The sequence below is a fragment of the Rhinichthys klamathensis genome, unplaced genomic scaffold (assembly GCF_029890125.1).
Source record: "Rhinichthys klamathensis goyatoka isolate OS25496 unplaced genomic scaffold, OSU_Roscu_1.1 h1tg000076l_1, whole genome shotgun sequence".
Classification (NCBI taxonomy): domain Eukaryota; kingdom Metazoa; phylum Chordata; class Actinopteri; order Cypriniformes; family Leuciscidae; genus Rhinichthys; species Rhinichthys klamathensis.
The window spans coordinates 2085686-2229864 of record NW_026606618.1 but is presented as its reverse complement, the minus strand read 5'-3'; the positions used below and the strand labels follow the sequence as shown (position 1 = coordinate 2229864).

General features: G+C 37.7%; 3 protein-coding genes across 4 annotated transcripts; 1 reads left to right on the top strand and 2 right to left on the bottom strand.

The window, feature by feature from the left end:
- Positions 1-20381: 20381 nt before the first annotated feature.
- Positions 20382-37968, bottom strand: mpped2 (metallophosphoesterase domain containing 2b). The gene is made up of 7 exons (XM_056250892.1): positions 37699-37968; positions 35555-35767; positions 34181-34362; positions 33170-33395; positions 22014-22129; positions 21763-21876; positions 20382-21545 (listed from the first exon to the last, which is right to left on the bottom strand). Exons 2-7 carry the CDS (start codon positions 35680-35682, stop codon positions 21427-21429), a joined length of 885 nt encoding a protein of 294 aa, XP_056106867.1. The 5' UTR covers positions 35683-35767; positions 37699-37968; the 3' UTR covers positions 20382-21426.
- A 26248-nt stretch (positions 37969-64216) lies between these two features.
- On the top strand, positions 64217-134496 carry nav2b (neuron navigator 2b). 2 transcript variants are annotated; one of them, XM_056250890.1, is made up of 38 exons: positions 64217-64475; positions 69780-69897; positions 70370-70422; positions 72009-72081; positions 72164-72419; positions 74376-74444; positions 74786-74925; positions 78027-78984; positions 79084-79193; positions 81833-81944; positions 83582-83932; positions 89087-89209; positions 107779-107908; positions 113070-113367; positions 114202-114841; positions 116268-116651; positions 117681-117832; positions 118540-118716; positions 120593-120645; positions 121054-121077; positions 121456-121530; positions 124542-124625; positions 124825-124945; positions 125036-125202; positions 126281-126453; positions 127294-127374; positions 127872-128025; positions 128151-128298; positions 128385-128482; positions 128568-128663; positions 128757-128925; positions 129023-129258; positions 129450-129604; positions 129713-129784; positions 130199-130395; positions 130493-130611; positions 130701-130904; positions 133881-134496. In XM_056250890.1, the coding sequence occupies exons 1-38, from the start codon at positions 64245-64247 to the stop codon at positions 133992-133994; spliced, it is 6915 nt and encodes a 2304-aa protein (XP_056106865.1). In that variant the 5' UTR covers positions 64217-64244; the 3' UTR covers positions 133995-134496. The 2 variants fall into 2 exon arrangements, with proteins under 2 accessions (XP_056106865.1, XP_056106866.1); XM_056250891.1 differs by lacking the exon at positions 127294-127374 and having other exon boundaries at positions 64219-64475.
- Positions 134497-136055: 1559 nt separating this feature from the next.
- On the bottom strand, positions 136056-139143 carry dbx1b (developing brain homeobox 1b). The gene is made up of 4 exons (XM_056250772.1): positions 138630-139143; positions 138314-138415; positions 136771-136970; positions 136056-136667 (listed from the first exon to the last, which is right to left on the bottom strand). Exons 1-4 carry the CDS (start codon positions 138985-138987, stop codon positions 136377-136379), a joined length of 951 nt encoding a protein of 316 aa, XP_056106747.1. The 5' UTR covers positions 138988-139143; the 3' UTR covers positions 136056-136376.
- Between the last annotated feature and the right edge of the window lie 5036 nt (positions 139144-144179).

The following is a 144179-nucleotide window of genomic DNA, read 5'->3' as shown; positions in this document are numbered from 1 at the left end:
TATTAGCATTTATGTTACTAGGATATTGGCTGTTTATTAGTACTTATAAAGCACATATTAATGCCTTATTCTGCATGATCATATTCTACACCCCTTAATCCTATACCAATACCTAAACATAACAACTACCTTACTAACTATTAATAAGCAGTAGGAGTTTATTGAGGCAAAAGTCATATAATAGTTACTAGTGAGAATTGGACCCTAATCTAAAGTGTGACCTGTTTTTTTATTTATATCCACAACAATATACCTGTCTGAAATGCATTACAGAAACTGTTAATTGATCAAGCCTATTTATGACCTCAAAATAGTCGTTCTTATGACTTTTCCAAGTGATTTACTTATTCAGGCGTTAATAGCAACAGCAACACTGCCTCGTTTCTGCACAATATTCATATACGCTATTGGTTATAATAGAGCTGTCTAGATAATTATAAGTCATCATTAAACTGTCCCTCAAAGGTTTATTCTCAGCTCATATTCATTTCATTCTTGAAGGCATAATCATGGCTCAAAGAATAAAGGCTTGCGGTTTAATAATTCTGTGTAAATACTTAAAGACACAGGGTTTTTTTTACTGCAATAATACAGCCATACTTAAGTTAAAAACACAAAAACCTCTATGAAACAGGCTTTGTTATCTAAATTGTGAAATTATGTTTTGTCATCTACTTTAATCACTCATTGTTCTCCTTCTAACGATGGAACCGCAAAAGGAATCACATAAATTGGTGGGAAATTACAGTACGCCTGTAACAGTCGACTCAAAACATTCCAAAACATTGATTTAAATCCATTGTTGTCCCAGCGGAAACAAAAAAGAAAAGAAAATGTTGAACCCCCCAACATGCGTTCTGCATTTTGCATAAACTCTTTTAGTAATTCTCCCGGTGGACTGCATTGTCTCCGACGTGCGTTTGAATTATCCAGCTCTAATGTGTTTTTCATTAACACAGCTCTTAAAGACCCTGCGCACTGGTGGGTGTTGTGTTGACCATGTCAGATCCAAGTAGGGAAAGAGAGAGACGAGCAACTAAAAAAAAAAAACTTTCTAGTGCTATTTTGTTTTGTGTGCACTGTAATTAACTTGCCAGCAGTAGCACATTAGCATTGCATTAAGCTCTCAAGAGCGGAGCTCAGCCGCTAGGTAAACAACAGGAGATTGTGTTGGCCATGACTTATGTTGCTTTGGAGACTCGGTGACCCCCATTAGAGCGCTGCCCTTCTCCTGATGCTCACAAAAGCGGGCACGGCTTTAACTGTCACCCTAGCACCAGCGTGTTATGCCCACCATTCTGGCTTGGTTAATTATTACTCATCTCTGATGAGATTGCTTACCGATGTGGCTCATTATATATAACTTTTGTGCAGGCAAAACTCTGTCACATTCTGTATAATGCTTTAAGATTTTCATTTTGAAATGTTCCCTTTTAAATCTTCGCCTTTTTACTGTACATGATGATTACTTATGATTGATTAGATGTTATATTGGCCTCAGATTCAAAAGGATAGGATGTTGATTTCAGCCCATTGTGAGGGAAACCATTATCTCGAATGTTGTAAGAAATTGGTCATACCCATTTTTGCACAAATATGTTTTAGCGCTTTTATTGTCCAAACACTTTCAAAGCATTTAAAGCATTTAAAGGGGTGGTTGATTGCGATTTCACTTTTTTCATTTTAAATAGTGTGTTATGTTGCTGTTGGTACATGAACAGTATCTGCAAAGTTGCTGCAGTGAAAGTTCAATGTAAGCAGAGATATCGTCTTTTAAAAATCAGGAAGTTTAATGTCTACAAAAACGACTCGAATGGGACTACAACGAGATACTTCCCGGGTTTTATACGTAACTAACCCATACATTTACATCAACCCTCCCTCCGTAATATGCAAAAAGTGTGTTATTTTCACCCAGCTGTCAGGTCTTCTGTGTTCAGGCTTCCCACGGTACCACGGTAGTTCGTCAACAATGGCTAAAATTTATGTTTGATTATTTTCCTGAAAATTACAATCGTAATTTAGCTCTCTGAATTCCAGAATCTCCACAAGTTCAATGCCGGATTCAACAAGAAACTGTTACTAAAACATGAAGCAGTTCCAACTTTAAAACCAGAGGCAGCAGTTGTTGGGCCACAACCTGTAAGTAAGACTTAATAATTTTAAAATGTATTTGCATGTATAATTTCAGACGTAATGTTTTAGTTTTATCAAGGACGTAAACAAATGCCAGCGCTGGCTTTAGTGAAATTCTTATATAATAATAGTAGAATAGAATAGAATAATAATAAAAAAAATGTACCATTCAGAAACGTTTTGTAAGAACCGTGTTTGGGGAGGTTCTGCTTGACTCTCTTCATTGCCGCTTTCTGGGTCTGATTCTGGCTCAAACTGATACGGCAGTATTGACACCATTATTTACATTTGACCGGAGCACATGCAACTTTCGCCCGTAAAGGGAATGGGTGTGAAGTTTACGGACAACGTGCACTACGCAGTTTAGCCAATTACAACACACCGGCCCAACTAACCAATCTGAGCCCATTGCCCGTTTCTGAGGGAGTGGTTTCATAGAATCAGGAAGTCAACCGGTCGTTCAAATGACAGAGGAGAAAGCGGCTTAAAATAAAGGTAAAATGTATGAAAAATAAGGCTTAAAAAAAAACAAAAAAACACGAAGACATGTTATATTGCACCCCTTAAACACAATCATGCAAAGAAAAAAAGCAGTAAACAACCCCCTTTAAGTTGGGGCAAGTTGTTGCATATTCTAAACAAATTTTGTATAGAATTTATAGGTTAGCCAAAACAATGTTTTGCAATTTTAACTAGCTAATAAATTATTTTGTGTTTGTAATTGTTTTTTGTTTTCATGTTCCCTGTGGCGATTGTCGATTTCAAACACTCTGTTCGCATTTTGGGGAAAGTTGTCAGTTGTTTTAAAATAGTTTTTAAAATGAAGGTCGATAAAGCGCTTAACTATTGAAATGGAAGATAATGTAACTGTCATATGGTGTTTTTTGCCAATAACTGTTTTATACATGTCTATTGAAATTTTATATTTTTACATAATTTCTGATAGCCAATTTCTGTCACACATTCACATCTTTGTTGATCCTGGATCAACTTTCCAATCAACCAATCAAATTTGAGGGACAAGTTTACAGTTTATGTCAAGTTTAGGCTTAGAACCAGGGTGAAGTACTTAAACATCAGTGTTATTCACCTTTCATTGCCCTCTGATTTTAGGGAAAAGTTATGGGTAGGGTTAGGTTTAGGGGTAGGGATTGGGTAAGGACTACATTTTGGGACAGGAATGTTGATCCAGGACCATGTCTACCTTGGCAAAATCACGGTGACCGTGTCCCAGTGCTCTCAGTGCTGGGTTGTGACAGGAAGGGCATCCGACGTAAAAACCTGTGCCAAATCATGTGTGTGTGGGAAGCGGACCCTGCAAATGAGCGGGGAAAACGCTAAGAAAGAGAGAGAAAAAACTCTTTAATAGGCTGTTCCATAGTGACATCTTGCCCCACATAATGCAACCTTTATCTTACATTTAGATGTTGAATATTGTTCAAATTGAGAACTTTTTTTTTAAGAAAAAAAATAAGAACTACAACTTCTAAGACAACCTTCTATGGCATTCTATTGATTTTAGCGAGGTTTGGTGAACATTTCTGCAGCTGTGGCATTTCAAACCTCTGAAAATAGCCTTGAAGCATTTGGACACCTTCCATTCATCCATTCTTCTCAATATGCACTCATCCATCCGTTCTTTCTGTCCATTACGTGCGGTGGCTCCTTTAGCGAAGCTCTCGTTCGCACCAGACGTGTCACCCCTGATGCGCAGTGGTTACAGGAACCCAACAGCCCCGGCTCTGTGTGTCCTGTCAGGTTGCCGTATGACTTGTGTCAGGAACAATCTGTTGCCGATTTGTCCGTCTCTGGTGGTGTCCAGCCATGCGGCAGGTCCGCGGCCTCTCTGACCTCAGGTGATGGGACACTGCCCTGTCACATGATATTTGCAGATAGACTTGCACACCGTGTACGTGTTTGCGAAAGTGTGTGTTTGTGTGTGAGTGTTTGGACCCTGTAGGCTGTTTGTACAGTAATTAGCTACAGTAGAGAGGAGGTGGCAAAAGTAATTCGAACAGACAAGAGTTTTTACACTTGAAAGAGAGATCACACACACACTCAGATTTTGAAATGTGTGTATGTGGGAGAGACTAAGAAACCGACGTATACCTCAAAGAAATGCTTTTTTTGTTGATGTTTTAGTATTGTAATTCCAGTTATGTCCACAATATGCAAGGCCTATAAACTTTTAGTCATGTGGATTACTATCCCAAATCTCTGCTCAGAATTATGGATAGAAATAAAATACAGTGTATAATTTGCAGCTCACACAAAATCTCTTTCTGGCCATAAATTCACAAGCAAAAACATGCATTTGACTTTCAGAGCATTCAAGATAAACATTTTATAAGGCTGTGGTTTTGCAACAGAATTCATTTAATTGTTTTTAATAAGTATTTTTGCGTTTTATTTAAATAATGTATTTTATTAAATGTTTTATGTAAATTAAAAATGTAAAATATAAATATTTAAATTAAAATTGAAATGATTGATTAAAATATTTACACATATATATATATATATATATATATAATACAATATAGATAATAAATATTATATTTAAAGCTGCAGTCCGCAGTTTTTCCTCTTTGTCGCCATCTCTGTTCGAAATCTGCAATTGCAGTTATTCGCAGGAATTATCAACTTTACGTGAGTTGTGCCTCGACACGACGCGGATGAATCCAATGTTTGAGAAGAGTGTGCAGCTGTCAATCACCGCGCCGGTGTGGATACTGTCATTCAGAATCACAGATTATTCTTTTTGGAAGTATGACCAACATGAATTTTCACCGAAAAATGTCATCTGAACAAGTAAGTAACATCCACTTTTGTTCTGGGTCTGACAAACTAAGGGGAAAAAAATCATTGCAGTAAATCACGCTGATTTAACCTAACAATCACTTATCATATCACGTAAAACCGTGCAAATTATACTTTGTTCTCAAATTTTTAATGTTAAACATCAGCAATGCGTGACTACATTTGATGCCCTTCTGATATTATCCTTGTTTTCGCGTGGGCCCGGTTGCAGTCTCTTTTTTTCTGTAGCCACTTCGAAGTCTTTTGCATTTTACAGCGGGTGAGTCTCCAGTTGTCACTGGTGATTGTCGATCCACCATCAAATTGCTAAGTTTAATTATATCAAGTGCTGTGAGAAAAGGCTATAAATCTCCACCTCCAGCATCCTCACACGCAATATAGCCTACTAGCCGAGACTCCTCCTTTATGTGTACAGTTGTGACGTAATGACGCAAAGACATGCTCGAATCTCCCGCGGAAATCCACCAGTACCACTGGAATTAAAAACATTATTACAAGCTTACCGTATTGAATCGAGCTACGGCAAGCAGATAGTTTTGAACACTGGCTGGTTATGTATTTGCTCAAAAATTTATTTTGGATCATTTTTAACCCAAAAAAGCTACGGACTGCAGCTTTAAAATATAAATATTAAATATATACATTTTGAAGCATTTAATAAATATAAAGTATTTAAGTATGTAGATATAAATTATTTTTTTCATTTAAATAAAATATTTGTTAAATAAAATATATGAAGTTCAAAATCTTTACAGAAAAAGGACAAATGTACATATCTGCGTAGCATGAGAACATACGATAAAAAAATATGGCCTCTTAAATTGAAAAAGCTTGTGTAGCGCACCACGTAACTGATATGCTACACCTAGCAATAATATTCAATATGGGCCAATGTGATCAGAAGTAAGGAACGTCTTCTGGAGAGAGGAAATGACGAATGGAGGTGAGTGAATAGTTGACAATTTTGCTCTCTTTGTATTTTGTTTCAATTAAAATGAATCACATATGAACAATCAATCAATAACAGTCAGTAAATAAAAGAAACACTGTCATCACTCTTCTATTCTTTTCTTCTAGGCTGAAAGATTCAATACTCAACAGCTTCAATTCAATGAAGCGTCACACTTCATTCAGTGTGAATAAACTAAAGTAAACTCTAAACCCAACACTGTGTCTGTCTCTTTCACTCTGATCAAAGCAAATCACAATAAAACATTACATTCAAAAACCCAAATGTACAAAAATTAAATGTAAATATACATTCAATTCGACCCAACACAGATTAAGATTCAGAATTTCTTCCAACAATTCACTTTTTTCCCAAAACAAACAGTATATCCAGCTATGAATTGGAATTACTGAATCCAACGAATTTGATTCAATTGAAAAGACTTTGCGAATCAAATGTCTCAGTTCAAAGCGTCGTGTGACTCTCTTTCGATCAATTTAAGTTCCAAAAAATAAAGTCTCTCCTTTTTAAAGGCAAAAATCAAATAAATTCGAAGAAGTAGTGTCTTTCGCATCCAAAAAAACAAGGAAAATCAGAACTGTCCTACCATTCGATGGTCTCAAAGCACAGATCAAAGCGGAAACGGTCCGGTGGCAGCCAGCTCGCCATTTGTGCACACACAACCATATCGGTCAATCAGACGATTCCTCTCCAGGAGATCATATTTGGCACAAAGCAGGAAACTCTCACAGGGAATCACGTTCACATAGATAGAAACATAACACAAAAAAACCCAGCCTTGCGAAAGACAAGGCAACACAACAATCAGTATCTGATTCAAACATTTTTCGTAACAATCATATACATTTCTCAAATAACACATCAACTTAAAAGAGAACTCCGGCACAAAATGAACCTTTGTTTGGTCTAATAAAACATTGGTACCTAGTCAACCGTTCTCTGAGATTTGTTTTCATGATAATCGAATGTAAAGAGTTTTATCTCTAAAAACTGTTTAGCGTATAACGCTAGTAATGGGGGCATCTATTAAGTAAAAAGAAATCGCTAGTTTATACCACTAAAAAGACTCAAAATAGCCCCACACTAACACAGTAACATAATGAGGGTCCCTACATGCAAAACGAAGCATTGAGAACTTTGTAAGTGTACAGACCGTTTAATAAGAAGATATTTTATAAAGACAGTCCACTTCGTGTATTCAGACAGGAGCCATCTTTGGAAAACAGTCTCGACTAATCAAACCACGAACGCCATTCATACAGTTCAGAAGTTCACTGAACTTCATACAGTTCAGCTCACTTAGCACGTCGTTCGTGGTTTGACTAGTCGAGACTGTTTTCCAAAGATGGCTCCTGTCTGTATACACGAAGTGGACTGTCTTATAAAATATCTTCTTATTAAATGGTCTGTACACTTACAAAGTTCTCAATGCTTCGTTTTGCATGTAGGGACCCTCATTATGTTACTGTGTTAGTGTGGGGCTATTTTGAACCTTGTTAGTGGTATTAACTAGCGATTTCTTTTTACTCATTAAATGCCCCCATTACTAGCGTTATACGCTAAACAGTTTTTAGAGATAAAACTCTTTACGTTCGATTATCATGAAAACAAATCTCAGAGAACGGTTGACAAGGTACCAATGTTTTATTAGACCAAAGGTTCATTTTGCGCCGGAGTTCTCCTTTAACTTCTCGACAGTTATTAAGCTCATCAACTCTTATAAATCAATCGCACTTATTTTAGAACACAATTAGCATTTATTTTTCCCTTTTTTTATTTTTTTTTATACATGTGGTAGCTTTAGCCCACATGCTATCAGAGCCCGTCTAGGGAAAGCCTTGGCACTTCCTATAAGCCCCATTGTATCATCTTGGTTGCAGTTCCATTAGATTTCCACTGGAGGTGATCGCGGGCGAGTGCAGACTGAATGGGAGTCTATGGAGCTAAACGGCTAAATGTATCTCTTTCTCCTGCTTGTCGTTGAATCAACGTAGATTTTACTGTTGATTCCGCAAGTTCAATATAGATTATAGGCCAAAAGTCGAATGAATGAGTACTTATGTCCTTTCGATTTCTTACAGGTTGGGCCGTTGTTGGCCGGAACACGCTAGCATTCTGCAAGACGGATTTGCGACTGATTACAACCAGAGACCCCGTTTGATGGCACCTGAAACTAAAGCAGAATCAGAAACATTATCTTAAGGAGGGCTTTCTGTCGAAGTTAATTTTTGTGTACTGTATTTATATTTTCCTGCGGGCACTTTTATTTTCATATTGTTATATAAGAGCTGAAGTGAATTGCCATAAAGCAGCACCTCAGGCAGTATGAAAACATGTTATGTCATCAATTTTTTTAATGGATTTTTAGAACAGATAAGTGAACTTAAAAATGCATTTTTCAGCTGAGTGTATTATCTTAGCCCCCCCTTTTGAATGCAACTTTCAAATTACTTGACAAAAAAATTACATCCTGAGAAAAGTAGACTCCCATTCATTCTACACTCAACTACGACCGCCCCCGCATGGACAGAGACGTGTAACTGCAGCCAGTCCAGAAACCGGAAGTAACCACAGAGTGCCAATTCTCTTCTATTATTAGACATTCACTGGTGCTATTCAATTCAGAATAACTCATCTCTTACTGAATCATTTCATAAATGTTGGCATGTCTTTTACATGATACGGATTAATAGCTGAATTTTCACTCACCAAAGTGATATATAATCTCATAAAAGAAAGATCATTCACATCGATTCAATCCGAAATCCGTTCCATCTACTCTCCTCCGATCTTCAATTCACTCTTCTCTCTTTTCGGCGACAACTTTTCAGGATAATGTATCCAAAGTCCAACTTTCCAGATGCACTTAGTATTGTACAAGATTATTTTTTTAGCGCAAGGAGTTTCTGAAGAAATACTCGCTGCCGTTTCGTCTAATCGGCTCTCATCTCACTCTCTCATCTGCTCACTGCTGAAGACCGCGCCCGCGCGACCTGTGGGCGGGCTTTATCAATGTGCTGCTACCGTTGGCTCACAGAGGTGTCAGTCACTACAGCACGATGTGTGATTGGGTAAATCTCTTTTCCATCTAGAACACTCTTTTTCTTCTACTTTTAAAGGGATAGTTCACTCCAAAATGAACATTCTGTCAGTAATTACTCACCCTCATGTTGTTCCAACCCCGTAAGACTTTCGTTCATCTTCGAAACACAAATTAAGATATTTTGATTAAATCTGAGCGCTGGATCACTCCTCCATAGGCTTCTAAGGGATCGAAACTTGATGGCCCAGAAAAGTTAAAGACATTGTTAAAATAAATAGTCCAAGTGACTAGTGGCTCTATCTTTAAGTTTATCAAGCGACGAGAATACTTTTTGTGCGCAAAAAAACAAACAAAAATAACGACTTTATTCAACTATTCATTTCCTTCTCTGTGGGCCGTGAGATTTCACGTAGTGTAACTGCGCAAAGCTTCTGTGTTGTACGTCAAACGTAAGCTCACTATTGGCCGATGCTGGTCATGTGTGTGATGCGTGTGACGTACAACCTAGAAGCGCTGCGCAGTTACACTACGTGAACTATCTCGAGGCCCACAGAGAAGGAAATGAATAGTTGAATAAAGTCGTTATTTTTGTTTGTTTTTTGCGCACAAAAAGTATTCTCGTCGCTTGATAAACTTAAAGATAGAGGCACTAGTCAATTGGACTATTTTAACGATGTCTTTAACTTTTCTGGGCCGGCAAGTTTCGATCCCTTAGAAGCCTAAGGAGGAGTGATCCAGCTCTCAGATTTAATAAAAAATATTTTAATTTGTGTTCCGAAGATGAACGAAAGTCTTACGGGCTTGGATCAACATCAAAACTCTTCATTGGTAGCCAACGTTGCCCGGGTTACACTTGTTTTAATTCTCTTTTTTTCTTACTTTGAAGTTGAAATTGACAGAGACAAAATTGAGAGAATGAGTCTTAAAATCTACAGAACTGCAACTCTGTAGACAACGCTAGCTCACAAGTTTGTAACATTAAAATGTAGCAAAAGAGAACATAAAATAAAAGCATTAAAACATTCATTTTCATGATGTATTTGTGGGTCACGTTAGCCCTTTGTTCTAGACTGAACACAGACATGAGACTGATCTCCTCAGTCTATCTCAATGCATCGTATAGGATACGTCACCATGTCCCGGCAGGAAAGGCGGGCGGGCCCGCATTGACACGACCTTGTGTTTCTGCATGTGTGTGTGTGTGTGTGTGTAGACGTGAGGTTTTGTGTGAAGTGGTCACTGCGGGGCATCGACAGCAGCTGGGACCGTCCACTCAGGGGTGTGTGTCCTGGGGTGTGATGGCCACTGATGGTCTGCAGAAGGTGGTTTGGCCACAGCATGGCAAAGTCGTCTGTTTGCTGAGGAGGTGACCAGGAACCCTGGGGGAAATGAAGAGGACACATACACACTCACACAAACACACGTGCAAGCTACATTTGAAGAGTCAAGCCGAGAAACCATACTGGACATTACTGGCAAAAAACACCACGTGATATTTGCATTATCTTCCACTCCAATAGTTGAGCGCTACATCCATTTTAAAACTACTATATGTTTTATTGCTCAAATGTTGCTCTTTGACTCCTAAGTTGTATTTTATTGAGGTGTCAACTTTGGCATTTTGCTTTTTAAGTTGTACAGTATATAAAACACAAATGAGATATTTGTTTACAGTAAGAATGAGCTATGAAAGCTATAAAGCTGTAAATTGTCAAAAAAAGCTGTAAATCGTAGGTTATATATCAAAGCTCAGATCATTTATTTTTGGATTAATTCGATGAGAAATGTGTTTTTATATTAAAAAAATCTGAGCAGTTTAAGACATCTTTGAGATCTGAAATTCTTGATCAGAGTATTTTTTATTTTATTTTTTTTAAAGATTTTATCTCTGAAAAATGTTTAAAACATTAAAAATGCATTTTAATAATTAAAAAACAATAATAAAATGTAATATAAAACATTTTATCAAGTCTTAAAATTAATGTTATTTTAATTTTAAATAAATTTAAAATAATATCATAATACTAGTATAGCCTAGTAATAAATAAAAATAAATATTCTGTTTATAATTAAAAAAATACTTCAAGGGGTGTGTGAATTTATGAGCACAACTGTTCATACACATGTAAGTGTGTGTGTGTGTGCGTGCATGTGTGTGTGTGTGTGTGTGTGTTTACATCCAGGCCGAGCGTGTCTTTGATGCTGCAGGTGAGCCGGCCCCAGAATCAGTCTCCTCCTTTGCATAAGCACTAATGACAGCAGCCAGCGCATGTAAATGAAGACGCTTCGCTCTGATTGAGAGAAAGCAATGTGTCTGAGTAGCCACACACTAATCATCCCAGCGGGAGCTCCATCTGATTCAGTCCCATCATTCCGCATGTGTTCAACATCGGCCCATTTAAATGTCAGGCCTTGATGGGCCACCCCAACTGCAGACAGGGGAGGGGGGAGGGGGTGCGGTTGTGATCTGATGAGACGAAATTACCTTTTAATTAGTCGATTCTTTAGACTTTCATAATTGTTTTGGTCTTACAACAATTGTGAGGCCTGTAATTTTAAAAGCTATTTTCAGGATGAAAGCCCAGGCAGTATGAGAGAGTTTGAGAGGTTGAAAATTAAAGCGACAATTCAGTGTTTGTACAGTCATTTATTGTTTATGTGACTGGTTTATGTTCATGACTGGTTTGAATCATACTTTTTAATGTTCAAAGAAGGTCATTTAATAGTGAGTCTGATCCCAGGCTAGTTTCTGTGACAGGGACCTTTAACCTCAGCTTTGCTTGTCATGTCTGCTTTTTGGGTGTCCGCTTTGCTTTTAGCTCTCTGAATTATTGATTGTCTTTTGAATGAAATATTAAGATGCTCCATGTGCATCTACCTTACTGTGATTTACTCCTGTGTATCTTTTATTTCAACATAAACAGAGCACTATTGATATTATAAAGAAAGCTTAAGAGACAATGAGTTTATGTGTTTGTTTCTATGGCACTAGAATGTAAAGGCACTCTCAGATTTTCTGTGACGTTACCCTCGGGACACACACTCACACACTAACACTCATATTTGCCGGAAGACACAAATGACATTTATATTTCAATGTTCTGATTCTTTGTTCTGAATGTGTATGTGTGGAGGGTAAATTGTGTGTGTGTGTGTGGGGGGGGGGGGGGGGGGGGGGGGGGCTATATGAGGGTTGTGTTTAGGGTTGGAGGATAGAATATACTGTTTCTACAGTGTAAAAATCAATATTTCTATGGAAAGTCCCCGTAAAACATGGAAACCCATACTATATAAGTATTGTCATGTGATGTTTTTTAAATATGGAAATTAAAATAAATTAAATAAATATACACATATTGCATATTTATATAGGAAAGAAAGAAAGAAAGAAAGAAAGAAAGAAAGAAAGAAAGAAAGAAAGAAAGAAAGAAAGAAAGAAAGAAAGAAAGAAAGAAAGAAAGAAAGAAAGAAAGAAAGAAAGAAAGAAAGAAATGGTCTTGACAGTTTTTATATTGAATGTAACATTGAGTAGATCATGGAGTTCTGTTTCCCCCTAGTGGTCAAAATAAATACAACCGCATCTTAAATGATTTCTGTACTTTTTAAACACATACTTTGTACATTGAACAGTGGACACCTATTATATACGGATATCCTATTTTTTCATAATTTTAAAGAAATAAAATTTCTGTTGAAAGAATGGGTTTAACATATTTTATATTTGTATTACTATTAGAAATGTCTTATCTTTTGTGTTCCAGGTTTAAGGCTTTACCTTCGTCACTTTCAGGATTTGAGCGTAATGACCTCGATGGTCAACAGGGGGTGTCAGAATCCTAAAAATCCCCATTCACCACGATTCACCAGTGTGATATGATTCTTCATAATCACACAGCCATGTAACCACAAAACTCGTCTGTTTTATCCAAGCGTACTAATAGCCTACTAATAGGCTAAATTATTTCATTCATTATTAAGAAATTATATCTATGATGTAGTTCTGAAATATTCCAAGTATCGGTTCATGCACTTACTGTTTTTAAAATATCATTTTGCATGTATTGGATTCGCATTTTTTTTCCCAGAGGATGCATAAATAAATTAAATGTTGTTTGTTTGTTTGCTTGATCTTGGAAAATGCATTGGCCTACATTGGGCGTTCAAGTTGGAATTCGTTCTCGACTAACGAGTGCCGACTTCTCAATAGGCCTACTTGAAATAATAGAGGCACAAAGTTTTTTTTCTGTTAACAAAAGCAAAGAGTGAAACATTCATCCCAACTCCTGGTTGAATATGAACTGTTACAATTAAAGACATACAATTAAACATACAATCAATAAAATTATTACGTCAGAAATATAGCAGAGAAAACACAAGAGATGATTCTTAACCCGTTTAATCCCAAATTTTTTCTTGCAACTTGAGTACATGCATTTTACTCCTTAGACCTCCCTAACACTCAAACATTATGCCTTTTTTGATTTTATGTTGGTTAAGTTAGTGAAATATTAGGTTTTATACTCGGTCACAATAGTGACCGGTGGGAAACAACATAGTCAGAATTCATTCAAATTCTTCAATTAGACCTATTGACACAATTCATTCCAAGACATCCAATATCTCGTTTTGTCATTTCGTGAAGAAGGCTTAGTGAGGTGAAAAGGTTGTCATGTACAAAGTTACACCCTGGAGGAACTTCTGCTTGTTCGGCTAGACCCGTATGGGCTAGACCATGACTACACTTGGGCCCTGTCCTAGGCCAATTTCAGGAAGATGTGTGTTCACTCATTCAGTGCACTGAAGATGGGCCGTACGTTGTAGAAAGGGTTGTTTGTGGTCATGTGTGGGGCACACCATTTGGTTCTCATGAACATCTGCCCAATCCTCCAGATAATTCACCTCTGCGTCGCCATTCAATAGTCTACTTGGCAAATGGGCTGTTTCACCCTGGTACTCCCTATCTGAGCCATCACTATCACAGTCACTTTCAATTTGGGGTGGGGGTGGGGGGGAAGGGGGTCACGTACGTCAAGAAGGTCCAGCACATTGACCGTTTCTGGGACACTCATCACTACACTGAACAAAATTATAAACGCAATACTTTTGTTTTTGCCCCCATTTTTCATGAGCTGAACTCAAAGATCTAAGACCTTTTCTATGTACACAAAAGGCCTATTTCTCTCAAATATTCTTCACAAATCTGTCTAAATCTGTGTTAGTGAGCACTTCTCTTTTGCCAAGATCATCCATCCCCCTCACATCCATCCATTCAGTGTAGGATTGCCAAAACCTGCCAATACCAGCCAATACCTCTGTTTTCAATTGAAGCACTGTGTTATACTACCGGTCACAATTGTGACCGTAAACAAATTTACAAGTCTTACGAGCAAAATATATATGCAGGAGTATAATTCTCAAAATATATCAGTAGTAGACCCTTTAAAGAATACATGTACAAAATATGATAGTTCTATATGTAAATTAAGATGTTTTATATACTACTTTTTGTAGTAGTCTGAGGAAGACATCTTCTTCTAGATGTGCAAGCAGAAAGTGAACTGATCTGGTCATGTGACCTTTCACACTAGTCACATGACATTAATTGATTTTAATCAAGACAATCTATTTTGTCATTTAAAAGTTGAATTTCTTGCCCAAAGTCAATAAAAACATTTTTAGAGCTTCCAGAAATAAGAAAAAAGCTGCGGTCACAATTGTGACCGGTGGGATTAAACGGGTTAATATATGAAGAATATATTCATATAATAATTTAATAATCATAATAGTTTCAGGCAAGGTGGCCATTTCTAACCACAGTTTTCTTTGTCCACAAGATGGAGCCAAAACCCTCAAGACTGAGATTTGTCAAGAACAGACACATAATGTGGTGTGGTCTATGATATTTATATACATGTCTATGATATTTAAATGTATGTGAATTATTATTTATCATTTTGATAGACCGTCTATCAAAACGATTATTAATAATTTCACATATATTTAAAAAGAGAAAAGGCATAGTCCAGGTTGAGAGTTGGTTTGTGTATAGGTTAAAGTGAATTATGGCATTTTAAATTGGTGGAATTTAGGCATTTCAAAGATGTCCAGAGGTTGCTTTCTATGAGTACCTCAATAATGTAATATAGCTACATCTCAAGCATATTATAATGAATTGAGCAGCAATAATTGGTTTCTAAGATTAGAGAAGGATAGGATTAGGATTTGTTTCAGGGTCAAGATCAGGTTAAGCATAGGATTAGTATATTAGGATTAAGGACACAAAGGAATAGGGACATCTTGAAACACAAGGTGAGATAGGACTGACTGACTAGTGTTGACGTGTGATGTAAAGTCATCATCCCTAACATTGGCACTGACTGTACATTATCCTGTTTAAACACGCCTTCTCACCAAATAAATAAATATGTGGAAATTATTTTATATCTGTATATTATCTTAAAGGGTTATTCACGCAAAAGTGAAAATTCTGTCATTAATTACTCACCCTCATGTCGTTCCAAACCTGTCCCAAAGGTGCTTTGCTGTTGCAAAAAGTGGACAGTTTGACTGTATGAAGGACATCATGAATTCTTTGAAGTATTAAGCCATTTTGGCAAAGATGGTGATGCTTTCGGTGCAGAGACTGAAGCTTGATGATCAATGGACTTTCCTGCAGGACAGCCATCCCAAAGTATACAACCATATGAAGCTTGGTTCAGGGATCAGTCGTAGAATGTCCTTGAGTGGCCTGTACAGTCTTCAGATTTAAATGTCATCAAAAATATTTGGTGGAATTTGAAGAAAGCAGCGTTTACGTGAAAACCAACCATTATCAGGGATCTGGAAGCTTTTTCAAGCGAGGAATGGGCCAAGATTGCAGTAGAACGGTGACAGAATGCAATTTCCCATTGCCAACCAACTAAGTTGCTAACAGCTTGGCAACTATGTTTTGGGAAACGCACCCCAGAAAAGATTTCCTGCACGGACTTTGCAAGTACGGATTTCACAGGACGTTTCAGAGTGGTAGGCCTATGTTTTGTTTTGTTATACGTTTTTAGATACAATGTTATACACCATTGCGATATTTGTCGGAAAACTATGGTAATACAAACAGTAATCAATCACAAAACCATGATTAATTTGCCCAAGGGGAGGTGAACAACAGTCTTACAAAAGCAAGAGCTCCCAGCAAACATTTGGACGTGTAATGACCGTTGAAAAGACGTCCGTCCGACACGTCCCGTCATGGTTGAAAAATAGTTCCAAAATGAAAGTTGAACCGACGTCTTTGACGTCATCTGGCCGTGAATTCCACGTCTCTTCAGCGCGTCCCTGGACGTCTAAATGCGTCGTCATTTGTGTGTTTAAATGTGTTGCTGCATAATTTAAGTGTATATAAGCCTGCATTTAAAAATATAACACACATATTGTGTAACATCGTGAAAGGCAATCAAGTCTTGAAGTTTACACATCTTGACAAAGGTTCTAAAAAGGTCCAAAATTGGTCTAGTCAGACCTGACCGTCAATAAAACGTTTTAATCACGTGTACATCACAAACAAGAACACACTATTTGTGGACATAAGAAAAAAAGAAGCATGTTCTGATTTAGCACATTTTATTGATCTTGAACAGCCAAAATGTATCTTAATATGTTTTCAATGTTTAACATTTGTTAACCAAACTAAAATACCAATTACAAAATACTGAATTATTATATAAAGGGATAGTTCACCCAAAAATGAAAATTCAATGAAGAAAGGTATACAGGTTTGAAACGTGAGGTTGAGTAAATGATGACAATTTTCATTTTTGGGGAAACTATCCGTTTAAAAACACATTGTTTGGCTCAGTTTTTGTATCCACCAGCTGTTCCTGGAGCGTGTTTCAGGTGTTCTGCCATTGCTGCATCAATTTCAGAGTCTGTAGCATTTGGGCTCCACCTCTTCACAGCATCTAAGGGAAGAGAATATATATATATTTAAATAAATAAAATTATTATAAAATTAAAATTTGAGGTAAATGATATGCACTTATTTTCAAAATATTTTTATGGTCTACAGCTAAATTAAAAAAAAAACATGGAACAAGATGAATGAATCATGAATGACACATTAGAAAAAGGTAACCAACATGCATTTATACATTTTATTTTATTGTATAAAATATGTTCTGCTTTTATTTTTAAAGCAGTTACTGAAAACATACATGTTAAAATCCAGCTAAACATTTCATTCCATTTCAGATAATTTACTTTCTGAAAGAAACTCTCAAAAGGCTACATTAATAAGTTACAGTTAGTGATGGCAGTGTGACGCTGAAGCTTCGATACGTGCTTCGAAACCCTGAACTACAAACCTAGAGAACCACTGCTTCAAAGTTTGCTTTGGTGCGAAAAAAATCATGTGATATATGACGTCCGAAGCAGCAAGTGCTTCATTGCCTGAATGAATCATCTGACTGGTTTGCGGTCCAATCAGGTGATTCACTGGAACGGCGCGTCTCGATTCTGACAGGTGATAGGTTGAAACAGTTTTGAGCGCCTTTTAGTCTTTATAACCACTCTAAACAATGTACAATTGTACAATGTACAAAACCATCAAAATGTGTACCCTCATCTGTTTAATCTTGGAAAAAAAAAATTTATGTTCGCCAGCATCATCTGTTCCTTGTGAGCGAGTGTTTTCCAAGTCTGGAGAGGTTGTGAGCAAAAAAAGAAACCGACTCAGTCCAAAAACTGTTGAAAAAATAATGTACCTCAATAAAAATCTTTGAGTGTTCCCCATCCCAAAAATCACCCCCTGCCATAGTTACACAAGCACACCCAACCTATGCCATATTTTCCCAGCATTCTCTCCTAAATAACACAAAACATACATTTATCAATTTTTATTTGTAAATAGAACATTATGCTCAGCATTAGCGTGTGCATCAAAGAGTTTTCAAAGGAAATATAGTTAAAAATCCAAGGGTGATCTTAGCAAAGATGCTTCAGAACTAAAGTAGTTTCTCCAATACTGCTCACTGATTAATTTGACTGCAGCCTTGCTTTTCGCCAGGAGAGGTCGCTGCAACTGAAGCTTCGAGTAATGAACCCATTTTCGAACAAATTGGCTCAAGTGGTTCAGTGCTTCACAAAAGCTTCATTTGGTTATCACTAGTTACAGTAATGACTGTATCATTAAACAATATACTTGGTATAACGTTACCGTTGTTGTATACGTTCAAAGTTACTTTTAGCCTACTGGCTAATTTTAGCCAAACTCAGTAAATTTCAGTTGACAATGTGGGCATAATTTCTTTCGGTTCATTCATGTCACACAAGTAAAACTCAAGCACGTTAATCTAATACAAAATGTACTTACCCAACAGTAGATTTTTAATAATATCGACACAACTCCCTCCTCTCCTCGTGTTTGTTCAAAGTTCCAGAATCTATGGGGAGAACGCGTTAACATCTCGCGAGATAATCCCATCGCAGGATTTTGTAATATCGCGAGATCTTTTGTTACTACATCTTGGCAGCACAGTTTATGGTTTGGGCAGAGGGTTTGGGTAATTACATCCAACTCAGACATAAATGGTGACCGGGTATATTTCTGTTTTACATTTATATACATTCCATAAAAAAATAACAACGAATACTACATCAGGTACAACAGGTTAAAATAATGACTAAAATGCAGTGGCTTTGCAATCACTTGACTATACTGTGCATTTTGTGATTATAATTTATAAAAACAAGATAAAGTAAATATATATTCATTTGTATATAAATCGTGTATTTTATAAAGAATTATATATCCTGATAATTTTTTTCTGTCTTGCTAGACTAGACGTGCAAAAGACGCCAGTGGACGTATTTTCACAGCCTGACTAGACGTGTAAAGGACGCCAGTGGACGTCTTCTTCACAACCTCTTAAAAACTTCATGGGCAACTACATTAATTATTGCAGTATTAACCATGCGAGGATTAAGCGCAGCTTTTGCATATTTAACAAGGATTTCATAGAGGGTCATGATGGACTATAAATGCACGTAAAAGACGTCGCCAGCTAGGTGACGTCCTCTCACCCGATACACTAAACATAACTACACGAGCTAAAAGTTAAAATAACAATTATACATGCAACTGTAGACATGTACAAATGTATCTGAATGCATTTTTAGGAAATGTTCTGTGTTACATTTTTTTACCGATTTATGACGTCCTGGCCGCAACTATTTTTGGCCAGGGACACGACGTTGCCGTCGGACCAATGTTTGCTGGGCTATATCATCACTAATGTTGGCTAGGCGAGCTGAGGCTATAATATCAAAATGTGTCTATTTATGGAAAACTTCATCCCTAAAGGAAACATTCTACAATTTTACTGTATTGGTTCCACAAAAGGGAGCAGGTCATGAGTGTATAATAGGTCTCAAACAGGAAACAGCGCTCTGATGAAATTCCAGGACACTTTCTAGATACAAACGTTTTTGCTTGGGGGAAGGGTGTGTGAAACCAAGCGTCGCGTCTGATCTCGTGTTCTATTAAACATAACCTTGAGAGAGACGTTACGCCGTCGGAAAAAAGAAAAGTGCATCGGTTTGCATCTTCTTTTTCGCGTCTCGTTGGTTGACACTGTTATCGAAGTCTGATTTAACATCTTTGCCGCTGCTATCAGTGGGAGCACACGCGGGGTCAGAGTTGGCATCAGCCTGTGACATCCATCAGACGAGCTCGCCAAGGCTGCGCTGACAAATATCCACGATCAATAGCATCTGACAGGACAACACGAGGTTATGGCCATCCCTGTCGACGCTATCTATTCTCTTTCAGGTCTGACAGATGTGGGGTAATTAATGGACTTCATTAATCAATCAAAGCCGTTGCTAAACTCCGAATTGAATGTGCGAACACATCGTTATTTACTCTGTGGGAAAGAAATAAAGCTCTTAAAGGGATAGTTCACCCAAAAATGAAAACGTCCTTTTTTATCCACTCTCACCTATGACTTTATTTCTTCCGTGATATATATATATATAAAAGAGATATTTGTACAGGTCGAACAAGCTGCACTTTTCCACATAGTAGCTAAGTGAGTGGTGACCACATTAAGCAATGTTTTCAGTATTATTTCAGTTTGTTAAACACAAAGCTTTCATTTGGCTTCATGTGACCCATATACACGTCTTTGCTATGATTTAATTAATTGGCCTTTTTTGGCATTTGACAGCCCCTGGTCACAATCGACTTTCACTTTGTGGGGAAAAAGCAGCTCAGACATTCTTCTAAACTTATTTTGTGCGCCACAGAAAAACTCAAGTCAAGTTAGGCTTAAGACTTGGAATGACATATGTGTCAATAGGTGCATGAATAGGCCTAATAACATTTCTTTTGATAGAGTTTAAAAAGAAAAATGACAGACATCAGATAAAAACCTTGTTTTATTTGCATATAAACTTGGCTAAAAGTCACAATGGATAAAAAAGTCACAAAACATAAAGTAAGCATTTACAATATCAGAAATGACATAAATCCGTTTTTTTGTGTGCGTTCACAAGATTGTAGATCCACAGTCAAATATACAACGCACATATTACAACTAAAAATGGAGTTGAGGATAAATGAAATGGCTTAATATTATGTCGTATACAGTTTCGAAACAAATGCGATGGTATTGCAAATCTATACGATAAACAATTGTTTGAAACTTTACTGACATTGACCGAATTTATCTTTGTATATCTCCTGAGGCAGTCACATTGTAAATTCTCATCCACTTTTAAAACATGGTATCTTTATGATCTCAAAAATGTGCACAATCAGTCTAGTCTAAACTGTAATTATATGACAAAACACCACAGCGATAATGCAAAATGAAATTCACAACACCCCATTTAAAAACGCTTTCATCTTTTGACACATACTGTGCCACTCTTTATGTTGAGAGTACAAAATGCTCGCCTGATGGTGTTTAATGACCTGGTAGATAAAGATGTCTTCTTGATTAGAAAAGAGCAAAGTCTGATTGCAGCAATAAATATCAGATCAGACCCAATGGACCCTTTGACATGAGTGAAGTATGAACTTACCCATTTTATCCAAAATTGAATACACCATACAATTAGTTCATGACTTTAAATAACTTTATAATAATTTTACAAAGCACAATTAAATCAGACATGGTCAAGTATTGCTGACGCTTTTAGGAGTACCTTTATAATGCACTTTTTAAGATCCTGACCAATAAAAAAAAGGAAAAACAGAAGGCAACTGATGCAAACAAATGACAAATATGAATTCACAAGTTCTTCTTCTCCGACAATAGTCATTTAAATGGTGTCGGATTCAATCCGACTTTAAAAAATATTTCATTTCCATGCATTTTTAAATACAAGCAGTACAAAAAGACCATTCATTTTAAGTAAGGAAGAGTTATGTAGAAAAAAGGAGGTGGGGCTTTAATGAGTCTCAGGAATTTCCTGGGTTGGGGATATCAAATATGATTGGTGGATTGGTGGGCTGGAAGCTGACTGTACATGTGGAGGAGTTGATAAATGTTGTGTAGCCATCTGTCATTGTTCCATACCCTGAGAACGAGAAAATATTTTTATGAATTTATTTTGTGTGCATTTTATTTAAAATGTTTAAATACTTGTTTAAAAACAAGTAAAAAAAAAATTTACAATTTAAAAAAAAATATATATTATATATATATATATATATATGTAAACATACACGCACAAACACACATATAAAATAATATATATTATTACAATATATATTTAAAGAGAGTTAAGCCCCCACCTTCATGGATTCCTCCATATGCGTGGAGTTTGGGTCGGACCCTCTTTTGTACAGTGTTGAGTAGTTCCACACACCCGACTCTCTGAAGTTCTTTGGGGACCCAATCTCTGAACCCTGGACAAAGTCCAAAATCACATCCTTAGTCACGTATCATCACATTTATGATGACTTTAAAATACAACAATCCATCTGCAGACACAAACTGATGTAAACATGCTCTACAGTTACATTCACATTTCCTCAATGCTTACCCAGAGGAGGCCCATGTGTCATAAGAATATCTACGTCTTCAGGGATCTGGTTCCACTTATCGAGGAGAGACTGGCCACGAGGTAAGTTAAAACCCCATCCATTAAACCACGGGGTCCTGTGGGAGCAGACAAACGCATTTTACACACTTCATAAATGTCAAAATCATCATACACATGCCTGCATGCTGTTCTCACACACATACGCAAAAAGTCGACAGTATTTGCTAAACTGATTTCAAAATAGACTAGTTATTAGGTTGCATGAATCTGCAACCAAAAAAAAAAAATATATATATATATATATATATATATATATATTTTTTTTAATAATCTCTCTCTAAGTTTACATTTAAATTTAGACTAAATTACCTCACTCATTGTGAGACAGCTGATGGGCAACTAGATGACACATTTTTGACCATCATGATCTAACCCAAACAGTATCTAGATTACTTTTTCTTTAAAAGAAAAAACAAACATGAAAAATGCCTCAAGAGTATTGCAGCATTAGATTTGAGGCCACGGCACAACTCAAGCTATTCATCTGAGCCTCCATCAGGGCGTCCAGCGGTTCGGAGTGGAGCAGAGGTCATCTGCAGAGGAGGCAGATTGATCAAGCTGTCAGCACCAATGAGCAGAAGCATGTTAATAAGAGTTTTATTTCCCCTCTGGGATGGGCCTGCTGACAGCCTGCGGTAACCCGGGCCAGACCTTTATTTACCACTCTCAGACCCAGTCTGATAAGGGCCAAGTGTCTGGGCCCAGCTAGACAAGGCTGTGCAAGGCCAGGGCTAAATGTAGGCCTTGGTAGAGAGGGCAGGAACTGACCCCGTGCTGATAAGCAGAGCTGGGTGATAAATGGAGACTGAGCAGACAAATGAGAGTTGGAAGCACTGCGGAGAGCAACGTCTGCAACTGCTCAACGCCACTTCAGAAGCTGCACTACAGGGCCGGATTTCAACATTTCTCCAGAATGTTAGATTTTTTTTTTTTTTTTTTTTTTATTTAAGAAGAATTTGAAATCCTAAAATAATGTACTTTTAAATCATCTTATTACACGGCTCTGTGGAATACTTGTTTCTGATTGGTCAATGGCACCATCCAGCGTTAAGTTTTTCCCAGATAACAACTTCTCAAAACAGAAGGTTTTTTCTTCGTGGAAATTTTGCATTTGGTGACCTAATAGAATATTAAAACTCAGTCAAATCAATATTTTGTATAGTTATTTAATTATGCCATCCAGTAGCTATCATGGACTCGCTCTCTCTTGTTTCATACAAACACAGCTGCTGCCATTTTGTGACTTTTGTTTTGTACACGGTTGGATTATAAGATACAAACAGGTACGATTTTAAAACGGTTTAATCTGAAATCAGTATTTCTCATCTCCATAATTATTTACGTGGTGAAATGCTGTGTAATAAGTGAAATGAAGACTGTATACCGTATCTCTTGAATGTCCATCTAGTTTGAACTTGCCGCGCTGCAACGGCTCTCTCCGCGGAAGCTTTGCGTTTTAAGAGGTAATAAAATATTTTAACTCAGATCAATATTTTGTGTCTAATTATTTACTTATGTGGCAAGTAGCCGTGTAATAAGCGGGATAATGTACATCCAGCCGGTTGTTCTCTGAAAATAAACCCCCTTCAGGCTGATCAAGACCCTCCGCTTCGAGTCGGGGTCCTGATCACCCTGTCGCGGGTTTATTTTGAGAGAACAACCGGCTGGATGTACATTATCCCTTACATAAATATCCTCTTAAAGTTAGGACTTGTCTTGAGTCCTCAAAGGTAAGATGTTTAATGAATTTATTGGGTTGCTTTAAATATTAAGAATCACAAGATATATGAAGCACTGCTCACACAGAATTCACTTTCTGTTGGTCAGTGCGGGGAATTTGCATGACCAACTAGCCTGGGAAAACCCAGACAACTTCCGGCAAATTTAGATTTGATCATAAAGTTAGTCTGGCAAAGAGCTCATTCAAGCTCATTTCCAATCCGCCGAAATCGCAGCACCAATCAGAAACGTTGGGGCGGGCTTCACACGATGACGACAGCGCTGGGATTTTGAACATGATTTTGAAGCCGATTTTGTAGCCTACATTACAAAGATACGAATCAGCTATCGCGTCTGTTTTAAGCGATTTGAACGTTTCCTTTTAGTTAAAAACCGAGCAAAGAACAACACTCGGAGATGTTTATCCGCCGCTCTGCATACGCCATCTCCTTCATCGCTCTGATTGGTGTTAGGTCTATCTGCGACGTCCGTTGGTGACGCCCCTCTGGAAATGATTTGTCTATGACGCTTTGCCAGACCATAACTCAGTTACAACTGAGAATGGTCTGGTTTTAACCAGGCTAATGACCAACTTGAATATGAACAAAATTTGTGTTGGGAACTTTTTCGCCCTCACGCGAAAATTCTGATCGTATGGATTCCTATAGACCTTATGTAGCCCCGCCCCTTTTCAGTGCTGCGCTCGTTGTCTTTTGACTTCCGGTCTGTATTTTCACAGCGATCTTGCATAGGTTTGAATGAACTGCTCGTAAAAATTTCCCGGTCGACATTTGTTTAGACATCTGCTTTACAATGCTTATGATAAACATTACAATGCTCATGGTAACTTTTGTTAACTCTACAGTAAGTAAATCCACTTCACCAGCTAATTACTCCTGGACAGCGATGCCATAGAAATATACAGAGTGACCGCAAAAACGGAAGTTCAAAGACAATATTCTAAAGATGGCGGCGCCCATGTTTCTCTGGTGCATAAGGTCTATTGGAATGACTGGATTTCCCCCATGAAATTTCGCTGAGCAGCAGTAAATGTGAAAACACCTTAACAATAGATACATATAATATATACTACTTTTACTAGGGATGTGCACTAGTCCTCTGAAGTGACACCAAGTCAGATAGGGACTGATTACTAATTAATTTCTAATTATATAATTATACAAGGCTCTTTTTAACACACTACACATTTAAAAATGTCATGTAAAAATGTCATTTAGAAATGTGCTGAACTCGAAAATAGTGTGTGTTTATTTTGATCATTACGATAATCTGCAAGAAGTGCAAAGAGCTTTGGCAAGAGCATGACTTATGAACTTTATATTAAGAAATTTCTTAACTTCTTACATAAGTTTAGTAAATCCGGCTATGATGTGACCTGATAGATGAATTTGATGATTATAAAAACAGAAACATTAGGAAGGATGAGATAACAAATATTAATGAGTCTTAAAGAGCTTGATACTGCCAAACTCACAGGCATGCATATATGTATAAGCACACATGCCCAGTTGTCCAGAGGTCATTTTACAACGAGCACTTGACAAAGTCGGAGCCTCTGAGAGGCAGGAGGTTAAGGCTAGAGGGGGAAAAGGTTTTCACAGCATGTTCCCTGAGACCTGGATCTTTTTTCATTCACTGAATAATGTTGCAATAGACGAGGAACTAGGGCCCAGTCCTTTGTACCACCTCAAAATAACAAGAGAGAGAGAGAGAGAGAGAGAGAGAGAGAGAGAGAGAGAGAGAGAGAGAGAGAGAGAGAGAGAGAGAGAGAGAGAGAGAGAGAGAGAGAGAGAGAGAGAGAGAGAGAGCCCTGGAGCAGTGTATTGAAAACCAATTACAGAGAGAACGAAAAAGGTTTTAGAGGAAAAAATAGAAACGCAGTCTGTCGCTTTAAAATAACTGCCAATTAAACTTAGAGACCCAGTTAAACCTAGCAAGGGAACAGGGTCTGTCAAATAACAAAGTTTTCCTCACCAGATGCATGTTCCAGCATCTACTCCGCTTAAAAAAACACACACACGCGCACGAAATGTATAAATGCTGAAATTACAATTATTTAAAAAATTTGACAAATTAAATATTTGGATATATATATATATATATATAATATATATCATATTATCTATAAATCTAATTAATTACACAGTGGCGTTTTAATTAATCTAAGAAAATTGCTGAGAAAATACCCCAAAAAGATAATTTAAAGTCATTATTGTGTTAAATGAGAAAAGCATCAAATAGACATTACAAAAAGTAACTTTAGAAATAATTATATTGGATTGAAGAATTATCTCAATTATATTTGATTCAGCATAGAATTAATTACACAAAATTTTAGGCTACAACGGCCATCAGAGTGAGTAAATGTTGATGACAGAATATTAACTTTTACACTATACCTTTTTTATTATACATTTTTATTACACAAACCAATGCTATAGAAATAGAATCTAAGTAAGCAAATCAACAAAATGTCAATCATTGTTGTTGGTCAGGACAAAAAAATTACATGAAAAAATATATAGCTTTTATTGCTTATTTTATTGTGTTATTTTGATATTATTAATTAGCTTTTATTTGTTTATTTTCATTAAAGTTTAACTTATGAGCTTTTGCCATAGGCCTAGTCTTTGATTTGCAGTTAACAGTGATTACCACCATTCTTTTGTGTTTTAAGACAAAGATGTAAGCAAATATTCAAATACGAGCTGTAAAGGATTCGACACTACACGTCCATCATCACAGGCTGGGCTCATAGACTCGGCAGTATCCACTGTTGGTCTATCCATTAACGCTTATTCATAGATTGCAGAGAATGGAGTTGATAGTGGATGAAAAAGAGGCTGAACACAGGAAATGGCTGCTGAGGTCTCAGTGTAAGTGTGTGTATGTAGACTTGTCCATAGATGATTGATGGCAAGGCAAATAAAGGCGAGTGGTTGCTTTCGAACCAGCCCTGTACCCTTGGGTACAATCTCTCAAACCCTGTAAGTTTTCCTGCAAACATACTCAGGCTCGTCTGCTTTAACTCGCACATCAACGTCAGAGTCCGAGTCGGGCTTTCATCCGCACATCAAGCTAGTCATAAATGTGATGTCATTACATCCTCACATAAATCAAACGAATAAAGGAAGGCAGGATAAAAGAAATGTATTATTACAGGGCTCTCTGGAATACTCGATTGCTATTTTAATGCCTCTCATATCAATTTTGCGGTCTCTTTTTTTCTTAGTATAAATATCTCAATCAATATTTCATGTCCATTCATTATTTAAATAGCTGTATTATAAGTGCGATAATGTACAGTCTGCTGGTAATTATCACAAAATAAATCACCTCTGCTTAACATTAATATAATACATTTAAAGATCATAAAATAAATTAAAAAGTTTTTTTTTTTACTAAATTTTAATGTAAAATTAACCCCAAAATATTTGGGGGAATTTTAATTTATATATATATATTAGAATTAAATATAATTATATTTTTTTAAACTCCAATAATCTTGAAAATAAATACCAAGAAAAGGAACAAAACATTTTCTATCTTTTTTTTTTAACAGAGAGAGAGAGAGAGAGAGAGAAAGCTTTTACTGTCAGAAACTGTTCAGTACTGGGACACAAGTGTATATTTGTGTCTGCGTGTGTGTGTTTGTTTTGGCTGCGTCAGCACTTTGTTTTGATGAACTCTCAGTGACCTGGACACACTCCCACTGGCACACAGGAGCAGCCGTCTGAGCCTCAGTAACTAACACACACGCACACGCACTCTAATGCACAGGCCTGCCAGTCCCTCAAACACCTCACATGCAGAAAGGATAACTGAAATATTTATCTGCCCCTGACAGCCGGACAGCAAAATAAGAGGGGGATCAGAGAAAGATGTGTGATTGTGAAAGTAATGTTTGAGACGGTTACCAATGATCAGGAGAGAAAAAGCAGAGATGAACACGGGACAAAAGAGAAACTAGAGAGTAGAGAGGAAATGAGACGGGATTTCCTGTCTAATGTGATTTTGTGATGTTACGATACAGCACACATCCCAAAGCAAGATTGCCAGCAAATATATTAGAACGTTAAAAAATAAATAAAAGGTTAGGTAACGACTTGCCAACAAAATTAAAAAATAACCTCAGACCACAAAGGTAGACTAAGGTACAACAAAATAAGTTGTGTCTGCACATTGCCTTCAGACAAAAACAAATAGCACAATAAGCATAAGCATGTGAAGAGATTTGTTTTGAGAGAAACTTATATGTGGTCAACATATTTCCATACAGCCTGCTTACTAACAGCATCAGACTCCTTTTCTAGTTGGTCCATCGCTCTCTCTCTCTCTCTCTTTCACTGTGCCCACAATATGCCTTCCCATCCGCCACCAGCAGGCCCAGCAGAGGAGATGTCAGCTGTTAATTATCCCTGACAAATGACGCCACCTTCGGGCCAGGGGTCAGCTTACAACCAGTGACGTGAGCAAGTAGCCAGAGAAAACTGTTACCTCTATAGAGGCTTTTGTTGATAGCTGAGAGGACCGGATGGACAGAGGTAATTTACGAACAGCATGCAAGTTCTGCGTTTCCTCCATGAAGGTCAATAACGAATGAAAATATTTGAAAACATGAGCAAGCTAAAGTATAACAAGAATATGCTTCTGTAACTCAATGGGAAGAGCGTGGCACTGCCAACACTAAGGCCATGGGATTGATTCACAGGGAACATGTGCAAGCCATCATATTGTGGATAGATGAGTGTGAAAATCAGAAGAGAGATGAGAAGCATCAGACTGTTATAGATTCTTTTCAACATCTTAATTCAGTCAATTCAATTCAGATGAGTCAATTAATATTCATTAGCAGGCCTTCAAGAGTCTAACACTACCCAGGTGCAGCACATGTTACCTCACATTAAGCTCTCAAGATGTTATTAACAAGCCTGTCAAATCTTACATCTTTACTAAAGCCAGTGTATTACACGATTTAACGCTTCATAAAATGTTTATATTTCTCATCCTTGCCGGTTGAAATGGAATATTTTAGAAAGGAGGCCAATTTACATGAGAAACCCAATACGGTGCCTTGACAGTTTAGAGCAAAGCAACACACACAGCCATTTGTAAAACATACCTGCTTTATCCCAAATTCAGTTCTCTTTCATGTCTTATTTTGCTTGAATGGTCAAATACACACACAATTATGTCAAAATGCCCATCGTGTGGATTACTCATGTAAACAGTCGGGTATTTCTCAAGTGCAAGTAAACAGTTGGGTGTAAATCACATGTGTATTATTATAATGAATCCATGCATTCGGCCTAATATACCTGCTGACATTAATGTTAATCAAACAAAAGAGAAAATAACTTACTGCTCTTGACTGAATAACTTTTGTAGCTTTAATAACAATACATTTATATTTAATTCATACAGTGGGTGAACACTATGCAGTATTTTATTTTTACATACGATTATTTAATTTTGGAATAATCGCATACCTCGCGGCTTTGGTGATCCGGGACATCATTCACTACCCTCCTTATTAATTTTTAAGTTAGACACCAACCCTCTTAGTATTCCTCAATCAATTCATTATAAACAATAACAAGAAAAAAAATGTATTATAAAAGAAAGCCTGTTTTCCCATTCATTTAAAAAAAAAAAAAATTGGTATAGGCGCCCCAAGGTGTGTGTGTAACAGTGTAAGCATATTTATTTCTGCACAACAATAATTGAATCTGATGACTGAATAGGTGCAATTCACCTTTATTCCACAAGATGGCAATGCCTGATACACAATGATGAAGTGACGTTTCCCTCATAGTTAACGCAGGCAGAAAACAAAAGAATAAGAAGTATCATCAGCAAAACTTAAAATGGCTCAGCGATTTACTGCAGAGAAAGTACTGAACGCTATCAAATATTAGTGTAACTTAGGGGATCCAGTAAAGAAACTGTCAGTGATCAAAATATTGATTTTGAAGATGTTGAAAATGATAGTTTTGAGAATATAGTTTTGAATGTACTGGGAAATGAGCTCTGACGAGATCAGTGATGATAGTATAAAACAACTGAAGCTGAATCCTTTCAAGCTCCAAAAGGTAACAAAATATGCCTTATTTTATTCTTCTGTAATAGTTACTCTAATTTCAGGAGTGTTTTATTTTATCGCTATATACATAGATATAGATCTGGTCGCTAAAGAGCATTTGTGGATAAAAAGTATACGTTTTAATTTTATTTAGAAAATGATCGATTTTGGTCACCTCAGCAAATTTTGCCCACCCCTACTTTGTTATTCACATGTAAATTGTACATACGTTCAATTTTAATATTAAAAGTCCAACAGTTTTCACATAATTTACAGCTAACACAACAATTTGTTATGCTTCTGAGAAAGATTTGCATACATGATAAAAAAAATTCCATGTTTTAAATCCAAATAAATCCCTAAATAGATAAATTGCAAAAAGGCTTTTTCCCTATACAGTCTGACTGAAAAGGGAAAAACAAATAATTTAATACAAAGGTTTGGGGTTGACATTAAAATGTCAAAACATTAAAAGTAACAGAATGAAAACTCTATACCAATGCTTTTCCTCTGCATTACACGTATCACAAGCCATTTCATAAAATGGTGGGGACATAATCAGCCTAAGCAAAAATTGGTGGGGACACTTCCCAACTGTCCTCATTTAAATGACACCATGCTACTAATACTTACTACCATCAAGTAATTAGCGCTATCAGTTTCACACTGATCTGACCGCACACAGGGGGGAGAAAACCTCACACTTCATATCTAGTATCCGTATAAATGCAGATAAACAGCTTTGCTGTGTTTACCCTGAAAAAACCCACAAATTACTTTTATATCATCCCTGATCATTCATTCACAAGCACACCATAATCAAAACACATTAGCACCGAGGATAAAGCCGTGATACGGTTTCTATGGCAGCAAGAGAGACACACCCCCACGATCTATCGTAGCCTAGCCTTGCAAACACTCACCCAAGATGAACTCAGGTCACATGACTTACGTCTGCCTTTCCTAAGAGGATTAGAGAGCCTTTGATTTTCAAAAGCCAAACCACCGTCTAGCACAACAAGCTTACACGTTAATCAAACCAATCACAGCTGCAAGTTGGAATATATGCGACATGTATCGGTGTTGATATCAGGCGTAACGTAAGTAGGATTACCAAACGTGCCGTTATCAGGATAACGGTTGCCAAGCTATGCAAGATAGCCCTGCTTCTATTGGAATGATCTGGTTAGGCATACGAAGGTATATCGGATATTCGTCTGGTACGACACAGAGAGTAATCAAGTCAAGGTCAATGTAGCGACGGGAGCACTGCCATGAAAGGGAATACTGATAAATAAACTGACATAAAACAGGCTCGTCTTCTACCTTGGGCCAGACGGGAGACAAGCCTGACCGAGCACTTTGTAGGGAAGAAGAATGAAGTCATGTAAATGACCTCCTTGATAGCTGAGGCCCGGGGTCAGGCAGGTCAGAGCGGCTCACTGTGAGCATGCACTTGGAGGGGCACACCGGGGTCGGCCTCACATTTTGATCCTGGCTCCCAACAAAGCACCAGGATGTGTTGGAACAAAAAGCACTTCCTGCAGGAGAGGCTGGGAAAAGTATGACCAAAGAGCACCCCCACCAAGACCACCCATCAGAGATGTCTGGTTTCCCCACTTCTTACCAAAATTAGCATTCTAATTCTGCCTGGCTGAAGACGGCAAATTATTTTAGATAGACATACTAAATATAGTTTTATGTTTGGTGTTTAAGCTCTACGAGAGACTTAAATCACAACGTGGTGGTTTAAATAGTGGGTTTGATTCACTAACCGTCTATGCATTTTTGTGTAACGTTTGTGAAACCACACACACAAAAGGTGGCTTTAGAAACAAAATTGTTAAGCCGATTAAAAAAAACTATGTATATTAACTGGAATATATGCGACGCGCACACTCACACTGACATATGTCATTCAACTGACAACTGTCATTCAATTTCACCTGACGCGTCAGCATCGTCTCCAGGGGCAGGTGATAAACTGCTTCTAGTAGCTGTCGACTATTGTGTCACTGCCACAAAGCTCTCCTTGCCAAACACTGCTAGGCATCTATTCACACCTGAAATCTAACACAGCTTTGTTGGTATCCCATCGGAGAGGGGGGCAGCCCAGCGGGTGAGGGGTTAACTGAGATAATGGTCTGCTTATCAGACGCTGAGGTCTTTGCATTAAAGATGCCAAAGTGTGATGACGGCTGTCTGTGTGTGGGTTAAGAGTAACAGAGGAAGAAAGATACAGTAGATGGAATGAAAGAGAGAGAGTGAATGTGCGTATGTGTGTAACACTATCTGTAGCGAGTGAGAACATGTCTCGTGTCCAGCGGAGCAGAGAGTACAACGGTGTCTAGCATGACCCAGGTCTACAGAGGTATCTCTGTAGACTATCAGTTGATCTTAAGGTATAAGACAGCCATGAGAAAACATACAAGAGACATAAACATTACTTGATTCCAATGAATCAAACACAAACTTACTGTGGGTCAATCAGTCATCTGTTACTTAACTAACGGACTTGACATATGTTGCATATGTTTTGTACATACAGAGCACTGATTCTGATTTATGGAGCTTTATCAAAAAGCTTTAAGCAGCTACATTCTACATTAGCCTTAGAAAAAGAAAGAAAATGTCATCTTGGAAATATGTTTTACCAAAAATTATTTTCTAAATATTTTAGAAGTGGCTCTTAATATTTTCAGACCGAGAACCATATCCAAGTACCATTATTATTTAATATATACACTATTTAAACAATTTTTTACAATAACAATATTTAAAAAAATCCCAGTCCCGTGATGTACCATCTAGGAGTAACAGTTCAAGATCTACAGTCAACATGAAATAACATTTGAAACCCATTTTACTTCCATAACAGTGAAACTGAGTGATATTCAACAAGATAAGTATGGTGTAACTTAAGTGGCCTTTGTGACATTGGCCAAAAAAACAAACAAACATTTTGATGAACAAATCAAAAGACAAATCTTTTTTTCTTGGAATTTGTGTACAAATTAAGCGTTAAGGAAGGAAAAATCGTTCATTGAGATTTCATGTTGACCTTTAAAAAAAAAAACATGGAAACTTGCTTAACTATTGTACACAGTGATGGCTGAGAGAATTTAGAAGTCACTTTACATAAACTAAGCCTGATTATGCTTTTGCTGAGGATGTCTGATTCAAATGTTTGATACTTCACTAAATATTCTGCTCAACTGATGTAGCGAACAAAAAGTAACAAACAATTTGAAAACAGTGATTTAGAAATGCTTACCACGGAGTCCCGTATATCCTGAATCCTTTAATGGTGACCTCAGAGTCCTGCAAGTACACACAGTTTGTAAGGAGGGACTGAACGTCGTCAAAATCCTCAGGCCTCAGCTTGGACACTGAGGGGAAACGGTAGTAATCCTGCTTTACGAGTTCCGCCATAAAGTCTTTATCGAAGGTAAGTTCGTGATTTCCCGCGATGACAACTTTGTATTCATAGGGAAGACTGCCTGTAAGAGGAGAGAGATAATGAGAATGACAGATTTTGGCAGAAAATAGACATTTCGCAACATTGTGGCCATATGACTTCAAATGCTAAGTGACATGTTAGACCAGATTCTTTAGTGACATAGAATCTTAAAAAAAGGAAAAAGATTATCAAAAGGCTTTGACCAACCGGAAGTGAATTTACAGCTCACTGTGGCTGCCATTCATAGGCGAAAGCATGACTTTGATTTCAACAAATAAACAATGGGTTTGACCTCTGTAACCCTAAAGAACCTTGATTTCATCCAAGTGAATTGCTGCCGAGGCCAACGAGACCAGACCGAAGGGCACCCATTAAAGCCAACAGATGGGCATTTTTCAATTTCCAATTTGACCTCCTTCACCTCCAGTATCAGCAAATGCCTTCCTACTTGTTAGAAATGCTGTGCACATTGCAACTTATGTGAAAACTTATCCAGTCAAACTTATTCAGTCAAAATTATGTAACAATAACGTCAGTTTTTGCATCAAAATTACAAAATATACAACACTGATGTGCATCAATCTTAAAATAGGGCACTGGCCAGATTTGCAATTTGCAGGGAGTTATTTGCAGTTAAAACAAATCCTCAAAACAGCACAGCTTTTAAGTTCATAAATGAACCGTTTTTGTTTTCAATTCTGCCATTTCTGCTAGAAGTGACTTAAATGGTATCATTAATATTGACCTTTTGTTTGGGAGTTCGTGTTGTGACAGCAGGGGAAGTGCTTGTCAGCAAAGGTGACAGGACTGGTTTTGTGCACTTACCTAACCAGTCATTAAACTTCTTCACTTCAGACGGCAGGCCAAGCTCTGTAAAGTCGCCCGTGTGAAGCAACACGTCCCCAAAGGGCATCTGGATTCCATCAGTCCTCGAGTGCGTGTCTGAGACACAGACGAAACGCGTATGACCCACGGGCTTCGGCGCATCGTAAGGAAGTGGCTCTACCCTGTGGAAATTAAGAGTCTGTTTGTTTCTGAAAGAATGTTTATTTGTTATATGTACAGATGACTTATTAGTGAATTAAGAACAGATTAAAGATACCAAAATAAAATTCAACTTTACAAAAAAAAAGACATTTTAAATGTCTATACAATGAAAGTCAATGGGGTCCAAAACAACTTTGGTCCCCATTGCCTTTCATTGTAAAGGCGAAAAAAACACTTTCTTAAACAATTCTTAAAAAGTCATACAGGTTCAAGTGTGAATTGAAAGTGTAAGGGGGAACATCCCATTTTTGAGATTTTTATTTGTGAATCATGTTACAGTCTACTTGTTTTCCCAGCATTATTGCCATATATTGCGCTGATAAATTGCTCTGTCCTGCACATCTGTACAAAAGTACATTGCATCGGGTTACATAATAGAATTTAACGACAAATGGATGTTTCTTACACACTTAAGCTAAAAGCAATTCAATGGCACATGCATCCTGGTCGATCCCTTTTGCGTGTGCTGATGCGCCTTAATTGCATGGTACCATTAAAGCAGCAAAGGCTCGGCTAATCAGCCTGCTCCATTCTTTAGGATCTGCACCGGGCCTCATTATGCCATCATCAGCATCAGTCAATAATCAGGTTTCTTTAGAGGTGAGCTCTGACCCTGGGGTCAAAGAGCTATTGTTAAAGAGCTAATCAACTCAACTAACCTTTGACCTTCCTCTGGTTAATAACAGTCTTACACTGTTTTAGCCCTAAGCTCTCTATTACGATTACAAGAAATTTAGGCACAAATGCTGAAATATTTTTCTAAATGTATTGGTTTGATATATACACAACCTAAAATGTTTACATGTCTCTGGTTCTTGCGTTCAGTCTGAAAGAGAGTTCATGGCTATAAACAAAGAACGAATAATTAACAAATAGCCAATTTGAAAGTGGACTGGATTTATACAGTGCCATTATCTTGTTATGGACCCCTCAAAAATATCATTAAAACGCCTAATCTGCAACAATATTAAGTTAAAAAGGTCAATTTAATTCATTACAACAGAAGTGAAGCCGCAGGAGCCTCTGATCACCTGGCGGGGTGAGATGAGACAAAAGCGGCCAGATGTCCTCTCTGTCAGCATTATGTTCTGTCTTCAATCAATCAATTAAATCAATGTTTCAGTTACAGGAACACTGTACACAGACACTCACATGTGGACGTGGGGGGGCTGGAAGCGGCTCTGGTTGATGTTGTAGTGGGTGAAGGCCTGGGTCGGGTTGGAGCTGTACTCATCCACAGAGATGGTGACCTTCCCCTGCGAGGATATTCTGCGAGCCATGGCACCTCTGGTTGGGGCATGAGCAGGTCACAGAGGTACAGTGCAGATCTGGTGAGCAAGCATCCTTTAGTCCCAAGGCTTGGATCTGAGTCACCACATACAGGGACACCAAGATGCAAAACGTTAATGATGCAAATCCAAATCCAAATTAAACAAGAAGGTACTGAGTATCAACAAAATATTCAGTAATCTGTCCTCAATGCACGTTTAATATATGACTTTTTGGTAGAAATTATCTTATATCTGCTGCTACTGATATATTCTATGTTATATTGGAAAAAAAATGTTTTTATACTCAAAAAAAAAAAAAAAAAATAGAGCTCAGCAATACATTTTTCAGAGCCCTAAGTGGACATGGTGATGGGGGGGGGAATAGGTTTCATGAATCTGCATTCCACAAGAAATTTGTATTTTGTGAGAGAACGCAAAAATCTTGTTGCACCAAGAAACTGATGATTGAAACAATATGAGCTGAAAGGAAAAAAACTCATTTTCACGAAGGAACGCAATATTTTTGCTGGAAAAGAGAAAAGACTCAAGTTTTGCAAGCGTAATTTTTTCTCCTATCTTATTTCTCTCCTTTTTTTCCATCACCATATTCCTTTAGAGGCGTTGTATATTTTCACAAGAGAAGTGTTATATCAGTTTATGAAAAATCTCAACAAAAAAATCTTTAAATATATATATATTATGTTAGATTAATTAAGAACTTTTCATATCAATGCAAGCTAAATGTTTACTTCAGTATTAATTTTATGGTGAGCATAAAACCGTGGGGTTTTATGCTTACTTAAAAAAAATAATAGTCAAGAAAAAATCTAAAAGTTCAGGAGTCCCAAAATGTATTGGAATTTACTTGAAAGAACCAGTAAGAAATAAAGAGCTGAATAACAGACAACTTAAAATAGAGCAAAATGTGTTAAATTGTGCTAAATTTGATCAATAGAAGCATCAACATTGATTGCTGTGAGAGTTAAATAAAATAAAAACATTCCAAAATTTGTTACGCTTGGCATTGGGGTCCTAAAACATCCAGTCAGGGTGTATTTTGTAATAATTCCCATCTAACTGGATTTTATCCATTACATAACTTATTCTTCATAATTTTTCCCTTGGTTGAGAACCTCAGCTCTGCGTCCTGTTGTTCTTGCAACATGGATTTCAAACTGTCAAATGCACCTTTCCCACAATGCTTTACTGCCTTCTTTCTCCCATTGACAACAAAGACAAAAGCTCAATTCATTGTTTAAAAATGAATAATGGATATTTATCATTCTTAAGTCATGTTAATATGTTTTGTAGGTAATTAAAAGACATACACAAGATTGTTTTAGAGTGGGGGAGAGAAACCTCCCTCATTGTTACCTGCATCCATTTATTTTGTTCAGCTGCACCGCCTCCTACACAGTCTCAGCCAGGCTAACCTTTTGCCATAAACTTGAACTTTGCTCACCCTCCCTGGAAGACTTGAGACCGGTCACATTAATAACACTTATGACCAACAGCTCGCGGTGAGCTGGAAGCCTCTGACTCTGTAATTATCTGTCAACAAAAGCCCAGCTTCTAAACTGGCGTCAGACTGCACGAGGAAAGTCTATATTTCATTGTACTGTTAATGCAAAATCTGTTCTTCTTACTGAGGCAACTGAATCAAAAACGTTCACTCAGATAGCACAAATAACCCGTAAAAAACATATAATTTGTGCACAAAGCAAGGCACGAGTAATCCTGAGCACATAATAATCAATAAATATAACCGTTTTCCACATAATTCCTCTATTCAGATGCAGAGCTATGAACGTTGAAGAAACTTGACGGCGCGAAAATGTTACAATGTATCACTGCGAAAATGTTATAATGTGTCCGCTGCGCTGGTTTAAAAATGTTCCAGTGTATTTCGAGGTAATTCTAAACGATTTCCCTCGAACATGACAACCAGCCACCTCTAACCCATTACCGCTTTGTGCCTCGCTATTTTTCCCCTAGCGATCTTCTTCAAAAGCGACTTGTGTGTACCTTCTCTTTTGGCCCAGAACCGCTCGGGGGTTGTCCGCTGATGTGTCAAAGACGACGGTCATCGGGTATTTCGGAAGCCGTGAGGGGTTGAGGTCGCGGCGGGCAGGGCAGAACCTTCGACCCCCAGGGTCTCTCTCCACTAGCACTCTCACTGAAATGCGACAGACGAGGAAGGAGGGAGACAGACGAGAGAGAACAGCCTCGACGTGGGAAGAGGGGGAGCCCGAGAGAGACGAGTGCAATGAACGATCGCTGCCACTGGGGTCAGAGAGCACAGCAGAGGAGTCGAGAGGTAAAAAGACGCACAGCCATTGGGTTACACCTTTCACCGGAAGCGCACGCGATAGGTCAGACAGCCAATGAATTTGGCAGCATTATTTGCATAGATTTTATAATAAATACTAAAGACTGTCATTAAGGTAAAATCTTTATATTTTTATAAGCAAGAGCTGGTCCATATATCAGTTTAGCTGTATGGTCTAGCACAGAGGTTTCCAAATATGTAGTAGGCTATATATTATAATAAAAAAGTTCAAATGTATTTATGGAACATTTTTTTATAATTAATATTGTTCCAAAACAGTTTTACAGAGATTAGTGCCTTACTGTGTTAAAAATATTCATTAGTTTAACACGTTAACTTTAACAGCCTTAAAGTCACCATGATATCAATATCGATCAATATAGACAATTCTTGTTGTTTTTTATGAAAAATTTTTGCTTTCGTTATAAATGATTTATCATGCACATCATTATTATTTTTTTAATTTCTGTACCCTCGTATTAAAAAAAAAAAAAAAAAAACTTTCCCTCTTGCAAAGAAATCTCTTCTCTGATGATGTGTTTACAGGCGCGAGGGTGGGATCCAATCAAATTCCAGATGGATAGATGGATAAAGATGGTCCTACATTTTTTCTTGTTCGAGAAGCCGTTTAACCCTGTTTCATGCCGATTTTAAAAAAGTAAAAACTTTTTTCATCTTTGCAGCTAATTGTTATCACTAATAAATCTGTATCAGTTCATAAAAGCCGGGCTGACATCTGGTTGATAAGGGAAGCGGCTGTGTCAATATTACAAAGCTTTAGGCAACTCATGTTTCATTACCAGCAGGGTGGACTTCTGCAACAGACTCCTTCCCGGAGTACCCTCTTATGAACCAGTTATTTTATTTCACTTTATGTCCATTTATTTATACTTTATTTTAATTTCCCTTTTATGTTGTTAAAAATGTATAAACTTGACTATGATACAGATGAGATGCTCTTTGAAATACTATACTATAGAAATAACTATACAGATTGAAAACTGTTTATTTAATTGTTTAATTAATGCAGTAACACTGCTGAGTAAAAGAGATCAAACCTACATGCTCGCATGCACATCCTAAAACCTTTATTTTGTTCTTGCATGGGCACGGTTGCCATTATTGTGCATGCATGTGTGTGTGAGAGAAGAGACATTCTTTGAAGAACAGTGGGTGAGGGAGGCAGGGAAAGCAAGCTGAAAGAGAATTTCAATTCCATGGCAACCAGGCTGTTCAGGCTTCCATGCCTTCTGTCATCCAGCTCTATACTGACAGAGCCTGGCATCACCAGCGCTGCTCTCTTGTCTGTTCAGCACAGGAGAGCGAGCGTCAGATCATTACTGCTGGTTTCCATTCAGAGCAGAGTTGTATTGGTGTATGTGGGATGGTGGATGTGCTGGTGGGTGAGTGGGTGTTTTGGTTGGTTCTATAGCAATGTAAGGTGCCTTTGTTGTGCGTATTCATTGCTAAGCCTTTTTTTTTGGTGATAAAATATGATGAATGCTCTCAAAGGATGGATCAAGATCAAATCCTCTCATGTCAGGATGATTCTCCCTCCGGAGATGTACCATATACAGCATACAGTGTTTGTGATGTTGTGCTGCTCGGATTCTCTGTTGTAAGTTCAAACGAGCTTTAAAGAGAATGTAAAATATAGCCTATATATAATATATAGTATATATATATGGACTTGTGTATATATATATATATATTGTATAAATAAAAATATTTCAATTGGCCTTGAAACTAATATCAAAATATTTATAATATACTTATTGTTATTTAATAAATAATATAATATATGGCCACAGCAAAAATTCCTCAATTTTTTTTAGCAATTTTTTATTTGCTCTTGATAATCAAAAAAAGAAATGTAAACACCTTTCACAATCCAATTAATTTCAGAATAAAAGGATAAAAGAAAAGTTAAATACACTTTATCACTCGGAAATGTGTCACGTTATGGAGCTAAAAATGGATTGCATATTTACTGTAAAGAAGTATTCATTAAAGTTAATATTCAAATATATTTTCTAGCAGTCCAAACCACACACAAAGTACAGTAAACTAATCCCTTTTTAAAAAGATGACCGTTAGCTGACCTCCAAAAGTAATGAATAAGGGAACAAATCCATAATCTAGAAAGGATGAATCAATACACACTAATTCCACATAATGCAGTGGGGTTTGGGGACTCGGCAGTGGTCACTGGGCATTTGCTGTCCCCTGCAGAGTTCTCACAATTGCAACAGCTTGCCAGGAATCATTATGAAATGAATTGACTCTAGGGAGGCTGGGGTAATTAGTGAAGGGGGCGCAGGTCCACACTTCTTTGGAGCTTCTTCTCTGACAGTGACACATTCATTTCCATTATAAGACAGCAGCTGATTCAAACCATTCATTGTGAATATTTGAATTTTGGGTGTTAAAATTACAAAAATAAAATAAATAAATAATTTATACAGGCTTTATAGGTGTTGTAATATGAGAAATGCAAATCACATTCAAAGCTTGCCTGTATTATTTGACCTCATACCACACTATACTAATGCTGAATATGTTTGTCTGTCATTGACTGATGTAGAGTTTGATATTGATCGCGCAACCCCGCTAACCCAGTTTATGCGTCTTTCATGAACATGAATATTTGTCAATATGTCAAAGGTGACATGGCACTGTCACTTCCTGGACCTTTGGAACTCCGGAACACAGTTTAACCCCCTTGGAGGAGGAAGGCCTGGTGCCCTTTGACCTTTTCAATAATTACAGGAGGACTGAGGAGTATAATAATGGGGCTATTCCAGGGAATAAGGAAAGAGGGGGCTTTCCTCCAGCGCAGCTGTCAGTCATCGCAAAAGACATGTAGTCAATAGTAAATGTGCATTTTCAGCATATACGTCAAAACAATAGGATGTAAACTGTATTATCAAGGGGTTATAAGACCTACAATGATCAAACTGCGGTGTACAGTTATTGATCAAGGACATACACCAATCACTGATCGAACTGGCTTGTACAGTGGGTGCTGTTTACATTGGTTGTGTAGCAAAGTAGGATTGCAAATTGATTTTGAAGTTAACTAATCATTAGAAGAGATTCCCTCAAGCTTTTCTCACATTACTGCATGTATTGATGCTGCTTTCAGATACCAGACACATCCCTTGTGCCACTTGCTTTGCAAAATGTTGACTATTTCAAAGACTATGCTCATACTAAGGATTAGAAGTCCTCAAATCGTAATGATACCCGAACACCCTAACAACAACATTGCACTGCCCTAGTAACCACCCAAAACATCATAGCAATGCCCTAGCAACCACTCAGAACACCCTAGCAACCTCCATGCAACCTCCTTAAAAATGGCAATAAAACATTCTACAAACTTCTCATAACACCTAGCGCTGGCTTTTGCTCTGACAGGATTCACTCACAATTTCTTTAAAAAAGTGTACTGCAACCACATAGCAACACCCTAACAACTACCCAGAACACCCTAGCATCTGCATAACAACATATTAGCAACCACTCACAACAACCTAGTATAGTGACGGCTTTTGCACTGATAAGCACCACTTACAATTTCTTCAGAAAGTGTACAGCAACCACCTAGCAATGCCCTGCCAGCAACCTAGAACATTCAAGCATCCACCTAGAAACACCCTAGCAACCACTCTCAACAACCTAGCATAGTGTAAGCTTTTGCACTGACAAGCACCACTTACAATTTCTTCAGAAAGTGTAAAGCCACCACCTAGCAACATCCTAATAACTACCCAGAACACCCATGTAACCTCCTAGAAACGCCCTAGCAATCACTCAGAACACATTAGCAACCACTCACAACAACCTAGCACAGTGTTGGTTTTTGCACTGATAAGCACCACTCACCATTTCTTAAAAAAGTGTAAAGCAACCAAGTAACATCCTAGCAACAAACTAGAACACCCAAGACACCACTAAGAAACTCTCTATAGCACCCAAAGATCCATAGCTGCCATAAAGCAACACCCTAGCAACCAGCTAGAACCCCAAATGCAACACCCTAGCATAGTGCTGGCTTTGCACTGAAAAGAAGAACGTGTAAAGCAACACTCTAGCAACCATTATGTCCTGGCAACCACCTGAAAATCACCACTCACATTTTCTTCAGCAAATGTAAAAAAAAAAAAAAGAGTAAAATAAACACATCAGCCTTAAACTCTGTATAGACAGCTACCGCAGTTCAGAAAAATCGTCTCCTGAGGATGCGACTAATGGGTTACATTAAGCAGGATACTTATCAGAGGCTTGTTTTGGCTCTTTTCCCCTTTTTCAATTAAATCAAGCAATTAGCAAAACAACTTTTATGTGAATTGCATTAAATGTTCTTTCTCAAAAAGATAGTGTTCGCAGAGATGTAAAAACGGAGTTTAAACTTATACAGGGCCTGACCTCACAAATGTGCCTTGACTTATAATGGGCCTGTGCCCTCTCTGACATTTATCAGGTCTTGGGAAAATTAAAGATCTTAAAAGGAGTTTTTCACCAATTCCGATTTTCACCCTTTTTCACAACAACTGATATGGCAACGGAAAGTAAATCTTGGCCAGCAAATGAAGTATTGATTTGTGTCTCTCTGGCCTTGCTATCACCTTGTCCGCAACGCTGTTATACACTGACTTGTTTCTATGGGTTATACAGAGAGAGAGGGCAAAAAAGCTACAGATAGAATGTCATGTGTCTCGGCTTATTTAGACCTCAACCTCGTTCTTACCCTTCCTGTCATCTCAGGACCTCTGTTTCTCTCAATCTCTGATTCAATTAATTCTTCTGCCGTCAATCACTGATGTTGCCAAAGCAGGTTTATCAAAGGTTACAGTTCTTGCAGTCTTCCACAAAGGACAGCTGTACTTATTACTTGTTCAAATTAAAGAATGGAATTCTATTAAACACTATCAGTCCATCACATCCCATGTCACACCTCAATATCATATGGGTTTTTAGGACCACCGAGAACCTTCATGAATTTGAATGCCTCACTTCTAATATGTGTTTCAAGTGGGGAGCTTGCAAAGCAGCAGAGATTACTGCAATGATATGCATCTTTTTGTGTCATAAATTTCCGGGCGCCGCTGACAACTGTCTGGTTATTATGTGCTCGCATTGGCGAAGCAGCGAATGAACTGCCTCGTGGAGACTCGCTGACAGCACAGACAGGAGCTTTGTTTGAGGAATTATGGTATTCAATTTCACATCAGTGACAAACTCTCTTCCTGTGTCATAAAAACAACGATAACAGGACAGATTTTATGGCCGGCCTCCTTCGCTCAAAGTGGCCTCGTGAATATCAATGGAATGAAACAAAGGAAAGGGGGCATTTGTGTTCCAGCTGCGAAATAAGAAGTTTGGTGGCGGTCATGGAGTTTTGCCTCAAGCAAAAACAAACAATAGCTTCTATTACACATTATAGGCTACGACAAATCCAGTTCTTGAATCTACAATAGCGCTAATGTGTATTCCAGCAGCACTGTATCTATCACTGCGCTTGTCTGTGTTTGCGTGTTTCAGGTTACATCGGTATGCAGCATGTGACTGTCATTAATTCATTCATTCAGACAATTATCATGTGACCAGCATCAGTTCTGTCACTTCACTGGCATTCCTATTGGCCTCATGGGATAGTAAATAGTTAAACATTATCAAACGCAGCCGATGATTCGTTCAAGAATGAAATGACGTCAGAACCCGAGCGACTGTCTGTGTGAGTGAGTCATTGAATTGTTCGCTCAACCAATTCGTTCAAAACAATGATTAATTTGGGAACTAAACATGTATGAATGTATCATTCACTGAGCTGATTCGTGCAAAATTTGAGAATAAAAACAAATGACTTCTCCTAATGATTCACTCAAATCATTGATTATAATCATAAAATCATTTATTGTCATTTTTTATGATAATTTATTTACTTAAATAGCTTATCATTCAGACAAATGACTCGTTCGAAACACAGTTTCATTAAGGAACAAAACACTGTTGGACGCGACGGTTTGTTTTGCTTTGTTTACAACTTTTTTGTTTGGCAGAGCAAAAATTGAAAAAGTAACTGCAATATTGTAACTTATATGTGTAAATTCTTTGTTTATTCAACGGTTCCATTGAAGCAATATCACATCACTGGGCAAATCAGTATAAATTAACATAAAATAAATTCAAACGATAACATCTGGTCAAGGTTATGCATGTACAGTAGCTTATACATTTGCTTTAGATGCTTGGTGTTGGGTACAAATGCCATAACCTATCTCTTTCAATCCTTGATATTATTTTTCTCAACATTTCCATAATTCTACAGTATTAGACTGCAGATGGGAAATCGAGTCGGAAGGGCAGTCCATCAGAGACTACAACTGAACTGTCATGTCTTGTATACATGAGTGAGCATGTAGATTTGCATACAAATTAATATATTTTTTCTTGGGTGCTTTACTTTCGGTTAAAGGGAGTGAATCAGTCTCATATCCTGCTGTCTTAAACTGTTAACAGAGGTGGACAGTAACAAAGTACATTTACTTGAGTACTTACCGGTAAGTACACTTTTTGAGTATCTGTACTTTACTTGAGTATTATTTTTTCTGGAAACTTTTCCTTTTCAACCACAATACAACGCCTGTCCAACGTTGGAGATTACTGTCAATCTGGCGTTGGATTCTGACATCAACCTGATTTTCATTTTCAACGTTGGGTTTGGTCTTCTAAATGCGAATTTTGTCATTGTTTTGGGGCACACTAGCTTATAGATAACAGTAAGGCTAACATTATTCATACTAAAGCCAAAAAAGTTTAAATAGGACACTATTTGAGGGAACAGCCATTTGGGTGTCCGAAACCATTGTGGACGTTATTGAGTGCAATTATTCAATCTCACATTCAATCCCACTACTGGAACTGTGTTCTAGAAATGCATTTCATGTTGGTATGAGGTAGGCAGGCAGGCATAGATTCAGAGGGATAAGGTACTGTTAATATTACACACAACAATGCCACAATAATATGCATTGACATTTACTTTTGATACTTAAGTAGGCTACTTTTAAAAACAAGTAGGCCTACTTCTGTACTTTTACTTAAAACAACTTTTACTTGTAACAGAGTAAAATTTGACCAGTAGTATCTGTACTTTCACTCAAGTAAGGAAGTTGTGTACTTTGTCCACCTCTGTTAACAGGAATGCAGCTAACAACCATCAAATTCTGATGCCAACTGTAACTTTTGAATTCTGTATTTTCACTAGTTTGAAGGTTTATAGGGTGTTTTAAGTGTTACTTTTATACAGGGCTTAAGATGGGAGTTTATTTATAACATATAATGTTGGAATAAACCAGTCAAACTGAGTCAAAAACAGCCATGAAGCCTTTACAGCCTCATGCTGTTTTCATGTAATTCTGAAAAAAATAATTTAATTTAATAATTCAATTAAATAAATTATCTTTATGTGGTCTGAAACATTCATAATAATGAATATTTATTGTTAAATGTCAATTTAATGTTAAGGATGATGATGATTTAAGGTTTCAAAATTCATAACCCCATTATCATAAAATCCTTTTAGGCCTGGAAGTAAGAACAAGGATGTAAATATTTATTATGTGGGGATTTTAGGCCATCTGATCACACAGGCAGACTAATTCTGTAGAATTCATGCAGATTTGAATAGAGGAGTCATGTTCAAGATCACAGATGATGGATCTACAGAAAGCCACAAGTAAACATGACACCTCCTCTCTGTCTTCATACAGTAATCCACAAATTAAACCCTTAATCAGAGTGACGATGACCCAAATCCCATTACCAGCCCTCAAAGCGGCTGTTGCTGAGCTTAATTAAAAATTAAGTTTACTCTAATTAGCGGCTTTGAATGAGATAATAGGCCTATGTGATAATATTAGGCTTTTTATTAAATAGCCTAGATTTGTGTCAAGAAAGGAATGATCTTTCATTTTTCATTAAAAAACAAAACATTTATAAGTTATTGTTTTGTTCCATACATTTTGTCGACTCGAGTCAACTGTGTGTGTGTGTGTGTGTGTGTGTGTGTGTGTGTGTGTGTGTGTGTGTGTGTGTGTGTCTATTTTAGCTCTCTGGCGCCTCTTGCTGTTATATCTTGAATACAACACAAGAATACAAGAAAATAAATGACATATAGGTTATATATATTCTTAATGGAGATATCTCCATTTCAGGCATATCAGGGCTTTGAGTCAAACGTTGAGTTCAAACTAATTACCCAACTAAATAAATATGATGTTTTTCTTTATAAGTAAAATTTCATAGAAGAATTCTATGATGAAGGTAGGCTATACTAAGCAAAACGTGTTCTCAGTCAGGTCAAGCCAAGGTTATTATTTCAGATCAGGTGTTCAAATGCATTTTAAATAGCCTATAGGCTAGCTAAATTTAACAGTTTATTCATCAAAATGTCTGTCGGACAAAATAATGGGTTTATATTTTTGTATGTTACCTTTTAATTCTTCGATGGAATGTTTTGTTTCACATTTGTGTGTGTGTGTGTGTGTGCGTGTGTGTGTGTGTGCTTGTGAGCAAGAACGGTGGGAAAGTTCCGTAGATTTTTTCTAGTCAATACAAAATCTCCCCAGAGAAACATTCACTGAAATAAAAAGTGTGAAGTAAAACCATGCAGCCTCGATCTCCTTGTGTGTCAATCTGGATTGATTCCTCTAGATGGCGTACAAATTCTTCACTAACAAAGTTCCCATGGCAACGATAAACGCTGCTGATAGACGGGCTGGGGTGGGGTTGGTGTGTGTGTGTTTGGTTTGGCCATGACGTCATAAACAACACCGCTACTTTTCCAGCCGGTTCCGGGTGCTGTACCCAAAAGAAGAGTTGCACCGTTTTTGTAAACCAAATGGAGTAGGCTATCATACTGCGGTAATTTACTTTCCACTTCTTTTTTTAGTTTTCTGTTATAAAATTGCTGCCTGAGTTAAGATATTGCTAAGGAATGTAAAATCTAAAACTGAAACTGAGTGTTGTAAAGTGCAAACGAGTTGTTCGAACTTATTTAGTGAATTACTGCACTTAGTGAATTTAATGCAAATGAACTGCATTTACCTAGTGCATTTCTACTCAACTGCACTGAAATTCAAAATGTAAATGTTTCTTTAAAGTGTGTCAAAAATCATCCTTTCTGTTGGATCTCTTCATGTTCAAAAGTTGTTGCCATCAGAGATGTTAATTTGTACAGACCAGTTTCTGACACTTTTACCTTTACTTTTCTCTCTCTTTTCCTAACTCACTAAGACACACACACACACACACATCTCAATCCATGCGTGACTCTAGGTGGCAGAGGATTTCCAATATGACAGCTCTATGGCTAATATGAAACGTGACTTGAGATGCTCACTCGTGCATTGCTGGAGAAAAACGAACCTTCTAGGACTGAGCCACTCTCAGTCCCCCAGCAAGTTCCATTACTCCTCATTTGGGATCATGAACCAAAGATCAGTGTCTGTAGATCCTCTTGTTGTGCTGGATCAATCCATTGAGCAGCGGAGCAGCCAAATGAAGGTTAGCAAAGCCCCTCGTTTGATTGTAGCTTTAATGACTACATTTAATGTCTGATAAGGGGGATCAAGGAACATCTTGATCGAGGAAGGATCTCGGAATATCTCGCACGTATCGGAGTGTAGATTTGGTTGGGAGCCCCGGGGTTTCCGATATAATGGAGGTAGGTTCCGAGACATGCCAACACCTCTGTCCCATGCATCACCAGCAACAGCAGCTTCAACAGAAGAGGAAGACTGTCACCCATGCTCTCGAAGACCAGAAAAAAGTAAGTTGAGCATATTTAATTCACATTATCGAAAAATTCATAGCTTAATGTATTTGCTCCAAAAACCTCTCTGAAACCTCCTTGCCTATTTTGCTGGCAAGGTGAACGTTTGGTAAAGTAGTTTATCTCTTTTAGACCAAGCTTTCTCTCTCCCACGTTTGTCTCATTCAGGAATGCTTGAAGAGAGAACAAGAACTTTTAAAATTAAGACATTTTAAAGTGAAATGAAATGTCTTATTTTACCCAATCCCATGACTTTTCCACTCTTTCTTCAGTAGAACACTATTCTAAGAAAAACTATTCCGTCCATACAATTAAAGTCAATGGGGTCCAAAGCACATTTTTTCCACAGAAAAAAAAAGTTTTTGAACAACATGAGGGTGAGTAAATGATGACAGAATTGTTATTTTTGGGTAAACTATACATTTATAAACAAATACATCAAAGTAGTTTCCAAATGGATGGCAATTCCCGAGCCTTCGCTCACTAAATATTCCAAAACATGTGCTTAGAATAAATTAAAGCGAATGCTCAAGCAGCACGTCATCCATATGGTCTATGGAGTGTTTCTATTGACACTGGTACCCCAGATGCCTATATGCGAACAGCTGGGGCACCATCCCTGCTCGTGCTTTGAAGAAGCCACATTCCATGTTCACTGTCAAATCCATTAGTTAATTTGCCATGATAAGTGAGGGTGATTAGATCTAATGATTTGCTGGGTGTTAGACGGACCTAGAGGCCCTCGTAGGAACTTAAACATCATAAAGAATCAGACTCAAATCTCTCCTGACGTATACCAGGCTAATTGTCTGGATGAACTAGGTTTATGATTAGTCAAAGCATGTGTTACTTCAACACACACATATATGGACACAAAATTACCTTGAGACCATTTAATTAAAAATCATGCTCAAACGTGATATCAAATACTAATATTATTAAGCATAGCTTACATGTCAGAATACTTTTTAGGGTCACTGCATACTGGCATGTTCTATTCCTTGTAGAATGGATGAAACATTCATCTTCAGATTTTCCCCTCCTTCTGTGGTCAATAAAGAACGAGTGTTTGCTCAGTTCACCTGCAGTGCAGCTGCACATTCATTATGACGATAAGGGTGTCACAGCTTGACAGTTCAACAAAGAACAGGTTGTTCTCACCAACCCTTGGCATACCCCATTTCTCTGAATTAAAACGAGATGTTGATTTTATAGCAACCGTTTATATCTGCGTGGTTTTCCAGCAAAATTTCCACTGAGGTCTGCAACATAAATCCAGATTAAATTGTTGAAGCCCTCTCAATCACCCCCCTCTGAATGCTTTTCTTTCACGACAGAGCTTCGCTCGGCCTGTGGACTTGTGTGTTAATTCACTGTTAGCCCTGTCATCACCATTAACTGGTTCCACTGACACGGAATCTAATCACTTTATAGGGGCCATGAGGAACGAAGAATTGTCCAAAGTCCTCCTTCTCAATGAAGACGAGCTTGCCAGTAGACATTAGGCTCTACTGGCCTGACTGACTAGCAAAGCTAAAGTTCTTTTCCCTAAACTTTGTTAGATGCACATGTGAGCTGTTCTGATTTAGCTTTCTATTCCAGGCACTCGCCCAATCAGGTTATACTGGGCTGAAGGTCAACATTTTGAAGTTTGTGGTTTGCTTTTATGTCTTTTAAGTTTTTCAATGCACAATTTTTCAGTTGTTCGAGTTGTTGGTTCACCTGTTCTTAGAAACAGAGAATGTGGTTCAGTGGATATATTCATATTAAACTCTGACATACAGTATTTTCACTATTATTCATTGAATACTGAAAGTTGAAAAGTTTACGAGTAACCTTGTTGAACCAATAGGTGCATTGATGTCATTTTAGATAATCAGTCGTTTTTTGGTGAAGGTGCTTCGAGGTGAGTAAAAACAGCATTGAAATACAAAGATTAATTTTATATTCAGTCCTAATTTATTATTCAATCTATTGACAGTTTTTTTTCGTCAAGTTAAGGTTCTGTTTCTTTCACAAAATCAACCATCCTCTGCAGTATCTGCTTTGTTCTGAAATCGGACTTTCTGGGCATCCAAACAGTTTAAGAGAGGCCCATGCACTTTTATTCACATATTGTGCTTCCACAAGAACCAATAAGATTCATTCTCGTGTAACGCAGCACGTTTGAGCTTCTACAAGAACCAATGAGGTTCATTCTCGTGTTACGCAGCACGTTTGAGCTTCTACAAGATCCAATGTCGTTCATTCTCGTGTTACGCAGCACGTTTGAGCTTCTACAAGAACCAATGAGGTTCATTCTCGTGTTACGCAGCACGTTTGAGCTTCAGCAAGAACCAATGAGGTTCATTCTCGTGTTACCCAGCACGTTTGAGCTTCTACAAGATCCAATGTGGTTCATTCTCGTGTTACGCAGCGCGTTTGAGCTTCAGCAAGAACCAATGAGGTTCATTCTCGTGTTACGCAGCACGTTTGAGCTTCTACAAGAACCAATGAGGTTCATTCTTGTGTTACGCAGCACGTTTGAGCTTCTACAAGATCCAATGTGGTTCATTCTTGTGTTACGCAGCACGTTTGAGCTTCAGCAAGAACCAATGAGGTTCATTCTCGTGTTACGCAGGACGTTTGAGCTTCAGCAAGAACCAATGAGGTTCATTCTCGTGTTACGCAGCGCGTTTGAGCTTCAGCAAGAACCAATGAGGTTCATTCTCGTGTTACGCAGCACGTTTGAGCTTCTTCAAGAACCAATGAGGTTCATTCTCGTGTTACGCAGCACGTTTGAGCTTCTACAAGAACCAATGTGGTTCATTCTCGTGTTACGCAGCACGTTTGAGCTTCTTCAAGAACCAATGAGGTTCATTCTCGTGTTACGCAGCACATTTGAGCTTCAGCAAGAACCAATGAGGTTCATTCTCGTGTTACACAGCACGTTTGAGCTTCAGCAAGAACCAATGAGGTTCATTCTCGTGTTACACAGCACATTTGAGCTTCAGCAAGAACCAATGAGGTTCATTCTCGTGTTACACAGCACGTTTGAGCTTCAGCAAGAACCAATGAGGTTCATTCTCGTGTTACGCAGCACGTTTGAGCTTCTTCAAGAACCAATGAGGTTCATTCTCGTGTTACACAGCACATTTGAGCTTCAGCAAGAACCAATGAGGTTCATTCTCGTGTTACGCAGCACGTTTGAGCTTCTACAAGAACCAATGAGGTTCATTCTCGTGTTACGCAGCACATTTGAGCTTCTACAAGAACCAATGTGGTTCATTCTCGTGTTACGCAGCACGTTTGAGCTTCTTCAAGAACCAATGAGGTTCATTCTCGTGTTACGCAGCACATTTGAGCTTCAGCAAGAACCAATGTGGTTCATTCTCGTGTTACGCAGCACGTTTGAGCTTCAGCAAGAACCAATGAGGTTCATTCTCGTGTTACGCAGCACGTTTGAGCTTCTACAAGAACCAATGTGGTTCATTCTCGTGTTACGCAGCACGTTTGAGCTTCTTCAAGAACCAATGAGGTTCATTCTCGTGTTACACAGCACGTTTGAGCTTCAGCAAGAACCAATGTGGTTCATTCTCGTGTTACGCAGCACGTTTGAGCTTACAAGAACCAATGAGGTTCATTCCCGTGTTACGCAGCACGTTTGAGCTTCTACAAGAACCAATGAGGTTCATTCCCGTGTTACGCAGCACGTTTGAGCTTCTTCAAGAACCAATGAGGTTCATTCTCGTGTTACGCAGCACGTTTGAGCTTACAAGAACCAATGAGGTTCATTCTCGTGCAACGCAGCACATTTGAGCTTCTTCAAGAACCAATGAGGTTCATTCCCGTGTAACGCAGCACATTTGAGCTTCTTCAAGAACCAATGAGGTTCATTCTCGTGTTACCCAGCACGTTTGAGCTTACAAGAACCAATGAGGTTCATTCTCGTGCAACGCAGCACATTTGAGCTTCTACAAGAACCAATGAGGTTCGTTCTCGTGTTACGCAGCACGTTTGAGCTTCTTCAAGAACCAATGAGGTTCATTCTCGTGTTACGCAGCACATTTGAGCTTACAAGAACCAATGAGGTTCATTCCCGTGCAACGCAGCACATTTGAGCTTCTACAAGAACCAATGAGGTTCGTTCTCGTGTTACGCAGCACATTTGAGCTTCTTCAAGAACCAATGAGGTTTATTCTCGTGTTACGCAGCACGTTTGAGCTTACAAGAACCAATGAGGTTCATTCGTAACGCAGCACGTTTGAGCTTCTTCAAGAACCAATGAGGTTCATTCTCGTGCAACGCAGCACATTTGAGCTTCTACAAGAACCAATGAGGTTCGTTCTCGTGTTACGCAGCACGTTTGAGCTTACAAGAACCAATGAGGTTCATTCTCGTGTTACGCAGCACGTTTGAGCTCACAAGAACCAATGAGGTTCATTCCCGTGTAACGCAGCACGTTTGAGCTTCTTCAAGAAGCAATGAGGTTCATTCTCGTGCAACGCAGCACATTTGAGCTTCTACAAGAACCAATGAGGTTCATTCCCGTGTTACGCAGCACGTTTGAGCTTCTTCAAGAAGCAATGAGGTTCATTCTCGTGCAACGCAGCACATTTGAGCTTCTACAAGAACCAATGAGGTTCATTCCCGTGTAACGCAGCACGTTTGAGCTTACGCCAGAGGTTTTTTCTCGGGTGTCAAGCAGGTTTGGTTAAGCTTCTGTTTATGTTAGTTGATAAATGTTTGTATGTGAATAAAAGCCAATCTGTTCATCATATAAAGCGATCGTGTTGCTTCTGAAAATTTGGACTAAACCGCTCAATTCATATGGATTAGTTTTACAATCTCTTTATGAACTTTTTAAAGCATCAAAGTGGCAGTTGTGTAAGCTGTCAGTGGAGGGACAGAAAGCTCTCAGATTTCATCAAAAAGATCTTCATTTATGTTCTGAAGATAAAAAAAAAGCTTATGGGTTTGGAATGACATGAGGGTGAGTAATTAATGAAAGAATTGAAAATTCTGTTGTCATAATGTTCGTAATTCTGACATCGTAATACTCACACTAATGTTGTTTCGTATTTGCTCTGTGATAAACAAAAGACACTAGTTCCTTTTTCTATGCATTTACAATATAAGAGACACTGGAGCTTCAAATGCTTCAATGCAAGGATGCAGTAACACCATAAAAGTGGCAATGTTCATTTTTGGCTGAACTGTTTCTTTAAATATTTTTTTCTTAAACATTGTCTTCTCTTGCTGTGCCATTGGATAACATTCTCTGTAGGACACTTTTGTGACCTCTTCATTTATCTTTTGTAATGCTAATTCACATTTTTTTTGTAGTTGCAGTTTGGTTTAAATTAGGTGAATGACTACCCACTATTGCATTGTGGAAATCTTTTGTTTATTTCATCTAAACAATGTTTGAATTCAAATTGGTTTCACATCAAATGCAAAATATTACATCCTGGTTTTAAATTGAATTGCATTGATTGTACTCTTCACAATAATACAAAAAAAATCCCTGGAGTTTAAAAAAGCAGAATGAGATGCATACTATGCTATACTTATCAGTGCATCATTGCATCTTTACCTTTTTTTTTTTTTGCATTATCATTTTTATGATAGGCTAGACATGTTATGTCTGTCTGGAATCCATTGGAATTTAAGAGTTGTAAACATTTTATGATAAGGAAATTCCAAGTCTTTATTAGCAGATCCCGTTCCCCTGCCTATTTCTGTTCTATTTCTTTTTGTCCTTCCTTTGAGCTGGAAGCTCAGTGGCACAGTGTACTGTAAATGGCCTCAGTGATGTGATGGGAGATGACTGGTGTTCTGATAGACTCAGGCAGCTGAGTTTTCTTTCCTTTTAACTCTGCCTTTGGCTTTGCTATTGTCTCTTAGCCCGCTTCTCTTTTATGCTATTGAAGCAAACTGGATAAGATCAGATGCATGCAGATAAGTATAGGGTGAATTCAGGTGAATGTGGCTACTTTGGTTATATCAAAAGTGGCCCGATTTACCTGAATTCACCCTAAATGTAATAAAGAAATTATTTTTTAACTTTTTAAACTACCCAACTAATATAGACTACTGTTCAAATGTATCTATTTGAACCCTCTTCCATCCATTCGTCCTCCATCTTTCCTTTTGGAGAAACGAGAATGTGGCTTTTTAATAAGTTAGTGACTGGGACGGAGGGTGTGAAGACCACCTCATGGCAGTGGTGTGTTTTCAAAGGGCAAACCTCCCCCATCCGTGCTTTGCTTCTCTAAATAATAGATGCAGTCTCAGAAACGCCTCACAATCAGAGTAAGGGGATGCTGAACACAAGCCTCTCAAAGACCCCCAGATGGAATTCAATAGAATAGTTTCACTGTGAGTGATTAGTTCACTTACATCAATGCCTGATAACTGTGTAACATTTAGTTACATATTTTATTTTATTTTATATTTGCACCCTTTAATTTTAAGTGAAGCAAAGCACTTGCAGTTTAAATCCAAAGTATATTCCTTGCAAAAGTGGCATTGATGTATTTGTGAGAGCAGAAGAAAGTTGTGCTGTCTCATATGGTATTTGAACACTGTTTTTATAAGTATTTAAACAAAAGCATGTTACTGCCCTTTGCTGTGATGGGGTCAGTCTAACAGTAGGTGGCAGCACGGCTGCAAATTGCACACTTACTGCCAAGGTAATGATTATTCTCTACAACTGGTTTTAAATACCACTTGACTCAAGCATCAGATTATGTCAGTTTTTTTTTTTAATGCACTACAGAAACTGAAAATGCCTTTAAGCTTAAACTTAGGGTTTGGGTTCATATATTTCAAGTCAGGCTAAAATAATTGGGGTTAGCCTGCTAACTTATTAGAATTAGTCCATTGGAAACGACCACTTCATTGCGTTTCAAGAGAAGATAATATCTATAGGTTTCCAAAATTAAGTGTGCTTGCAAGGTAGGTGTTGATTTATTTATTTTCTGATATTTACTTATGTAATATTTACATTTTAATTACTTAATATTCTACAATTTCTAAATCTACAATTTCTGCCTGAATTTTAAAAAATGTTTAAATTAAAAAAATATCTCATAGATGTTGGAGTATTTATTGAATTATTATTATTTTCAAATATCAACTTTTTTCTTCTTTTTTTTTCAACACTCAGGCATTGTAGTGGTGAGTTTTGCAATGTAAAAATCAAGTTACTGTTTTTACTTCTTGCTGAATATTCTGGAATCATTTCCACATTTATGCGATAATCCCACCGCTAACTCACTAAAAGGCTTGAAAAAGTACTTCCTAAAGTAGTTCCTGACTTAATTTCTCCCAGTGGTTGCATGCAGGCTGGTATATTCTGGTTCATTTTGCCATGAGCTCAGAAGTTTTTGGGGATTAGTGACATCACACAGGTTGATGTGTTTTGGGGGTTTTTGTGTGTTTCCTGCAATTAGTGTTAAGTTGGACTGCGGAGTCTAGAAGCGGGTGTGTGTTTAACCAAATATCAAAGCCATGAGGATCTGGCAGCAAAGGAGTCTACAATTGAACAGCCCCAAATATGACATTAATCGGATGGTTTGTTTTTATTTCTATCTGGCTCTGTCGGCAATTGATTTAACATGTGTTCTTCCTTTCCTCTAATTCAAACCTTTTCAAACCACCTAAATGAGACAATTTGGAGATTTTCTAAGTGGTGTATTCATTTCTAGAAGTTTCTGAGAATGCTTAAGCTTTCAGCATTGTTTCTTTAAGGAAGCAACTATTTATCTCAATGCAGTTGCTTGCGCCTTATCTCCCCAATGGGAGTGAGAAGAGCACAATCTCGGGTCCCTCAGACACCTCGTCTTATCAGAGGCATTGTTCCATGTGTGTTCCCGTTTGCTTCCTCCAGGCAAACTGTGTCTCATGTCGCGTGCCGCTGTGATTCTCTTCTCTATCTCCTTCTATTTATACCTCCTTGCATGTTCTCTCAGTTCAAGAAGCACTGCTCAAGGCTTTGACCTCCTCCTAGCTTAGGAAGGAAGGCCATCAGGGAGTGTAGAAGTGCCGTAAACCATAAAGATTGATTTCAGTTGAGTATAACATCTCCCATTCTCTTTTAAATGGCACAGCGTACATGTATTGATGAGTAATGCATACTGTATGTGAGTGGGGATAGCCTGGTGCTCTCTAAGCTTGTAACACAAGCAGATTTGACCCCAGGTAGAGTCAGACTTTTGACCATTTGTATGAAGTTTGTTGCAATTAAACTTGTGGTTTGAATTTTCATTTGAATACGCAGTTGTATACAATATATCTAATTTATTTGCTAATCATTTATATTTACATTACTCATTATATTTTATTAAATGTTATATTCATTTTATTTTTGTAAATGAGTACATTTTAAAATGAGTACTAATTTGTTTTTCACAATAAATACATCTACAATAGTAAAAAAAAAAAGTCAATTATGAATAACAGCACTAATTTAAAAATGATACAAATTTAATTTAATAAAATATTCATATTGAACATTGTTCTTCAAGGTTGATCTATAGTGTTAAAGGCACAATATGTAGGTTTTTTCGCCACAAGAGGACGCAGTTTCCAACAATAACAAAGGTGCAGGTTTATGACGCAGTGATGAGCTGAATGATGAAATGTTACGCACTAGCCTACGCAGTTGTCCACGTCTGTCACCATGGTTACGTCATGGCTATGGCAGTATGAACGGAAACCGAGGATAGCGCGGATATTGCGTCATTGACAGGCGACATTTTTTTTCCGGGACGGCCACTTATTTAAAATTGGAATTTCTCTGAAATAAAAAATCTTTGGAGACTTACAACTGCAGGAAATATATCACACTGTGCAAGTGATTTTTGGATATTTTATTACAAAATTCTTACATATTGTACCTTTAATAAGTTCCAGTTTGTTTTCAACTCATCACAACAAGCAAGCAATGTTTTCACAGATTCAACCTCCAGCTGCTAGCGTGGCTCGGGTGTACATGCTAACAGGCTGATAAGCATTAGGCTAAGACGCTAATCTTGTGTGATATGTCACTAATGCCCTTATGCTATTAGCAGTTTGTGAATGTTGCTTATCACTGACTGAGCTGGAGATGTGTGGTTTTGGTAAGAGGATTCAGAAGCAGGTGGTGTTTGGTGTGACAACGTGACCTTCTGTGTTTGATTCTGAGCAAAACAACACATTCATTTACTTTGGAAACACCATGTTAAAGCTGAGACTCCTCCTTTGTCCTTTTTCTTCGTCTCCGTTTGAACCGTTTTGTGGGAAAGAACATTTTACGAAATTATAGTCAAATCATTTTGAGAGGCTCTTGCTGACTGGCAACCCAGAATTAAAAAGGTCATTTACTCACCCACATTTAATTTGTGATTGAAATATACTTTTAAATCGTATTTATTGCTTGAAAGGTTATTTACATGAACATTGTATGACCACTGTTGACATTTGACATGAATGGCAATGTATTTAGCTCTGATCCCTCTGAAGGTGTGATCTTCCTGTCCCTGAACCCAGCATATAAGCCAGTAACAAGATTGTTTGCTGACTGGGCATGCAAACTGTAATCTGATCATTGGCTTGGAAAAGTGGAATAAACTGCCGTTCCAAGAGTCCGTCTGCTGCTTCTCACCAAGCTTGTGAAAGGAAATGCATGGGGTGGAATAGATCTCCATAATGACCCTGAATTTACTAGGTCAAAATCTATGTTTAACCCTCTTTTGCTGGTGACCACTACATTGGGTAGTGGACACATCTTTAAAATTCATTATTACGGTTGATTGATTGAAGAGCCAACTACCATTAAAATATTTTTTAAAGTGGAATAAGATCTGAGGAACACTTTCAAAGTACACAACCATTCAAAAGAATTTATAATATAACAACATTACTAAAGCATGTTGTTTTGTGAGTTCATAACAATTGTGTGCAGTGCAGTTGCTAAAATATTATTTTTTAATAGTTTAAAAAGAGTATGCTCTTTGGTTCCCTACAAATTGGCAAGCATAGCAAAATAAACTATTAAAAAACTATTAACGCTGGTAATTATTGTAATCTTTTAAAATAAAAGTAACATGTCTCTGAATAGGTTTTAAAAAGCAGTACGGACCGCTTTTGGCATCAGTCATTCTCTGATAGTGTATCACTATCTCTGGGTCTGCATCCTGTTCAGCAGAAGCTTGCCACTGTCAATGTGCGGCTGACATTTGGCCATGCACTCGTTTAAAGTTGGACATATTGCAGAATATGCCTGAATATACTGTTTTGTGTTGATCAGTTGTGGACAGCATATATACTGCATAATGCAAAAATGTTAGAGAATTGATATTTTTGTTCTGAATTCTTAACCGGAATGGGAGTGTGTGTGTGTCCATGTGGACCGTGCAGGAAGATGTACCTCAAAGTGCCTGCATAGTTTGGGATCCGGACGTGATTGTGTTTCTGTCAGCAAGAGTGTATAGCTGATAGTCCTGTGACTGTCCAGCACTGTGGAGATTTGCTGAAGTGGTGTGTCTGTTTCACATCCTGCACACACTTTTGTCTGATACGGTCCATTGATGACCTCTGGTTCAAATCGTTCCAAAAGTGAGTTTTCACGAGTGATGCCATAGAAGAATGAGACTTTTGGTCGCCCAAAGAACCTTTTATTGAACAATTTTGTCTTAGTGTGAAGATCTTTTTTAAATAATCTAAAGAACCTTTTTTCACTATAAACAACCTGTGCAATGGAAAGTTTTCATGAATGCTAAAGGTTGTTCATGGAACCATCGATGCTTGATGTTAATGCTTAATCATAGAATGAAATTTTCTAATTTGCACATGTTTTGTCTTGCCAGTTTAGAAATTCAAGTGATTTTAAACCATTCCAGTGCAAGAAGAGAACTCAATTCGGTACTTGTGCGCTGTTATGTTCACACGGCCACAAAATGATGTCAAAATACCAATCTCAGCAAGTATTCTCGTAAATTGGTTATGTCTTATGATGGTAAACATAAATTGGATATGTATTGTATTATAAGTTTTAAAGTGACAGTAGCCTATAAATACCTGCTGCTGTCTGTGTCATTAATCAAACAACAAAACACAGCTTTAGCAAAGATGTATCTATATTTAATTTTTACAGTGAACACTATAGTGGTATTTTACATTTAGGCCTCATTATTACATTTCTGTACCTGAATACTAATGTTAGACCATACTTTATTTGTAACTGTTAGCCTATATTGTATTTATCTGTGCTTGTAATTTGTCCTTATTTTTTTTTTTTTATTATCCAACCCTTTACTCAAAAAACGTAATATGATCCGAACCGTGAGTTTTGTGATCCGTTGAACCACGAATCGATGCCATTTAAATAACTTTTATTTTTAAGGGTGTAGCATGGTGATAACTTACTGTACTACTTTCATAAAGTTGTACACTGTTACACTTGTAACAGGCTAGTACTAAACACAATAGGGTCAGCAGGTTCATTGTCCATCCCGAGACCAGCATGATGTCCACCTGTCCTTACAGTTTAAGGTTACTGTGACCTAAGAAGTAACCTGGCACGCTCTGTCCGCAGAAACGTATTGAGTGTGAAGTGGGCAGATGTCCACTCACAACAAGTGACCATATGGAATAAGCTGCTTCTCTTGGGCTCTGTTTAAAGGCTAACTTTAGTGAAGAGTTGTTAATGGACTGGACAGTCAGCGTCAGATGACCGCCCTGTGGTGTGCATGGACATTCTCTGGTCTTAAAGAGAAAATATGATCATTTGCTTTTCCACAACCTGCCTAGAAGCAGCATTTTAAGTTATCGTGGCTGTCCAGAAGGATTTGTTTATGATACCTAATTTTGGCCAGATTTTAAGCCAGTGTATATATATCTTTCATAGAGATTGCTTTGTGACTAGTAAAAAATCACTCCAAGATGGTGGATAAAGTAAAATAAATTTGATTACAATCAGTACTGTATTGTTTTGAATTTAGTTAAAATTAGATTTTTTTAGCTTGTCCTTTCCATTTAGTTTCATTTTTGTTTTTCTTCAGTGTTTTTTAATTAGTTTTAGTTTTTAATTTGAGTATTTCTGTGCTGTGTAATGATAATTAAAGGTGCAGTGTGTGACTTTTAGCGACATCTAGCGATTCGGTTGCGAGTTTACACTAAGGGCTCAGCCCACCGCTCACCCCTCCCTTTCGAAGAAGCTACGGTGGCTAAAACGGGACAAACATCGTCGTCTGAGACAGCAGAGAATAGCCAGAGTAAGCCAAGTTTCTGTACCACAGTCCATTATAAACCACATCATGGATAAAGTTTTCAGGTGAGGATCAAGGGTCTTAATACATAATATAATAATAGTAATCAGCTGATTGTCTCACAAATGTAACCCGCACAGTCTCCCCACATAGCAAACCCATAATACAGCGAGGGAGAAGAACCACATGAAACTATGCAACTATATATTTTTTCTAACAGGGTAGTAAAAGTTTAGCTGGCTAATATGAGCTGTTACTGTGGCTGAGCTGGTTAAAGCGTTAAGCCTTGTTTAAACTTGACGTGTCCGCATGAGCCCAAAGGTGCGTGCGGCAAAAATGACGTGATTGTAACAGCGCGCGCGCCTCCACATCCCCTAGACACCACTTACTACACACAATAGGCTTTTTTCTCTGATTTTGGAAACTCGATCGACTTAAAATGCTTCCAAGATCGACGGGTTGGTGATTCCTGTAACTATTTTACGGTCAATGACAAGAGTAGCCTACTAATCAGCGGTCTCACGAACTTAACCAGCACATTTATCCCCACATAGCAAAGCCATAACACAGCGAGGGAGAAGAACTAAGTTACATGAAACAACTACTTATTTACACCACTGACAAGGGAAAAGTCACTACTCACGGTGTTTATGACTAGCTTCTTCTAGCTTCCTGCGGCTTCTCTTTCAAGGTAGTGACGAAACGCGCTCTGTAACGCTGTTTGTTCGCTCTCGGCTACGGTAGAAACATGACGTCACAATATGGCGACCTTCATAGAAGGGGATTCCCGCACCTATGTAGATTTAAATGCCTCATTCTAAGGTAATAAAAACATTACGGTTTATTAAGTAAGTTCTTTATACACCACTGAACATTATGGATGTCATATTGCATTTCTGTTAATAGATACTCAAAAATGTTACACATTGCACCTTTAAATAACATCATTAGATTTCCCAGGGCTGTCTGGTGCATATATTTCAATGAACATCCATCCATCCATCCATGCGTGCTCCCGAGAGTCTCTCTTCCGTTCAATGACAGATGAAACGAATGTTTATATAGCCTACACCGTTCAATATAATGCTGAAAGAGCTATTCTGTACTGTAATGTCACGTGTCATGAAAAAGGGGATTCATTCAAACTCTCACATAGCCAGAGGTGTACTTCATAATCAAACTATCAACAGTGTACACTCTAAACAATGCTGGGTTGTTTTAACCCAAATTTGGGTCAAATGGACAAACCCAAATGTTGGGTTAAAAATGTAATTTAAAATGTTAACCCAACTTCAACTTTCACTTTCAACTGTAAATTTTTTAATTACATTTTTAACCCAACATTTGGGTTTGTCCATATTTGACCCAAATTTGGGTTGAAACAACCCAGCATTTTTTAGAGTGTAATTTTAATTACCTCATCTGTCGACATGATGCCAGTGAATCGCAGTGCTGCTGCGAACATATCCACATCGCTATGATCAGATGCTTTCTTAACTGCTGCTTTCTCGCTGCTGTCGTTTTTGTTGCGCGTTTATTTTATTGTTGAGAGGAAAAGCGCGCAGCACATATTTTCATCTAAACGTCACTCTCAGCAGCGTGGACAGCATCGGGATGTTCGTTAAAATATATATAGCTGCAAAGTTATTTCCAACTTTGCTTTACTTCTAAGCAAAATACTAAAAAGAACTTCACTGTGAGTATATCACGGCATTGAATCATGTTCAGTCTCGAACACAATAAGTTGCTGGCTGCAGTTCACTTAACGGCCACCAGTGGTGCTAATAACACGGGTTTCTGAATTCTACATAGAATTAATTTTAAAAATGAAATGTGGGTGAAATAGATTGGGCATGTACTACTGCTGTAGATGTTGCCGTCCAAAAGCAGTTTGCCTTCAAGGAGTATTCTTGTGGGTTCAATGATCAAATCCAGTTTAACAACATGGGTCTGTAAAACTGATCCCATGCTGTGTGTTGTGGTTGCACATGTGTGTTTACCAAAGCCTCAACCTAGCAACCTGCACCTACCACCCACCATTCCTGCGGTAGGTTTATTACTGTGTCCTCTGCTTGATTCCCAGTGCTGTTTTAATGATCTGAAATGAGTATAATGAGAATCCAAGTCCAACACGTCAACATTGGTGCAAAAATATCTGTTTGTTTAACCAATGGAAAATGAAGGGAGGGTTTGGTGGTGCAGTAATCATAAAATGTGGCTCTTTTGCACCTGTTGAGATTTTTTGCAGAGCATTGAAAATGGGTGATATCTCAAATTCATAAGAAAACATTGGCTGACACATATCTGTTCGGTAGTAGTTGATTCAGTTTTCCAGATCCGTGCTGGACTGGCATCATCTCCAGTTTTGCACATTCAACATAGTTTTGGAGTCAGTGGACAGTGATTCTCTGAGGAAACAATGCATCAGTGCCAGGCTTCAGAGAGGCAATGGTTTCACTCGTCCCCACAGGGATTATTGGGTTCAATCTGTAGACACTCAAAACTGCTGCTCCAACAGAATTTCATCCTCCCAAAGCCTCGGCTCGGGCTGCGTGAATAACCAAACACTCCCTCTCTCAGCATGCTGTTAGAAACGCAACCGGGCATGGGAATTCAGCGACTGCCGAAAAACAGGGCGAATGAGACTTAACATTTCAATCATGGTAAAACCGCATACAAAATTTTAACTGCAAGTAACTGCACAGTTTTGGTCATTTACTGATTTTAATCATGCCTAAATAGATGTTTTTGGCAGTGGGTAAATTGCTTTGTTGAGATGACAACAAGAACAAACAATTCTCCTTACCATTTTGCCTCAATTAGTTGTACTTGTAGTTGGTTATGATCACACAGCCAGATTGTTAAAAAGTATCCATTTGGATTTTCTTGGAACAGAATTAGACTGAGAGGGGTTTTCAAATTAGGGTCGCAAGAAAAGTTTAGAGATACATTTCTATAATAATAATAATTTGAATTATTATTCTAATAATAATTTATATATATATATACATTTTAAATATATAAACATTTTAATTTTATTTAAATATTAGAATATATATATTGTAATAATTCTAATTATTTGTTTATTAATTATTTTATAATTATAAGTTATATTTATTTAAATTTAATTTAAATATTAGAAGAAAAAAATGTATATATTATAATAATTATTTAATAATATAATAATGTTTTTTACACTTTAAAAATTATGCTTTGGAAATCATGACATTAATCACAATTATTTGAATTTGTTGATAACTCTAGCTTTATTTCTCTTCAAGTTTATACATATAACAGTACTTTAGTTGTGGGTAGAAAAAGATACATTGTCAAATCAATATTTTTCCATATAATATTTTTTGTATTTTCCAAATTTATAACATTTTTTATTTCCCCACAGTATAAATGGGTCTTTATACTTTCTAAAAAAAATATGCAGCTGTCTTTAATATTTTAGGGTTTGTTGCATCAAAAAGTTTTAAAAGCTATAAACTAAAGCAAACTTTTCTTCTTTGCTTGCTAATTGTCTGTTTCTCAGGTGCATTGGTGAGAAGGGTGATATTATGGCTGATTAGGCTGTCACCCAGGGGTGTTAGCGTTGAGTTTTCCCATAAGACACATCTGCTGTCTTGCTAATGGCTTGTTAATCCTTCTCAAGCTTGAGACTCATGCCTTGCTGCCACTGCATCTGGGGGCTGGTTACACTTCCATGTGCAAACTGTAGGTTTCTTCTGCTCTGACAACAAATTGCATCCTGCCTGCTTCCCACTTATCTGTGATTTGTGCCTGCCAGAGAGTGTCCGCTTCTCTGGGCTATATTGGGCGACTCCTCGCTGCCGTGGGACTGGTAGCAGGTGGCGGGCGGAGTCCAGATCCCAAGTCGAATATGGAGTAGAGCTTCATTGGACAAGAAGAACACTGAAGATACTGATGACGGGGAAGGATTTGGCTGATTGTCATGGGAAAATCACATTATTAGAAGGTTTAGCAAGACGTCTGTGTGCTGCCAAGCTTTCCAGTGCTGCATGAATGTGAGTTTGTGGACACACTTCCCACTGCATTGCTCCAGCTGTTAAGTCAGCGTGTGCGGTTGCTCCGAGCCTTGTGCCTCTGCAACCAGACAACTTTGTGCCAGCGTGTGCGTGGTTGAATGTAAAAGGATAAGAAGATGCCTGCTATTCTAGTCGCGTCCAAGATGAAGTCGGGATTGCCCAAACCTGTGCATGCTACCGCGCTACCAATTCCAGCTAGGGTAGCAGCCCAACAGAATGGACCACTGAAGCCCACGCAGCCCAGCCTCATCCCCTTGAAGTCTCCCATCTACAGACAGCAAAGTCAAGGCACTGCAACTTTACAGAAAAAGTACCAGAATGCCAAAGACACATCAGGAGACCCTCAGGTTGGAACACTGATGCTTAATTTGTATGTGGCTTTGTGGTTGCATTCATGTTCTAACAGATGATCGTCCTTGTATGGATAGTTTGATTCCACACAGACAGTTTTATACTTTGATTGAATAAATAAAAAATGAATTAATAATTTGTGCATTGACCACTTGATCAGTTATCTTTATAGTACTATTGATCGTCTTCATCGACCTCATCAAAAATATCAGGCTACAACAGGTATTTTTTTGTAATTGTGCAAATTATTACTTTGTTTCTTGCAATGCAAGCTGATATATCACAATTACGACTTTGTTTCTCGTAATGGCAACTTTATATCTCACAATTGCAACTTTGTTTCTCATACTTATGAGTTGCGACTATCTTGTAATGTGAATTTTCAAGTAATAGCGACTATATTTTTACAATATGACGTTATATCGCAGTTACGACTTTATAATGGCTACTTTAAAATTACAAATTTCTTGTAACTTTTTATCTAACATTTGTTTTTTATACTTGCGACTATATTGTATCGTTACTAGTTTCTCGTAATTGCAACTTTATATCTCACAATTAAAACGTTGTTTCTTGTAATTGTCACAGTATATCTCAAAACTACAACTTTCTTGTAACTTTTTATCTCATAATTGGGACTGTTTCTTATATATTTGCAACTTTATGTCTTGCAATGTGACTTTATATCTCAATTACAACTTTGTTTCTTGTAATTGCTACTATATATCTTAAAACTATTACTTTCTTGTAACTTTTTATCTCATAATTGGGACTGTTTCTTATATTTGCAACTTTATATCTTGCAATGTGACTATATCTCACAATTGACACTTTATATCTCACAATTACAACTTTGTTTCTTGTCATTGCTCCTTTATATCTCAAAACTACAATTTTCTTGTAACTGTTTATCTCATAATGGGGATTATTTATTATATTTGCAACTTTATGCCTCACAATGTGACTTTGTCTCACAACTATGACTTTGTTTCTTGTAATTGCTACTTTAGATTTGACATTTGCGACTGTTTCTCATACTTGCGATTTGTTTATATCTAGTTATGACTTAATATCTCGCAACAAAACAACTTTCTTATAATTGCAACTTTATGTCTTACAATTGTGATTTTAAAGCTGCAGTCCGGCGTTTTTCCTCTTTGTCGCCATCTCTGTTCGAAATCTGCAATCGCAGTCATTCACGGAATTATCAACTTTACGTGAGTTGTAGTTCAACACCCTCAAAACGGCACAGCGCGGATGAACACAATGTTTGAGGAGACTGTGAGGCTGACAGTCACCGTGCCGGTGTGGATACTGTCATTCAGAATCACAGATTATTCTTTTTGGAAGTATGACCAACATAAGAATTTTCACCGGAAAATGTAGTCTGAAGTAGTAAGAAACATCCACCTTTGTTCTGGTTCTGACATTGCAGTAAATCGCGCTGATTAAATCTAACAATCGCTTATAAGTTATCATATCACGTGAAACCGTGCAAATTATACTTTGTTCTCAACTTGTTAATGTTAACAACGTCAGCATTGCGTGACTACATGTAATGTCCTTCCGATATGTATCCTTGTTTTCGCATGGGCCGGTTGCAGTCTCTTCTTTCTGTAGCCACTCCGAAGTCCGAACGAAGTCTTTTGCATTTTACAGCGGGTGAATCTCTAGTTGTCACTGGTGATTGTCGTTTGAACCTTTCTGGATCCGCCATCAAATTGATAAGTTTAATTATATCAAGTGCTGTAAGAAAAGGCAATAAATCTCCACCTCCAGCATCCTCACACTCATAGCCTACTAGCCGAAACTCCTTCTTTATGTGTACAGTTGTGACGTAATGACGCAAAGACATGCTCGAATCTCCCGCGGAAATCCACCAGTACCACTGGAATTAAAAACATTATTACAAGCTTACCGCTTTGAATCGAGCTACGGCAAGCAGATCGTGTTGAACACTGGCTGGTTATGTATTTTATCAAATATGTATTTTGGATCATTTTTAACCCAAAAAAAGCTACGGACTGCAGCTTTAAATCTCTTTCACGGTATGACTTTACATCTCACAATGACGTTTTGTTTCTTGTAATTGTAACTTTATATCTCACAATATAACTTTTATAAAATAACTCTATGATGGAAACAGGCTTGCTTGCAAGGTGTTAATTGTGTTTTTGGAATATTAATGAACATTTATTTGTAACTGCAAAATGCTTTGGGTTGTCATGTTGAAGTTCAAACTTTGCAGAGTAAAACTTGTGCCTATATTCCACCATGACTTGACCTACAACAGCTGTGTACATTGTATCCATGTCTTCGAAACAGTTTCTCTTTGGCCACATTACCACCATTGTAATTACTGTTTGTAGAGCTTCCCGCTGAAAGCTCATGTGTTTATACATTTACATGTTAAAAATATTATGCTTTGTAAGAATAGATCCTGCTGACCTGGTCAAAGCAAATTGCCTATGAAAAGTCGCAATGTTCTTCTTTTGGTCCACGGCAGCGGTGTGTAAGTTTATGTCTATGAGTGTATGCGTACATGTGTTTATATAGCTTCATACGTTCAGTCGAGCTTTGAAGGCAGCGAAGAGCCAAGTTCTTCATGTGGCGGGGTAGAATGAAAAGCTTAGCCAGTTGGCCTGTAATTACAGCGCACACGCACACATAGACACGGTCATGGAGGTTTTACTACAGTGCTCCATTAGTGGCGGTGAGCCGCACTGCAGGTGGGCATTTGGCCATATGGATGGGACGCCACACACACCAATCCCAGAGGCCAATAGTGGGCACCCTTTAGCAGACACTGGTACTAATATACTACTATGCCCCCACACACTGCACTGCTGTCCCTCTTTGTTTTGGCCAGGAAGCTGGAAAATGCTTCACATTAATGAAAATGGCACTAAATGTGTTTTGAGACAGCATTGGTGAGGATTAGTCACGGTTGGTTGGCTTGTAAAACAACGTGATGATTGCAGTTACTAGTTTGTAAAATATCTGCTTTTAGTCTTGTTTTTGGAAATGATGGAATTACCAAAAAAGACAAGGAATGGAAAGTCCATTACAAGTTTAGGGACCACTTTTTGCTCTCTAAATTGTCCTGCACAAATTGAATTGCTTGGGTTTTATTGAGCTGATCTTTAAAAACTCGATCTTGAACCTAAAATGGAGAAATCCAATGTGGCATGTTTGCTCTGTTTTACAAAAAGTGCTTTGGCGGTACTTGGTGATTCTGTCCAAATATCGTAGTTTACCATACTTTGATTCGGTATTCATATTTAAATGCGGTAGTGACATGGTACTCCAAGTCTGCTTCAAATGGTATTAGCATGGTAAAAGTCCAACAAAACCATGATAATACCATAGTGCTCCCTTTTTTTTTTTTTTTTTTTTGAGCTATCTTGTTTTTAGCAGCGCTGTAAAAAATTATTTTGTCAAATCAACTTAGATAATTAATCTGGTTTAGATAACATAATATTTTGAGTTTAAGGCAACCAGGTTACTTACTTTTTTAAGTTAAACCAACTTTTTTTTTACAGCGAGTGTTGTTATTGTAAACTAGCCTACTATTAAAATTCAGTTATTGAAATACAGCTTAAATAATAAAATATAAATATTAGATGAATATCTTCATCTTAAATGAATATAAAATGTATATGTAATATATAAAAATGTTGCCTTGGCTGAACTGATATAAGTTTCCTAAAACAAATACAAAATATATATTTTATATTAAAAAAAAAAACCCTGAAAATATAAAAGCTACATCAAAATTTAAATAAATCCTATAATAATATATAAATAATATTAAAACATCAATGTCGATTGACCATCACTACAGTTGGTTAATCTTGAATCTTAACCCTCATTTTTTTTGTTGAGAATGACTTGAGATGAGATTGATTAATGTAATGACGTTTAATAACAGTTCTCAGAAAAATCATTAACCAATATGTTTGTTATTAAAATGAATGTGGGGTCTTTTAGACCCCAAACAGAACATGATGGCTAAACGCTGATTTGGTCTATTGTAATTGCGTACGTAATGCATCTTCATGTTAACATGGAACCTGGTTACTCCTCTTCCCCTATGTTTTTATTATTCAAGATTATTATTCCCACATGCTGTCCACCGCAGCCTAGAGGTTTTGTTTACAGTGAAGGGGTGGAGCGGTTCTCCAGGCTCTGTGGGCAGAAATACAAACAACCCCCTGCAGAACTCACAAGGAGTCTCTGTATTAAAACCAGCAGTGGCTCCAGTTTAAATGGTCCATGCTTAGCTCTGATCTGCATGATGGGCAGTCACACCAGTTCTTATGTCCCATTTAGACCCATTTAGATATAACTAGACCAGCAACAAAACACCTACAGCCCTTCATTTCTGACCTCTAGGGGCCTATTGAGACTCTGCTGCCTCGCAGTGTTCACTTTTTGTAGTTGCATGATGATTAAGATAGAAAGGGACCATGAATGTTTGGAATTGCACCATAATACACATGCTAATTTTGCAATGTATAACACAGTATTCAAATATATTGTATGCATAAAATGTCAAATTCTTTCTGTATTATACAACCAGAACACATGACATACTGTATCACACAATGCAATGTGCCTAGCTTGTTACCATTTTTGAAAACGGTGAATGGTCTGGAAGCCATAACAACCTAACTTTTTTCAGACTGCTTCTTTTTTCCATTTATAATTTTGCGTTTTATTTAAATTATTTCTTTAAATATTTATTCACAAAACAACAACAAATGTTATAATATTTGACCAGACTGCCATTTTTTCATTAATAATTTGTGTAAATATATTTAAATATATATTTTTATATTTTGTAAAATATTTAACAATAACATTTTTCATAATTTTTCACCTCCGTTGTTTATATAAAATGTTTTAAAACATTTCTAAAATATTTATTCAAGTTAATACAATAAGAATTATTATTATAATTATTATTTACACATTGTAATCCAAATAATAATTGATAAAATAATCAAATATGTTTCTAAAGATAGTATGCTACTGTTTGAATTTCTTTTTTGTTTTAATGTTTCAAGTATAAATTTTTTTTTTTTAATTAGATGTATAACCTGATATTCCAGACTCTTTTGACAGCTTGCTTTTATTAATTTTCTTGGAAATTTCCCTGTCTACACTCTGATATTTAAATGGTAGCTGATCGGCCACAATGTGGCATTTGTCTTTCATCCATAAGCTCTAAACCCAGAGTTAGATGTTAAGTGCCTTTTCCTCATTCTGTCTCTCTCTATTTTTCTTTGGATGAATAGATTTATACAGATTGGGCCAACCACTACCTAGCCAAGTCCGGACACACACGCCTGATTAAAGACCTCCAACAGGATGTTGCCGATGGCGTTTTGTTGGCAGAAATCATTCAGGTTGTAGGTAAGATTAAAGATATAAAAAATCATTTTCCATACTTCAACAAACCCCTCTTCTTCCTTCAGAAAAAGTTAATACATAAAACCTACAATTTTGCTCCACCGTACCAGTAAATCTAACCATAATGAGTAGGTTCGAGGAGGAGAACTGGGAAAGAAATGGACACACAAGTATCAAGAAAACTCACCACCTTTGTTATTTTGAATGTGTTCTGAAGCTGTTTTATGAGATCAGTTTCTAAAAAGGGCCAATTTGTGGATGGTTTATGAGGCTACAAACTGTTTTGTGAACATTTTATTAAGCCAAAATGTAATAAACGTATGCAAGAGGAGGATACGCGTTCCTATTCTCATTCCTATTACAAATACAAAAGCCTGAAGACCACACCAAGTGGATGAAGTGTTCATAAACCAACTAGCAGGTATAAAATGGTGTTACTTTAATTCAGTGCCTCTGTTTTCTTTTTTCCATTCAGCAAATGAGAAGATTGCCGATATCAACGGATTCCCAGAGAGTCGCTCTCAAATGGTAAGACTCAAAATTTGTTTATCGTAATTTCTGTCCGGCGTGATAGGAAAAGACACAAACCACAATATGTCAAAGTCAAACTCTTAATCGAATGTCACTGTCACATGGTGGATCTGGTGAAGAAGTGATCAAAATATTGATTTTGAAGATATTGAAAATGAGAGTTTTGAGAATATGGTAGACAGGCCTCGACATTTAGGCCTTGTCTGCTTGTCCTTTGGACAAGTAAATCGCTCATTCACTTTTTTGGTGGTGTAAATATAGCTAATTTATTATTATCATTTATTTATACTTAACTTTATACTTTATTTATACTTAAATTTATATGTATTTTTTAACCTTATTAAATGTATGCATCATCTTTCATGTCAAATTCTTACATTTGTCAATAAATTCAGTTAGACACTATAGGGCCGTTAGCCTACCAATCAAATGAAATAATTTAAATTGCAAAATTACAACTGCAATAAATAATGTTATGAGATTAATAATGTAATTAAATGTTTGAATATACATATAAGACTACTTTTAAACATAAAACTAAACCGCCAAAAGGTGGCGGCAAGTGACCGTCTTAATGAGTGAGTCATTGAGTCATTCATTCAAACGATTCGTTCAAAACACTGAATCATTTAGGAACAAAACACCGCGCGAAAGTATTGCTTTCCTTTGGAACCATTTTCGTCTTTGAAATAAAACAAAACAGTCTATATTGTGTCTAAAACGTAAGTAGATAAACTAATTTTAACTACTTATTGAACTATAAAATCAATGTAACATTTGCAATCGTGTTAATATTCAGCAAAACAGCTCCCTTGGTCGTGTTATGTTACTTAACTATATCTATGTTCAGTTATATTAATATAACAACATTCTATGTTTCTTCTGTGTGCTGCTAACGTTATGGTCATTTGTTTTGATTTCTCCACGAAAGTCACAAGGCAGCGCGAGCCTCAACAGCACGCCTTTTGTTATCAGAAATACGTTAACTTGCACCATTATCAATCGCTGTTTAAGCTGAATGTAATAAAATCTGAATCATTCCATGCTTATTTTTTTGTCACTAAAGTTTTAAGCTACCTGACTGGTCGGGCAAGTAAAAATCTCTTCCACTTGCCCCTTCAATAAATCCACTTGTTCCTTTAATAAATCCGGACAGGTTAGCTTTAAGGGTTAGTTCATCCAAAAAGAAAATTATCCCATAATTCGTAGATTTTCCATTTAAGCCAAATATACATGATAAATGAGAGTGAGTATATGACAGAATTTCCATTTTTGGTTAAACTGTCCCTTTAAGAAACAACCTCAGGGATGACAATGGCAGGTCTTGTTGACCTTAAAATCCTGGTGTTAACCAGCATGCTGCAGTCTGTCGTCTCGCCAGTGGTCAGGATATACATTGTAATGTCACAGGAACACCGCAGGATGGACCCACATGGTTGTAAACCACAAAACTACCCTATTGAGCACCATCTGTTTGGTTATGTTTCCTGTACACCTGAGTGTGCAAACCGGCCGCGGTGGGGTCACATTTTCCGAGGGGGCAGCAAGCTCTTGATGTATGTCCGTGTTTCTCTCTCAAACAGATTGAGAACATTGATACCTGTCTGTGCTTCCTGGCTGCTAAAGGAGTGAATATTAAGGGACTTTGTGCCGAAGGTGAGCGGACTCTTAACTAATGCTCAATAATATTTAAAATAAGATGTCAACAAGATTCTTTTCTTTTTCTGCCAAACCACAGAGATCCGCAATGGCAATCTGAAAGCCATTTTAGGCCTTTTCTTCATTCTGTCACGCTTCAGGCAGCAGCAGCAGCAGACTTTGAAACAGACCTCCAGCAATGTTCAGATGCTCCAGAACAACAGGGCCCACCGATGCGCCAGTCCTGCCCTGCCTCCTCACACTTCTCCCTGGAGCTCTCCCTGTCCTTCTCCTATCCAGCAACACTACACCTCCTCCCCATGTGCACAGAAAACACACACAGACCTGCAGTCCAGGTATTATTTTCCATTCATCTACTGGATAGCTTCTTCATAGACAGACAACATATCAGCTGGATTGAAAGATCAGTAATCAATTTTTAATCTTTAAAGGGGTCATATAATGCCATTTTTGTACAAGCTAGTATGATTCTTTAGGGTCTAAACTAAAAGTTTGTAATATACTTTAATTAAAAATTCTCATTAGTATTGTAAGAAAACACTTATTTTACTTGGTCAAAAACAGCTCTGTTTTCAGCACGCCGTTTCAGTGCATATGACTTTAAATGATAATGAGCTTTGCTCACCCCGACTCATTGTTCTGTGTGTACACCGTTTGTAACACAATAACCATAACGCGTTGTTCAGTATAAACGTGGGATTATGAATTATATTGAGAACATCATACATAGAAAACATGCCGTAATGTACCCTAAGTGTAAACCTTAGACGCATTCATTGTGAAGCGTGCAGCTAGCGATTTGCAAAGATTAATATAAATATTAATATAAAGTTTAATAAAACGTTACACTCACTTCAGTTGTTCTAGAGGTTCAGCAGGAACACGAATAGCTGGTACCGATCCTTTTTTCATGAGCAGCTTCTTAGCAAAACCAGCTCATACTGATCCTCGTTTATAAAGCAGTCTGGTGAGAAATGATTCGCGCAAAGATTAATGCATTGACGTTGCTCGTGGGGAATATTCCCTTCGAAAACAAACTCAGCCACTGCGTCTTCAGCGGTTCGGATTTAGGAACATTAAAATGACTGCTGTGTTCCTTATTACACCCAAGAACAGAACACCACAATCGCTTAGACGCCATTCTGGTCATCAACAATGACCGCGCCGGTCCGCGCAGACTATGATTGACAGCTCGCTCAAGAGCGAGGGCGGGTCTGTGTTGAAACGATGCTGTCAATCAACAATCGTGGGAGGGGCTTCCAAGCGTGTGACGTCACAAAATCGAACGGCTCAATTTGAGGCAGGGGAAAACATATAAGGAGATTAAAACAAAAACACTGGATGGATTTTTATCATTTTATGATGGTTGTGTACAGACACTGCCAACACACATTTCAGTACAATCAACTTGTAAAAGTGCATGTACCATTATATGACCCCTTTAAATAATTTGGTTCGAGGAAATTTTATTATATATATATTATGCACACACACACACACACACACATATATATATACTGTATATACATTTTTTTTTTATTAGATTTTTATATATGTATGTATAATATATATATATATATAAAAAAAATATAATAAAACAAATATATATATATATATATATATATATATATATATATTGTAGGATAAGATTCTTGTCGCATTGGACTTGCTGTGACCATGATGCCAACATATTACATTTTCAGATGCTCTCATACTGCTCCTCTTTTTCTTCCTCCTCTAACTTTTTATGCCCTTAACATTTCCAATGATTAACCTTTCATTTATTATGTTAGTATTATTTATTTATATACTATTATAGTATTTATTATTAATATTTTGAGTGAGACTTTGGTTTTTATTTGAGTTTCTTTTTTCATTTTATTTGAAATAATTTTATGTGCTTTTGTCGTTTTTTATATATATTTTTTTTATATTTTTAATATTTATGTTTTCTGTTTCATTTGAATGTTTTAGTGTTAGTATGTAATTTTTATTTTTTATATATATTTTTTTAGAATTGTAGTAACTCAAGTTAAACTTATTTTATTTTAGTTAGTTGCTAAGGCAACATCTTTTATTTAAGATTTTTAAGTAAAAATTGTTTATCTAATATGAAATAATATGAAATAATAGTTATATTAGTAATATTAATAATTATTTCAACTTTATTTAAATTATCAAAACATTTTTAATCATTTAAGTTTTAGTTAACAATAACAACACTGGTTATTTCTCTAACTCTTCTATTCATCCCTTTTTCTTTCTCTTTTGTTTTTCTCTTGATCTTGAAGTCATCCATCAAAAGGCTCTGATCAGAAAAAAGCTGTGAGACTCTCAGTTGCTCAGAAAAAGAACACTAGGTCAGCTTTCCAGATTTCTATGTCCACTCTTGAAAACATCACAATGTGCCTGATCTACTTGTCCTCCTAGTAAATTACTTTAAATTACTTCACAACAGCACCATCTACTGATGATCTTGTGATTCTAAAAAAGCCTATCTTGTTTCCTCAGGGCCAAAAAACATGTGAATCCCCTTCAATAGTCATTTTGTTCTCGATCATATGATCAGATGTGGACTTTAATATTAAAGGTCACTGAGGTTTATTTATATAATTTGCACTCCAGTCCTGGGTCTTTGCAGCATAAATAGTTATTGTTTAAAGAGAAAGGTTGAGTTTGTTCTGACTGAACTCTTTGTCAGGCTTCAGAGCCCCTCTGTGAGGGCGGCTGGAACGGGCGCAGAGAGTAAACCTCGAACCTCAAACACCAACAGACGCAGCCAAAGCTTCAACCAATGTGACCGATTAAAGCCGCCAATCTCTGCCTACGCTCATGAAAGAGGTGAGTTAATCACATCCATTTACACAATCTTGAGAATGATTGTTATGTAAGCAGTCAGTGTTTCCGCTACATTCATTCTGCCGTGGCGGGCCGCCACACCTAAAATCATCCCGCCACGGCTGCAGCTTCTCGGTCCGATATTGTATGTGTTATTGTTAAGCCCCACTAAAGGCATACAAAACATTGTAAAGCACCATAAAGTTTCCGCACTATATTCCAAAACTTCTAAAGTCATTCAATAGCATCATGTGAGGTAAAAATGAATATTTAAGTCGTTAAGTTAAAGTTAATGGAAACTCGGTCATTCTCCATTCAGCATTCAAACAGCGCGTCGCGTTCGGTTACGACAGTAACACGACGACACTCTCTTCAAGATCAATGTTCCCATTATTATACTTTATTTGTAGATAAAGGTCTATAGTTTGCATACAATTACTTTATCTTGCTGGAGTTTATAGCGCTTTCTAAATCATATTCCTTTCTCCCGGGTGTCTGTTACAGCACTAGAGTAGAGAGCACTATGAATTGTTCTTCATGCCCACTGTAACTGAAATTTAAAACTGTTAAAAGAAAAGGCTCAATAAACTGTTGCATATATATAATACATTAAGCATAGATAGATATAATCTCTTCGCTTTGTGCTTTGAACTTTTCAATGCGAAGCGCTGCGCGCTGTGACTTCGCGTTGCTTCAAGTGCATCATTCTGCGCACGGGATGCGCATAATCGCTTGCCGCTCTGGTTGGGGCCTTTCATATTGGGGAGGTTTAAACACCTGGGGTAAGGGGGCGTGGCCAATGGGAATATCACTCATGGGCCACGCCCCCTCCCCCTGGCGAAATGGGCCTGCCACCACGGCTGGAAAAAATCCTAGAGGAAACACTGAGCAGTCATTTAGTAAAAACTGTGTTATTGTTAAATCATCCTGAAAAAACCCCCAAGGTGTCTTGCTCAGTGCACAGTGAATAACTCTTTGAGGTATTCGAACCTATAACCTTTCACCCAGATCTTTAACCACAAGGCCACACCACCCATAGAGTCGGCAGGCTTTATTTCAGTATTATTTTTTACTAGAATTACCTGTGAATTTTTTTTTATAGATTTATCTTACTTTTCCTTGCTCAAATTGGTATTGGTATTATTGGTCAAAAAACTTTTTTTTTTTTTATTATATAAATATATTATTAAAAAACTATATTATTATTATTTTCAAAAACTAAAACTGGTATTTTTAATACGTAAATATAATTTGAAAAAAAAAAAATGTGATCATCATATAAAGCGATTGTGTCTCTTCAGTAAATTTGGACTAAACCGCTCCATTCATATAGATTAGTTTATGAACTTTTTGAAGCGACAAAGTGGAAGTTGCGTGGACTGTCAATTGAGGGACAGAAATAACTCAGATTTCATTAAAAATAACTTCATTTGTGTTTCGAAGATGAACGGAAGTCTTACGGGTTTGTAACGACACAAGGGTGAATAAATGATGACAGAATTTACATTTTATGTGAACTAACCCTTTAAGCTCTGAGAAAAAAACAAACATTTTAAGTGGATAATGAAGAGAATTAAGGTCTGTTCCTCATGCTAAGTTATCGTAATGCTTAAAAAGGCTGGGAAAAAGCGCACAAGTAAATGGACTTGTACTTCACGGTACTTTTATGGTAATTTATGGGTCTTTTGACCATAAAGACAACTTTATAGTTTTTTGATCCAGCTGTTTTTGGACATGAATTGTCACTTCAAGTTCTACAAAATATTTTGAACCAAATTTTTCACGATGAGTGATCCAAACCATCCTCCCTTGATTTGTTTAAAGTTAGGTAACTGCTCATGTTGTTCACATTTTTATGATTCTTTAATTTCATGTTGTTGACACATTTTTGGCACACTGTTGTTACATTATGGCGGGCTTGGTTTACACACTTCAGCATTTAGTTATTTAGCGTGGATGTTTCCCCACTAACATGTCACATAGTTGAATATGTGGAATTTTTGTATTCAAGACATATTCATAAAACCGTATAAAAAGTATTTTTTCCCGTTTGCACATGCATGATGTACATGTTTGTGTGCATGCATGCATCTGTGTTTGTGTGTGGCAAGTGTGGACTCTCAGCTGCACACTGCTGGATCTGGTATGTTGATGATGAGGCGTTTGCTGCTCACTGATTCAGCTCTATTTAGTGTACTTGTGGCAAAACCAGCGCAGAGAAAGAGAGAGAGAAAAGTCAATGATAATGACAGAGCTTTATATACAGTGAGATCAAACGGCTAGGAAGACATGCGAGGAATATGACTGTTATGTGAATTTTGCTCAGATTGCCTGTAAGGTAAGCACCGCTAAACTGAGTTTTTATGCAACAGGCTAGTAAATTATTGAATAATTAAATAATGCATACATGGGCAACCACCAGTTTAGCAGTGCAGGAAAATAAAATCAGGGAAAGACAGTGACTGATCAGAACAGGTCAAATGAAACGTTTAACATTTTTACTTAGTCTTTGCAAGAGTTTGGTTTCATTACATACTGAATTTTCATGCAATTCAGGCTAATTATATATGCTATTAAATAATATATTATGTATTGTATGTAATAATAATACAAAATATTTTGTCCCTTTTTTTTTTCTTTTTTTTTTTACATTAGTATTATGACAGAAAGCACATAAAAAATGTGCCTTGGAAATGGTTTGTTTTTATATTTAACCAAATAATCAGTTTCTTCACTCATATCTCAAATGTCATGAAATGCTCCACAGTCACTCTCCTTTACTAACCCTCAATAGTAATACATTACTTCACATACTTTAAATATTTATCTTCATAGTTCATGCTTTCTTTTCTCAGCATCCAATACGCTCTCATATTTTCAAAATCCCACGGGTGTCACTCTTGCTAATGTCTATGTGCAACAGCTTGACTGCACTTGCTAGTGTTTGAAAGATTTGACCCACTTTCTCTGTGCCAGATTGACCATTTGTCCTCCCTACCTGTCCAATTGCCTGTTACAGTAGTTGAATGTACAAAAAGTGACACCAAGCAATGCATTAAATAAATGTTTATATATAAATGTTATATTTCCTCGTGAATTTACAGAGAAAACAACCTCATCACCAATAATGGTTGATCATGGACCAATCAGCTCTTCCATTCCTCCACCCAGCTGCACCAGCACCACAACTTCCACCTCTAAACCCTGGAGAAGCAAGTCGCTCAGCGCTAAACACACTGCTACATCCTCCATGGTCACGGTTAAACAACCAGCTCCAGATTCTCTCGAGGTTCCTCCTAAGGTGATTGCCCAGAAGTCCATGCTGGAAAAGCTCAAGCTCTTCAACAGCAAAACGGGTTCCAGAGCCTCCAAGGTTGTCAGTACAGACGATGTGGATGATGTTGAACCAGAAGGCGGCCAGATTTGCCCCATCCACCCTGGAAACCAATGGCCTGTCACCCCCAGCAGTTCTGGCAGCTCAAGTCCTAAGCTAGCTCTGAAAGGCTTTGCACAGTTGACGCTTGGAAAATCTTTGGCGCCGAAAACAACCTCGGCAAAAGCGTCTGAAAACCTTAAAGAGAAGTCAAAGCCTAAAGAGAAAGAAAAGCTCAAACAGCTGCCTGTTACAGAACCCAAACACCTTAAAGGAGACACAAAAACTGACGGACTTGTTGTACTAGAGTCTAAGAAGGCTGTTCCCAAAGGAAACAAAGTAAAAAAAGACAATGCAAAATCAGCCATGAGTGGAATTCCCAAACCAAGCCAAGGAGGAAAGGGTTCAGCTGCAAATAAGACTGTAGCGTCGCCCCCTTGTGGTGCGGAGGCAGAGCGGTTACGGACCACGAAGATAGGAGGTCTGTCTGTGCATAAAGGGCAGAAAGATGACAGAAACTATAGCTTTACATCTAGCTTAGCATTTTCAGATGGGAAAAGTTGCCAAGATCTCACCCTTGGTGCGCAGACCCACTCAACAACCAGCAATATGGTCAGTGTGCAACTTCCACAGCTCCAGCAACAATACAGCCATCCCAACATGGCCACTGTCGCCCCATTCATGTACAGGTAACGGAACACCTTTGTGGGGCTTTTAATGCGTTATCCTACATACTCCATTAGACTCTATTTGGCTCTAAACTAGTATGTTGTCCTGTCACTATGTAGGTCTCAAACTGAAATTGATAGGACTGGGCTAGTGACAGGAGTGGAGGAAAGGAGGGTACGAACAGGCCTGTGCAGCAAATCAATCCATACTTCTCTTGAGAACCTGACAGGTAAGCATTATGAGCATAAGGAGAGTGAGTACAGAAAAATAAACTTGAGTTGCAAATAGCAGTGTTGGGCAAGCTACTTTGAAACTGTAATTGAAAATAATATAACTAGTCACAGCCATGAGTGAGTTCTTTAATCATTGTAGTGATTCACGGTAAATCATTTTAGTGAATTGCACCATTATGCATTTATCAGAATTATAGCAAATCATTTTAGTCACTCGTAGCAAATCTTTTTGGTGATTTCATAGCCCTTCATAACAAATAATTGGAATGTTTCATAGTGAATAATTTTAGTGTTTCATAGTGAATAATTTTAGCAAATGATTTGAATAATTTAACAGTTCTCTTAAATGAATCAGACATTGCAATTTAGACTAGCATGTTTGTTCAGCTTGCTCAGGAAACCATGTGAGGTAAAAACAATTCTGTTGTTTTACCATGTTACAAGGCTGAATGTTGGACTATTGTTTGTTACTGGGAAAAACTGTTTCAAAACAGTCTAATATCACTCTACTAAACATTTTAGTAGTGTTGCCACTTTTGGATAGTTACTCCCCAACTCTAATGCCTGGTTAGGACAAGGTCACTTACTGTGTCTTTGTATAAAACAACACTGATTATTTAAGAATAAGTGAGCAGTGTTTTCCGAACTTTGAGGCCAATGTCAGGCCAGTCTGAGAGTGAACAAGAAAACAAAACAGCACTCATCTGCATGCAAAAGGCTATGAATGTCAAGGAGTTGCCAAGGCCTACCAGCATGTGTGTGTGTGTGTGTGTGTGTGTGCTTTCTCAGTCTGTCAGAACTTTGTGTAGAGAGAAAAACTCTTCTCCACAGGGGAAGTTCCCTGGGCTGGTGTGGACATGAGAGCTGTATTATAATTTCCCCTCTCTTTCCCATGGAGGAAAGGAAAAGGCAGGACCGCCGTCACAAGAGCTTCTTTCACGAATCAATCGGGACATTCTCTAGGAAAACAACTCCGAATGTGTCAGACAGACCTTTTATCCATCTTAATAGACGCGTAGGAGAGTCAGGGACACGTTGCCACCAGAAAAAGCACAGGACATTAGTAGCTCTGTGAAGTCTTTTTCTGCAACCGAGACAAAGATCTGTACCACCGGAAGAAGACCTAAATGAATCTTCTTCTCAATGGACCAAGCAGAATGTCATTGTCTGTTGGCATCTCCTCTCCGAACTGAAGGAACAAGAGATGGTTCTTATGAGGACATCTTAGACTTAGACGACTGCTCTAGTCTCAGGAGAAAGGACAGGTTCTGGGGTGTAGACCGTTCTGGTGGACCTCCAACATCATCTAAATGTTTGCCTGAACACACTCAACCAAGTGTTTTGAATGAAAGGGAGCTCAACACGTTCAGCTCTGTATATCAGCTGCATTTGAGCCAACACTCTTGTGTGTGGGATGGAATTGCTCGGGTTAATGAGGAGATCCTTCTAACCATGTTGGACATGTTTGAGAAGCATGAAAGTGAGTAGATGAGTGTTGGATGACTTGATCTGTTTTAAAAAGCTACCTAGGAGGCATTTAACACACCTGAAGTCTTGATTATCCATTTTTGGGGGCTTTTTTTGTCACTTTTTATTCGATAAAGACAGTAACGAGAGGAGAAATGGACCTGCGACTTTTATATTAGCATGTGTACTAACTGTTAAGACACATCTCTTTTTTTCTTGGAAGTCTGCCATTGTTGGCTTGAAAGAGAAAACTGACTGTACAAGAGGATGTTTTCGCATAGTGCCCCTTTTGGCAATTATAATCATGTAGCGTTAACTGCTTGGCTACAGCAAATGTTTTTTTTATTGTTTTAGTTTTAGATAATGACCCTGCTTAGCAGAAATCTGCCATGACAGCAGTTGACTTGAAAAACTGAATATAGACGTTTACGCTAATTTACGCTAGCGCCCCTTGCATTGAAAATCCAATGCATAGCCTACTTGCATTGCATTCTAAACTTTCATCCCATCAAATATCTTTGCAAATAAAGCCAAACTAAATGCTGTTCTAAATTAAATTTTCTATAATTGATGTAGTTTGAGAGGAAGCTAGTTTTTTTTAACCAAAAGGCGGGTAGAGAACAAAGATTTAGCATTAGCCTCAGCGAGCAGTTCTGAAAGAGGTTGTTTGTGGTTTTTACAGCCTCTAGGAATGTACTTTTCCACGGCACTCATTCTTTTACACGTTTTACATCATGTGTGAGTGTTTGTGTGTGTGTGAGTCTGCTCTGTACCTTCTGAGCCCCTTGTGGACCTCTTATGATCAGTAAACAGCCGTTAATCCAAGCAGCCAAATCCCCTCTCACCTACGGCATACACTGCGTGTTTATTTTTAAGCAGCGGTTGGCTAACGTTTCGTACGTTAACATTGGTGCAAGAAAACAAAAAGCTCTTTTACGGAACGCTAGGAGATTTAACTTCATGAGCAAAAGGGGCAGAGTTAGTGCTGTGATGCTAATACAGAGTTCGGAGTTGCTTCATTTACATTATCCCATGATTCTCCGGGTTTTGGCTGCATTTCTGAAGCATTTTAGGTGTGTGAATGTGTGTGTGTGTTCAGACATGCTTTAGAGTTATGGTAGCAGCTGTTTGCAGACTGTGGTGATGGTGATGAGTCTGGTTTCCTCAGGTGAGGACTCCGAAACCAAGAGGCTACGTACTGCGAAAAACATTGCTGATCTGAGGCAAAACCTTGAGGAAACCATGTCCAGTTTGAGGGGGACGACACATATCAGTCACAGGTAAAAACCAGTGTGATGTGTTTTATTTTTTCTCATATTTCGTGTATGTTTCAGCCTGATAGAAGTGACTAAAGTTTGTTTAATTCATCTAAAATATTACTTATCTTAAAGAAAAGTTCTGGGACTTGTTCCTCATTTTCCTTAAAAAAAGCAAAGGATTACAGTGAAGCACTTACAATTGAAGCGAATGGGGCCAAGCCGTAAACGTAAAAGTGCTTTTATAGAATTATAAGCTTCAAATGTTTTCTTTTAAATCATTAATTTAAAAATAAGCCCCATTCACTTCAATTGTCTATAAATGTCGAAATTATTTTGATCAACCCAACGATGATCTGGCGAACTGGTGATCAACCCAAAGGGCTCCCGCTAGTGGTAGTTACTTCTTACTGCACTTTCTCTGGTGTCAGTTCATGTTCAGACTCTAAATGACTTCTATTCAGTAGGGTTGAAGTACAACATGACATTAATAATGACTGGGCATAGAGATCACAGCACAGTTCAGAAAGCACCCCATTGTTCCCGGGTGTGTGAACCCTTTTATCTCTGGGGGTTTGTGGGGTTAAACTCTAAATGGCTTTGAGGAAGACATTTTGATTGGCGTTAGGAGCTCATTTGGGGGGTGCCGGGTTTTTGTCTTTGCCGTGATCAGTTTGATACGCGTCTCGGCCTTCCAGGGTACAAAAGCTGGCCATGAAATCGTCTGGAGGCCACATACTGCCTGCTAATACTAGATAAAAAGCTTGTTTTAATATCCCAATGAAACCCTGTCCCGACAGGATGCATAATTTTGCCAAAAATTCAACAATGCTTTTTGCTTGCTGCTTGCATTCTTTCTTTCAAAAAGGTATATTTACCCCAAAAAAATGTCATTCCAAACCCATATTATTTGTGAAACAAAAAAGGATTTTTTTTTTGAAGATATTTTGCAGAATGTCTATGCTGAAATATAGTGTCAGACGTGGCTTGAATTGTTGTTAGTTAACTAAAACTACAAGAATTAAAAATAATTTTTGTTAATTGAAATCAAGCTGAAAAAAAAATTTGAGTAAAGAATATTTAAAAAAAAAATATTGACAACTTACTAACTAAAATCAATATAAATTAAAAATAAATAGATATATAAAAAAAATATAAAAAAAGTGACAAAAGCACATAACAGAATTACTCAAATGAAAACTGAAACCATAAAAATAAAAGCCTATATAAAATATTAGTAAATACTATAATGGCATAAATAATACTAAAATAACACTTTTTTTCATTGATGAAAAACTTCAGCGGTGATGTAACACTTTATCCAATAATAAGAAATGGTTTGACTCTAGTTTGTTTGCACATACAAAAATCTCAATTCATCAGGTGCCTGAAAAACCCTTTTTATCATGTAAACCTCTTCTTTGACACTTAAGATTTTTTAGGTTAAGAATAGGTGTTAAGCATTATGTAGTAGGTCTAACAAGTGTGCAAACAAAATCAATAAATAATATAAATATTCATAATTATTTATTGATTATTCGCTGATCATTGGTGTGTGTTTTGAACATCTTAAACTCATTTGTCACATGGTGATGTTACAACACTTTTTTTCAATATTAACAAAGTCAAGATGTTAACAAACCTGTCTTACTGCCTGCCAGCACTCTTGAGACCACCTTTGACAGCACAGTAACCACAGAGGTCAATGAGAGGGCCTTGCTTACCCTCAGTTCCCGCCCTGCTTCTGCATTGCCCTGGCGGCTGGGCTCATCCAGCCCTCGTCTACAAGCTGGTGATGCCCCCTCTTCAGGAAACACGTTCGTACACCACGGCAGTGGCTGTGAGCGGCACACACACAGACATCAGACCTGCACACACAACGGAGTCGTCTGCGGCCTTGAGCTCTCAGAGAAGGTGGAGGATCTGGAGGGCGTCGCCATGGAAACGGCAGGGTACATGAGTGATGGAGACGTCCTGGGCAAGAGCATGAGGGTGGATGGTGTTTCCAGTGGGTGAGTGTGGTTTGATGGTGTGTTTGCAAAAGTTTTCAAATGTTTCATCTGCATAACTATTGATAGATGATACATCAGCTTTAAAGGTAGGGTAGGCAATTATTTTATAAAAAAAATTGGTTGTAAAACTCTTTTCACATCCTGATAGCAATCAATATTAGAAGTGATCTAAAAACTAAAACATGTACATATATCTTCTGTGGAAGTCTCAGGACCAAAAAATGTTCGTCCAATCATTGCATTCGGTCCGATACAATGTCCTACCTTCCTGTCAATGTTTACATGTATATGTGTGTGTATATATACACATAAACAAAGACATCTTACAGGTAAGAATGCATCTCTTTGCATCTGCCTCTGGGTGGCGCTCTTTAGTTAGTGATTTTTGACTAGTTTATTTTGAGTTACTTTCAAACAAGAATATTATAATCAATCAATTTTCAATCAATCAACTTTTTTGAATATGCAAAAATTTGATGATGGCTACAAAAATGTGCAATTCATCCTTTTAACAAGTTAAAATGTCCGTTTAACGCTATATATCAAAAGATGCAGTGTTAGTGCAAGTGCGCAGTGGCTCGACGCGCCCTGCACTGAATTCCTGCTGTGTCCCATGAGCGGTTAGCCACAGCTTTTTAGCATGTAATCATGTAACGCCGATCCAGCTTTCTTTATTCACTTCACTCTTTCATTGTGCCGTTCCCTAGGAGCTCTGCCAGTTTTTGCCTGCATGCTCAAAGTCCCCGGTGCACTGGTGTGGTTTGTGGCAACATGCAAATTACAGTATGTTTAGATGGTGTTGTTTCTTGGCTCTTGGCTTTGTTTTGGATCATGCAATCACATCCCAAGCCCGCCTGCTTCTTTATGCAGGTTTGAGTAGCTACTGACATAAATGTGCATTAGAGCCCCACTGCTGTACGATAACATTTTAGAAGCCTCAATAGCTCTTTCACGTTAGCAGTTATTTTGTTCATATGTCTGTTATCAGCTGTTAATTTCGCAGTCCGTCAGTAGGACATGAAAACGCAACATGTAGCCTGTGGTAAGAGAACGGGAGTCAAGGGTCATGGGAAATATTCATGGTTGAATCCTGAGAGAGGGTGAATATATGAATATTTGGGGCACAAAGAGAAAGAGAGTACTTGAATTTACCTCACAGAGATGCATTTAGCTGACTTTTCATGGAAAAATGTGCAACCTTTTGACCCCATGGAAGAGATATGAGGTTAGATCCAAATTTGGAAATGCGACTAAATGCACAAACACACGTGCATGTCGTGCATAATCTTTCCCTAGTCCTGTTCAAACAGGAATCAGACAGACACCTTTTATTGGATTCTCATATTCCTTCTGCTCAGTGCTGAATTCCAGTAGAGTGATTCTGTCACCACAAGAAAATCTTTGTGAGACATTTGATCATAGTTGGAAAGCTTTTAAGCCCAATTACTGAGACCATATATGGATGGATTTTGAAACGCAGTCAACATTGGGTACTTACAGCAAATTCTGTTTCTAAAACCAGATGCTTTGCTTTGGATTAGTGTCTTTTTACTAGCTTATCTTAGTACCATCTTAGTTACATGTTCGAATAATCGGATGAGGATAACATAAAAGGCATTTAAACAATGTTTTGCGGGAGATTATGTAGGGATAGAATTGATTTTATCCACTGAGATTTGACTGAATTGTGGATGCTGTGATTTATATATTTTTATATACATTTTATGTGAACATTTACAGAATATTTTGTTAGAATTTGTAGGACAAGTACTGATTTTATCCATTGAGATTCATTGTTTTTACTTTATTAGTTTATTTTATTCTATTCTATTTTAATAACTTTTAACTAAGTAAAACTGAATATTTTGTAGAAAAACATAAAGGACTATTTTATTTTATTTTATGTTTTTCCTGCCGATTTTTATTTATCTTTCCGTGCCTATTCAGCCTTGGTTATGTCAACAGATACTATAGAGAGAAAGTTATTACATTTAGATGAAAGATAATATAAACAAACATTTTTGTTCTTTACAACAGGGGTTTTCAACTATAGCACCAGGTTATTATTTGATTATACATTGTCTATCTATCTATCTGTCAGTCTGTCGAGACTGCTGTTGAATGACTTGTAGCGGGTCACCAGGTCAGGGCAAATGAATAACTCTATGGGACAGAGTGTTTAACTAGTTGAAATAATCTTAAAAAGCCTCTGTTGCTCAGTAACTAAAGTTAAACAGAAGCCGTTGATCCCAAATGTGCCCAGTATTGCACCTGTCAAGGAGGTATATAATAGGAAATATTGTCCAGTTATAACATTTAAACACTATTCACAATCATAAATAACCTCTTCAAAAAGTATAATGCTAGTACAGTTCAGGCCAGGGATGGTTTCATATCGTGGTTCTTGTGATGTTGTATACCATAGTATTATTTATTTACCAAATTTATGTACCATGCCAAGACAATTGCCGCAGGCTACAGAGTAGACATACTGAAATAAAATTACTTTTAATCAGTTTAATCAATGTTAAATGGTCACATAAATCTACTAAACTGGTTTTGTCACAGTTTTGCTGTTTAATACAAAAAAGCCAATTTAATATTTTTGCAGTACTAGTTGCTAAATCTTTGCTAGATGCTTTGAAAATTATGATTGATCAACCACATGATTGTGAAATTCATATTTCCTGTCTTCTGATCTGAATCACACCTGATGATTCATTTATTATTTAATTATCAGTCTGAATTGAAAACCATAAATCAGTAGTGTGGCGTATGCTGTTTGGAAATGTCCCACCTGTCCAGCAGGTTAGTCAGCCGCCCAGATGATGAAACAGTCACCTGACTCAGAGTGTGATTGCTTCACAGCAGGAAATGAGAGATCAAGCTAAAGGATGTGTGTCTTTAAGATGCTGTGCCGTCTCCTTCTGCAAACCTAACAACCAAAACGAACTCACTCACATTATAATAAGCAATCTGATTCAGTACAAATGCGTATTTTATATTATAAATCTGCTTAATTATATATTATGTGTTTATGTTACTGTATGTAAACATTTATTAGATTATATGATAATAACACCTTTACAATAAGGGTCCGTTTTTTAACATTAGTTGCATGTAATACCAATGTATTTTGTTAGCTTATATGTTAAATACAAACTTTAATACATTATTAATATTATTTAATGGATCTGTGCTAACATGAACTAAAAATAAATATGTATTGCTCATTGTGAAATTAATGTTAGCATTAGTGTTATTGTAATGTGAATTACTAATTATCAGGATGAAACACGTAATTGTTCTGTTAAATCTAATAACAAATATTGTGAAATAGTTTATATACCACCGCATAATTCACGGTTAAAATCTATATTATTTTTTACCAGGACAATTCATTTACTTTCAAGTATGTACCTGTTTTACAGTGAAAATCATATTAACCTGTAACATTAAGCTTATCGGATCAGCCTGTTATCAGCGCTGCTCTCCCCCTGCTGTAGTTTTAAGTGTTTGGTTCATATTGCTTGTCGCCAGAGGGCAAATGACTGTCCTTTTGAGAACCTGTAGAACATCCACTTAAATGGCTCAACAGAGTAAACACTCATCCACCTTGTGCCTCAGGTTAAAACACACTGTCCCACACAGCTCTCCTGTCCACTTCTGGCTGCAGTCCAACCCACAAGTCTTATTTTCTCTCTCTCTCTCTCTCTCTCTCTCTCTCTCTCTCTCTCTCTCTCTCTCTCTCTCTCTCTCTCTCTCTCTCTCTCTCTCTCTCTCTCTCTCTCTCTCTCTCTCTCTCTCTCCTCACTTCTTAATGCAGTGTGTCCTTAGGGATACTAAGAACACAGATAGGTGCGTACAGTAAGAACATAAACACATAAGCGCACACCTTAACAGTCAACAGACATGGTCATGTGAAACCAACGACTTTCTTGATTGTCGCAGTCCTAGTTTGTGACTTTTAGTGAGGTGAGTGAATATTTTGAGTTGCATGTTGGTTATGGTTTTGTTTGAGTTAAACTGAAATAGGCACTAAGTCGAGTTTATAGCTGCTTTGGGCTAATATGAACTGTTTTTGAATTGAGATTAATTTTAACTAGCTAAAGAAGTTTGTAAAGTTCATATTGAGAGTTATTCTATGTGAGGTTTCATTTTTGTATTAAAAATAAATGTTTGGGCATAATTGGTTTGTTGGTGTTGTTTCTTTGAAAAATACATTTGTATGGGTTTGTACAATTTTATATATTATATTTATTTTTTATGCATATAAACCCTTTCAAAATATCAATATATAACATAAAAAATATCAATTATAATAACAAAATATCTTGGCTTTGAGAAATTCACTGTGGTTTGTTATAAAATGACTAAAAACTTTCATAGCAATTGCTAGACCATATTTATTGAGACCCCAATCATATCAGCCATGGTTATTATTAACTAAAACCAAAACCATTAAAACATTTTTTTGAAATAAAATAAAATATTAACTGAAATTAAATTAAAATATATTTCAGCGAGTTGTCAAGGCAACATTTCTCATTTTCGTTTAGTTGAAGTTGAAGTACCTAAAACAAAAAAACTAAAACTTAAAAAAAATTAATTAAAATGAAACGAATTAAACCTATTATCAAAAACCATACTAGAATACCAATACTAAACAACACTGATCTGACCGCCCTGAAAATCTATATAAACTAAGTATATAAAAATACATAGTACGGTATATGTGTCCTTTCGGTACAATCTATGACAAGATCTTCTAACATTATAGCACGTCTCTACCTATGCGTTTCCACTACATGCAGTAAAACTGGTTTTTCCTGTGGCTGATTTCTCTTGACATTGACAAACGTTTGTCTTTACGCTGTTAGTAGAGAGAATTGAATTCATTTGTTATGAAAGTGAACGTCCAGACACAACAAGGTGTCAAAGGAGCTGGATAAGTATAGATCATAGATCATCAGACGGCGGGCAACATCATGTAAAATATCTTTTTGTTATTGCGTCTCGCTACATATTTAACTCCAGTGTTTCACAAGACAGCCTGTCCATGCTCCATTAACAGATAAGACACCGCATTAGACCCGTAATTGCGTCTTGTTTATATCTTGTGTGTTAAACTAGCATTTGTGTGTGTGTCTGCAGCTACATGACTGACGGAGGTCTCAACCTATACTCCCGGAGGGTTAACTGGGTCTCGGATGGCATGAACTCCGTGAGAGGGACCGTTCACCACTTTAATCCCAAGAGTCAAGAAGACACTGATAGGTAGAACTTAACCTTTCACCTTTGCATTGCATGCACTAACTCACCCTGTAGACTCTCATTTTTCATGTATTCTGTTTCTTATGATCAGTAGTCCTGAGTGTAGATCGCCACAGGATGTATGGTAGTCAAACCGGAGCATTTCAGATGGGCAACAGAGTTGCTTTTGTTTCCTCACAATGGAAGAGAGTAGTCATTGTCTTTGTGAGTGCCAAAGGCAACAGCTAATGCATCAGTTTAGACATACATCCACTTCTTTTTGCGTGTGTGCGTGTGCTCTCACATTCGGTGTGCTTTTGTGGCGTCCTGCAAGCCCTGCGGCTGTTTAACATCCCACATCCCTCACCGTTTGCGCTGTGCCTCCTCAAGCGCAACAATACTGTCTGTGAACATGGAAAACCGTCTGTGTTTTTACTAAACACATTCTGAACTGACAGTGGATGGCATATTTATTATTAAATGCGTCTGGTGACTCATTAGTTCAGAATAGAAAGATGTCTGATTTGTCTGCTTTAAAAGGGAAAATGAAAAATGTAGAGATAGTGAAAGTGAAAAGCAGCTGAAAGAAGCCTCAGAAAAGACTTAATTTTCCTTATTTCTTCTCAAGAGTTTTTATTAGTGATCATCATAAGCTTCTCATTGATCATTCATGCATCTCGTGTTGTCCAAGCATGTATATATTCTGTGGAACACAAAAAGAAGATATTTTGAAAAATGCCTTTTTCTTTTCTTGTTGTTTTGGACCCCATAGAGTTCAACAACAGTCAGGTTCCGCAAGTAAAAATGTGATTTTTAATGATAAAAACCTTTAAAGACAGCCCTAATGTAAGCTACAATGTTGTTAAACAATGGTATATCTATTTGTTGAAGCCATCAGTCCACGTTATTTCAACTTATTTTTTAAATAATCATGTTTAACAGCAAAATTCTTGGTGAAAAACTACTTTACCCATGAATATGATTCAGCAGAGAATCTCCTCCAATCAAAGAATCGAGAAAAGTAAATTGCAGCATAACAACACTTTAGTGCCCACCGACTCCCATGAAGCACTGCGAATGATGTAAGAGTCACTCTCTCTACCCTCTCAAACTACTTAAATGATTGTATATGCATATTTTGCAACATTTTAAATCAATAGTTTTATATTTCTCTGTAGGGCTGACTTCTAATAGTCGAGGATTCGATTCGGAGAGGTCTGATTCGACTGTGAACCTCATAGTCGAATAGTAGGGAAGTGTTATGAAACCAATAGGGGTGTGACGGTTATTATATAACCGTGAGACCGACGGTTATAGTTGAACACCGTCATTAGAACTCTATAACCGCCAAAACCCTGCTATTCAAATATTTTTTACAAATATTTTTTATCATAGAGAATGTTTAAATACTAATATCATCTTACGAGGGAAGCGGAGCCGGAGTTAGTGGTGCGTCGGAGGCTGCGCACGTCAAAAAATGACGTGTTGGGTGCGCAAGACCCCATTTCGCTTGGCTGTGTGCACAGCTTTTTTTGTAACAGCGCGCGCGACGGCGCATCCGAGGATGAACGACTTCAAGCCGCTACGTCTCACCGCACCGGCTCGCAGTTTGCGCGTCTAAATTGCAAAGTTCATTGCAAAGTTTTGTTTACTGTGTGTGATTTATTTAAAACAAAGCACGTTCATTGCAACGTTTTTTTTTTTTTTTTTTTGTTAAGGATTCATTTAATGGAAAGCACATTCACTTCTAGTTGTCTTGCTGTTCATTTTAAAGAAACGTAGAGCGAGTTGTCCTATAACAGACGAACAGTTATTCAACCAAACGTCTAGCTGCTATCAAAAAAAAAAGAAAAAAAAAAGGTTCGACTATTAGTCGACTACGGCAAAATCTAACGAATCAGATTCGATTATGAAAATCCTTAGTCGAAAACAGCCCTATTTCTCTGTAACGAAGTTCGTTGTTATGGGAAGGAGGCGGGAACCGGCGAACATTCAACAACTTTTAATAAAATAAATAAACAAATACAAAAACGAAAACGAAAGTAAAGACGGCAACCCCACACGGACGACTGCCGCACACATAATGAAACAGAAACATAAATCCAGGCCTGGCCTTTCTCATCCTTCACTGTCGCCGCTCCTCCGTGAGAGATACGAGATCGGTGCGTCACACAGTCAATCACACCACCGGCCTCGCGGCGTTCTCTCAAGGCCCTCGGCCTCGTCCTGCTCGCCACATTCACCATTTTTAATTTGATTGTCATTTGCAATGCTTCATAGGATTGTAGTTATTTCCCTAATTGAAGTCGTTAAGTACACAGTCTTGTACAGCTAAGTGCAGTCTTGTCATTTTTGTCCAATTTTTTTGCTTTTAATCAAAGTTTGTAAATTTGTGATTTACCTCATAGCTCGTACCTGGTTGGTTGGTTATGGCTTAGAACACTTTAACAAACTTATTAAAACAAACAGACTTTTATTAAAACCATTTGGGGGAAAAATGAATGCAAAAAAAAATACTTCTGTAACCAAGACGGCTTAAAAAGTTGGCAGGCACTGTTGCACTTTATTGACTTTAATATCTTTTTTTGTGTTTTCGTAGAAGAAAGTTTGTATAGACATGAGGGTGAGTAAATGTTGACAGAATTGTCATGTTGGGTGAACTCTGATTGGTCATTGACATTTTGGTTTGACAGTCCAGTCCTGCAGAGTGGACCAAACATTGTCTGCAATGAAAAGTCTGGCTCTTCAAGACTAAACTTCCCCTGTCCTTGATGAAGTCAGTGCAGAACATCTCGCAGATAAAATGGCATTCGATCACAATCTTGGCAGAAAAAGATTCAGAGTCAGATTGATGACCTACAGACCAGCTTTGTAATCCATGGTTTTCCAAATAAGGTAATTTTCTTGAGCCCAGCCAGGTGTGTTCCCAGTATTCTGTGCCCAGTACCTGTCAAGATATCGTCTTAGTGCCCAGATTGATACAGGTGAAAGAGGGATGATCTAAGACCTTGTGAAGTGTAGCTGGAGGGCAGGAATGGTGAGAATCCAATGGGAATTCCTTTTCTGTCCTCTTTCTTACTGGAAATGCTTAATGTCATGTATAATTTTGGAATTCTTTCTCTAACAGCAGCTCGTGTAAAAAACAAAAGCATTAAATCTTTTTGCTCACGTTATTTTGACTTGCTTTGTCATCAAATCTTCCAAAACAAACTCCGGTCAGTGAAGAAAGATGAGGTGGTGTGAACTTCAGTGATGCATCCCTCTGAGAGCTGCTTAAATTCCATCGTGAAGGGAGCCATGTTGGTTTTGGAGTTGGATGATGTGGATGCTGTAGAAAATTATTTAGATTAATTTGTGCTATACTGTAAATTCAGTCAACACTCCTGTGATCAGATCAGAACTCTCGCTTTGATGGTTTGGTGAGCCTTTGCAGCTGATGATTCTTCTTGTTTTGCTTTGACTATATTTGTCTTGCAGATGATGAATTATATTTCATTGATATTTTGCTATGATTAGTATAACCAGGGCATATTCGCATAAGCACTCTAGTGTTGTCATGATACTGGAATTTCTAATTTCGATACAATACCTTGAAACGCATCGATACTCGATACCATGGGAAAAAACTGCCGTATAGATATTTTTTATATCATCTCATATTTTTTGTCTATCCATTGAAAGTCTAGATATTCGATATTTTCAAGCTTCAAAAAGTACATGACACAAGTAACAGTAGTCAATATGAATAAAGTGGGTTTAACCCAAGTCTTCTGAAGAGACATGATATATATATTTATATTTATATTATGCATGTCGCACCTGTGTTTTTTTGTGATAAAGGAAATAGGACCACCCTGTACTTGTACATAGACATACAGACACACCCTCAGAAATGACAGTCGTCTCAAGCATGTGCTGTCTGAATCTCAGTGTAGTTTCCTGCCGGTGGAGGGATGTCCGTTTTTCAGGTCCACGATGACTGCTACATTGTGTGTGACTGTGTAATTTGGCCGTGGCAGTTCAAACACGGCTCTGAAACGTGATCGGGGCGTCTCGCCCTGGAGAAAGGGGCTTGGGGACCACGTCTGGACTGAAAGGAGAGACCTGGTCAAATCCACACCCACACACAGAGGAAATGTGCCATATTGCACACACATTTGTGGGTCAGTGGGTTTCTGTTCTTCGTTTCATTGCATGTGAATGCATTTGGTATGCTACATGGTCTAAACCAGATCAAGCTTTTAGTCAGATCGGTTTTCGCTACTGTAGCTTTAAGACTTCTGTATGTAAATTACCTATTTGTAATGATTTTCTAACCTCCGTCTACCACATTCATCAGGGTTGGCTAAGTTGCTGAATACAGAATAGACTGAATAGACAGAATAGAATACAGGAAAAAAAGGCAAACTGACACTTTTTTGAGTGATGGTGCAAACAGTTTGAACTGATTCACAGAAATGTATTTTGTTACTTGCAAAACGAATCATCGCAAATATATTGTGCATATCCAGTATGTTGCCCATTAAAAATCATTGCAACTATATTGTGAATATTCAATATATCACCCAGAAGGAAGCTTTGCGTGTGAGTATGTCTACATTAGAGCAGTAACATGATATGCCCCCTTTAAGCAATATTTGATTTATGACTTGCGTTGCAACCTTAGAATATTTTTCCAAAGGCATTTACATGGAATTGAATGTGCTTCTTTCTTTTTCCTCTCATTGTTTTTAGGTGTCAAAATAATTTTCTTCCTGATATTTCTCTATAATGCAGTTTTGTATTTTGTTAGTGTCTGTCCGCCAGTGTTGTTTGGCTGTTGATCAATGAATGTTTTTGCCAACTGGATTTGACCGGAAGTCTTTGGGGCTACAAGACCTTCCGCCTACACAAACGCACTCTCCAAAAGAGATGCAAAAAAAAAGACGAGCTGGCAACTTGCCTTCTTGCCAACAAGCTGCAAGGCAAGCCCAGCAGGTACAGTCATGAAGTTCATGGGAGGGCTGAAAAAGATCTCTCTGCGCTTTCACGCTTCTCTCGCACCCTCTGCCCCTCACCGCACACCCAGACTCTGCAGTAAAAGCGCAGTGGCTGAGACTGTGTCTGAGAACTGTGTCTGGTTCTCAGAGATCTGATAATGTGTCCCTGTGATCTGCTGTACCTGTAGAGTACAGTAAATGGACTGAGAGAACTGAACACATTGGACTTGACAGACCAGTCTAAGGCCCCGTCCACACGACTGCGTTTTCGTTTAAAAACGGAGACCTTTTGCTACGTTTGCACCTCCTGTCCACACTAAAACGGCAAAAACGGAGAAGTTTAGAAACGCTGCTGATCCGTTCTTCGTTTTGAATCTCCGGAGGGCGTTTTAGTTTAGACGGGTCAAAACGGAGGACTTTAGAAACGATGGCGTAGTAGAGGCTCACGCTCGGCTCAATGATTGGGTGTCATCAGTCAAGGCGTATATCTTTGCTAGCAGCTGTTGTACAAGTAAATTCTGCATTTTACAATGCTATAACTGCCTACATGCGCCGGAGTCAAGCTATTATTCGAGCGATCTGTGACGATTCCCGTGTGCAGCGGCGGCGTTGACCATACATGGACCGTCGGTTTGGGGTTAACCCAGAGCATGGTGGGATAATTTTATCAATGAAGTTGTGTTTACACCGGCACGCGCATGCCCAGTGTTGGCCACGTGGTCACGTGATCCGCATTTTAAGTCGTTTTAATGTGGACGGAGATCAATTCTAATACCTGCAGCTAAAACGCTGGTGTGGACGGAGATCGTATTTGTTTTAATTATCCGTTTCTAAACTAAAACGCAGTAGTGTGGATGGGGCCTAAAGCTTGGGTTTGAGCCAGTGAAGTAAGTGTGTTATTGAGGGTGACAGCTGAAGTTTCTTTGTATTTTTGTGTGATTGCATTTATAGATGTGTGTGTCCAGTAACTACAGGTCCTTCTCAAAAAATTTGCATATTGTAATAGTTCATTATTTTCCATAATGTAATGATAAAAATTCAACTTTCATATATTTTAGATTCATTGCACACCAACTGAAATATTTCAGGTCTTTTATTGTTTTAATACTGATGATTTTGGCATACAGCTCATGAAAACCCAAAATTCCTGTCTAAAAAAATTTGCATATTTCATCCAACCAATAAAATAAGTGTTTTTAATACAAAAAAAAAAAGTCAACCTTCAAACAATTATGTTCAGTTATGCACTCAATAGTCAATACTTGGTCGGGAAACCTTTTGCAGAAATGACTGCTTCAATGCGGCGTGGCATGGAGGCAATCAGCCTGTGGCACTGCTGAGGTGTTATGGAGGCCCAGGATGCTTCGATAGCGGCCTTAAGCTCATCCAGAGTGTTGGGTCTTGCGTCTCTCAACTTTCTCTTCACAATATCCCACAGATTCTCTATGGGGTTCATCTCATGAGAGTTGGCAGGCCAATTGAGCACAGTAATACCATGGTCAGTAAACCATTTACCAGTGGTTTTGTCACTGTGAGCAGGTGCCAGGTCGTGCTGAAAAATGAAATCTTTATCTCCATAAAGCTTTTCAGCAGATGGAAGCATGAAGTGCTCCAAAATCTCCTGATAGCTAGCTGCATTGACCCTGCCCTTGATAAAACACAGTGCACCAACACCAGCAGCTGACATGGCACCCCAGACCATCACTGACTGTGGGTACTTGACACTGGACTTCAGGCATTTTGGCATTTCCTTCTCCCCAGTCTTCCTCCAGACTCTGGCACCTTGATTTCCGAATGACATGCAAAACTGAGCAACAGTCCAGTGCTGCTTCTCTGTAGCCCAGGTCAGGCGCTTCTGCCGCTGTTTCTGGTTCAAAAGTGGCTTGACCTGGGGAATGCGGCACCTGTAGCCCATTTCCTGCACACGCCTGTGCACGGTGGCTCTGGATGTTTCTACTCCAGACTCAGTCCACTGCTTCTGCAGGTCCCCCAAGCTCTGGAATCGGTCCTTCTCCACAATCTTCCTCAGGGTCCGGTCACCTCTTCTCGTTGTGCAGCGTTTTTTGCCACACTTTTTCCTTCCCACAGACTTCCCACTGAGGTGCCTTGATACAGCACTCTGGGAACAGCCTATTTGTTCAGAAATTTCTTTCTGTCTTACCCTCTTGCTTGAGGGTGTCAATGATGGCCTTCTGGACAGCAGTCAGGTCGGCAGTCTTACCCATGATTGCGGTTTTGAGTAATGAAAAAGGCTGGGAGTTTTTAAAAACCTCAGGAATCTTTTGCAGGTGTTCAGAGTTAATTAGTTGATTCAGATGATTAGGTTAATAGCTCGTTTAGAGACCCTTTTCATGATATGCTAATTTTTTGAGACAGGAATTTTGGGTTTTCATGAGCTGTATGCCAAAATCATCAGTATTAAAACAATAAAAGACCTGAAATATTTCAGTTGGTGTGCAATGAATCTAAAATATATGAAAGTTTAATTTTTATCATTACATTATGGAAAATAATTAACTTTATCACAATACGCTAATTTTTTGAGAAGGACCTGTATACCTGCAGTTTATTTTGGCTGGTCTCGAACACTTCTGATTAAGTGTTGTTAACGCTTTACATAACCTGAATATAGCTGTTTTTTAGGTCAGTTATTTTCTTTGTTTGTTTTTGTTGTTCTGAGTTTGTTTTATTTTGTTTTGCATGTATTTTTTTATCTTGTTTTGAAGGGTTTTGTTTTGTTTTTGTATTTCATTTTATTTGCTTTATTCTCATTTTTTATTTTGTATAATTATTATTTGTTATTTTGAATATTTTATGTTTTTGTTAATTTATTACTTATTTTTGTTTTTCATTTAATTTATTTACTTTATTTATTTTTATTTTGGACCAAATGAAAGACCTCTTACAGTCACAATGATCCGAGTGTATCAGATGATCAAAAAAGAAAAAAATGTAAAGTAAGACGAGGACTGCATCGGTTGATGATAGGTTTTTGAGATGTGTATTGCTCTTTTCATATGACACCAGAACGAAGTCTGTAATTTTCAATGAAATATTCAGTTTTGGTTATATTATAATAAATATTTTACATTTTATATATTGTATATTTGGTTTTATTTTTATAAATATTATACATTTTGATTAATACGGAGCCCCTAATAGGACCTTTGCAAAAAGAAAAAAAGAAAGACCGTATTACCTGCGCACGCAAAAGTTTTTAGTTCCCAAAATTCCCAAAATCCCAACTAATTTTCCTTTTTAGTTCCCAAAAAAGGAACAAAGCAATTCGTCAAATGTCAGTCATAATACAGACAGAAATAATCCAGGGCTAAGATTATCACAAGTAAACAAGATTTTTGACGCCTGTCCAAGGGTTTGTGCGGAGTAGCTATTGAAACGGGCTGGTCTATTATTGATAAATTAGTAACATGGGTGAAACCCAGAAAGTAATTTAAGTTTGCCTGCAGAATTCCTGCACAAAGGGAGACGCAGCCTCTGTCTATTGTCATCTGTTACGCTTAAGTCATCAACCTCATCCATCGCCAAAACTGCGATGAGTGTAAGTCTGGTTCTTTCACCTTAAGCCCTCAGGACAAGCTCAATGACAGCATGTGAAGCATTCTTCACTCTTAAGCTGCTTAAGTCGCCACCCGTGCAATTATTTTTTTATTGACGAGTTGAGGCAGAACATTTGGGAACTCTATCTTTTGGATGTTTTAAATGCAAGACATTGATTGATTTGTTGTTTCAGGTTGAATCAAAGAATGCAAAAGAACATCCGTCCATTTGCCCTTGACACGTCTGGTATTGATGGAGAAAGCGATATGTAGAGAGAACTGTCTCCTCTGTGGTTTAGGATGGGTAAACATGGGCTCTGAGGGGGGCTTAGCAATCACATCAGAGCGGACCCCTCTCCAAACAGTTAAATGGATGGGACAAGAGAGAGAGCTCTTATCTGACATCTGAGGAAACAGCTACTTCCTTTACCACAGTCTATACATACAACACACGACTGGCATCCAATGCTCTGTGGTTTCTCATCTGATGGAGATGTACTGCATGTTGCTGGATGGGACCATTCAGGAATTATGGTATTGGAGCTGTTGACCAAGTATTATTGTTTGACTTTTTGTTTAGAGGAAAGCTGAAGTTGCTCATTCTTAACTGAGAACACTTCTAAAGGCCTGTTCACACCAAGAACTATAAATATATAACGATAACTATATTAGCGTCCACACCAGCAGCACACAATATCATTCTGTTTATTCTAAGCGTGCAACAGTTTTGTTGTCTGCTGCTTTAAATGCTCGTAAAAGCAGGACGGATTCTGATTGGCTCTCGATGTTTATCGTCCATCAGCTGGAAAAAAAATCGTTCCGAAAGCGCTTCCAACTATATTGTTTCTCTGTGCCATTATCGTTATAGTTGTGGTGTGACTGTGGACTCTGCTGTTCTTTTATATTTTGAATTATTTTTAGAACTATATCCAGTTCTGGGTAGATTTGCATACTGGCATTCCATTCTTTATTTTCAACAACATAAAGTGCAGTAAATAACACATACATATTACAGATATTACATTACAGAATGAGAGAAGTTTTGCAGCTTGGTAGATTCTGAAGTCCACGTGTAAAATTGTTCACGTGGACAATGCGATTGTTTTTATGGGGAGGAATCGCACCTTTAACAGTGCTAACTGGATGCTTGAGACAATGATCTTAATCACTCAGCACAGCCATCACACCCAGCAGCCGCCCATTCACATGCAAATGTGGCCGGAGAACAGGAAGTTGGAGATGGAGGGACAGAGAAAAGAAAAGAAACACACTGAAAGACAGAGGGAGGAGGATATCCATCAACACATGGGACCCCCATCCCCCCACAGTGTGTGCGAGAGAGAGAAAGAGAAGGAGAATTAGTCATATAAATGGATTGGAAAGTGTCAGTAATACGTAATTAACTACATTGTTCGGGAGCAGGACAGTAGCCAGTAGTTGTTCTCAAAACAATTTTTCCTGAAAAGGCTTTTTCCAGTAACAAACTACTTTTTTCACCAAGTAGCGGTTTAATGTAATAAAAAATGTCACCCACAACTTTACAGCAATAGAAAATAATAATGTCTGCTGTCTCATGTAAAGCATTGAGAGGATTCACTAGGGAATCTGTTCCTTTGGATTGATTCATTTAATATCTGTCTGTCTAGTTGTTTAACTATAAAATATTAACTTGTAGCTTAAGCTATAGTATGAGCAATCGATATTGTGATGATCTCATTTTGTACAGGTATTTCATATGAGAATTTATATTTTAGGGGTAAAAAACTATGCAAAATGTGCAGCTTTTGTCTACCATCATGTGCTGTCGCTGTGTGAATTGTGATTGAAAGTGAGAGACAGAGAACGAGAACAAGAGAATATTTGTGTTGTGTCAGTGTGGCTTGTGTATTTGCAACAAAAGAACACATAGAAGTGAAATAGAGGGATGGAAACACAGGAAGGAAAGAGAACAACAATAGAGATAGATAGAGTCTTGTGCTTAGTGTCCTCTTGGCCCCTACAGACCCATTGGCTACAATAGAGCTCTTCCATGTATTTTTATCTTGTGTAAATGATTTTTTGCAGCATTTGTGAGGTGAGAACTGTTCTACCTTTTCAAATTTTACACTTTTTTTGCAGTTCATTTTAAATTAAAATGTTCAGTTTTAACGAAATACCCACTTTTGCTCATGTAATTTACCCTTTATACAAATAGCATATTATTTATTATATTATATTATTTACAGTAAAGCTATTTAAAATGTTACAAAATATTTCTATTTCAAATAAATGTTCTTGAGCTTTCAATTCATCAAAGAATCCTAAAAACAATTATCCCCAGTTTCATATTTGCGATGAAGGCGTTGTTATATACTGAATTGTGATTGTTTTTTATGACGCATATTTTATCACACGTATTATGCAAATCTGTTATGTTGCCGTTGCAAGCTGCTTTGCCTTTGCATGTTTAACCATTTTTTCCATATTCAAAACGATTCAAATGCTCTGCGGTTCCCTAGAAATCAGCCCAGAGTCAACAACAACTGTCGTTTGAGGGCTGAAAAGTTGTTGTCTTGTTATATTTTAATGTTATGTTTAATTCATGTTGAAGAGAAGAGAGAGAATGGCAAGCAGGATGGAGAAAAGGAACTACTCCGAATTCCTCATGCTCACTAGCAGCTCTGTCATTACAAACGTCTGGCGGCAAAGGTTTGGGCACGAGGGCTGGAATCTCTCTCTCTCTCTCTCTCTCTCTCTCTCTCTCTCTCTCTCTCTCTCTCTCTCTCTCTCTCTCTCTCTCTCTCTCTCTCTCTCTGCCTCTCTCTCTCTCTCTCTCTCTCTCCTCTGCCTCTCTCTCTCTGCCTCTGTGTTATTATACAAAGTCACACACTCAAAACTGCTCTATGAAGACAGAAACCTCTTGTCACAGTCACACTATATATATATATATATATATATATATATTCCCAAGTATTTTTAGACGTTTATTTGCACTTTTAACGCTAGCAAGATTAGCAGCTACTTGTGTTTTTATGTATTTGTGTATACAAAAACAGCTCAGATGCTACACATATATGGTCTCGTTTGCCCACAAAGTTTTGTGCCAATGTTTAAGGCCAAAAATGTTGTTTGCTGTTTTGTTAAACGCAACAAAATTGCATCTTTGTCTGTTAGCAGGATCTTTCCGCTAAGGATTAAGGCAGCTTGACCTTTAACTATGGGATGTGACCCTTAAAAACTTTCGTGAACAACAGGGCATGAGAACGTGAAGCATTGCGGAATGAACTAATTGGCCGGGTTTGGTGAAGTCTGTAGGTTAGTCACTTATTGACTTTGTGCCTTTCAGCCACAAGCTAGCCACACGCTAAACCTCAGACAGACAGACAGAACTGTAAACCGAAAATGGATTCCCACACTCGTATCACGGTGGACTATGTTTCCAAGCTGTAAAAACACACTTAAGCTGTAACTTATCACAAAAGATGGTGTGCTTTAGAAGATTAGCCTACTCCTTCACACACCTACACACACACTTTTAACGTACACACAAACACATTTCTTGTAGGAACCTGCCTTGCCTCAAACCTGTAAGGTCACCTGGGATTTACGACGCAACGCAGATGTCCAGATCTAACTCATGTGAAGACGGTGACTGTCAAACCTGTCCTACTGAGATGAAAGACGAACTTTTGAAAACACATTTGCTTGCCACCAGTTGATATATGAAAAAATATATAAACATAAATATTACATGAAAAACTTTAACTTGAAATATTGCAAGAATTTTGAAAAAAGTTGTACTAAAATTACTTAAACAAATAAATTAAAGCTATATAGAATTATAGTTTTAAAAGGAATTATTACAAATGCACAAAACAAAATTACTAAAATTTACAAATAAAAGCTAATTAAAAATATTAATAAATACTATAATATAATATAAATTATACTAAAATAAAACGGTTCTCCTCCTGGATCTCCCAAAAATTTTAAAGTGATAGTTCACCCCAAAATTTAAATTGTCATAATTTTTTCACACTCATGTTGTTCCAAGCCTATATGACTTTCTTCTTCTGTGGAACATAAAAGACAATATTTTGAAGAACTGTTTTTGTCTCTACAATGGATGTCAATGGGGTCCAAAACAAATTTTTCTAAATCTCTTCCTTTTTGTTCCAATATTTTTACATATATTATATGGTCTCTTCTAGATATTAGCATCAGCATTGGCCATTAAGATGCATTAGTTGACCACTTCTGTTCACTTTAATTCTATAGATCTATACTCCTACTGTTTGCCATTAATTGTCCCTCTCCCCATCTGAGAGAACTTTGTTTATTGTGAATATTCACAAATCAACCTAGTTGATAATAGCAGGTTTTTCGTCCACTTGAAAACACAATTTGATTTAAAGCTTTAGTTCATTACACATGAATAATTCAACTTAATTAACATCTTGACATTCTTTCTAATCCGGCTCTGTTCTGAGACCAGTTTATAGAGTCAACAGCCATCTCCTTTTGAAGTCCTGCCGGGCTTAAAGACTGCTTTGTGATCAGATTACCATTCCTTCAGTTGGTAAAGCCGCTCCCCTCAGCTTGTGGTTGGCTGCTGGGATTGTGTGTGTGTGTTTGCGGGGAGAATCGGTGTCTCTCTCTCTCTCTCTCAGAGCAGCGAGAGGCAGAGTAAGGGAAGGAGTGCAGTGGAGCTTTACTCATGAAGCTGCCTGCCACTCAGCCAAACTTTAGCGGCCTCTCGCCGGTTGTCCCGGGATCAGGCTCTTGCCAGGGAATTCTGCAGCCTGGCTCCGACACTCTGAGGTAGAGAGGAGGAATTTTCTTTGTTTGAGGATTTATGGGGTGGAAAGTTGCTTTGCCACGTGGGACTGTTTTTGTGTGAGTGTCTTGAGTGTGAAAGAGAAAGGTGTGTGGTTACGCAGCTTTACTGATCTTAGATTGCATTAGAATAAAATGAAATATACATTTAATATATTTTTAATATATGCTAAATATTGCTGTTATAAAATAAAAATAAAATGTTTAAAACAAGTGAAAATTGATGCTTGATGCTATTTTGTTTCTCAGGTGCATTTGTAAAGTTTTTTTGTTTGTTGACAAAAAAAAAAAATACTGATTAAGAATTGGATTTTTACAGTAAATGTGTATGATAATGATTGTCGTCATGTTTAATTTTATACAGTATACTCAGAAATCACAATTTAAGCCACAATTTCCAGTATGATTTATGTACTTTATGTATTTTGTGACGTTATGAAAGGTGAGGACTGTGACTGTGCTCAGGTTTGGTACAGTACGTGTGTCAAGAAACGTCTTTCTTGCTTTTTTTCAGGTATTGACAATCTCAAAATTTAGGACACTGTCACAGCTTTGTCTGTTTTACTTTATTTAAACACATTATCATTCAATGGTTTGGGGTCCGTCAAAGATTTTTATTTTATTTTGTTTTTAGAAATGAATACTTTTATTCTGTATTTTAACTTGATCAAAAATGCCAGTAAATACATGTATAAGGTCACAAAAGATTTCTATTTGGTCTAAATTCTGTTCTTTTCACATTTATATTCATCAAAGAATCCTGAAAAGAAAATCCAACAAAATATTAAGCAGCACAACTGTTTTCAACATTGATAATAATAAGAGATGACACTAAAGACTGAAGTAATGGCTGCTGAATATTCAGTACATGTATTTAAAATAAAAAACAGAAAATTTTAATTGTAATAATATTTCACAACATTACATTTCTTTTCTGTATTTTTGATCAAATAAATGCAGCCTTGGTGTGCATAAGACTTCTTTCACAAACAAACAACAAATCTTGCCAACCCCAAACTGTGCTGTAACTTTAAAAATAATTTTCCAACATTTGGAAAGCTAAAAAATCATAGTCGCCACCGCCATAACAATTACCATGAACATTTTTCTCAAAGCAACAAGCTTGTCAACTTTTTTTCTTGCTGTTCCTGGTTAAAGTACCTTTCCCGATCTCCCACAATGCCTGGCAACAGGGCTGGGGTTGCTGTAGAGATGGGTATCCTTGCAGAACTAATTGATAGGCCACCCAAAGCAAACAGGACAAGGGTGGTGTGTGCAGTCAAGCTGTAGCTCACAACTCCACACTGCTCTTCTAATAACAGGTCTTTAGAAAAAAAACCAATTTCCTGCCCTGTGGATCAACCCCCACTATATGCTTTTACTTCTTTGGGGCTTGACACTAATCTAATGTCCCAGACGGGGGAAGGGACGGGTGCCGGTGTTTCTGCATGCACGCACGTGTTTGACTACGGTGGGATAGATGACAGGTTGTTTTGGGGCGGTTTGCGCTCAGTCGTGTCACACCTGTGTCCTCTGTCACTGCTAATTAATTAAATTTGCCAATTCATAATATTAGTTTAAGATTATTGGTGAATGTTGTCGGTGTTTAGGGTGAGGGATTGTGTGAAAAACAAAGCAGGTCAGACCGAGAGAAGGTTTCTGCCGTTTTATTTAAAGCATCTCAGATGGGTGTCTGTTTATGATATATGGAGATTTGACTGTATGATTTGCCTCTTAGACTGCAGTTGGGATTAAATAAAGCACATTTTGTCATTGTTTAATCACCCTTGTATCATTCCAAACCCAAATTACTTTTTGTCTGTGGAACATAAGATGAGAAATTAGCACTTTTCAATACAATGACAAGGAATGCTGACTAAAGACATCAAGCCTAAAAAAGGACACAATCACCTTAAGAGAATCCTAAAGATTCATAAAAGTAGTCCGCACAACCCATTTGCTATATTTGAAGTACTCTGAAGCCATTCAATAACTTGAGGTAAGAAACAGACCAAATTTAAGTCGGTATTCATATCTAATCTTCATCTCCAGTAAGCTGTGATCACACAAGTCAGTGATTTGAACTCAAGAACTGAGTCATTTGTGAACAAATCATTCAGAATGGTTTGTTCATTGGCTCTAGAAGACCTGGTAAATAGTGCATGAGATGTATGGACTACTTTTATCAAATGTTCATGGTCATTTTGCATTCTTTTTGAGGCTTGATGTTACAATTTCACCTATGTCTCACAAATCTCACATATCTCGTTCTAAAATCGACCTCAACCATTGTGCTCGATACAAATGATTTTGCAATAAAAAGTCATATTTCAACATGAGAAAATGATCTGTGATATGTTATTCACATCAATGTCTCTGTACTTTTATTGTATGTCAATAATTGTCTTATTTTAATTGAGAATATGACAGATGAGCCATAATATTTTCCTCTGAGTGGTTGTAGGCACTCTTTACCAATAGTTCTTAAGTTAGTTTTTAACTCTGTTTTGTGCTTTTAATTTATTCAAAATGTTTATTTTCTCTCTGGCATTTCAGAAAATTCCTTTGAACTCTTTAGAATGAGGCATGGAATTCAAACAGAGGCAATATTTTGCACACTCCCCTTCTATTTTGGGCTGGTTTGCACTTGGGCAAAGCAAGGGGAGGAATGTCTTTGGATTATATTGGAAAGAAAGAAAGAGAGGAATAAATTCTTTGAACGTTTATAAAAGTACCACTTTCTGACCCACCTCTACCCTCTATGCCACCCACACCCTCTCTTTCTCCCGCTTTCATGTGAGAAGTATTGTGTGGAACATTTGCAGAACTTTGTTTTGTTGTTGTGAAGATCAGAGGTTGACTTGCTGGTCAACAAGGAAATTGTATGTTGACCTATTCTGTTATTCTGGACAATATTGCATAGTAGTTGGTCGGGCTGACCTCATTCATTCAATACAACGTATTTAAAGAATTAATTAGTTTTACTTGTAGTATAAAGTTATATGTACTCTGCAATAAAATACTACTTACTATTTACAATATTTACAATAAATACTGACCTTTCGTATTTACTTTTTAAATATAGTTTTCCCCCTTTTTTACTTTTACGAGCCAGTTTCAGGTGGCAGGTTCTCATTTTAATTTAATAAAACTTTTAATTATTCTCATGCTAAAATAATCTAATAAAAATATCTTATGAATAATTTAATATTATTATTATTAGTAGTAAATTAATATTTAATGAATATAAAAAAATAACATTTAATATTAATATAGGCGTTCTCATTCCATTTAATAATCTATCTATTAATGTTATGTAAAATATTATTTAAAAATATTCTCTAATTAATCATTTGAATAGTATCAATAATAAACTAATATTTAATGTATATTCAAAATTAATATAATAATTCAATTTTAATATTTTTTTCTGCATTTTCTTAGAAGGCAAAGACTTTTACTAAATCTGTTAGTAGGGCACTACTATGTAGATGGCTTCAGATAAACCAAATGCACTAAAATCCACAAAACAATGATTTGGATTTCATGGCGTCTTTAAAAAGGAAGAAGTGACTCATTCGTGTCTGTTTTCTTTCCATTTTGGGGGGCTTTTGGTGTTTGTTTGCATTCGCCATCTATAGCATCTGACAGCATATGGCAAATGATGAATGAAGCAGATCATTTAAGCAGACACGTGCAACCAGACAAACACAAAAGCACAGTGTGTGTGTGAGAGCTATTAGTGACAAATAGCTCCAATGGGACCAACTTTCTCACAGCTCATTAAAACAGGAACCACAGACGTCCTTCCACGCCAGTTATGTCGAGTCAGTTATGACAGACTTGAGCTATGGGGACTTTGCTCATATCAAAACAAGTATCTATTCAGGTTTTTCGCAGGACGTCAGAACTGTGGTGGATGTTTGAACACACGCCTCTCTTGATTCATGACTGTCTGTGAATGAGCTTATGGGCTGGTTTGTTTGCCTGAATGATCATGAGAAATGAGGAGGATTAGGTGGTATCTTCAGTGTCGATAAGATGTTTTGTTGCCACACACTGTTGATAAAGCTAGTTCTTTTAGCATCGCTCGAGGCTGGAGTAGCCATAACTGGTGACTTGTGGGAGTTTGGGCAGTCTGTGTTTGGATTTAGCAAATAGCATGGAGGGACTTCCTGTTTACAAACCCACAATACATTCATATCAGCAAATGTCATTTTCTCTCTCTCTCAAATCTTGAGTTGAGAATCTTGAGAATCAGGTCGTATGAAATTAGGATACATGGATAAATTGTTTTTTTAGCCTCATTCAAAATAAATTATCCAAATGTATGATTCTGTTATTGTCCAGACTCCAAAAGTATGTTTTAAATATGAGCAATATCACACTCGTAGTTGTGCCATATGGCTCTATATCAGCACAGCTGTGATTACCTATTGCTGAATCACAGCCATGCTGATATGGAGCCATATTACATATAATCATGTGATATTGCTCATATATAAGAACCTTTTTTCGTGATTTGAGATAAAGCAGCAAAATGCTAATTCTGGTATTGTCAAATAAATGTGTATTTTAGCCTGATTCGAAATACATTTTCAAAATTGATAATTCTGTTGTCAAATTTTATTTTTTTAAAAACCCATAAAAATGTTGCCATATTTAAGCTAAAATAGCACAACTGCTGATTTTGTCAGGTTTTTACAAATTTGTACACTTTTTTTAGCCTCTTTTAAGCTACAATTGCACAATTGTTAATTCTATTGCTGTCAGTTTTTATGATTTGACAATAAAATGTACAATCCAAATCCTCTCACAACTAGGTTTTCCCTTTATCCAGTAGTGCCTTTGGTCCATATGATTTTGGTTGAGTCCTGCTGAGCATCCTAATGGATTTCGTGGGGGGATAGGGGGATGGCCAAGCAGAGCGCACTGAGAATTTGAGGCGCAGAGCTAATTAAAACAAGTTTTGAGGAGCAGAGAGACGCGCCTAATGTCTGAAGCATGATGGGAATGCAGGTTTTTATGCCCTCACTGTCCCGGTGCAGACTTCATGACTCTCCACAGTCCACAGATGTTGTTTTTGCTTACCTTTCCTTCCATTCCTACATTTTCCATATTATGCTGAACATTCTGAATCCATGTATTCTGTTTTATTTCTCGCAGTCTTCCTTTCAGTATATTGATATCATGTTCCTCAGAGAGAATAATCTGTTCCTCTCTCTTTCCTCTTTGTTCTCAGTTGGGACGACAGCAGCTCAGTCAGCAGCGGGATCAGTGACACCTTGGACACAGATGACCTCAACACCAGCTCGTCCCTTAGCTCCTACGTCAACACCCCATCTGTCCCACACAGAGACGTAGATGAACAGGTCAGTCATTGATTCCAAAGGCAACTTCAGAGCCTCGTGGTCTACAGAATCAGAAACATCTGTAGAACTTCACATGGGAAACAACAGAGCACTTAAAAAACATTAACATTATAAAGTCTACATCTATCGTTCTATATATACTGTAGATAGATAGATAGATAGATAGATAGATAGATAGATAGATAGATAGATAGATAGATAGATAGATAGATAGATAGATAGATAGATAGATAGAAAGAGAAATTATATTATATGTATTTATTTAAAAATGTATAGAATGGTTTTAAATATATACAGTATATATATATATATATATTTTTTTTTTTTTTTTTTTTTTTTATACAGATTCTTTTCACAATTTTTTTACTTGCAATAGTTCCACTTTACCACTTTCCTTAAGTATATCTTTAGTTTGACCTCAGCACTATTTTCAGTTAACTAAAGTGCATTAAGTACAAATTTAATTGTTCCAATTTAGCAGACTTTAAGTATACCAATTTAGTATACCAAATTTATACTAAAAAAAGTATACTTATTAATTGCAGGGTATTTATATTAAGTACATAAATATGTAATTTTATTTGTATGTTTTTGTAGTACACTTAGCCTAAAATAAATGTATTTCAAATACATTTTGGTATATTTTTTTTTTCTTCACTAGGGTTGATAGTTAATATAAATAATAAATGCATCGTAAACCTTTATATAAAACTTTGAAATCTGTTCATTTTAATAAAAATCAACCCCTGGGGCATAAAAGTGCCTAACTTTGAAGACACCCATATATAGAGCCATAATACAGAGAAATCTTGCAGTCTTACAAAAATCATGTTGAACTGTTAAAAAGTCCTTTAATTGTATTCACCATCTCTGTTTATCATTACATGCAATCAAAAACAGGCCTTCACATTTATAGCACTGCTTTGGGAGCGGTTCTGTTGCTTCATTGTCCCTTTTGATTCAATGAAACATTGGTGGGCCCTTATCAGAATTGGCCTGAACCTGCTGTGTGCAGTCTTTGTGAGTGTGAGTCAGCAGACTGACTCAACTCTGCCCCAGTGATTGATCATCTTTACAAGCTCAAAGCAGGTTAACATATGCTGAACAAATGGACCAGTACAGTGAAGCTAAGACACTGTGTCTATCTAGCCTGTTCTAACAAGATGAGCTCTGTAAATCCAGACGTGGTACCCTGGGTTCTGTGCCAATAAGTCTGTCCACACCTGTGGCTTCTCGGTTTGTGCATTTGTGTTGGTCTTTAAATGTTAAATCCGTGACCTTATTTATCTACAGTCCTCCATATTCATCTCCTTAGATGAAAACACTCATGTTTCTCCATTTGTTTTTGATCTTGGTACTGCAAAAAAAAAAGGCCCAGATGTGGATTTCCGTACCCAGTGTTATTTAAATATTATTGAGATTCTATTTCAGTTTTTATTTATTTATTATTATTTCAAATTAGTTTTTATTTTTGTTTAGGTTTATTTTAATTTAATTAAGTTTTAGTAATTTTGTTGTGTATTTTGTCACTTTAATGTTCTTATTCAGTTATTGTTTAAAATATTTCTATATAGATTTTTTTTTTTTTTTTTAAATATATATTAGTTAGGGCTGTCAGTTAAACACGTTATTAACGGCGTTAACGCAAACCCATTTTAACGGCGTTCATTTTTTTATCGCGCGATTAACGGTCTTTTTGGCCTAGCAAACTTTTTTTCACATGATTTTGCAACAGGACGCGGCCGCGTGAGGTCGTTTTGAAAGCGCAAGCGGATCTAGCTAGACCGGAAACAAAACAACAGGCACGACGCCGCACACAATAGGCTTGCGAGCCGGCCAAATAGTAGGTTAACTTTACGTTTTGAGTGGATGACGAGGGCGAGACGCCGAAATGGATGCCAATAAGATTCTGAATGGAAAGTTTACTTTTAAAAAGTTGCCAAATGGTTCCATTGACAAGACCAAAGTGATCTGTGTGTTTTTTCGTTGTGAACTGAGCTATCATCATCGCAGCACGTCCAGTCTGAAATACCACTTGATGATGGCCAAGCACACACACACACACACACAGCTGATGCGAATTCTCCGCCCCCTCGTCAGTATCAGGACCTCGTCAGTATTTCTTTCACCCTTTTATGGCCAGTGTTACATTGTGTGAGAGATTATTTGCTCCAAGTGAGAATGTTTGTGTGAAATTCAACACAGTATTGTCAATGTTGTTTTCAATAAAATAACATTTGCACAAAGCAAGCCGATCCACTTTTCCATGTTGATAAGAGCATTAAAATGAGAAAAAATAATGGGACAAAAACAAATCAAGAGACATTTAGAATAGATAAAAATGAGCGATTAATTGCGATTAATCGCAAGTTAACTATGACATTAATGCGATTAATCGCGATTCAATATTTTAATCGTTTGACAGCACTAATCTTAGTACATCAATTTAAACAATGGCTACGTTCACACTGAATTTTTTTCAATTCACACAGTCTTTGGGAATGACAACCGCATTTACTTACAGGTGTGAGTCTCGAAATGTCCCGTTCAAACAGCAACTTACAGTAGCGTCTCGAATATTGTCTGTATGAACGTGCAACAGGAGTCAAGCCTGTATTCTCTTACCAGTAACCATAACGACAGTGACCAAAGTTATATCAAAGATGGCGACGTCCATACAACTGAAAAGTCTTATTTCTTTGGACACAACAAGAGTCCAATTGAGTCCCGAGTTCATCCGTAGCTTTTATATCTGGGTGGAGAGCGGAGCATTTGAGTTACTAATGGGAGCCGCTCCGGTTGAGAACAGGGACTGGATCTAAAACCTTCAGATGACACACAGCTCATATCTCTGTCGCTGTAAGTTACAGAAAGCAAAACCACACACGAAAAACTACAACACACGCGTTTGTGCAGTGCAGAGCGGCTCTCTCGCACTGTATGACGTGACAGTCGTTGTCCAGTCCGGTTCTGTTCACTCAGCAAGGGTTTTCCGAGAATGTGGTTTTGAGTTCTAAAAATGTACAGGTGTGAGTTCAGTTATAGAATGCGGTTGTCACTCCGGTATATAACTGAAATGTGTGTGAACGTAATTGTATTTAGGACTCAATTACTAGGACTGACAACCGTATTCTGCTGCTGTGTGACCTTGGCATAAATGAAAACTAAAAAAAAATTTGCTTTGGCAACTAGCTGAAATGTTTTTTTTTCGTTTTTTTTGTTTTTTTTTGTTGATGTTTATTTTATTTCAAGTAATGAAAATGTTTTTTAGGGTTTTAGTTAACTACAATAAACCTGCTAGTAACCTGATTTCAAATTCAAAGAGTTTAGAACCGTGACTCAAAAGTGCGTCTGAAGCCAAATATCTGCCACTTTCACTTCCACACCCTTGTACTTTTTCCCTATATAGTCTCCCCTCATTCTTCAGGCTGGAGTGGAGGAAGGATTTATTGTATCGGCGTTGAGATAACAATGTTTTGGAATTGGCCTGATAACAACTGGAGACTATTAACATTCTTTCCCTGGCAATAATTTTTTATGTGGATTTTCAGTAGCAGCTGAACAACGGTCTTTCTAAAAGGGGGTGATGTCATCTTGGCTACGTTATGGAAGGTCATGCAATGAACGAGTTGGCCCTTATGTCTCACATAATCAGATTTTATGATGACTGTTGATGCTGTTGCTGAATAAATAAGACGCAAATTAGCTGTCGGTGATATTGCATCTCAATTGTCATTACAGACATTTTTTTATATATTAGTCCAAATACTTTTTATTTACTTTTTCATGCAAAGTTCTCTCAAATATGATGATCCCTTTGGCAGGAATCCGCTTCTGAAAATGAGAAAACAGTTATATGATTTTATCTATAATCAATCATTTTTACCATGTGTAAGAAATATCAAGTCTGATATTATAAAATTAAACAATTGTTTCCCATATTAAATAATTTACTTTTATATTGACATTGTAAAAAAAAAAAAAAAAGAGTAAACATTACATTTTTTTCACAAAACTATATGCAATATGTACACTCACTGGCCACTTGCCCGTACACACTGTACACTCACTTGATGCACCTTGCTAGTACTGGGTTGGACCCCCTTTTGCCTTCAGAACTGCCTTAATTCTTCTTGTCATAGATTCAACAAGATGCTGGAAACATTCCTTATAGATTTTGGTCCATATTGACATTACCCAGTTTGAGATGATTCGAGTTTTTTGACATGGCACGTTATCTTGCTGGAAGTATCCATCAGACGATGGGTACTATACTGTGGTCATAAAGGGATGGACATGGTCAGGCTCAATAGGGACCAAACCAAGTGTGCCAAGAAAATATCCTCCACACCATTACACCACCAGTAGCCTGAACTGTTGATACAAGGCATGATGGATCCATGCTTTCATGTTGTTTACACCAAATTCTGACCCTACCATCTAAAGGTCTTGGCAGAAATTGAGACTCCTCATACCTGGCAAAGGTTTTCCCAGTCTTTTATTGTCCCATTTTGGTGAGCCCGTTAGAATTGTATCTTCAGTTTCCTGTTCTTATCTGACAGGAGTGACACCGGTGTGTTCTTCTGCTGCTGTTCAAGGTTCGACGTGTTGTGCGTTCAGAGATGCTCTTCTGCAGACCTCGGTTGTAATGAGTGGATATTTGAGTTACTGTTGCCTTTTTATCAGCTCGAACCAGTCTAGCCATTCTCCTCTGACCTCTGGCATCAACAAAGCATTTTCGCCCTCAGAACTGCCGCTCACTCTTTTACAGACCATTCTCTGTAAACCCTAGATATGGTTGTGCGTGAAAATCCCAGTAGATCATCAGTTTCTGAAATACTCAGACCAGCCCATCTGGCACCAACAACCATACCACGTTCAAAGTCACTTAAATCACCTTTCCCCATTCTGATGCTCAATTTCAGCAGATCGTCTTGACCATGTCTACATACCTAAATGCATTGAGTTGCTGCCACGTGATTTGCTTATTTGATGTTTGTGTTAACGAGAAATTAAACCGGTGTAGAACACATATAATACCACATAACACATACCATAGATAGACATTTTACTGATTTGCAAAAAAGCAGATTTATATTCTCTGAGGTTTGAAGACCAGAACATTTCTTTGCGGCTAATGATTTAGTTTTCTCTCCCACAGCTCCAGACGGATGCAGAGAAGCACTCTGCAGTGAAACACAACCCCAACTGGTCCAACAACGACCTTAAACGTTCAGAAGGCTGCTCTAACGGTGGCATCAAAATGGAGACCACAACCAAATGGAACCACAGGTCTTCAGATTTCTCAGATGAATCAGAACGGAGCTTGATGGGTCGCAAGACTCCTACCATCTCCCAGACGGGCTCTTGGAGGCGGGGAATGACCGCTCAGGTGGCCGTCACTTCCCCACGGACGAAGGCAACAACACCTACAAACTGCAGCTCACTCAAGGCACATGGTAATAGTTTAGACATGATGTTGCATGGATGTCACAATTAGCATAACCTCATGTCTTTTCAAACCTGTATGTCGTCGTCTTCTGTGGAACACAGAAGTTATTATGAAGAACACTAACATGTATGGACAAAAAACATTGAGGCATTTTTCAATGTATCTCCTTTTGTGCTCCACAGAAGAATGTAAGTCAGACAGGTTTGGAGTGACATGAGGGTGAATAAATGATGTCTGAATTTTCATTTTAGGTTGATTTGTTCCTTTAAAAATAACTGAAATGTAAACAGTTAATTTTTTGTATTTTGTTAAATATTTTGTTTACAGTTTATTTTGCTCACAGAGCTAAAAAATAAGAATGACAGGGGCTTGAGGCTAAATACAATCTAGTCCAGTGCTATTTATATAGTATGATAGTATTTATTAATATTTTGATTTTGATTTTTATGTTGTGATTTTTCTTTTTAAGTTTTGTTTGTTTTAATATTATGTGCTTTTGTCATTTATATATTTCTTTAATATTTGCTTTTAATTAATTTTTCTTTCAGTTTAGCAATTTTTTGTAAAAGTTTGTAACCAAGGTTACATTTTTTAAATTTAAATTTTTAAAGTTTGTTTTAATCTAATATTTCAATTAACATTTTTTAAATAGTTTTAGTTAACGATAACAACACTGACTGAGCCATGTCTCTGTTTTCATGTGGTTTCTTGAGGGATTACACCCAAATAAATCTTATCACAGATCACCTTGGCTAAGGCTTATGTTCAGATGAGTCACGACATGGACTGTGCTACTGTATTCAAAACTGTTGAAAACATGATTTCCTTTTGTGCTCAACAGTCCGTGTCGTTGATCATCCCACAAGTAAGACCGACGATGCTAAGGTGTCAGAGAAAGGCCGCTCCAACGGCACTCATTCCTCAAGTGTTGATGACACCAAGAAACCTCCACTCAATTCAACCGTACGCACCCCGACCAGTACTTTTGGCTTCAAGAAGGCTCCGGGCGCAATGGGGACAATAACCACGAGTGGTGCTGTGGTAACTAGCGGCTCCGCTACATTGGGCAAGATACCAAAATCGGTCGGATTTTCTGGGAGTCGAATTGTGTGTCCGCAGACGGCTCTTGATGATGGATACCTTCCTCCAAGTGCTCGGACAACTCTTCAGTATCGCAGTTTACCGAGACCTAGCCGTACCGGCACCGCTCGCTGTTCTAACCGCACTAACATCTCGAGTCTTGATGCTAATTTTTGCAATAAGGGTACTGCCACACTTCCCAACCCTAAGAGTCGCAACTTAGTCAAGTCCCCAATGGGAACTACTAACCAGACGGACCGAGAGAAGGGTATATTTTCCGATGTGGAGAGCCAGGTACTTAAGACTAGCGCAACTACCCAGACGGGGATGCCAACTCAGTGCCAAGCTGGAAGGCAAACAGGAGGAAAGTATTCAGAAATGTCCTCGCCAACCCTTCGTAGGTAAGTTCTCCAGATTCACAGAGTTTAGCTTATGAAGACTTGAAAGACTGTGGATGAAAAATTTATTTTGCAAAAGCATGATTTCTACTTGATGTGGATGAAAGCACCATTTTAGGTCCCTCAAATATTTACACAGCAGTTCTCAGCTGTGTTGTGTGAGTTCCAGAATATTCTCCTCCTTGGGTGCTGGACGGCGTTCACAGAACTCATTGTTTATCTGAGCGATTTGATGTTGGTTGAGATTCTGAGGCTTGAAAGGCGTCTTCTGGCCACCACAAGTGCATTTTCTTAGGGCTTCTTGATGTTTCTCTAAGACATGGCACAGACCAAGAAGCTAGTGTTTGTTCTAGCTGATTAGCTTGCTAGCTTTGACTGATTGCTCTCCTAGTTAGTAGAACCAGACTACAGATAGACTGATGTTATCTGACCAGTCAGTCCATGAAGTAATGAGAAAAATCAGAGATGCCAGACTTTCCTTATCTCATATTTTCTTTTGTGAAGAGTAGGGGTGTCCAATCTTGCTCCTGGAGGGCCAATGTCCTGCAGTGTTTAGCTCCAACCTGCCCCAACACACTTGCTTGGACATTTACTGATCCTGAAGACCTTTATTAGATGGTTCAGGTGTGTTTAATTAGGCGAAATTTTGAAACAAAGTGGCCCTCCAGGAGCAGGATTGGACACCCAACAACAAAAGACTAATACAATTAACTTACTTTGTTAATGAATAGCATAACTAATAATATTTTTTTTAAATTACCATTTATTACAATAGATTTCTGTTTTGAAAATGTATCTTTAATTACATGTTTTCATATTAATAACCAGTCTGTAAATAGAATGATTCCTACAAACCTAAAATATACATCACAGTTACAGTTTCAAGTTCACTTTGAATCTGCCATAACCAAAAACTGACTCATGATTCAGTGAGGGAGTCAATTGTGAACTCACTAATCGCTGTGAATCTAATTTAAACCACTAACTCACAAGCAAGTTTGTAAATCTTAGACTGACGCAGTAAAAACAAATTATAAGATTGAGTCTGATTCAAACTGTGATTTTTGAGACCGTTTCAAGAATCTTTTTGACTGACGCATTAAAAAGAAATGGTTCACAATAGTCGTTTTTTGGGAAATCACTCATCGCATGCCTGCTCTATGAACGATTCTCTAACTGATTATCTGATTCAAACTGCTAACTTACAAGTGAGTTTGAGACAGTTTCATGAATATTTTTTACTGACTCACTAAAAAGAACATCACGGCTGTGTGGTCATTGCTGCGTGCATGTGACAATGGCAACTGACAAAACCTAGATTTTCAATTATTGTCACAAAATGTTTACTTTTGGTCGCACTGCGACCATTTTAGTTATTTTTTTAAAAATTCGGTCTCATTGTTAAATCCCTCTCCCCCTTTGCAACCAGACTCTTTGGTAGCAAATCTTGCAATAAGCAATCTCCGGTCACCACCATGGAGAACATGAAGAACTCCACCATCATCTCCAATCCCCATACCAAGTCCATCCAGCAGAATGGTTGTCTGGAGACGCCATCTGTCACCAGCGGAGGCAGCGGTCCAGTTTACAGTGACAATCTGACGGTGCCCTCTGGAGGTCATGGAGAGCAGACGCTTTCTTCTGTGGCCTCCAGCCCAGGATCGGCTTTCTTTCCTTGGGGAGGCAGGGATGGATTGGGCTTCCCTTGTCAAAGCTCCAACCACACCAGTAGTGACTCTATAAATGTTTCCTTGGGAAAGGAAGGTTTATGTCTTAATCGGACCAACAGTGCTAGAACTGGCCTCTCAGACAGGTAAGAAATTAATTGTTCAACCATGCTAACTTTACATCTACACAAATGATGCGTCCAGCTGTTTGTGAATTGAAAATAGCATTTCTATCTCTACTTACGATCTACCTTCCTTTACATGTACTCCTCTTTAATCATTTCTTTATCTCCTCTCCTTTTTCTGTCTCTTTTATCTGCTTCTTTTTGTTTTGTCTGCCCCTGTACCCTTCTCTAGCCCTCAGTCCTCCTCGCCCTCTGCTAGCCCTAAATTTACCCACAGCACTCTGCCACGGAAACAGGACAGGTAATGCTATACTGTATGTGTGGTCAAATGATCACTTTTGCTTCGTGTTTTTGTCTTGCTTGTGTGCATTGTGATTAGGGCTTGTGATTTAAAATCTACCTGTAAGGTGGAGTTAATTACTTCAGTTTCCTACATGCAACGAACACAGTTTCACCAATTCACAAGCAAATTAATCTTTTGAAAGTAAAAAAGTAAAAGCGGTCTCAAACTCGTTTGAATCAGACTCGGTCTGTCAGTGAATCTTTTTTTCTACATTTTTATGTCTGATTCAAAATGGACAGTGGACCGTTACTTGTAATTAAAGATACACATTCGCAACAGATTTTTTTTAATAATAAATATTTTAATTCTGTCAATCTAAATATATAACTTATCTCCAAAATGTTAAATTTTATGAGCCAGTGGCTCCATAGACTGGAGCCCTGATTATGTCATACCATATGATAATAGTATACCAGTATATTAATAGTATGCCAGTGTAGTTTGTGAGTTTTGATTTGTTTAGTACACAATGAAATATGGTATTTATTTCATATGTACCTGCTGGTTAAATATTGCAGTATGCAAATAAATATGGGAGTTCATAGCTGTGGACTTAGGTTTTCTGTTACCCACCATAAATTGGATAACTGTGATTTTCCTGGCATTGTGGCGTTTTTCTTGGAGCTGTTTTCATGAGAACTTTCATGCGAAAGAGAAAAACATCATTCTGTTCTACGGACTTATGTACACTTGTTTTAAACCTGCAGGTATACCCATGGGCCTCAGGTCAGAGGTCACGAGGAGGCCCGTGATTGGCTGTGTTCCCCCTCAGCTGTTGGCCTCTCAGATTCAACCCCCTACACCCCTGCCTCTACACTCAGCTCGCCCTCCGGCACACGCTTCAACTTTAGCACACTTGGTAAAAACAAGCAAACTTGCGTAACCGGTGTCTTATCGGCTGCTTCTGTGGTTTATACTGGGCATGCACTATATATCAGTTATTAGTCGATATTATTATTATTATTATTATTATTATTATTTATCAGTTGTAATTGGTATTGGTTTTAATTGTTATTTTAAATGGTATCAGTTGATATTGTTTATTTAATTATGTAAATGTTATTTAAAAATGTATGTTTATATTTAGAGTGCCTTTGCTCTGATCTAAATCTCAAAATTACTTTTTTTGATCCTGTACATTATAATGTTGTGATGCCTAAATTCACTTGTAGCATGATTAAAATGATTGATATTTGTTTTTAGTGTTTTATTTTTCATTTGTTTAGTCAAAATAGTATAGAATTTTAAAAACAGCCATTTATTGGTCATCTGCCATAACGTGAAAATAATTATCGATTTATCAGAATCACACATAATTGTTTTATTGTGTAATATTTTTTTGTTGCTGAGTATCATAACTACCAAAAAAGTTAACTACCAAAAAAAGAGAAAGTTTATGTTAGAATCCTCACTTATGGATTATGATTTAATTTATTGGTTTACATGTGATTTAACAACTGAAATAAGTACTAGTCCCCCCTTACTGTGAACTTTGAATGCAAATTCATGTCATTAGGGTTCAATCGTAGTGCTTATTTAACCTTGATCCCTGTGTTGACACTCCAGGCAGTCCCACCACTGCTTCACAGATGGCAACTTTGCGCGGGACCAATGGTCAGGGAAATCACGACGGCCCATATGACCCCTACAGTGACCCACGTCTGAGGAATTCCTCAATGAACCTGGAGGAAAAGAGCCGCACTATGAGCAGCTCCGGATCGTTCCGTGAGTGCCTGGAAGAAGGTGAGACTTCAGAATGATACTTATATTGAACAGAGTTTGGTTGTAGTGGAGTTTGACCTTTTGTGTGTGTGTGTGTAATTTGCTGTGTATACAAAGAACTATTATCATTTCTGTCTGCCATCAAAATTTACCATCACAACTCAATCCATAACGTCATGTTTTTGGAAAAGAGCAAATAGACCTGCATTGTTCTGTTACCTAATAACTAAATGATAGGTTGTCATTAATGTTAGGGCTTTTGACAAAGTCAGGCTGTAACGTGTGTCCTTACTTGCGCCAAAGCATAAACAAACAAAGAGCGGCTTTGTTGGCCCGGCAGCCTTTACCTCACAGTTAATGTTGATTTGATGATTAACTCGCCTGCCTTGGCTCAACACCACTTATCCCAAGGCTCTCTTTTGCTTTCTGTATTCATGATTCATGTCTTTCTAAGGTGGTGATGGTGTTGATTTCAATGTGCCAATGAGCAGTGGTGTTTAGGCTTGCAAAACAGAACACAGTTGCTGTTCACCATGATGCATGACTCAATATAATGCCACTTTTCAGGGTTATTTTTGCCCAAATTTGGTTTTTTATTAAAAATGTAAAAATTTACCATTAAATAAATGTGTATTTCTTGAAATGAATGTGTAATTAACATACTTTCATGTTGTTTACACCAAATTCTGACCCGACCATCTGAATGTCACAGCATCTGATGGCTGTGACATTCAGATCAGACATTCAGATGACAAATCAGGCAACGTTTTTCCCATATTCTATTGTCCAATTTTGGTAAGAGGTGCGTATTGTATCCTCAGTTTCCTGGTCTTATCTGACAGGAGTGGCACCCGGTGTGGTCATCTTGACCATGTCTACATGCCTAAATGGATTGGTTCCCATCTATACAAATCCATGTGATTGGCTGATTAGATATTTGCGTTAAATGAGCAGTTAAACTGGTGTACCTATTAATGTACCTAATAGTGTACCTAATAATGTGTCCGGTGAGTGTGTGTGTGTGTGTATAAACAAATAATTATTTTCATATATTTAGTAATCAATTTATATGTATTCATTTAGCAGACTCCTTTACCCAAATTGACTCTTCTGACATCACAAGCAAATTGTTTGAGCCAACAATATTCAATATTACGAGTCAACAATATTCATGTCTTTTTGAAGTAAAATAATATAATGGCTTAGTGATAAAAAAAATAATAAAAAAATTGTTCTCAAAGTTCAGTGAAGCTTTTTTGTCCAGAGTTAAAACGGCCCTTAAGCTGCTTCTCTGGAGCGTGAAGGAATCATTTATTCCTTAAGATTAGTCATAAACAGGTTTCGTGCATGTATTGTCTACCTTTTTTATTGCTTTGTTAAGCACGTTGGTCAGCGTCAGTTGTTTTTAAATGTGCTATACAAATAAAATTGTATTGTATTGTATTGTATAAACACTGACTTTTTGCAACCTCAAAGGCAGTTTAGTTTAAGTACTTGACATAGTTATTTTTTTATATTTGAAAATACAATGAGAGGAACACACAAACTCATAATTCTTTGCGAATATGCAGTAAAGGGGATTTATAACCTTGTATCGCAACATCACATTTAATACCCTCTCATCCACAAATAATTTCACAGTACATTTATTTTTTCAAGCTTGTATTGCCTTTTTGTTTGCCTAGGTTTTTTGGTTCGGCAACAGATTAAGAAAAACATACACGTATACCTTATCAGAAATATACGGGCTGTAACGGTTTGCTGAGGTTATAAGCACTTCATGGTGTTTCAGCATGTGCTAGCTTATCCTGCTAATTTTTCATGCTAGTTTTGCAATGACTCACACGCCTCTGTAATACTTGATATTATTTTGACTAAAGTTTTCTTCTCTCCATAGTTCATGGCTCCTCTTTGTCTCTGGTCTCTAGCACGTCATCCGTTTACTCTACGGTGAGTCAAAAGATTTTGAATTGATGCTAAATGCTAAAGTTGAATGGTTATTTAATGGTTAAAGTTTAATGTATACATTTCTTTCTTCTGCTGAACACAAAAGAAGATATTTTGAAGAATGTTGGTAACCAAACAGTTGATAGGCACCATTGACTTTCATAGTAGGGGGGAAAAAATACTATGGAAGTCAATGGGTGCCGTCAACTGGCTGGTTACCAACATTCTTCAAAATATCTTCTTTTGTGTTCAACAGAAGAAAGAAGCAGGTTTAGAACAACATGAGGGTGAATAAATGATGACAGAATTTTCATTTGTGGGTGAACTAAACCCATTTAAGTATCTTTTCTTTACGCTCAAAAACGCTTTCAAACTATTAATCTTTATCTTTTCTTCCTTTTCCATCTCTAGCCTGAAGAAAAGGCTCAGACAGAGGTGAGAACAGCACCCATCATTTCTTATAATGTAAATTATTGAGTGTGTTGCACATGGGAGCCTGTAAACTGTCCAAAACACTGTTTTTCTCAGCTGGTTTGTAATTTTAAACACACTTTGATGTAACTCTTTTTTTAAACCCTTGAAAATGTCTGTGTTTGTCATGATGGTCTTCTTGGTAACTGTCCTTGATATCTACTCTTTAATCTCTGTGTTTTATGTCTGCAACCAAAGTTTCTCTTTCATGCTGATCAAGGGCCAGTCTCTCCTTAGCACATTATTATATGAGAAACCACAAACTGGTTCCACATTAGCTTCAGAAATCAGCTTCTAGCAGCACGACTTGTGTTTGAATAACTGACTTTAATGTGTGTTTAGATCCGTAAGCTTCGGAGAGAACTGGACTCATCACAGGAGAAGGTCTCGGCTCTCACAACACAGCTCAGTGCCAACGTGAGTACACTAGGCAGTTGTTTTGGCATGATTACCCACAATACACCTTCAGTACGCTTATTTCTTTCAACCGGTTTTCATTATCTGCATAGCATAGATTTTGAGCATCAAGGATCATATATGTGTAAAAACATATAAGCAAGTCGAATGTGAGATATTTAAAAAAAAATATAAAAAATGTAAAGACAGTCATCGGTCAGTAGTGAATTTACCAACAGAGGTCCGAGGAGGGACACACCACAAACCGGCGACAGGGTGTCGGGCGCCCAAGGCTTATTGATGCAAAAGGGAAACGAAGGCTGTCCCATCTGGTCCTAGCCAACAGAAGGTCTACTGTGGCACACAGTCACACTAAATTTTAATAATGGTTATGTTAGGAATGTGTCAACACACAGTGCATTGCACACTTCTGCATATGGGGCTGAGTAGCCAGAGATGACCCCGACCTGTCCACCGTCAAAAGTGCCGACAATGGGCACGCGAGCGTCGGAACTAGGCCTTGGAGCAGTGGAAGGTCGACAAGTCAGATGAGTCCAGTTTTCTTTTATATCATGTGGGCGGCCGTCTACGTGTACTCCATTTATCTGGGGAAGTAATGGCACTAGGATGCACTGTGGAATGAGGACAACCTGGCGGAGGAGTGATGTTCTGCTGGGAAACCCTGAGTTCAGCTATTCATGTTGATGTGAGTTTGACAAGTGCCACCTACCTAAACATTTTTGCAGACCAGGTACACCCCTTCATGACAATGGTGTTGAGGAATGGATTGAAGAATATTGTTGGAATAGATTGAGGAATATGATGAAGAGTTCAAGGTGTTGCCCTGGCCTCCAAAATTCTCAGATCTTAATCCAGTTGAGCATCTGTGGGATGTGCTGGACCAACAAGTTCCACGATGGCTCCGACCTCGCAGCCTACAGAACTCGAAGGATCTGTTGGGGATGTCTTGGTACCAGATAACACAGGACACCTTCAGGGGTCCATGCCTCGGTGGGTCGGTGCTGTTTCAGCAGCACGCGGAGGACCAACCACAGATTAGGCTGGTGGTCATAATGTTTTGGCTCATCGGTGTGTATATATGCTCAGTGGTCATTTTAAATGGTTTTTGGCTTCGGGAAATTGTGGTGTTACCAAAGATGTGGTTAGTAATTACAGAACTGGTTCATGTTGGATTTTAGTGGACTAAAGTGTTTTGTCCACTTTTGTACACCTTTAACAGTTGGTAAAAGAGTGATTTTAACTTTTGTTCTTGTGTTTTACAGTGTATTGAGTAAGATTGTTTGTAATTTGATCTGTGTGTCATGCGGAGTGGAATTATTTGCTCAATAACAACAAATATGACAGCCCGCATTTGGCCTACACAACCTAATGAATCGTCACATCCTAAAACCCCCATCCATCCGTCAACTCTCATACAGGCTTCACAAACAAAACTGGAGGCTTTTGCACTTCTGGGTGTTTGTTAAAGTTTTGCACACACAAATGCACCGACTGCTACTCTGCTTGGATGATAAAAATCCCTTTGAGGAAAATTTATTGAAGGTTATCTGATGTTTGAAACAGCACATGCCCAAACACAAACCTGTGACTCCCTCCAATGGAAGTCATCCAGATCTCCAGTTCCTTGATTATCGGCTTATGTTGCATGTTGATACGCTTGTTGTGTAACCTGTGTACGAGCGTGGTTGCTAATTTTTGGCGGCTTCGACTGAGCAGAAATCTAAGGTGCACGTCGTCCTTGGTGTCTCAGTTCACACGCAGTTCATCACCCCAGAGATGTTGACAGGCAAAGCTAACCGCACTCGAGTAATTTGGCAGCCTCTGAATTATTACCCATCCTTGAGGACGGTCTGTGAGAGGACTAAACCAAAGCCACTCAGACAGCCCAAGAGCCAAGTAAAATGGAGGAAGCGAGAACTCAGTGAGGTGGGCTAAAGATTGTGGTTTGACTGCTCTGTTTGTCTTTTTATGATGATTTTAATGGTTAATTTTATGAGCTTTTTTTTATGATGTTACCCTGAGGGAGTTTATTTTGAGGATTTTGATTGATAATTTGAGCTCTCAAGATTAATCTTTTGTTGTCGTGGAACAGGTTGTGTGACTCATATTAATGGACATTTAGTGAACATTACTTTGTGGTTTTCCATATACATACCACAAAAGTTTAATTAAATTGCAGTTGTTGGTGTGTTTTGTGGGATGTATATTGTTTATTATGCCACAGCTCTGTGGAATACTTGATTCTAATTGGTCAATCGTGCCACCCAGCGGTATGTTATTAACCAATAACAACCGGTATAAACTGATAACATCTCATCCGGCTAACTGAAGTCAGTGCTATAAGCTTGCTAGGAAAGTTTTTTCTTTGTGGAATTTTTGTGTTTGGCGAGCTAATAAAATATAAAAACTCAAATCAATATTTTGTGTATAGTAGCATTATAATAGTATATATTATATATAATTTTATATTTATTGTTGTTAAAAATATATGTAATATATTATAAATACATTTTTATAATGCGTTACCTACTAATATTATATAAGAATCATGATAATTCTATTCAATATAGTTTATAAAAGTTTATTATGTGTTATTTATTAGTAGTAGTTATTATTTTGTAATTTTATTATTTGTTATTGAAAATATATCATCAATACAATTTTAAAAGGTATTTCTGTTTTATATTCCTGGTTTGTTTACTTTAGGTGAGGGTCTTTAAACTGGCAATGGAGATAAATGGAGCTTTTACCAGTTTCTGCAGCTTAACAACCCAAGTTCATGCCACAGCTTGTCTTTATCACAAAGCCCAGTCTCGCAGACATATTTGGCACTTTTAGATGCATTACTGACAAGCTGCAACCCACATTTTTCTAGAAATGTGATCGTGCTTTAGTTGACTGCTCAACATCTGGTTTAACTCTACTACTGCTCCGAGTCTTTGTCCATTTATGGCATTTTGCTTATTAAAATATAACTGATTTACCTTGTAAATGAAATTGTGTGTCCCCAGTCTCACCTTGTGGCGGCTTTTGAGCAGAGTTTAGGAAACATGACCATCCGGCTGCAGAGTCTGACGACGACAGCGGAACAGAAGGTGTGTGTGAGAAAGAGCTGCTTTTTTTATTCTTGTGGGGATGAGAATATCTGAAGAAGTCCTCATGGAGATACTCTAACCTGAAAATTGTACCATGTGAAAATGTCCCTATGAGGAAAACAGCATCATAAAGAGTCTAAATAGCATTTTATGTGGTATTTAAAAATGATTTTGTCGTTTAATATTTTTTTATCTGCAGGACACAGAGCTGAGTGACTTGAGGAAGAACATTGAGCTCCTTCAGAAGCAGAACTCGGCGACTCAAGCCACAATCAATGGAGTCATTAACACACCAGACCCAACATTAACAAACCGCAAGGGTGAGCTCTCAATGTCTTTAGTACAGTAAAATAAACAGTAACACACATTTTTGCCTATGCTTCGTTTTTATTATTCCTTCTCTCCCTCAGTTTCTCTAGACTCTGTTAGCGGGTCGCCTCAGTCCCGGCGGGAGTTGCGGATCCACAGGCAGCCTTCCTCGGACAGCGTCTCCAGCATGACCAGCGCCACCAGCCACTCCAGCATCGGCAGCAACCTGGAGCTCGACGCTAAGAACAAGAAGAAGAAGAAGAACTGGGTAAGTGTTCCAGCCTGTCCATCCAATGCATACAGTTCTTCTAAAATATCTTCTTTTCTCCTAATAGATGCTTCTCTCCAAGACTAAACAGGCTATTTGGAGTTAGACCAAGACTAGATTTGATTATTTTAATAACGTTTTTTTTTTTTTTTTCGCCATCGGTCTTCATGTGGTGGAGGAAATGTGAATACTTTACGAAAGAAAAAGTGTCCTAGTTTTTTAGCTGCCAATGTCTCTTCACACCAAGGATGATAACTGTAATGATAACATTAAAGATATAGTTCTAAAAATCTTTCTAAATATAAAAGAATAGCAGAGTCCACATCACAACTATAAAGATAACAGCACAGAGATACGATGTCGTTTCAGAAATGCTTTCAGAATGATTTTTAATAAAAACATTGACAGCCAATCAGAGTCCATGTTGCTTTAAAGAGCTCGAGCATTTAAAGTGGCAGACGACAGAACTGCAGCATGTGCTTATAAACAGAACGACATTGTGAGTTGGTGTGAATTGGCCTTTAAAATTGTGGGTTGATACCTATTGGCTTTGTTTTTGTTGAAAGTTTAGAATGAATATCAGTTATCGGTATCATAAATTCATTTGTCCTCTTGCATTCAGGCTGTATCATCTGGGGGAGGAAAAGCACCTGATAACTATGTATGTGATTCTAACCTTGTTGTTATAGTGTTGATTGTGTTGTGTGGTTTTAGAGATGGCACCAGTACTGGATTTATTCAATGTATGTAGTGTAGATGATCTCCCCTCCTTCAGAATGTCATAGATTGGATCCAAAACACATTTTTAGATTATATTAAACTCTACCAAAAGCGATTAACATTTTAGTTAAGGTGTTTAAATGTTTTTGTCCGATTTCCCCTGTGCTTTCATATCATGGTACAGGTGTTTGAGGTAAGATGAGATAAATATCTCCTTCAGAATATCTTTAATATAACCTTTTATACTCTTTGCCAGTTTTAAAGGGATCGTTCTTAAAGATAAACGTAAAAAAGGATTGTAACCACTAACAGATATTGTGACAAAAGTGTCATAGTAACAGATTTGTTTCTTCCACAGCTGCGGAGCTCCTTTAAACAAGCGTTCGGGAAGAAAAAGTCTCCCAAATCGGCATCCTCTCACTCGGACATTGAAGAGATGACGGACTCTTCTCTGCCATCTTCACCCAAACTTCCATATAGCGGATCGACAGCCTCTTCTCCCATGATACGCAAATCCCACTCCAACTCTCTGTAAGATCCTCACAACAATAATAATAATGATCATTTATTATTATTTTAATGCATTTTATTTTATTCATTTATTACTCTTTTTTTTATTAATAATAATAATAAAATCTGTTATTGAAAATAGTTTTACAATGAACCCAAACTATACCCATAATCCCTTATTCTATTTTTATTTAATCTCAGAATGAGTGTGCTGGAGTTAAAACAAAATTAAATATTTTATTATTAATTCTACATTAATAAAATGTATAATTATTATTATTTATTACTGTTTATTTTTATTAGTATTTATTGGTAGTTATTATTATTTAAAAAAAATATATTTTAATTTTAGTATTTTTTATATTTCTTTTATTATTATATTATTCATAGGTTATAAATAATCAATGTATTATTATTTCTTATTTTCCCATAATAATAATAATCTGTTAACAATTTTGGTTTCGTTAGCACATTTCTGGAAACTTCTTAAAGGGGATAGTTCACCAAAAAATTAAAATTCTGTCATTATTTACTCACTCTCAAACTGTTTGGTTACTGACATTCTTCAAAATATCTTCTTTTTTTGGTGAACTATCCCTTTAAACCCTTGTTTTGGATGGAGGAAGGATTTATAATAGACAAGCACCATTTACAATGTGATTTAGTCTAGGACTAGGTGGTGTATTTGGAAAATACCACCCTTTTTATAAACTAAAAAGTTACACACACTGAGATTTTATGGTGCTACTGAGTAACTCTCAATGTGATGGCACTGTCGGATATAACAGTTTATAAATGTCCAATGCAACATGGAACACCCTCAGAGTTTCTCTCATGGTTGATATATGTGTATGTTCATAGTCCTCAACTGTCCTCCCTGCCTGCACATGGGCCTGTCTGGGGCTGTAGCAGCAAGACCATGAGGTCTGCCTCACTGGCACGGTAAAAGAGAATGGCACAAATCATACCAATGATCAGTTCCAAGAACACAATGCCAAGAACTGATGTTCAACCAATGACTGCTAGATTAGCCTTTCAGGATGTATTCATCCTGAGCAACTACCAGTTTTAAAACACTGTGTGCCCTGATTCATAAATAATTAAGTATTGCTGCTATTTCTGAATGGAGGTATTCATTCACTACTTCTACAGTTCATTAATAGAAATTCGCTTTCACAGTTAATCATTTTCTGATGGTTTGTGATTTTTCCAAAACACTAAACTAATCTTAAATGATTGTATTTTTTTTTTTTTTTTTTGTATTTATTTATTTTGTTTATATATTGCTTGATTTTTTTATTTTAATTTGAATTTCTTTGTATTTTTTATATTTTTATATCTTTAATTTGTTTTATTTTTTTGTTTTACTAATGCATTTCAAAGCAATCTTGATTTATTTATTTTTTGTGTGTGTGATATTACGTATGTGTTTTTCACAGGATCTCTGAGTGTACGGACAGTGAGGCTGAAACAGTCATGCAGTTGCGCAGTGATCTGCGTGATAAAGAAATGAAACTTACAGACATCAGATTGGAGGCTTTAAGCTCTGCCCACCAACTGGACCAGCTTCGCGAATCCATGAACCGCATGCAAGTGAGCATCTTCTTAAACACATTTTTTAAATGCTCTTATACATACTTACTCAAAGATTCAATATGTTTTGATGTAATGTTACTTAATTTTGTAGAGGTGTCACAAACGTAATTTTATTCGAATAGATTGAGATCGAAAGGCTAAAAGTGGAAAATGACCGATTAAAGATTGAGAGCCGAGGAAGCGGTAACAGAGCTCCTTCTCAGATGTCCATCTCCCCTTCATCTGTGGGCCTTTCCTCTCAACTTAGCCTCACAGAATCCACAAGCCTAGGTATAAAAGACTTTTCAAATTTAAGAATTACGGTATTTTTCAAAGAAATCGGTTATAAACTATTGAAATTCTTTGTTGATGCTTAGATATGTTGCTAGAAGATAGTGGAGATGGAAGTTCCTGGAAAGAGGGACAGCATGTGAAGGTTGTGGTCAGTCTGGAGAAGGATCCAGACTGGAAAGAGGTACAAGTCAAAGACATTTCAGCAAAAATAACCCTGTGATCCCATCAGTGTCGCTTCAAGCAGTTCTTTCTGTTGCTTTTGGCAGGAGTGTAGACCCTCTCAGTTCCTGCTGGGCTGCATTGGTGTCAGTGGAAAAACCAAATGGGACGTACTAGATGGGGTAGTCAGACGCCTTTTTAAGGTACAAAAACTCCTTAGCTTGGAGTTTAGTGACATTTGAGCTGAAAACTTCTTCACAACACAATCACACGTCATGTTTCTATCACTCCAACAGGAATATATCATCTGTGTAGACCCTGTCACACAGTTGGGCTTGAACACTGACAGTGTGATGGAGTACAGCATTGGAGACATCCATCGCGCCAGTGATGCAGATACACCAGAACTCCTGCCCTGCGGTTATCTTGTGGGAGAAAGCGATACCATCTCTGTCAAGCTGAAAGGTACGCTTATTGCTCTTTCATAAGAAAACATGACACATTGACAAAAGAGGTCACTGGCAGTTTCCTCGTGATCCAAACCCTCTCTCTCCTTCAACAGACTTGTCTGACAGCAGTCTGGACAGTTTGGCATTCGAGACGCTCATTCCAAAGCCGGTTCTGCAGCGATACATCTCTCAGCTTGAGGAGCACAGACGAATCATCTTTTCAGGGCCCTCTGGCACAGGGAAGAGCTTTCTGGCCAGCAGACTAGCCGAGTACATGGTCCGAAAAGAGGGAAAACATCTGGAGCATCAAGCAATCGCCACCTTCAATGTTGATAACAAAACTACTAAGGTCAGCGAAGCTGCTTGAAAAAATAATATGGAATGCAATCATTTATTAACAGGTTTATATGCTACTTAATTTTTATTGTCAGCAGTGGGAGATTATGGGAAGCGCAATTGATTTGAAACGCCTTTAGTGCTTAAAAAAACCAAGGTTTCGCTTTCAGGTTCCTGTAATAAGGTACAATGTGTATTATACAGGAGCTGAAGCAGTACTTGTCGAACCTGGCGGACCAGTGTAAAAACAGTGAACCGGCTGTGGACATGCCTGTGGTGCTCATACTGGATAACCTTCACCATGTCAGTTCGCTGGCCGAGATTTTCAACGGGCTGCTCAACTGCAAAAACCACCAGTGGTGAGCACACACAACAGTTTATATCAATGAAGGATTCTGTGAAAATGCAGATATTTTCATGTTTCGCAATATATTTAATTTATATTTATTTGTATTATTTTCTCACAGTCCATGCATCATTGGAACCATGAATCAAACCCCATCACCCACTCCAAATCTACATCTTCATCATAATTTCAGGTATAATCCCATTCAGATTACAGTGTGATGCTGTATTAGCATTATTTTCCTTATTTATTCATTAGATTTTTTTTTTTTGTTTATTATATACTTATATAACTAAAATTATATAAATATATAGTGAAATCATTAAAATACCTTTTATATATATATATATATATATATATATATATATATATGTGTGTGTGTGTGTGTGTATATATAAAATAATTAAAATAACCTTTTTTATTTTAGATGAATTAAACTTGTTTTATTATGATATAGCATATACTGTACAACTGGAGTTAGCTGGGTGCTATACCCCAAATCTCCACAAGAGGGCCCACAAGCATTTCTCAAAGCTAATTTAGCTTGAGCTTATTATTATGCATGGATAAAGGTGAAACTGGTCTTATACCTGGTCTCTTATTTCAGATGGGTTTTATGTGCCAATCATACTGAACCAGTGAAAGGTTTTCTGGGTCGATTCCTGCGGCGGAGGCTTCTAGAAACCGAGATCAGCAGTCGTGTGAGGAACGGCGAACTAGTTAAAATTATAGAGTGGATCCCGTGTGTTTGGCATAATCTCAACCGCTTTCTGGAAACACATAGTTCTTCTGATGTCACAATTGGTGAGTGAGGCCACAGCCAGTCACAATCACCCAGATGCCTACCTGATAGTTTCTCAATTCCTTCTAATGATGGTTTATATAAATAAAATCACCGTAGGTCCTCGGCTCTTTCTGTCCTGCCCAATGGATGTAGAAGGCTCAAGAGTGTGGTTCACCGATCTGTGGAACTACTCCATCATTCCTTACATGCTCGAGGCTGTGAGAGAAGGGCTACAGGTAAGGCCATCTTCCATCATATGTTGTATCTGTTACTATAGTAGGATGCCAAAGCAAGCAAACGAACACTTCCCCCGTGTGTTCTGCAGATGTATGGGCGCAAGGCAGCATGGGAAGACCCGGCGAAGTGGGTGATGGAGAGCTTCCCTTGGGTGGCAAGTCCACAACAACACGAATGGCATTCCCTGCTGCGACTTCGGCCAGAGGACGTAGGGTTCGACGGGTACAATATATCTCAGGAGGGCAGTCCAGGCAAACAACCTGCTCAGGGAAAATCAGAAGAAGACCCACTGGTAAGTTTTAGAACCCAAATATCTCTGATATATGTGGCTGTGTGTGTGTATATATATATATATACATACACACAGGGCTCGAAATTAACGTTTTCCTGAATACGACTGAAAATGTAACACTGATTTCATACGACAGTTTAAAGGCCCCCTGAAAGTTTTCAGGTCTTAGTATGAATATATTAGCCTTAAGGTTATGAATAAGCTGGTGTGTTCCAAAACAATGACAAAATTTGCATTTAGGAGATATAAGCATTCAAAACTTACAGTCTCTCACTTCTGCTAAATTGGATCATGGATTTTTATAACATCACCGCTGACTTCAGCTTCTCATCACATCTTCTGTCCAATCAAATGCTCTCTAGAATCTAAAGTTTCCCGCCTCCTATGCTATAAATACCACCTGTCCAAATCGACCATGGCTACCTGTACGTTCGGTAGTACACGCATGCTCAGTATCAGCTGCTCGTGCTCATCAGTTCTCTCAGCACAACATGGATATTGGTTTATTTCGAGTCAGAGGGATTGTCAGGCACGTCCGTAAGCGAGTAACTTTAGAAAACTGTGGATCAGTGCTGACTCAAGACGCGAACTGTTTTTAACGATTCAGTTCGAGTTGGTGAACTGGTTCGACCGGTTCACTAAAAAGAACCGGTTCAAAAGAATGAGTCATTCACGAACTGGACATCACTACCGTTGACACGTCACGGAGCAATATGGGTTTGAAATGCGAGTTCGGTTGCTCAAACGCTCAAGCTTTATTCCTTATTCCAACTGTACCAGAGAATGTCTAATTGAAGAGAATTGGCACTGTTTGGTTACTTCCGGTTTCTGGACTGGCTGCAGTAACACGTCTCTGTCCATGCGGGGGCGCTCGCAGGCGAGTGCAGAATGAATGGGAGTCTATGGGGTTTCACCCCCAGAAATCCACTTTTCTCAGGATGTAATTTTTTGTCAAGTAATTTGAAAGTTGCATTTAAAAGGGAGGGCTAAGATAATACACTCAGCTGAAAATTGCATTTTTAAGTTCACTTATCTGTTCTAAAAACCCGTTCAAAAATGTGATGACGTCACATAATAGCAGAATGCTAGCGTGTTCCGGCCAACAACGGCCTAACCTGTAAGAAATCGAAAGGGCATAAAACTCGTTCATTCGACTTTTGGCCTATAATCTATATTGAACTTGCGGAATCAACAATAAAATCTACGTTGATTCAACGACAAGCTGGAGAAAGAGATACATTTAGCTGTTTAGCTCCATAGACTCCCATTCAGTCTGCACTCGCCCGCGATCACCTCCAGTGGAATTCTAATGGAACTGCAACCAATATGATACAATGGGGCTTATAGGAAGTGCCAAGGCTCTCCGTTAGACGGGCTCTGACTGTACGTTGGTTAAGAATGAAATGGCTAGAATGTATTCATACCTCTACTATTGAATCCAACGTATCATCGGCGCTCAGATTCGCTTCCATGGTGTTGTCAAGTACGACTTGCAGTCTGTGAGGTAAACTAAACGCTATTGGCGATTTGAAAAGGGGGAGGAGCCATTCAATATGTCCCGCCTTAGCTTCCTGTTTCAGTGGAAATTCCGTCAATGCATCGTACAAAGCTGCACGTTCCAAGGCACTTCAGTGGGCCTTTAATAAACAAGTACTTAAAATAAAGTCACTTACATTTTAGATGCAATATTTAGGCCATGTTTTTGTTCCGTTTCAGCAGTGAAAATAGTTCCAAAGATCACAGCAGAACCATAGTGCATCTCACAGAAACACTCAGCCTTGTTTTATTACTGAATGATTCAGTATTTTAAACGAATCGGTCGAGTCAAAGATTCAATGAAACAACATAAACAACTTCCTCATTCTTGAATGAATCAGCCGTTTGAACGAATCGTTTGAATGAATGACTCCATGACGGTCACCCCCTGCCACCTACTGGCGCTTTAGTTTCATGTTTAAAAGAATCATTCTTAAAATATTTAAAACAATCTCGTAACATTATTTAAAGGAGCTGTATGTAAGAAATTCATTTAAATTAATCATAAAATGGCCCTGAAATGTCACTAGACATTAAGAAATCATGTTCACTACAAATACTTATATCACTGACAACAGTAGTCTGGCCAGGATATTGTCATTTAAAAAGTGCAGTTGCAGCCCTCAACTGATGTTGATGTTGTCATGTTGTGTTTTGGTCTGATGCTCCACCCTCCACCTATCTACCAATCACGAAGTCAGTAGTGTTGCAGCATCCGGGTTGCCAGCTCTGCTGTAGTTACCACAGCTGCAGCTCGTCACGTTCCTGCTGGATCCTGCAGCCTATCTGGCAACCTCGAGTCAGGGAGGAGGGGGAGGGGATACACCACTCTACAGTAATTTGACAGTGATTGCAGTACTAGTTTTGGCCACAATCTTACATACAGCTCCTTTAATGCAGTTGTAATTTGTCAGTGTAAATTATTTAATTTGATTGGTAACAGCCAAACAGTCTTATTCTAATTGAATTTATTAATCAAATTTAAGAATTTGAAATGAAAGATGAAGCATACATTTAATAAGATTAAAAAAAATACCTCTGGGTAAATATCACAAATATGCAGATTTAAACATGTCAAAGCTGATAGAACACTTAATGGGAATATTGCTTCAGAATAAATTATATTTATTAATATTAACACCAAAATCCTATTTCTTTCCGGACCAGCAACTTTTTTTACTCGGACAAGTGAATGACCGATTTACTTGCCACATGACAAGGCTTAATGTCGAGCCCTGATAAATATATATATAAATATATATATCATTCTTATTTTTATCTAGATGATGACAATTAGCATAGTTCATTTTGAATATATTACTGAATGTTCACTCAAAGTATACAAATAAAAAATCTCTGATGTATCTGTGTCTAAAATAATAATATATATATATAGTTTTATATTTTACTATGTAATATAAGCTGTTCCTATCACCACAGATGAATATGTTAATGAGGCTGAAGGAGACGGCCCACTGCACTGGAACGGAGAGCTATGATAGTGATTCCACCAGCAACAGTCTTGGTGACTCTTCACTAGAATCTACACTGTGAAAACACTTTCAAATGTTAAATTACGAAATGGAGACTTTTTAATATCAGATCCGGCTTTCTGTGAATCTACAGGGTGCTGGAAACCTGCAGAACAGGGTGCTGGAAACCCGGAAAAATCATCATTGCTCAGTAAGACACTTATCGAGGGAAAACATGCTCAAGAGCTTCAGAGAGCATTATTTCCTCAAATGGACTGTAGATGGCGGTATAAGTCTGTTCAATAAGGAGAACAACCTAGTTCAAATTGAACACTGGTACCAAGTCACATTTATTTTCTTTCATATTATACTTTCTAAAAGGATCTCATGTTGCCTGACTTTAATGCACTAGTGAACTTCTTTGGTGCTGAACTTGAGAACAATGCCTTACAATTTTTGTGTAATAGGTTGAAATGGGCTTGCGTATGTCTTAGATTTCTACCTTTCTACAAATACAAATAATGCAAGGACATTATAGCCTTCAAATGATGCACTATCTGTGGGACCTAACAGAGATATATAGTGTAATGTGAACTATATTGTGGTTGCTTTTTGGCAAAAAAAAGAGTGTTTTGGTAACTTGTTTGGAAAAGTGTTGATACAATATCAAAGTGATATTATATGTTCTATCATTTTGTGCCAGGAGAATATTTTTTGCCTCTTAATGTAGTACAATAATCTCTATGCAATATTGTTACATTCAAAGAATATTTAAATTCATCATGACCGAATCTCTGGTAAAACTTTAGTCAACTGAATGTGGTTCATTCAACAATCTGAATACACAAAAACCATCACAGACATCCATCAAGAGACAGTGGCATTATACAATGCAACCTGTTGATATTAGGAAGACATACAATAAAGCCAAAACGGACCTCTCTTTTATAATTCTCATTCCCAAATAATTCTGAGGAACAAATGTGAGTCCTCTTTGTTCAGTGTAAGAGTATGTTTTTCTAAAATACTTGTTGAAGGGAGAAAGAAACTTCAGGGGGGGTAGTTAGACATACATTTGAAAAGGTCTGGCACATGGATCCGTGTGATGTGCTTTAGTCTGAATTGAGGGTTAGCGTGTCTAGTGCCCCCCTCAGCAGTATTAATGTGGCAAATATTAGCATGAGATCCAAATGGATTACTGGGTGTTGCTTTATTTAAAAGATTGCATTTGGTTCCCCAAGAAAATGTCGGGGTGTTTTTTTTTTTTTTTATTATTATTTTTTTTTTATGTTTAAGATAATTTCCTGGAACATGTTTTAATAGAGTATTTCTGTTCTTGTTTGTGTGTTTCTGTGTTATATCCCGCCAAATAATCTTGTTGTGCTTCAAGTACTGCCAAGATAAAGATTTTTTATTATTATTATTTTTACTTTAAACACATCTACATGGGAAAACAATTGTGTGAATATAGCCTATTGAAATGAGTTTAAATAAAATAAAAAATAAAAGAGGCAAATAGTCTAATTTTCCATAAATTGCAACAAGTTTTGATTTTATTTGTGTATATTTTCAGTTGTACTATATTTTTGTAAATATTTGCCTCATATTTTGTTGTTGGTGTAGTCTTTAAGAGAAATGGTTTTAAAGTTGTTCATGTTTAATTATCTTTTTCAGCCTAGTGATCGCATGTGACCCTTTTTGCAATAAATGTGATCATTTTCCTGTTCAAATATCAGTTTCTGTCAGTTATTCAGTGGCGAGTTGTCAACAGTTGTGTTTTTCAGAAGTTGAGGAAGGAGTAAACAAGTCGTCAAATTGTCTCATTTATCATTGGCAGGACTGATAATATTGGGGACCACTACTGGGAAATGTGAGCCATTTCGTCTTATCACTTTTTATTTTTACTTAAGTTTATTTGTTTAAACTGTCTCCAGACACGCAGTTACAAATATTGCTTGTAAATTAAGAAAAAGTGTATCTTTTCAATCTAGGCAAAAATTAAATAAAATGATATGTATGGCCATGTAAATAACATAAAATTATCATTTCAAGGCAGACAAACACAAAAATGAAATGAAAAGTTGGTATTTTGCTTTGGATTTTTAATTTGTAAAAATAGTTTTGTTCACATGTAGGCTATATACATTTTTTACAAAAAACATCAGTATACAAAATAATATAAGATTTTTTTAAGTTAGAAATGTGCCATCTACGTATTTAAGATTATAGACAAGTATCCCAAATCATTTAAGAAAGATTATAATAATCTTAGTATAAAAATTCCATACAAAATATTCATACAGAAAACACTATACAAGCTGCCAAAAACGCAGCGGTTACAACATTGTCCCTTCAACTGAAAGCTTTCCTATCAGTAAAGTTCACACAGCTACCGTGTACAACGTTTCTGAAAGTTTTTGTGCATAAACATAACTCACTGGAAATTACACAGTCTGTTTAATGATTATGACACGGTTATTTCCTCGTCCTCTGATTCTGAGAAGTCTGAGTGCTTGCTGGAAATCAAAGGCGACTTGAAAAGTAAATCTGCGTTGAGCTCGTGATCTCTGATTGGCGCGCGCGGGCTTTCTCTCAGAGCCGCGTCATTTTCGAACTTTTTTCCAACGTCGCTCAGGTCAGGATTGGGGTTCATTTTCGTAGGCAAAGTTTGTTCCCTGCAACCTCCTGACGAGAGAAGCTCTCTTTCTTTGGAATTGCGCCATTTCATTCTTCGGTTTTGGAACCAAATTTTTACCTGGCAACAAAGAGTAAGCAAAACATAAGCGCGACCAATTTACCTCAGACATCCACACAAAGGTACGATACAAAAAATATGTTTGTGGACAACTTCAGCTTACCTGAGAGTCTTTGAGGCTAAGTTTCGCCGCCAATTTCTTTCTGTCTGGTTTGCTGATGTACTTCTGTTTCTGAAACATCTTTTCCAATGCTTTGCGCTGCACGTCAGAGAAGACTGCCCGTCGAAGCATTCCTCTCCTCGGCTTCCCTCGAGCCGTGAGCGGCCATGCGAAAGTTCCGGGAATGGGCACTGCTGAAGATGCTATAAGAGAAAAAGAAACTAAACAAATTATTTTAAAAGTCGATATTATTAACGTTTCCCTCAAAATTGGTGAAAACATTGGTGTTTTCTAAGAACAGGAAGTACTCATTGGGCTTGGAATGAAAGTTGGGCTTTAATGTTTTTTTTAAACCAGTCCATTTGAGTGATACGGAACGAGGAAGCTAATTAGCACATTGCTTGGTTCCCAAAAGCATTGGTATGGTAACAAGGGCGAGCAGTCATTCAGAGCGCTCCAGTGAAAGATAGAGGTGCTAATGAAGCGTGGACGGTAATTGTGTAGTAATGAACTGACTGAAAAAGGCTTAGGACAGGCCACTAAAGCCATATATTACGGCCACAAAAGAGATTTACACTTAAAAACTAAACACAACGGCATGCCAGGGACATTTTGAGAATACTGATGGCGGGGGACTATGTTTGCCCCCAAATATTTTCATTAAATGGACACGAAAAGCCATTCATACTGCTCAAGTTGTTTTGTTGACGTATTCACACCGCGGTGAAAAGAATCAGTCTATTATCGTTGGTCTGAATGAGTGCACGATCCACAAGGCTATTTGTAGCCCGCATTCACTGGAGTGATGGACATGAAGCTTAACGCAAAGTAGACCCACTTTTATTGGTTTTCTCTGAGGTATACGTAATAGATTTAGCGTTAACCCACATTGAAATACAGTTGTTGTAAACATTAAATTGTTTAGAGTAAATTTTAAGTAACTATACAATCCATAATATTGCTACTTGAGACACACAGTAACCTAATTAAGACTACACCGTGTTAAGCAATTTTCATGCTGCTACATGAGACCAAAACTTTAGCTTGGACGTCCCGTGAAGACTCCCCACACGCTATGTGGTCTTGTGAGAATATTGAAACACTGAATAGAAGCTAATAGGGGAATTAGTCCATGACTGGTAAATGCCTATCAGCAGCATGCTCAAGTCAACGACGGGTCTGTGTGTGGCTGCCCAGAGGGAGCTGACCAATTGGTCATGGTGCTGAAAGCATTGTTGCCAATCAGTAACTAAGTACACTGGCTCGGTGGGAAAAGGCAGCGATGAAGAGAAGCCAACAGTTTGCTTGTGAGAGTGGACCCGCCTTTAATTGGGACCATGACAATTCCGGCTAATTTGTGGATTAGGGGAAGCGGTGCAAAATGTCAGCAGTCACTGCGTTTGCTAAATAGGGCATCAAATTAGCGAGACTGATTCCACAATGTCCTACAAATTCCAGCATTGGAAGCACATTCTGAAAGCCCATCAGTTTGACCGAATTAAGAAGTGACACAGCGATTTTTGTATGAATAGTGTAGTTGACCCACCTGGGAAATATGATGCTCTGATGAATGGGTGGAATGAGCCGTCAAAACATGGGAACGGGAATGTTTTCGCATTCATCCCGTGCACTGAAGGTGGTGGTGAAACTATGACACAAAATAAAATGGACATCAATTAAATGAAGTCAACTTGTACAAGTTGAATGTGACAAAAAAAGTAGGCAAATGCGTAACCTGAGTGTCATCGCTATTTTCTTAACTAGCGTAGGCTACTTTAAACAAACAAACATTAAGAAAAATGTGACGTTTTATCAATTAGCCTACATTAAGTTGTTAGTTTATAAACAAATGAGAAACCTACCGTTTCGTGTTGTTGACGCGAGAATCGCATTCACTCCAAACTTCAAGTAATTTGGATCGTTGGAAATTGAAGTTTGTGGAGAGCTTGATCTTTTTGGCAAAGACGTGGACATGGCGACGTGGACAGCGGAGGAGTTGTTCAGAGTTGTGGCTCCTGTGGCCGGAGGAGATGCACTTGGGGACGGGATGCTCCTGTGCATGAAGGTGGCAGGTCTGCTGATCCGCAAAAGGTCCTCCACCAGGAAGCTCGAGTGCGCGGTGAACGCCGAGTGGAAAGTGGGAGGCAAGGAAAGAGCCGCCGAGGGCCGCAGAAAGTTCGGATACATAGCAGGTGGCGCAATAACACTTGGCAACATCATTGCACCGTTTTTAAAGAAAATGACAGCGAATTCACGTGCTACTACTCTCACTGCAATGGCTTGCGTAGATTAGAGTCCAAAAGGGCAGAATGAAGGAGCTCTTGCCCGTCTCTCTCTCTTCCAGGGGTTTTATAGTGGACCGCTGGAGAAGCCTTTTCATGGGTGACAGCTCTAACAATGAAGTTCAGCCAAATTCTCCACGTGAGTTCCGTTTACTCTAGAGGCGACGCGCCCTGATTGGACAGAATAAATTCGGATTGGATTAGACAACACCGAGCAATCCGCGGACAACGGCCTTTTACGAATAAAAAAAAGGACTATAGTTAGTCATAGTCATGACTCATGCCGTTACGAAGATTGCAATAAAATACAAATACAAAATGTCTGCTTTGCCTACAAACGCGGTGAAATTATCTTAGACAATCTACATCGTGAGACAAATAATAGCCTAAACCATAAATAAATAGATTTAAAAAAAAAAAAAGGAAACCCAAGCTCTGTGAAACCAGTACAATAAAAAAACTTATTTTAATCAGTTTAACTTAACTTTACCAACAACCTGGTAAATGTATTACTTTTAACCACTTTAATTTATTGTCTTTTCAAATACAATTGAAAAAAAAATCTGAAAGCTCAAATAGGAATGATAAAAAACACTTTAAATTTAGTTTGGACCTAAAAAATAATGTGTATTGTTTGTAAAAAATAAAAAAAATAAGTCAACCTAGTTATCCCTGTTTTCTGCTCAGATAGATCCTGAATAACAAAACTAGACAACATTACTTTCACCCATAGTTGAAGGTTTCATAGGTCACTCTCACATTTTCTTCCATTGAGATACCGAGAGTAAAAGAGGAATTTAATTGTGTGAGGAGCTGGGTCAGAGAACATGCTGTGCCACACGTGGATAAGGTTTAATGTGCTATGGCAAAGCACAACCTTTCAAGTTTTGCTGCTGAACCACGGGGGAAATGGCCAACGCCTACCGATAAAATATATGATAAACCGAGAAAAAGTGCGAACAAAAGGATTGATCCTAGGAGGCTTTTATTGGGACAGACGCTCTCTTCTGTCAGATGCACCAAAAGAGGTGAATCCCGAGGCCTGTGGGCAGGGCCGGACTGGGACCAAAATTCGGCCCTGGCATTTGTGGTTTTCACCGGCCCAACTAATTGATGACGTTAAAAAACGTCCCCAGAATCTGAACATTTTTCCCACTGAGACACACCATACAAGGCAGCAATTTAGGCGCGTTTCCATTACAGATTTGCGCAAAACTTTTGCGATTTTTTCTAAATGTCGATAAAAAACTATTGCGAAATGACGGCGTTTCCATTAACTGATGTTATGCGATACAACGTCCTTTTTTTTCTCTCGCGATAAGTCATTTAAACATCATGGCAACGGGTCTATTAGCCACCACCACACTAGACATTAGGCTTGTTTGAGATGCGCCTTGCCTCGCCTGAAATGTAGTCGAGAGTAGGCGGCTGCAGTGAGAGGAGGAGTGAAAAAAGCGCAGGCAAGCCGGACAGATCGCTCTTCTCGCAGTGGATCTGACACCTGTGAGATCAAAGGAGCATATCGCGGGATTCACACTCGTGCACGGTGTTGCTAATAAACTGGATGTATTTTAAGTTTTGTTGCTTGAATATGAAAATAAATATAATGAACAAGACACCCAAAGTACTTATTTAATTCCATTTTAAATAGGCCTATATGTTTATGAATCATTTTTTTTCTTTACAGATATGTGTTTTTATTTTTATTTATTTTTTTTAAAAATTACATCACATAGATCGCACTGTCAGAGAGTTTGGGGATATCCACACATAATCTATACACATAAAACATGATATCAGAGTTTTAAAATCAAACATTTTAAAAGAGAACAATACATCACGGTTGTTTAAACCAATGAGCATTAAGCTGTGCCGTCAGCAAGTCGTTTCCCATCATGCTTTTGATCAGCGCAGTCGGTGGAGAGCAACTGCGCGCGACTGCAGAATCCGACACGTGCGCCTTGCGGTCGCGAGAGTTTTTTGACACACGTCAGCATGACATCAGAGCAAGGCGGACCGCACTCGGACACATTTCTAACCGGCATGCATCTCGCGCTGATCACCGGTGATCGGTTCTGCGCAGATTTTGCTCATCTCAAACAAGCCTATTATTATTATTATTAATGGAATGAGACGTGGTGTGTTATCCAAGCATTAATGGCAGGGAAAGACGCATACTGCTAAGGAGTTTCTGGGTGTTTCTCTCTCATTTCTGCCCCGAGGTCTTGATTGTGGCATTTCTTTGAGGTTTAGAATCCAGTATTCCTGAAGCCTAATTATTGTTTATTTTATGAATTTAATAAAGAACTCTGTCCAAACGGTCAGTGTACATTTGTGTCCATTCGTTTTTCCTTTTTTAACCCGTATTGCAAAACGAAAAATGAATGGTGATTTTTTTATTTAAAATGCAAAGTTAACCAGCAATTTTTTTTTTAATTTGAACTGTACACAAATGCTGTGCAAAAATAATAATATATCGACTAAATTTCAGATGTTTCTTTGACTTTTTGCCCCTTTATTAAACATTTAAAATATTCACAACTTAATACGAAAAAAATGTAGATTTTAATGGTTTTCTAAGGGCAAATTAGAACCTGGAAATTATATTTTTCCCGCAGTGCTGAATGAGAAGAGCCATATTTATGTCTCTGGAACCACAAGGTGATTTAGGTGAGTTATAGGCTAATGATAATAAATCTGTCTGAAAAATAACGAGGCATTTTAATTGTTTATTAATAAACTATTGTTTTCTAAATCAGTGTCGGCTAAAAACATATCTCCATCTCCGCTGAGGCGCGCCGCGCGAATGCACCTTTAGAGAGAAATACACCTTTCATAAGGATTACATCATCAGAATGTATTAGCTTTCGATTCGAATTTGTTCGTTTTAAAGTGGACACTTCAAGCTTTAGCCTACATAGGCTATACTTTGTTTCAGTTCTCGCGCTCCAGTTCACGGAGATCATGAAAGCGCGCATGATTGTTTTATTTTATTTTACAAAAGCACAACGTTTTCTTGTTATTGTGAGTTTACACAAATAAAATCATAGTGGTGAATAATGTATTATTATTTTCTGTATGACCAGAAATTATAGAGTAGGCCTATTTTAAGTTGTTTCTACTGTTGATAGGAAAAAGCAAGTGTTCGCGGCCGCGCCTCCGTGCCATGCGCGCTCAGCAAACACTTGGATATGCGTCAAAATCTTGTGTTTATTTGTGATAATCTTAGCCCTGTATTATTATTGTCTAACCATTATGAATGACATTTGACGAATTGCTTTGTTCCTTTTTTTGGATAAAAGCGTCTTCTAAATATGTAGCCTAATAACTGTTATAATAATGATGATATTTATTAGCCTATTATTTGCGTATATCACGGACCCCAAACACACCGCGTCTTCAGGTGACTGTAAATGCGCAAAAACTGTTTCCATTGCAGTTTTGCGAAATATTCCTTTTTCGAATTGCCTGAAAAACCTCCTCATGCGAGCGTAAAAACTTTTTTGCGATAACGGTGCAGCAACGTGGTCAGCTCGGCCCAAAACAATAGAAAATCACACCGGCCCTTCTGGCATGTGCCAGAATTGCCAGATGGCCAATCCGGGCCTGCCTGTGGGCTAAGACCTGTGACTAATGGCGTTTGACCGCTTCTCTGTCAGGATTTGTCCCACTAACCATTCATTTTCTTGCATCTACCTTCACATTTATCTCCGCGGAGGCAACTCGTGCGCTTTGATTTGGACAGGAAAAAAGACGAGGGGAAGATATAGTCCGCGTGAGCCCTGAGCGATGACACGGCGAGTAAATCTCCATGAAATTATGCGCCAGGCGTTGCTCTTTCGCACAAATGGATTGTAATACTAGGTCTTTAGACAATATTTTTGAACTTTTTCAAACGGGATCAGCTCGACAGCCTTCTTAGTCCATCTTAAGAAGTCTTAGCAACCATCTTAGTAAAAGAAGAGAGGTCTTTGTGGGGGAGCATCGCTGTGTGTGTAGAGTGGCATAGCGCAAGTAATTTTGGGACAACTGTAATTCCCCACATTACGCCCCGTATCCCTGGCTTTGCAAGTTTTCTATTGTTTTTTTTTTTTAGCCTGGCCAACATAAAGCCGGTACTTATTTGTTGCTTTATTATATTAATTATTATCATTTTCAATCTATCAATTACTATCTTGATTCACATTAGTGATGGGCCTATTTTATTAACTAAACGCTATTTTGTTGACAGCCTTTTCTGCTGCTTAAACAAGTAGGCTAGCCTATTAAAATCTATCAACACGCAAATAACAGGAACATAAGTTATTAAAATGTAATTATTCCTATTTTTACCAAATATAGCCTACGACCGTTAGATTTGCATCAGTTGTTTTTAGCACCGCCCGGGGCAGTCGTATTAAGACACCTCATCACCTTCAGAAAACCCAAGAGGACTTCTGCACGTTCAAAGCACTTTATTCTTTTTCTTGCACTTGAAAATCCCTCTATTGTACCTATCAAGCAGATGGTTTGCAGGAAATATAGCTTAGCCTCGGTGACCGAAACTAATTTCTGCTTGCTTTCCAAGCCATGGCACGATTGTTTTCTCTTTACCAAATAGAGGGAGTGCAGCTGGTCGGGCGCTGAATTAAACCCATTAAAGACACATTTCTAAGATATTATCCACATAAATGTGCCTTCCCTCCTCCTGACACACACCAACGCGCGCGCTTTTGCATAATAGATTGTGCCGACTGCCGAGATCATACAATTCTCCTTATATGTGGTAAGCTGAGCTCAACAGCATAAATCGAAAATGATTTGGTTTCATTTTATTATCAGAGTTATTTATTATTGGACTCTTAGCAACTTAGTGAAATGACAATGCAATGATTACAAAACTTTAAAAAACTGTTAGTAATTTTAACACAAAACGTGTGCTAATAGCCTTCCTTGGACTTTCGCAGTAAATATTGTTGAAATTGTTTTTGTTGGTGGAAATAAACGAAAATATTATAATAGCTTAAATAGTTTGCTATATTAATAATATATAATTAAATGACATGTAGGATAGTTGGAACAGTAGGCTATAGCCTAAGTCACAAAAATCTCATCCAGTTTTGTCTATAGCCTAACATTGTCATTGTATTT

Excerpts from the sequence above, each read along its gene's own strand:
- mpped2 (XM_056250892.1), bottom strand. The coding sequence starts at position 35,682 with ATGGCTCGCAGAATATCCTCGCAGGGGAAGGTCACCATCTCTGTGGAT. Across the intron at positions 34,363-35,554 it reads CAGCCCCCCCACGTCCACAT|GGTAGAGCCACTTCCTTACG; the intron begins GTGAGTGTCTGT and ends TAATTTCCACAG. Across the intron at positions 21,546-21,762 it reads ATATGGAGGAATCCATGAAG|GGTATGGAACAATGACAGAT; the intron begins GTGGGGGCTTAA and ends TCTCGTTCTCAG.
- dbx1b (XM_056250772.1), bottom strand. The coding sequence starts at position 138,987 with ATGATGTTGCCAAGTGTTATTGCGCCACCTGCTATGTATCCGAACTTT. Across the intron at positions 138,416-138,629 it reads CGCGTCAACAACACGAAACG|TTTCACCACCACCTTCAGTG; the intron begins GTAGGTTTCTCA and ends TTTGTGTCATAG. Across the intron at positions 136,668-136,770 it reads TTAGCCTCAAAGACTCTCAG|GTAAAAATTTGGTTCCAAAA; the intron begins GTAAGCTGAAGT and ends CTTTGTTGCCAG.
- nav2b (XM_056250890.1), top strand. The coding sequence starts at position 64,245 with ATGCCTGCTATTCTAGTCGCGTCCAAGATGAAGTCGGGATTGCCCAAA. Across the intron at positions 121,531-124,541 it reads CAACACAGCTCAGTGCCAAC|TCTCACCTTGTGGCGGCTTT; the intron begins GTGAGTACACTA and ends GTGTGTCCCCAG. Across the intron at positions 128,926-129,022 it reads CATCTCTGTCAAGCTGAAAG|ACTTGTCTGACAGCAGTCTG; the intron begins GTACGCTTATTG and ends CTCCTTCAACAG.